Here is a 144,179-nt window from a genome sequence, read left to right as displayed (position 1 = left end):
GTCATATTGAAAATCATATTTCATTCAATGGATTGCTGACCAGAAGAAAGCTATGTATTCTCACTAAAGAAGACTGCTACTGATTATGTCTATTTCTTAGTGGTGTTACATGAAAAGACTTACCACAAATTACCATGCATAGGAATCAATCAGGTGGCACTGGGGGTAACAGTCCAAAGTTGGAACAATGAGATAGTAGGAATATTATACTATACAGTATATTGTCTATAGAAACTTGCTAGGCCTAACCATGTGAGGTTAAATGTAGATGAGATTGGTGCATATCCATAATTTTTTAAGCCTTAAAATTGTTAATCAAAGGGATCTAGGGGGCAATCTCAACTGTCCAAGAGATAGAAGAGATTGTAAGAGAGAGGCAAATTTGACCAGATTTCAAAGAGAATTCCTGGTTTTGTAACACTTTGGAGCCTTCACATTAATGATGTCAGAATCCACATGATGATACAAAAATGTGTAGTGGAAGACATCCACTACTGAGGGAGAGACATTATCCTAAAAAAAATGTATGAGCTCCAGCACTTAAATTTGATGTTCTTTTGGTATAAATGTATGTGACTCCTTAATGGGAATTGTATCCATCAGTAGGATTGTTGTTGTAGTTGTTTTTCCATGGAGTACAACTTTCTTCCACTTCAGGAGCATTATTTGGTGACTTGTAAAGAGTACATACAGGACCGACCATCTTTAAATTGACTGTTATTATTTATTCATACAGTAAGCATGCAGAAGTGGCTTTTGAGGTTTGGGTCTGGATGAAACAGAGAGGGACAATCACCTCTCTGTCCCTGCTGGCCACCCCTCTTCTGGTGGAGCCCAGGATACCATTTGCTTTTTGAGCTGCAAGAGCAAACAGCTTGCTCATGTTAAGTTCATCCATCAGGACCCCCAGGTCCTTCTCTGCAAGGCTGCTCCCAAGGACTGCTCCTTCCAGTCTGTACAAATGCCTGGGATTCCTCCAGCCCAAGTGCAAAACCTTGCACTTTGCTGTGTTGAACCTCATTAGGCTCAACTGGGCCCACCTTTCAAGTCTGTTGAGGTCCCTCTGAATGGCATCCCTTCCTTTCACTGTCAATTGTGGCCTGTCAGCCAATTTCTTATTCATCAGGTGGTACACCAATCAAATCCACATCCCTCCAATTTGGAGATAAGGATGTGGTGGAGGACCATGTCAAAGCCTTGCTCAAGTCCAGGTGAAAAATACTGATCCTTTAAAAATATATTTAGGAAGCTGCTTTCAATTTATCTAAATAAACCAATATTACATTTCTTACTTTTTTTAAATATAATAATAATAATAATAATAATAATAGTAATAATAATAATTCCTTGTTGTCCATAAAGTCAGTTTGACAGTGTAAGATATCAGATGTTATAATTTAGCATTTTCTTTTGCAAAAGCAAGAACAAATTGGAACTATTCAACTTGAATGAAATCCTTATCCACTTTCTGACAAATACTAATGTATCAAACTCACAGAATGAAAATATTTTTACCTTCTTTTTGTCTCAATAATGAATGTTGAGTATTGTTAGGATTCATTTATCTCCTGTTATTACTAAAAGACATTTTATTCTATACCATATGAGATTTTTGAAGAGATATTCATATTCTGTATGATTTTATTGCATTGCTTGACTTATAATATCAATATTCAATATTCAATAACATCAATATTCAACATGATCATCTTCCATTTTCCTCCTATTATTTCAAAATGATTTTAATAATTCCTTCTGAAGGACACCTCAAATAGCACATCCTTTTCTGTAACGGTTTCATTAGTGTGTTTATTAAAACATTTTTCTTACCTAAATTCATATAAGAGAGTTGTTCAGTAGGACAGTCATACATAAATACTTCTTTATTTCTGATTAAGAGACAGTGTAAGATGAACATGTTATATCCCTTGCTTCTATGTGCTTATTGGATTGAATCTTGAGACACATAGAATCATAAAATCATAGCATCCTTAGAGTTGGAAGTTGGAAGGGGCCTCTGAAGGTCATCTAGTCTATCTCCCCTACAATGAACAGGGACACCACAGATAGAAAAGGTTACCCGGGGCCCAATACAGCCTCATCTTGAAAGTCTTCAGGGGCAGGACTTATCATGTCATCTAAATTAGGCCGCATGAATTGTGTCTTAATTTGCTCTTCTTTCTTCTGTGTTGATTGCAAGGACAGTTCAGAATGGCTGACAGCATGGTAAGTCACGGGAATCTTAACTTCTTTGTGCTTTCATGTACTCAGAACAACTACAGATTGAATTCAAATGCTATGATTAGTAAGAGTTCATGACAGATCAAGATAAGGTCCATTTTAAACATGAATGGAAGAGGTATGTATACACATATGATAATGGTTTTCATTTTACTCTTCAAAGTCAGTATTGAAGTATGAGAGTTTTTAGACTGTTTTACACAAAACTGACAAGAAATCAGAAGAATAATTACTTATTCTGACTAAACTGAATTTATTGTTTGTGCAAATAGGATGAGTTCCACATGAGGCAGTGAATGGGATTGTTCTAAAAAAATAAAACTTCTGGAAAGCTCTAGTATGTTTTATCCTGCAGTTCTCAGGGAAAGATTAAGCTATAAATTCAATTTAATTTTAATTGCTTTAGGTCTCTAAGGAACCAGCACATAACAAATGGAGTCCCAGAGGTGAAAGTACTGAATTGGTCTTAGCATTTTTTCAAATGAAACACACAGAAAACTTGTTAATTAGCAAGAGCAGAAACTGAAATTATTTAGGATATTATTTAATCTGAGGCAAATAGCTTTGAATACAACAATTATCTAATTATACTGTTTTAATACTATGGAGATTTTAACACTTGTTTATGAAGAGGAACTGAACTCTTAGAACACGAAGTAAATTCTTTATTTCTGCTAGAGCAAATGCGTTATCATCTGCTTGACCTATGGCACAACAATTAAGGATGCATAGCTCAATAGTCTAGGGAGATTATACAGAATTCATTCATTGAGCTGAAAACATTTAATTAACGCAGGAATCATAAGAAGAACATACGTTATTGTGGTTTTGTGGAGTCTTATAGAATCTTAAGAGAATATACTCATTAAAACAACAACAACAACAAAAAACCTTTACTTGAATGGATTGATTTCATAAATCTATCTGCTGCCTGGGTAATCTTCAAAGCCCTTCTGTATATGGGTGAAGTGTATCAGTGAGCAAATACTTAGAAAGTCTCAACTGAGTTTCAGATGTTCAGAGGCTGGTGATTCTAATGGGAATGAAGTATGGCTGAGCATCTACTGCCACACTGAGTATCATGACACAAGCAAGGGAGAAGATTGAAGAAGCACATAAATAAATGGAGTAGGAAGTGGAATTATGAAAGCTCACGCTAATCAAGCACTTAAATGTCACCTTGTAGCACCCTTCTTGCCAATATGAAGTAATTTGATGACTCCTGATGAGCACACACCTTCTTCCTGTACCACACTAACTTCCTTTCTAGTCCTTTAGTTTTTCACATTGATTCATATTAGTTTCACAAGTAGAGGTTTTGTTACACATTTACAGTGCAAATGTTTTAATAGTTACAAGTCAAAATATCTTCAGTGATAAATATTGAAAGATATGTCCAATCACAGTGGAATTTCTGGCTGAAAGCAAAGACATGCCAGGTCATTTCAAGTTTTTCACAGAAATCTACAGGCACATGATGTTGTCAGATATCAAAATTTCATCTCAGATTTCATGGCTGAAAATGCCCCAGGTTTACCAGCAGGACATATGCATTTAGGAGGTGATATAAATATGGGAAGGGAAAAGGAAGAAAAAACACAAAGAAGTAATGTCAGACGAACACAGAGTGGGCATCACAGAAGGAGAGTAAAGCACTGCACATTTCACTCATAAGAGGAAGGCCAGATGATATTTATTGATACATAATGTTGTGTATAAGAAAAATTAGAACAGTGATGACAGTGACATAACAAAATTGGAAATGGCTAGGTATCTTTGACTATTTGTTACACAAAGGGGGTGTGTAATGAATCTAAGCTCAAACCTTAGCAAAGCTAATATAGCTTAAATAGTGTAGCCAGCAGGAGCAGGGGGGTGATCATCCCCCTGTACTCAGCTCTGGTACGGCCGCAACTCGAGTACTGTGTTCAGTTTTGGGCCCCTCACAACAAGAAGGACATTGAGGCCCTGGAGCGTGTTCAGAGAAGGGCAACAAAACTGGTGAGGGGTCTGGAGCACAAGTCTTATGAGGAGCGGCTGAGGGAGCTGGGATTGTTTAGTCTGGAGAAGAGGAGGCTCAGAGGAGACCTTATTGCACTCTACCACTTCCTGAAGGGGGGTTGTGGTGAGGAGGGGGTAGGCTTCTTCTCCCTGATAAGTAATGACAGGACGAGAGGGAATGGCCACAAGTTGCGCCAGGGAAGATTTAGATTAGACCTCAGGAAGCATTTCTTTTCTGAAAGAGTGGTCAGGCACTGGAATGGCCTGCCTAGGGAGGTGGTTGAGGCACCATCCCTAGCGCTGTTCAAGAAGCGTTTAGATGAGGTGCTAAAGGACTTAATTTAGTAGTTGGGTAGAGATAGTGATAGGAGGATGGTTGGACTAGATGATCTTATAGGTCCTTTCCAACCTTATGAACTTATGAACTTATGAACTTAAAAACAATAAATCACTTACTGAAGATCTATTGGCAAGATGTCACCATGTCCCACCTCTGCTCAGACATTAAGTAACATCAGGAGGTGTTTCTATTCAAGGGGAGATTCTGGTGTGCAGCCAGCTGTTTGCAAGAACTACTGCTTAAGGGTTTCTTCTGCTGCTTTCTATTTATGGGGTGAGATGAATGACTCATAGGTGCACAACTTAAAATTTAAAATATAGTGGCTGTTGACTGCTGCTGGTGAAACCCTGGTTGCTATCCATCCCATGGACAGGGTCTTCTGCACCTTACTGTATGCACTAGTTCTTGGGCTTAATTACCAGGCTGGACAAGGAAGCAAGGAGTGCACTCTCACAGTGAAGTATCGCAAATTACACTGAAAATGTAATGAGTGTTTTTTGAAAGAGAGGATGGTGGAATTACAGGAACGGTGAAATTAAAAAATATGGAACTGACTGTCAAGAAGAGAGGCAGGAGAAGTTGAACAGGTTTAGTCAAAATTGTACTTTAAACTGTAATCAGAAAAGTGTTCCTGTGGACAATATTTTAAGGCACATAAAGCAAGTGAGGAATCCTGAAGGCCAGTGATAAAAATCAGAAAGAAATATGAGTGAGAAGAAAAGCCAATGAGCCAAGAACATGTTTGTAAAAACTCATTTTTGAGCTAATCTGCACTAGGAAATTTTAATTTCACTACATTGTCTTTCCTCTCCCTTTCCTTTGGGATTAGTTATAGTCCTGAAGAAGTATATAGACTTGCAGCATTTTTTCAGAATCTTATAGACTATCCTTTTTCTTGATGTTTTAACCACCCTATTTTGAAAACTATATGCAAAATAAAGGTGACATTAGAGTCACAAGGAAGCAGAGTTTACAAAGTGCTCATTTAGGATGACTGTAGAAGATCCCAGCAGATTATGCTAGGAGAAAATATGATCTGTAACATAAGGGCAACTGGGGGAAGAGAGAAACTGTCCACCCTATATTTTGGTCCAGATGTTCTCTATGTAGAAGAACCCAAATTCATGAAGGTCATCAATTTCTTGACTGACTTTTATTTCAATTGCAGTTAGGCCTCAGGGTGTTTGAGAAAAAAATCCCATTAGACTCATTGCAATAAATGTGAATTTAGATATATCAGGTGAGTGAAAAGACACAGAAAGCTGGAGATTCTGTTGATAAAAGGCAGGATGGTGGATAACACAGAGACGATAGAAAGTGGAGTCCAGAATGCAAGGTCCAAGAAGACTTTCATTTATAAGATAAAAATATTTTGGGAGAAGGTACCATGACTAAGCCGTACTGCAGACTGAGACAGCAGGTACTGGTTGGAAGCTTTAAAACTTCACTGCTGGCTAATTTCCAGGGGATTTTCATGACTGTCATTGAGGGTAGAATTTGTCTTACAACAAGACTTTTCTTAATTATACCACACATGTTGCTTGCTATTTTTTCTTTTATCTTTTCTGTGCTTTGTAGTTATTTGCCACTGCGTAAAGGACATTTTTTTCCTTCCAGTTAAGCAATAAGAAAAGATGGTATGTCTGCTACACCTACTTAGTTGCACAAGTGAGTGTTACTTCAGTAGCATTAATTTGTTTTCATCTCTCTTAAGTAATTATTTGCCAATAAAGCTGTTCCTTCATTACTTTAGAAACCTTTATTCCATCTTCTGACCATTACCTGCAACTCATTGCATATTCTTTTCTCCATAGATACCCTTAGCTTCATCCATTACTGTTACTTCAGGAGATACAGGTTCTTAATCAAGAGAATGCTGTGTAAGGCCAAGTGAGCTTATACTTTTCCAATCAATCACAACAGTTGCATTTACAAACATACATTGAACTACTGAGAATCTAAGGAGATTATAATGAGTGCATTAACTTCCAACTTATTTAATAAAATTGGTATCTCCAACTGAGTCTTATGAAAAGTTAAAAAAACAACAACCAAAAAAAAAGCTTTGTTGCTTATATACAAAGTTCCTCTGAAGAAAAAATGATTTGATATATTCCTGAAGAAAACCTCAGAAAAGTGAAAAACATTTTATCTTGGCCTATGTTTTTTATCTTGTGTAATAAATAAATAAATAAATAAATAGTTAAGTAAATAAGTAGTGTCTTAAATAATCAGCTGGAATTGATAGGAAGATATTCTTGAAAGACATTTTTGCTTCATGGAAGTAACCTTAGTAGAGGGAAATACAGTTAGGTATTTTTTGCGTATTCTACTTCATTCTGAAGCTTTCTGAATTGTATAATTTCATCCCAGATCTTTCTCTTTACTCACAGACATTTCTGGTCTAAATTTATGAATTAAGAATTCTAAATTTATAGTTTTCTAATGCTTTCTGTCTTCTGTTAAGCATATGGGTAATTCAATATTTATAGACCATATTATGGGGTGAATATAAACCCCTGCATTTATTGGGCAGCTGACTGCTGAAATCTATTTAAGTACAGAATTATTGGATCTCACATCATCAATTCCATAACATTTATAAAGATGATAAGCATGAAGTACTTTACACATCACAGACCAGGAGTCAGGTAATTAAGGCTCTGAGAAACCAGCAGAGTTTTCAAAACTGAAAAGTGAAAAGGTTTAACTATAATAATGCTAGAACCCTAAATAAAAAGAGATGGAGTCAATGAGAACCAGACTGAACGTCCGGGATAAATATAAATAAATTCATCTCTAACAACTGCATTTGATAGAAATCCACTAAATTCAATGAATGCATACCCAAAGATAGAAGGAAATTATCAGGCCCAAAACAAAAAACTTAGAAAGAGAAGAATATTCGGGAAAATTTTACAAATGAAATTCTAGCAGAAAAAGACCTGATGTAATTTATACTTACAGCTTACAGTTATGAAGATTGCAGATGTCACTACTACTTCTCAATAAAACAGTGCTTTGACAGTATTAATTCTGTACAGTCTGAACACTACTGTTCGTTTTCTAGTTGAGATAGAAACAGAATATTAAAGATAACCTCTTATGAAGGTAACAAAAACTAAATGCTTTTGTCTTGATAGTACATACTGGAAAACATAGTGAAAACTGTGAGGGTTTGACATATATTCTTGCTGGTAGCGGGCATGATTGCTGACATCTTCTCTTGCTGCAGAACTCTTTTAGTTAAGTAGGTTACAACAGTGTATATTCACCTGTAAAAGAAAAAGAAGTACACATCTTTTTGTGCCTCAGTCCTACTAGCACTCATAAACCCACTGCTTTTCAAAGAAATCAGTCTGTGAAACAGATCTAATTGATAAATTAGCAGGTAGCAATGCAATATCATATTTTTACTTCATTGTACAAAGAGAAAAAAAATATTGTATAGAATTAGAAAAATTCTTTGAAGAGCTTGGTTGGAAAGTTTTCTCTCACTATTCCTGTATCCTACAATGAAATGTCTTTGTGGAAAATTCTCTTCATACTCTTAAGAAAGGCAATAGCCTGATATAGTAGCATAGAAGGAAAACATATTCATTTCTTAGATACCAGCAAAATTTATCCTTTCCACAATCATTGCCTTCTACAACCTAATTACATCATTGGAAAAGATGACTTGTGTGCCCCTTCCTCTTAGCTCTTGGACTTTTTTCATTTCACGTAGATTAAAATATTTCTTCATTCTTGAAATAATCTCCATTCATCCATACTTTCTTACTGGCTTTAATGTTTGTAAGTTCTGATCAAAATGATTTTCCATTTATTTTCCAGGTCACCATTAAAAACACTAGTTATTCCACTGAACATCCTTGCAATCCTCTCTGTTCTTGAATATGGACAGATCTGAATATATGCAATAATGTGTCAGCATTTTAGTCTGTGTCCTGACCTCCTTTAATATACCAGTACAGGCAGACAGTGACAGCCCAGCAAAGATGGTATCACTGGAAGATTTCTCTTTGTCTACTCATATTTTAAGCCACAGTTATCTCTGGTTCCTCAAGCTGCCTATTTCTGTTCTGATTTACTCTTTTCCTAATCCCTGACAGCACTTTCTTCTCTTCTGTGGTAACTCAGCCACAATTATTGTCTGTTTCTCTCTAGAATGTTGTTTCTATACTTTAGCCAAATTCTCTTGAATTTAATATTTTACAGTAGAACCTGCCCTCTTCACTTCCTGCCTCACTAATTTATATCAACACCATTTCACTATACAAAATCACTCAGGTAACGAGGTGGCAGGCTTTGGTTCTCTCTCGGAAGGCACAGATGTTCCTTTTGTTTGATTCTGTCCAGTTTATTTGAAACATATTGTTCAGCCCATCCTAATGTCTGCCTGAGATCTCTGGGTAGGTATGACAGCTCCAACCTGCTATTGTACTAGCCCATCGGCATCCTTCATCCCACACCACTGACTTGATTTCTTTCTTCTTATCTACAGCTATAGTCAAAAAGCAGTGATGAATAAGTCTCAATCTGCTCACATGTGGTTACAAATTATTTTATTTTAATTATTTTCTTTTATTTTAAAATTTTAATTTAATTTAATTTTTTTTCCCCAGATACCCCAAATATTTCAGTCAAATACCTCCAGGCTTGGAATGTGAAACATGAAAAACACAAATAGCTTTAAATGATGAAAAGCCTGGGAGAGGTTCACAGTGCTAATTAACTGCTGTGTCAGTTTTCTGTAATGACACAAGAGACTATGGAAGTTATCAGTCTGAACAAATAAAAACAATAGTTAATCAACTTGAGGCTTTTGAGATTTTACAGAGAAAGTAAAAATGAAATATATATGAATCTGTAATTTGAATTATCATGATGCCTTGAATATCATTTACATGTACACAGCACATGGGCTATGGAAGATTACTGCCTGCTTAGAAGGATTTGCAACCTAAAGGGATTGCCAGTGAAAATAATGAGTTCTGAGTGTCTTACCTGGGGTTACGTCATCTGCTAGTGGCAAAAATGGAACTGGGTTCTTATGATGTGCAGTCCTGCTCCTATACTCCCAAACAAAACCATATTTTGGGAAACTGGATGGAGAGTTCTTGTGTTAATGTCTCTCAAAAGGTCAGACCAGGCAGGTGAGCTTCTGTCTGCAAATGAATCTACTTTCAGTCAAACACCTTCCCTTGGAGTGGTGATGGAATTAAATAGAAATACACGATTGAATAACAGTACATCTTTACCCTAGGTAATAATGTATTCTAGTTCTGTTTTTTTTTTTTTTTTTTTAAGGATCAGCAATGTTTTCATGAGCAAACTTGGAAATGAAGAAGTATCTGAAAATCAAGGATGATCATGTGTCATGTCTTAGAAAGGTTGCTTATTTAAAGCCCTACAACTTAGTCAATCACGTTTACAGTGCTCTTTAAAAATCTTATATTAATTAATGGCTAAAAAAGAAACACTCCAAAGAACTAGGATTCTTTCATCTTCCTTCCCTTCATAGCAATAGGCATTATTGATTTGATTTTTTGTTTTCTGTTCATTAGTGAATATGCTTGTGTCTCCCTGGCACGTGTGTAACTTGTGTAGAATGCTCTATTTTAAAACCTGTAAATCACACCAGCCCAATGCATCATTTTTCTGAATAGTAGATTCTGATAAAAGTTCTTCCCAAGTGCATCACAGCAGAACAAGACAGATGGCAGCATGAAACGCAACAGTATGTAAACACAATGTACCCAGAATAAATTATTCAGTCATAAAATAATGGAGAGAAATTAAGAGGGATAGGCAAGGGGGGAAAGAGCATATGGTTTTGGATAACATTTTGAGAGAGATGAAAAAGAAAATGACATAACAAGATATTCTATTATTATTTTCTCATTTTTCTTAGAGTATGGCCTTGGGAACCAACCATGCCTGAAGCTGCCCTCTGTTAGTGTCAGAGGAGAAAAAATAATCAAATAAGACATCCGAAGTCATTTTGCCCCTTGCAACAGAGCATATCTATGGAATAAGCTTTGATACACGGTATTTAACTGCCAACAGGGCAAAGTTTCCTCTAACAGCAAAACCGCAGAAACATAAGTCCCTTGTGAACATAAATTGAAGTGTCTATAAGTATTTGTGCATACTGCTCCACAAGACATATCCAGATAAAGAGCATTGAAGATATTTATGGGGTGATCTTCTTAGTTGAACACTGAGAGCAACAGAGACCCTACACTGAGCAGAAACTGATTCAAACTACAGGGAAAAAGATTTAAAAGGTTGGAGAGGAATTACAGGAATAAAGCAAGTTGCTAAAGGCAAAAATAAGAAAAGACAGTAGGGTTAGGATTTATTTTACTAAGTGGCAACTACTTCTGAGTTGCATTCTTCATATATTTCTTGTTAATTTCCACAGTAATACATATATATATTTATCAGAGAACTGCCCGTTCTCTGTGTAGACTGCAAAGAGATGATAGCTCGAAATTATAAATCTACACCTGATTATCTAAGGTTCATTAGGTATCTCCTGATTCTTGGGGAGATGTTATGCCAGATGGTCTAACAACTTTTCAAAGTTATTTGGAACAGAACCAAAACAACTTCAGTAATAAAATCATTCTTCAAGATCACAAAGTGTACTCAAATCCTTCACAGTCAGAATGAATCATATATGTTTACTCTTCTTTTGGAAAATGTAAGTATTAGGGATGGTAAATGGCAGATACTTTTGAATAGGCAGATGAAGAGCTTTAAACTAGACAGTGGGGAAAGCTCACAAGAGATGAGCCTAGGGGAAGTGCTTGAGCTGGGGGTAAGGCAGATGACTCAGCTAAAGTGCATCTACACCAATGCACACAGCATGAGTAACAAGCAGGAGGAGCTGAAAGCAATTGTGTGGCAGGCTACCTATGACTTAGTTGTTATTAACGAAGCATGGTGGAACCATTCCCATGACTGGAGTACTACATGATCTTCAGAAGGGATAGACGAGGAAGGAAGGGTGGTGGTGTCACTTTTCATATTAAAGAATGTTTTGATGTTGAAGAGCTTGGGGTTGGGAATCATAAAGTTGAGTGTCTATGGGTGAGGATCAGAGGGAAGGCCTGTAGGGGCAACATCTTGGTGTGGGTCTGTTATAGACCACCTAATCAGGATGAAGAGAAGGAAAGACATTCTATGAGCAGCTTGTGGAAGTCATGTGATCTCCAGTGCTCGTGCTCGTGGGAGACTTATATATGTTGGAAATATAATACAGCACAGAGGAAGCAGTCCAAGAGGTTACTAGAGAGTGTGGAAGATAGCTTCCTTACACAACTGGTACAGCAGCCTACCGGGGATGGGTCTCTGCTAGATCTGCTCTTCACTAACAGTGAAGGACTAGTAGAAGATGTGAAGGTTGGGGACTGTCTTGGGCAGAGTGACCATGAAACTGTAGAATTCTCTATTCTTGGAGATGTCAGAAGGGTGACTAGCAAAACTGTTATCTTGAACTTCAAGAGGGCAGACTTTGACCTGTTCAGGACACTTATTGCAAGGGTCCCTTAGGATCTGCTTCATAATGGTAAAGGGGTCCAGGAAGCCAGGATGCTACTCAAGATAGAAAACTTAAGGCACAAGAACAGGCTATTGCTGACTGCCATAAGGCAAGCTGCAGGGGAAGAAGACTGGTGTGGATGAACTGGGAAGTGCTGAGACTGGAAGAAAAAGAGAGTCTATGTCTTCTGGAAGAAGGGACATGCTACTTTGGAAGATTACAGGGAAATTGCTAAGGTATGCAGGGAGGAAGTTAGGAAGGCAAAAACCCAACCTGAACTCAAGATTGGCCACTGCAGTAAAAAAGAGTAAGAAATCCTTTTACAAATAGTTCAGTGGTAAGAGATGACCCAAGGAGAATTTCCATTATTTACTTGATGCAGTGGGGAATGTGACCACTGGGGATAAGAAGGCTGAGGACCTCAATGCAATCATTACATCTGCCTTTAATAAGCAGATCAGTTATCCTCAGTGCACTTTACTCCCTGATCTGGAAGTCTGGGATGCTATGCAGAATACACCCCCAGTGATCAGGTGGAGACCTAGGAGCTCCATCCTAGGGTGCTGAGGGAGCTGTCAAGGGTGGTCGCTGAGCTGATCTTGGCCATCTACCAGTGCTCCTGGTTATCTGGAGAGGTCCAGGAGGATTGCAGGCTTGCTGATGTGACTCCCATCTACAAGAAGGGCCGTAAGGAGGAAGGGCAGAGAAGTTCAGAGAAGGGCAACAAAACTAGTGAGGAGTCTGGAGCATGAGTCTTATGAGGAGTGGATGAGGGAGATGGGATTGTTTAGTTCGGAGAAGAGAAGGTTCAGGGCAGACCTTATTGCACTCTACAACTTCCTGAAGGGAGGTTGTGATGAGGAGGGGTTTGGCCTCTTCTCCCATGCAACAAACAAGACCTGAGGAAACTAGTTGTACCAGAGAGGTTTAAATTGGACATAAAGAAAAACTTCTTCTCTAAGAGGGTGGTCAGGCACTGGAATGGTCTGCCCAGGGAGGTGGTGGAGTCACCATCCCTGGCAATGTTCAAGCAGTGTCTGGATGAGGAGCTGCAAGATATGGTTTAGTAGCTTGTGGTAGCAATGGTAACGAGTGGACAATAGGACTACATGATCTTGTAGGCCATTTCCAAACTTGTGATTCTATGATTCTATCTATGAATAGATAGTTACCTTTCAAATAGACACTGGTTCCTACTGTACAGCAAAAGGACTTCTTGTTGAACAGAATAATTCTAAGAGTTAGAAATAACTTGACATATTGCCAAATGACTTCAGAGAAAAAAGCATTTTCTTAAACTAAGCTCACTTTTAAAAGCATTTCCTTGACCTGTTTGTGTCATAGGTTAATTTAAGTGATGGAACAGACATCTGGGAGACTGCAAGAGCTGTGAAAGAATTTTGATAGATGTGTGGCAGGCTGTCTATCAATATACTGTGCATGAACTTATTAATTGAATAAACTATGATTGCTTTGAGATAAATGAACAAATGAAGCCAATATGTATTAGTACCATTAGTCATGTTCTTAGCAGAGTGTCCCAGAAGACATAACAAAATTCATTCACAAATGTGCTTATTGACAAGAATAGAATAGGAACATAACACAGACAAAAAAAACCCCACCATCTGTTGTACTGAACTTGAAAGATAATAAACAAGAAAAAACGTAGTGCCTAATGATTCAGTGAAAACAAGGCTAGTAATTATAGAGGCTACCTTTGCAGACATTTCTACCTGATCTAAAATCCTAAGTGCCTTTAATTCTAAGTGGAAAACAATAGAATTTGCTCATATGAACTATGTCTTATACTTCCTAATTATTTGATAGAGATAAAAATAAACTGGTAAAGTACCCATATGTAGGAAGATTAATTTAATCTCCATATACTATTGTTATAGTTTTGTGATTTTTTGTATTGATATTCCGCATCATAACATCATGTAGTGCATTAAGAGTTAAAGAGTTAATGCTGCAGCTCCACGGGTCATCAGTGGTTAAGGGTATACCTGTCTCCGCTGAGGAGAACTATGTTCCCCAGATAACTTCACGTTACTTTGTATTTTTATGTTTTTCTGCTCAGAGGGAAAGATAAAAACTGTTTCCATGTCACAAGACACTCTCTTTCCTTTCAGATTGACCCAGCAGTGGGTGCTCGCTGCCGTCTCTCCTTCAGTGTTTAGCATAAGGCCTTCAGTTTATTGGACATTCTCGCTTACTGTTTTGTTTCTAGGTCCATCTCCCTTTTTCCCTTTTCCCTTTCCCAGGGCATGGGTTTGTACCCTAATCGTCACAGAACCAGGCTGAACCAGCCTGTAAATCATTGACAACTAATGCAGAGAAACAACAGAGCTTTTCTTAAAACAGCCGACTGAACAGGACAGAGCAAGTCATCAGTTTTAGTATATGATGATGCTATTTACTATGAAGAAAAAGACCTCTCCTCTTGACATGAACCATGCCACAAAATGACCAAATTTTGATCAAAGTCCTGTGTATTACATTTATGCAAATGTGAACTGTTATTCCATTTTTTTATTTTTTCTTCAGTAAAATTAAATGAAGGATACAGATAAACACCTTTCATGGGTGTTTCTGTCAGAGAGCACATTGTGTAGTAAGCAGTCCTACCCAGACTTAGTAATCTTGATGACACTAACCCATTTTAGAAACAAAAGATATCACCTTTTGGAGATGTGTGTGCATAACTTTGAAAAGTGCATTCTGAAAACAATATTCAGTAATTACTTTTCTTCCTGGGATTACTCCCAGTATGAGAGGAGAACAGCCATCAAGTTTATAGATGTGTGGGGTTCACAATCTCTACAGCCACATAGTGATAATTACCCTCTGCCATAGGATGGTTGCTGTCCACCAAATAAGGCTGCTCAGGGCCCCCATCCAATTTGGCCTTGAATGCCTCCAAAGATGGTGCACCCACAGATTCTCTGGGTAGCCTGCGCCAGTGACTCACTATTCTCTGAGTAAAAACAATCATCCTAATATCTAATCAAATCTCCCCTCTTTTAGCTTAAAGGCATTCTGCCTTGTCCTACCACTATAATCTTGTGTAAAGATTTGGTCCCCCTCCTACTTATAAGCTCCTTTCTGGTATTGGAAGGCCACACTGAAGTCTCCCTGGAACCTTTTATCCAAGTTGAACAAGCCCAACTTATTCAGCCAAGTATGGAGACAGTATTCCACATGAGGCTTCACAAAGGCAGAGTAGAGAGGGATAGTTCCTTGCTCTACTGGCAATCCCTCAAGTCAACAATTTTGATTAATCTATTCCTGTTGAGTCATATTAAAAAAAAAAATCTATAAAAACTCTGAAATAAGATTTCCAATTCTTTACAATTCAAGAAACATCTTATGTTGATATCCCTTTTCCTGTTTTCAGTTGAACTCTTCTAGGCTCTAACATCATGTGTGCATAAAAGTAACTTTCTCCATGAAATCGGTTTCCCTGTAATAGAAATAACAGGTTTTTATCACTGATATACTAAAAAATAAAAATTTAAAAATTAAAAAATCCACACATCTTGAAGCCATTTAATCAGTTGAAAGAGTGGTGCCTGTCTTTGCAGTATTGGACTTTTAACAACAGGTGGTACCCTCTCAAGGTATAAATTGCAGCATCATGTGGATTAGGTTATTGCAAACTAAAGATGTATTTGATTTTATACAGCCTATAATGAAACAATTGCCTAGGGGTCCATTTATTTTCTTTGATGGGATTATTTACAAGGATAACTAATGGTATTTTTTAATGCCTTGACAGTTTGTATTTAACAATGTCTTATTAAAAACATTTTTGACTAATGCTTTTTAACATTTGAGCATTCAGAGGTGAAGGAAGCTATTTAAAGTATGTTTTTAATCTCTGATTTTAGTTGTCTTTGAATAAATGTGATCAGATGGATAAAAGACAAAGGTTCTTCAGCACTAGTGTCATTCATGAGACTTTCCACTAAAGAAAATAGTGATATAACAATAAAAGTGTAAGACCAAAATTATGTTTGGTCTGGTATTATATTCCTTTTGGTGACTTAACCAATAATGGTTCTGCTTAGATTACACAGTTCGCAAGACAACAGTTAATACTTTGCTTAAATTTTGAAGTTTCTTTAACATGAAAATAATTTTTCTAACATTGGTGATATAATTATATATATATATCATATATATATATCATCTTTGTGGCCCTCTATTCAGCTCTCACACATCAGGAATACTGAGAATGGGTCCAGAGAAGGGCCACTAAATGATCAGATGGCTGGAGTATTTCTCCTATGAAGAAAGGTTAAGGAAACTGGACTTGTTTAACTTGGAGAAGAGAAGGCTTCAGGAAGACCTCATAGTGGTCTTCCAATACTTGAAGGGAGTATTCCAACAGGAGGGGGAACAACTGTTTACAAGGGTTGATAGTGATTGGACAAGGGGGAATGCTTTTAAACTAAGACAGGGGAGATTTAGGTTGTATGTTAGGAGGAAGTTTTTCACTCAGAGACTGATTTTCCACTTAATATATGCTTACATAAGGTCTGCATTTACATCATACGATTAAATTCTCAGCTGTTTTCAGACAAGATAGTATTTTTCAACTTTTTACTTCTAAATATCTATATATTTTCAGCCCCAAACCTACAAATCTATATTTTAAAATGTTTAGGAGTGCATTTTTTGTGGCAAAGGAATACCAGTAACACATCAAGGCTGAGACAAAAGTCAATGGACCCTTCCTCTATGGAGCAATCAGTTATTCTGCATCTCTCTGTAGCATAAAAATGGCATGATACTGCTGGAAAAAATGTGAGCTGAAGAAATCAGGAAGCATTTTTCATCTTGCTTATCTGAATTGAAGCTGAGCATCTGGGCTTGTGTCATTTCTCTGTCATTACCTTGAATATGTTCTTTGTTTTGCATTTCTAGCATATTGATGGTAATGCTGCGATCATAGTATCTTTTTTCATTTGCCAATTGGTATATCTGCAAATGGAGAGGAAAGGAAAAAAGCACTTCAGAATTGTAAGTTACAGGAGTATGTACGCTTTAGTAGTCTAGTAATTAAGCAGGCATTATAATGTGTGTCAACAATCATAACAGGCTTCAGTGGAGGGTCTTTTTCTATTTTAAGAACATCAGGGTAGCCATCACACATTAGCAGTACTGGGATTAGGAAATGGACCCAGGTAAGGTATTAGCAAGTAGAACCAGGTAGGGAGATGTTATTTATTAATTAGAGTAATGGAAATGGTGCTAGTTCCCTGTTGTAGCTGTTTAAATATGCCAGTTAGTTGTGGTGTATTTAGATCTCTACTGGTATTTTCTATTACAGTCATGCATTTTCTAGCATATAGTTCTGCATTGTATACAAAATATTTTAAAAGAGAAAGATGATCTTTAAAACCTGATCTATATATCCCTAATGTAGAATTAAACATCAAAACTCTAAACAATGTTATTCATGAATTATCATAGTTACTCCAAAGTGAGTTGTGAATTTATAGAACTGAGTGTTTGGAAAACTTCCAGACCAGACTTATTCTCAAAGCACACTCAACTGGTGAGGGTTACTTGAGCCCATGCACAGTCAGATTTTGTCCATATCTGAGAAAGGAGACTCTACTGCCTTGTCTATTCCAGTAACCAATAACCATTACAATAAAAATATATAAACAAATTTTTGTGCTTCAATTTGTGCCCATTCATAAAGTATGGAAGTAGGGTCTGTTTTTGAAACTTGCTTTCAAACCATCAGTTTTCTGTTGCTCAGATGGTAAAACCTTAACAATTTCCTCTAGGACTTAAGAATCTTTTTCTTTATTACCTGTCTAAAGCCTAGTAGCCTCAGAAACTCACAATCTCAGCTCATGCTTTCACCCTCCTCTTCATGACATTTTCCCAGTCTCTACTAGTCAGAGATTTTCCCACAAATGAATATGATCTATTGTCTTTCCAAAGAAAAGTAAGGCTCCTCTCTCAGGGAAAATAGGCAGCATAACCATAATTTGATAGCAAGGCCTGCTTAACAGAGTATATGATACTGTTTACATCAGAGGGAAAATGAACAAAACTAATTCACGATGCTGTATGGGAAGAAATAGTTTTGACACTTCTGACTTGACATGACAAACACTTTGAGTTTATACTCAGATAGTTTTTGATGCTGAAGGATAACACTTATCTAATTATCTCCAGGTCACCTGAAATACATACTTGAAGCCTCACTTTGATTTTGCTATGAAAAACAAGTTGTCGTTATTTCTGAGTGTTTTTTTTTTTTTCATAAGTTCATAAGTTCATAAGGTTGGAAAGGACCTATAAGATCATCTAGTCCAACCATCCTCCTATCACTATCTCTACCCAACTACTAAATTAAATCCTTTAGCACCTCATCTAAACGCTTCTTGAACAGCGCTAGGGATGGTGCCTCAACCACCTCCCTAGGCAGGCCATTCCAGTGCCTGACCACTCTTTCAGAAAAAAAATGCTTCCTCAGGTCTAATCTAAATCTTCCCCGGCGCAACTTGTGGCCATTCCCTCTCGTCCTGTCGTTATTTATCAGGGAGAAGAGGCCCACCCCCTCCTCACCACAACCCCCCTTCAGGAAGTGGAGTATCAAGACATTCCTCTTTTGATAGTTGACAAGGAACAAAAGAAAGTGGCTTGAGTTATTAGATTATTGTGAGTTTTATTTTCAATAAAAATAGCATATACATTTATGAATAAATTAAAAAGTCAACTAATGCAGTTATGAGAACAAAGATTCCTTGACATATACTATAGCATTCAAAGAAGCTTTTACAGTCACTGTTGCAAATCATGTTCATGGTGAATAGTCACTACTTACTCATCAGTGTGATAGAAGATTCATAAAATTATACTTGGTCAATGATTCATGTTCCTGTGAATTTGCATTAAAAAGCATAACAATAGGAAACTCTAGAGTCTGTTAGGCCAAGCATATAACCCAACTACATAGGATTCATTTTGCTTGCCAGAATTCTTTTCTGAGTGTGTGTGAATAGGTTTATACCATCACTTGTTTTGAATTTTCTTAATATATGGAAGAAAGAAGAAGAGTGTTGAAGCACCACAGAACTTGAAATTGTCCCTCTTTCAGTATAACAACTAGATTTCTTCAGGTATGCAAGTACTAAGACTGATGCTCACATGGCAGAAGATAAAAAGAAAATACTTTTAAAGATGATTGAAGAGAATTATTTTACTTGTAGATGAAGCAGAATAAAAGATGAATTACATTAAAGCCTTCTCTGTGTCACAATAAATGCAAGTAACAGGAGAAGATGATAATTTTATCTCTTTAGGGTGGGCAGTGGAAAATGATAAAAGAAACACAAGTATAAAAGGATATCTGGTAGCTGCTGAAAATTTCATAAGAATAACCAGTCTTTATAACAATATGGCTATATCATGTGTCTGGTGAGTACATGTAAACAAGAAATCTTAAGAAGTATGAGTCTATTTACCCTCCTGTCTAGTACCAACTTTTATAAATGCATTATAAGAACAATTATGCATTTGGGAGAATCTATATCAGCTCCCAACTGTCTCTTTGACAAGATGTTGAGGAGGGGACAACTTCAAATGCAAAGGCTGGTCACGTCATGATATGGATGACATCTCTTCATGGAGGAGATACTAGAAATCTACAGTTTGTATTTTCTTAAATGAATCCAACTGAAAAGTAGTCATCAACTATGCATAAGGGCATCTCCTTCAAATAAACTAAGACAGGGAAAATTAGTAAATTGTGTCTTGACCAAAAATCTAAAAAACTGAAAAAATATATTAAGTTCCAATATGAACAGAAATCCAAACTCTGTTATGTTCTCTAGAGACTGCTAAATTCCTCCTGGTGTATCCAGCATTTTTTCCCTCAGTAGTCTTAAAAAATAAATAAATAAATAAAGGCTTGCCTGCAGTCTTCCCAGTATTTATCTTCCGTTATTAATGGGGTTTGCAGGAAAGTAGGATGGGAAGCAGTAGGGACTCTGAACCTTGCCAGCAAAACATAAGCTTTATACTTGTCAGAGGGATCCAGAAAAATAATTAAAAATAACCAATCATCTAAGCAAACATAATTTATTAAAGAAAATCTCTTACTAATAATGTACTGAAGAGGGAAATATAACCATCTTCAAAGCAGTATTTTTGTTTGAAAACCACCAGTCATCTTCAACAACTATGAAAATTAGAGAAGCTTATCTTTAAATCTGAGAATTAAGTCTCTAGTGCAGCAAGCATTTAAATGCTCTTTATTCAGTCACCTGATTAACAAGACAAAGTGGTTTAGTTCTATGTTTTTTATGCTTTCTAGTGGCATAGCTCAGAATTAGGTACCTGTGTCAGGTATCTCCCAGGTCAGACATACTATATCTTTTCAATGGAGTAATGGCCACCAAGCACTTGCAGAGAAAAAAGAGACCATGGATTATGGAATCAGGTGAAAACATATGTACAAATGGATTGAAAAATCTTTAGAAAAAAGAGAAGCAGTGGGGCACCTGGTGTGTCTTACAGGTTACTAAGAAGCAAGACTGTTGAACTGACAGAAAGAACTACATTGAGGATTGAGATAACAGAATAAAGAAGGATTGGTGGCAAGGAAAATAATAAGAAAAAAGAACCTTTTTTCATTAATTTAGTATAATAGAATGTAGGAGAGATCTGTTGATTTGAATAGTTCAAAGCAGGAAAAGAAAAGCTTAAGATCATAGACTGGGGAGTAAAAGTCACTGCTATCTGGAGAACACTGCATATGTGTTTTATTTACCCTTTTTCTTTCTGCCCCATGGTCCTTTGGTTCATTCAGAGCTTTGAAAGTTTACCTTTTTTTTTTTTTTAATTTTTTATTTTTATACAAACTGTTGACTACTCTAGAAATCCAAGAACCATCCCAAGCTGATTTAGACAGTTTCAGCCTGTGGTTAAAAAAGGCAGACATTCTAAATCTGAGACATTCTACCACAGGATACAAGAAATTGCCCTGCAGTAAGGGCACTGCTCTGGAGACATCCTCAGTACAGCTTGAATAAATACTGGCTCTATGTGCATGAGCTTTTGAAATGCATGTAGCTTAATGGATGAAGAACTGAGTGCTTCTGGGCATCAAAATTTCAGGTATAAGAATGACTTTCACATGAGCAGTTGAAGGTAGGAGCAGAAATATATTTTGTGTAGATAGCTGGATGTTGATTTTCAGATATATTACATTTAGGAGGTGGGGGCTTCAAGAAAAACCCCTTAAAAATTTCAGGTTTGCTTGTTAGGCTCATAAATAAAAAACACTACACAACCAACAAACGTAATACTTTACCTTGTTTCATATTGCACTCTTTCCTTATTGCACTCTACCACTTCCTGAAGGGGGGTTGTGGTGAGGAAGGGGTGGGCCTCTTCTCCCTGATAAATAATGACAGGACGAGAGGGAATGGCCACAAGTTGCGCCGGGGAAGATTTAGATTAGACCTGAGGAAACATTTTTTCTCTGAAAGAGTGGTCAGGCACTGGAATGGCCTGCCTAGGGAGGTGGTTGAGGCACCATCCCTAGCGCTGTTCAAGAAGCGTTTAGATGAGGTGCTAAGGGATTTGATTTAGTAGTTGGGTAGGGATGGTGATAGGAGGATGGTTGGACTAGATGATTTTGTAGGTCCTTTCCAACCTTATGAACCTATGAACCTATATCCAAAGAGGTAGCTGTTCTTTGAACTGTTAAGAGAAAAATTCAACCCCAGTCAAGAGCTGGCAAACATATCATGATTTTTTCCCTAATACCACTAACCTGATTCCCAACTATTACAACAAGAGGAACTTGCTGACGGTGAGAATGTTTTTCTGTACTTACATATGTAGTTTCCCTCCTCTTTGACTCTAAAATATGCAATGAATGGGGAACAAAGCTGATTTTTATTTGATGGACTTGCTGAGTTATTCAAGGACATTACCGTGTGACTGCACTGGCGTCAGATACCTTTGAAAATTCCCCAGAGTAAATGAGAGTGGGTCAAGAATGACTGAGTTCAATTCCCATTTTACTGTTGTTTTTTTTTAATTGTAATCTTATTATCTGGAGCTACCATGTGTCAAAGTAGCATTGTTTGACAACTGCATCAAATTCACCAGAGCACAGGAGTGAATAAGGAAGAAATCTGTGCTTCATTTAAGCTTTTCAATCTGCTTTGGTGACTGCATGCTTTTTTTATGATTATTCCTTTGTTTACCAGTACAAATAACCAATTACTTAAATAGCCCTAATTAAACAGTACACTATGGAATGTGTGACTTGTCAAGTAGCTGGATAGTTGGTGCAATTAAGGTTTGAAACCAAAATCTCACAGTCTATGATGACTGAAATTCTTATTTTCTGTTGTTGATCAGTTCATTGCTGAAGGGTACTAGGAGAGTAGGAATATGGGTTATTAACTAATTACAGACAACTTTGGGAAAAATTATATTCTAGCAGGCCCTTTGCATTTGGGCCACATTTTTAGGATTGAAGATTAATTAATAAAATATCTTCACAGGATGGAACTTCATTTAAGGTTCTTGGTAATATTTTCCTTCAGTATAGGACAGAAAACACACAACACAATTGGATTTAGGGAAGAGATGTTATTTTAAGGGAATAGTCTGAAGCTGCTATAGTCACAGCCACAGAAATCCAGTACAGAGTATACAACCACATAATCAGGATCGTATTCAAGAGGAATCAACAAAGAGCAAGGTGCTATGAGAAGTACTGTCAACATTTCCGTTAATCGACTGTCTCTCAATTTGTGCCCAGCATGTTTGATAACTATTGTATTGCTGGAGGTGATGTCTTTCAGAGGAGATGGAAAAAGAGGTTCAAACTATATGTGGTCACTAATGATCCCATGCTCGCCTCTGTAAGAACAGGAGATAACCCAGGTGATCTGAAAGAGCTTTGATTACGATAATTAAATTTTACTGGTCTAAATTTCCCTCAGGATTTCAATTAAAAATTATATTCCTAGCTTATTGAACAAACCTGTTGTGTAGATTCAATTTTTATAGATGAAATACCACAGTTTCAGGGAGATATGAGTGTTCGGTTTTGAGCTAAAAGGTCTTAGTATGAGATGAGTCCTTTTCTTAATGTTGAGTGTATGATTATTGACATTTTGTAGAATGGGATCAGAAGAACGGAGGGATAACTGAGAAGAATGAAAAGGAGAAAATAATAGTAAATTAGGGCTGACTTTTTTTCCAAAAAGCTATCTAAGTTTAGCACAAAAGTAATTAAAAAATATTGTCCAATCATGAAAAACAGAATGTATGCCAGTGAGGAAAAAATGACTTAAACAGGCTCCTAAACAACTGGATTGTATTTCTATCTTAAATCATCCAAATGCTGTTCAGACAATGTAATAACTGTATGGAAAAAAAAATAAATGAATAGGAAACGATAATCTCATCCTGGCAAACACATGACAGAATATTAGAAGCAATTTAGCTCAGCCTTAAATATGGGAAAAATAAAAAATAAAAATAAGACTGAATCATAAGTTACTTTATTGGATTTCAGTCAGAAAATGTGTGGAGTTGGGTAGCATTTGCTAGAAATTCATGGTAAGAGGTGAAACTTGTACTCATGCACGCAATTCCTTGGCTGTGTCTTTAACTATTTTTAGTTTGCAAAACCACAATGTCTGCTCCAAAAGTAATGTCTCTTATTATATTGTGTTGACCCACAACAATAGAGGCAGATTTTCTGGTATGGCAGTAGAGATTGAATCTTCTGGTATTCCATTGAATTTTATTGTTGTGTGACTGATGGCAGAAGAGGGGCAGCCAGACAAAATGAAAGCTGACTACGATGTGTATGAAGTTCTGTCACTGATTTGTTGAATTCCTCTATACAGGAAAAAAGAAAAAAATGAATATTACCCATTGATATTCATTAATAGAAATAAAAGAAATAGAAGAATATTATTAATAGAAATAGAAATATTATTAATAGAAATAAATAGAAATAAAAGAAAAGTACCCACTGATATTCATTAACACTGTCTAAATATTTTTGGAGACCAAACAGTGGATATGAGCACAGTGAGGCAGTACATTTTGGCAGTGACAGCAATGATGTGAAAGATAAGCACAGCTACAAAATGTGCAGTGTCATTATTGTCTCATCCATGTGAACTGACTAATGGTGGTGGCTATATTGAAAAAGAGTGTTTTGTAGTGAGAATTTGTTTGTTATTGAGCACTTTGTATCTATTGTAGTTCCAATTGAAAGAAATTGGAAATTACTATTTAGAGTGACCTATATTTAGAGTGATCACTAATGATTGTAAACAATCAAGCAAACAAAAAATCATTGGTTACATAAGATTCAAAAAGGAATCTAGATGCCAAAAAACTGCCAAGGGATGTAAAAGGGCATCCACACTAAAACAGATTGAACAACGTCTTGTAGTGTGACACTGCAGAAAACACGATAAAGAATTGTATATGCAGAGGTGTCATGTCCTTGATCAGGCTAGGGGATAATTTCTCCACATAGTACATTGCAGCCAAAATATGGGTATGGTCTGCTCCTGTCAATAGCAACAAGAAAAAAATAAAAAGGAACAAAAACAAAATCAAGTTAGCAGCTGTTCATGGAAGGGGTTGGATTGGAAGCAGCTCAAGATTAAAGAGATGAAATCACCGAATAATGAGGAATAGTTAAAAGGCTAATTTGTGACAGAACATTTAATTTTGATGATAGATGTCATTGGGGTTTTGTCATTAACTGTGAAAGAAGGCATATCAGCCTGTAGAAGGATATTTACTACTATTCCTATCATCATCTTACCACTTATTGCTTTTACATTCTTAATCTACAAGAAAAAGAAAAAAATATATATTTATTTTTGTATGAGTGGTGAAGAAAGAAAAGAAAGCAGTTTCTTTAAAACAGAATCTTCCTAGTTATATTTCCTAAGTAGCGTAATGGAGTTCCAGGTGGTTGTTGTGGGGATACTACAGCAAGTAGGGCACCAAGAAGTGGATAATGAAGGTAAAACCTGAAGCAACTAGGTTCTCAATTATGACTGGGTTTTTTTTTTCTTAATGACTATTTTATAGGAGTTTCTGGGCTTAATTCAGTATAAAAATTGATTGTTGCCCTGGAGACAACACAATACCATTGTTAACTTTATGTTCATTAGAAAAACTTCTGTAACCCTAGGAATAACAGTGCCTCTTTTATTAGTGAATTGGTGAAAATCTTTCCTCTAGATTTAATCATTTATGGTAATTTGAGCAAGGTGAACTTTGTTAAAACTGTATTTTTTCAGTAGCTTCATAAGTATATAGAAAGATCTCATCTCGTGATATCTCATGAACAACTTGTTCAGAATAGACTTACTTCAGGTATGAGTTTGGGGTAGTTGACTTTTGGGAATCCTTTCCACCTTACATGGTTCTGTGAAATAAATGCTATTAAGTGGAAACAAGCATCCTGAAAATAGTTAAAACAAGATAACGCAGAAAAGAGTTCATAATTCAGGAGAACCAGTGAAAAGGACATATTTGATTGTTTCTCTTTTTCATTACTGCCTTGGTATTTATTAAGAGAAAACATGAGACTAACCCAGTTTTTACACCCAGTTTAGCACACACTGTTAATTTCCTGCCAGAAAGAAGTGATCTCATCTGTTTTCATGTAAGAAAATATGTAAGGTCCATCTGACCCTTTTTGTTTAATTAATTAAAACAATTTAATTAAGATTATTTAATCTCTGGTGGTTCATACAACTTTTCTATTTAAATGTACAGCAAATTATGTACTGTTGAAGGAAGAAAAAAAAAGATATTCAATTCTGGAAAATATACTAAGTGAATCACACAAAGGATTTTAAATTTTATCAAGAAGAGGAACCAAACAGTCTACATTTTTGTAACAAAACGGAAAACATTTTGTTTTTATTGTCTTCATAATCATTCATTTTGTACTCTTTTCTAATACATATTCTACTACTTAAATTTGTTTTAACATACACACACAAACAAAATTCTTAATCTCGGTTCTAACAGTACTTCCAACTTGCAACTGGAGATCAGTGCTCCATTACAATAAGTAAGGTCCACTCATGTAACAATAATGCTAGTGCTGTCTCCAAAATCTTTCACTCAGACAGACCTGTAGACTTCATAACTGTGAACTTCAGTATCTTATGTGCATAAGGATTTTCTAAGTGAAAAATTTTGTACAATAGAAGACTACAGGTTTATTAGAGAAAAAGGAGCTAATGTTATGCGACTTTTATAATCTATGAGTTTCAGAGATAAACTTGACTGCTACAGGTGTAAATTATATCTTTCTTTATTATGCAGAGATGTTGGGCTTTTCTTTTGACCAGTAATTTATACCTCTTTATTATTCAAATAGTGTGATAATTAATGGCATGCTAATCAGAGTAATGATTTCAAAAAGAGAATTTACTAATCTTTTAAATGCTTATTCATATTAATTTAGCTAAGAGGGAGCATATAATTATTTGTCATTAGAGTTAGAAGCATACGTACTGCTGTCCCTCTAATTCAAATTATTAATGAATCTATGATATAATATGTCCAGCACCAAACTAATGATAATTAAGGATAGTGGATTACATTTTTTATAAAGCGAAACTAAACTTCTTTTTCAAGTGAACAGAAAATGTTTATGAAAGAGAAAATTAGATTTCTCTAATTTCTTGATTCAATCGGATGATAATATTCACAAGACAGTGTAGATCCAAGAAACTTTATTTTGTAGTTCATGTAGTCTTTTGTTTTTCCCTCAAGAAAAATTGATTATTGTGATTAAATGTCTTGAAGTTTGCTGTGAGTTTATTAGAGATAGAACCTCTGAAAGAAGCTTGAAAATCCATCTGCATAGTGTAATACAATAGGGAATTTTCTATTAAATTTGATGACTTTTATCTCTATTTCAGAATGACCAAGTATCTAGCCTAGTGTAATTTTAATTCAAGTTATCAAGGAGATGATAGGAAATGGGTCTGAAAATCTTTGTTTGGGGTTTTCATTCTTACCTTTGTGAACAGATACACAAAATTTCCTAGAAACTCCCCACACAGCCATGGTCTCCTAGATTTTTATATAGTTTTATACAAGAATGTATATACTTGTAATTTAGTGTACAGTTAATGCAGGTAAGGTTAGTTCTACTTCATTGTTACCTACATACCATAGAACTTATTTCAGCTGTCTCATGCCAGTCCTGGTATCTAGTACAAGCTAACACAGATCCTGTCACCTGTTGGTGTTCAGACTCAGCTATTACCAATGTAACTGAAGCCTGTTTTTTCCATTAAAAAAAACTACCCATCCATTTCATCGCTCAAATTTGAAATGGCTGAACTTTCTAAGTTGGTCAGAGCCTGAAGTATCCACCATCCACTCCTCAAAAGGTTCTTGTCTTAAACCACAGATCCTGAAGGTATGTGATAACATGTGTCAACAGAAGAAGCAATGGAAGGAGAGCAACTACAACAAATTGCTGTTGGAGTTGAGTCTTACGACATACACTGTTAACTGATATACCTTGGCTTCATACTTGGCTCTAGTAGCTCCTCTGGGATTGGATTCACCTACTGTATGACAATAGGAGCTTTTCAGTGTTTTCAAATGCTGCTACAGCATCAGTCATTCTCCTTCACAGAGTGATAATCTGTATTAACAAATGTAGTCACAGCTAATAAAGCAGACAAAAGGATAATGTAGGTGGATAGTTTACAATTCATTTGCTCTCATAGATTCATGAAAGTATGTTCAACTAAACAATTCATATTAACATATCAACAGGGAAAGAAATAGAGGGGACAAAACTAATAACATTAAAGTCTCACAAAGAAACAAATATAACAGTCACAATGGTAATTATCCATACTATCACTGCTGCTCTCAGTGGGTTGATTTGGTCTGAGTGGAGTAAAAATAGATGAGTTCTCAAATTGCATTCAATTTGCTTTGCCTCTGGTAAGTGTTGCCATTTGTTTAGAAGTAATGAAATGAATAAGTGTGTGTATTTGTTTTTGTCTATTCAGAAAATTATCAGTCTCTTAGATGTGAAGATGTATGATATTCAGTATTTCTTGTACAATCCACTTAGATGCTTGCTCAAATCAGCCATAGTCTGTGTTTATGGCATTAGCCCTGGACAAACATGAAGTAATTCTGTCATTCTGTAATTCAATTTGGCCTAGCTTGCAATGCAAAATTTTAAGAGAAGACATGATACACAAAATCACAGAATCATAGGTGTTGGAAGTGACCTCTGGAGATCATCAAATCCAACCCCCTTGCTAAAGCAGATTCCCAGAAGTAGACTGCACTGGAAAGTGTCCAGGTGAGTTCTGCATGTCTCCAGAGAAGGATATTCTTCAGCCTTCCCGTTCCAGAGCTCTGTCACACTTAAAGATGTTTTTCCTGCAAATGTTATATGGTTATTGAACAATTTTTTTAATAAATCAATTGTTTGAATAAATCAGGTTAGCTATTACAATGAGAATTTTCCTCTTCCACAAACTCAGTCTGGTATTCTGAGAGGTATATTGGTTATGTACTCCCAACTACATCTAAGAAACCACACTGCAAGGATTCTACATTTGCTGAAAAATAAATACTTAAATGTAGTTTGGAAGCTAAAGAATATGATATTGAATATGATATAAGATAAAGAATTTGATATATTTGATCATTTCTTCATTAAGATCTCTAATGTTCACCTGTAAAATGAGAAGGACGAGAACAACTCACTGACATGCTAAATGGGTATTTAGATCTTGCAGCACAGAAACTGTTAAGGCAGTGGATAAGGAGAGAATTAAACCAGATAAAAATAGCCAAATGATATATATTTTCTGAGTGGAGCATATTGGAGGAAGAGTGAAAGTTGTCACATACAGAATTACAAAATGGTTGAGGTTGGAAGGGACTTCTGAAGGCCATCTGGACCAAGAAGGATGCCCTGACCAAGAAGGATGCCCAAATCCTTGTATACTTACCCACATATCAGAAAAAACAATCCTTGTGTTTTTAATGTTAGACATAAAAACTAGGCACTGATTCTTAAAAGCTAAGGAAGCTAGAGTTGATAGTGTGTGAGCTGTCCTTTTGTTTTAGAGAAAGGGATCTCAGTGTGACAAAGATAAAACAAATTATCTGCATATTGTCTGATGACTGTTTTTTCAAGATATCCTGTGGTGTTTGTGATAGGAGTTGGTTCCAGGATAATGACTAGCAGAAGATGATCTTCTGATTTTACTGTTAAATGTCTTCATTTAAGTTGGGAAAAAAAAAAAAGAGAAGAAAAAGAGAAAAAAAAATGATTGGCATTATTCATTCAGGTAAAAATTTCAAAGCTTTTCATGCAGAGATGACTCACTATTAACCACCTTTCATGCTCCTCACTTCATTGTATTGGGTGTAGCCAAATATCAGTGCCAGACTTCTCATTGGAGAACCATAACTCTAATACGAATATAAAAAAGAAGCAAACCAACACTCCATCGCCCGCATGTGAATATAAAAAACATTTCCAAATCTTTCTGCCTCTGATTAGATTGAAAAGTCATTTTACTTGCATTATGCAAAGCAATCAATTTGGTTCAGACCTATGATACTGAATTGCAAATGAACTGGCTTTGCCACTGTTTTAATTATTAGTCAAGTAAACTCTATTCAGGAAAGTATATATACGAATAGAATTCATTTGGAAAGTTACATTTGGATGGAAAAAGATAAATTAGCCTTTTAGATATGTCATAAACCTTATTCTTCCTGGCTCTGGCTATTGTGTTTGTACATATACAGTTCCTTTTCAGTTTACTGAATATACTTTCTATTTTCCTTGTAGAAATAATTACAGCAAATGATTCTAAGCAATAAAAAAGCATAATACAGAATAAGAACAAATTACTTTTCTGAAGAACAAATTGCAAGTCATAGCTAATATTAAAAAAGACTGATGATTTATATTAAACACACTATTAGTTTGCAATATTTAAATTTGTTTACTTGATGCTGTTGGCTGTCTAAAAAAAAGTTCTGTCAGTCTATAGCAGTTGTATAGAGAGAGGTTATGTGCTTGAAAGGAAAGTTGTATATCTAACTGGTCACTTCTCTATATCAATATACATTATGAGAATAATGTTGCAATTATATTCCAAAAAGCAATGGTAAAAATTGTAAATTATTAATTTTAAATTGTAAATTGTAAGCGTAAAAATTGTGTTTTTAGTGAAAATATGACTCCTGCGACAATTGAACTCTTATCACTATTTTTAAACATCATCATAGATGTAATTAACTAATTATTGAATACAGAGCTTGGTAAGAAAAACTTTGTTCATACTTCAAATTGTTTTCAGACTTTCCATTTCAGAATCTAAGTATATTTTCTGGTGAAAGCTGCTTCAGAACTACACTGAAACCCTCTCTGTGCCCAAGAATCCCAAATGTTTGTAGCTTTAGAGTGGTGAGGCACTGGCACAGGCTTCCCAGAGAAGCTATGGATGCACCAGCTCAAAGCCAACTTTCCCTGTTAGTTATCAAGACCAGGTCAGCTGGGGCCTTTGGCAGCCTGATCTGGTGAGTGACAGCCCTGCTCAGAGCATAGAGTTTGGAAATAGATATCTTAAAGATTTCTTCTAACATAAGACAATCTGTGATAAGATTCTATGATTTTCAACTGTAGGAAAGGTGGAGAGATACCACTCTGCTACATCAGGAGCCTCAATGACAGAAGTGTATGGTTTTAAAATATTCAAAATAAATGTTTTAGTTTAGGCATTCAGTAATGCATGTAACAAGACCTGAAACATATTACTATAGATTACTACATCTGTTACATCAGCCTTTGGCATCAATGTTTGGCTCTTATTTACCTGTGTAGAATCATTCAAGAGCATGCAGCAGAAGAAAAGAGTATTCATGAAAGAACAAACTCTACCTGAAACCCTTGAGAATCCATCTGTGCCTGAAGTTTCATTTAGGAAATGCATAAAACATAAACATTTTGTTCATGCGTCTTCAATTATCCACACTGTCAGTCCATATTTGGTAGCTCCCTCTAACTAGTCAAAATGGAAAAGTACAGAGGTGAACAAATTCTCAATATCAATAAACACCAATAAATATTTCCACTTATTTACTGTAAATTAAGTGCTATGCAGTATTTTTGTACCAAATTACCTTGTTTAGTGAATTATAAAGAGTGGATAAGAAAATCTCTTTGAACCCTTCTCTGAGTCATCATAAACGTTTTGATTAGATCTTCTAGACCTTCTAAGCTAAGAGAGGCAACAGGCTCCATGGCCTTCAAACTGCTATGGGGCCTGGTGTTCTCATGTTGCAAGAAGAAGGTTGTCTTCTCTGTCCTGATTCTGTACAGCTTTCACTGTAGTTGAAAGTGTGATGTAGATCTACTTTCAATTTTAAAATATTGGTTTATTAAACATTTTATCTTAGAAGCAAACATATTTATTTGTTTATAATGCAGTTATTTGCTTAAAGATATATTTATTTATTTATATTTATTCTAAGTGAGGTGTGATATTCTACATAGAAGTCAGAGATTCATTTGCAATTCCATGGTCTAGCTGCTAGGCAGGAAGACGCATAAACCGAGAATGGGCATCTTTGAGCAGGAGGTATATATACACATACAGAGAGAAAGAAAGAGTAACATAAAGCAAATCCAAACTTTAATCTATGCTTATTTGGACATGCTTAAAATATTCATTTCTATTTCTTTGAGGTTTTCTGTCAGCTAAGTCATTAAATCATGTGCCTATATATTAAGATTGTTTTTCTCACACATTGTCTTGCCCTGAGTGAAAACGTTATTGAGAGTCAATATCAGTGCCTGCCCAGCTACTCCTCAATTCAGTAAGTCCTGTTTTGTCAATATCTTCCTATACTGCTTTTCACTCTTGATAATCACATACTTTCCCTGAGGAATCTCCCAGCCAACATGTCTATAATTTTGAATTTTAGTGCTCAGAATATCTAAAATGTGGTTTTATTCATTTTACATCTGGCTTTGAAAGAGTATCCTAAGTTATGAAGTAATACTGAATTGTCTATATAGTCTATCCCCTAGTTTATTTCTATAAATGTAGGTGTATAAGTAGCCAACTCTATAACACTGCCATTCTCACCATAGAGTACCATCAGCCGTGCCATACTGAGCTCATAATGGGCAACCTTCATTTTGGGGTTTGCTTCTAACTAGATATTTTGGTATTCTTTTTATAAATAAAATATAAGATGTCACTCTGAATAAATGATCCAGGTTTTCAGAATATTTGAATTTGCTATGATACATAATGAACTTCTTTTATATGCAGCAAGAATACATGATACACAGAAGGTGTGTTCTAGAGCCTATAAAAGAGAAGCCATTTTTAGGAAAGAAGACTTACCAGTTAACCAATACAGTTCTCTATTCATAAATAAAACCTCATTTCATGTTACAAGGAGAAGATTCATTACTATAAAAATCAAACTTCATTGCTTTTAATAATTAAGCCTTCTATTTATTTGAATCATATATTGAAACTGTTGCTTGCTCTAGGAGAAGCAAAAATTTCATAAGTCTTAAAATATATGGTGTATATATAATCCACCCCCTGATTAATTTGCATTTCTATAGTGTCTGACAATCAGACGTTTTCTTCCTCCTACTCTGAATATGAGAGACTGTCATGAAAAAAGCCCCCCCAAAAAAAATAGCATTTCAAAGACATTCAGTCCTGATCTGAACATGTGAAAACATCTGCAAATTCAACATTTTGTGTGTACAGAATGGAATAGCTATATTTAGGTGGATTTTAACTTCCTTTTTTTTTTTTTTTTTTTTTTGGTAAATGTGTAAAATTACTTTCTCCTCATCAGTCCTTACCAGGAGGAGAAATGAAGATGGAGAGCACCAGAGGATCAGGATCAACTTCAGCATGTTCTGTTTCAAAGTAAGGTAGCATTTATACAGGGAAAATTGGAAGATGTTTGGGAAAATGGATAAAACATGGCTAGGTTGGTTGTATTGATCATCTAATATTTGTCTTCAGATAGAAGAGAAATATACTATACAGAATTAGAACTTGTGCTGTGTTGTGTGACCACCTGGGATGTTTTAGATATGTCTGGAATAGGCTGAGATCAATTCTGACAAACCTAAAGGTCAGCTTAACTAGGAGCACATACTCAGGTTGTGAAGCACTGGGTACGAGAAAGTTAAATTCTTCATTACATAATGCATTTCATCTATCTATAATTGTTATCTGTGGCATGTTGATTTTAATAACAAAAAGATGTTGAGATTGGTTCTGAAGGAGAAATTTTAAAATGCACTTATTCTTGCTCTAAGGTGAATTTGCTTTTACGTTAGACTGCAGCCATAAGAGTGGCTTCTGAGTGTCTTAATGAATAAAAAAATAAATTTTACTTGTGGATTTGTTTGCTGCCTGAAGTGTGGAACTAAGCAGAAATTTGACAACTTCCCCAAACTATAGATTAACTTTTCTTATAGTAGTTTGCATGAGCACCATTAAAATCTTAATTTTTTTTCAATAAAGCTAGGTAACTTTTAAAGAAAACAGTTCTTGGCTAAAAAAATCATTATCAGGTTATATCACTCTAAGCATACATGCTTTTCAGCATTGTTCTTTACTAAAAATTAGGTGAATAATAATGACAAGAGAAAAAGAATTGCTTGTATCATTCTTTTGACCTTGGAGTTAAGTTAATGTGAGAACTTTATAGTCTAAATCATTAATCTCATTTTAGTTGACTGATGCCTCTAACCACTCCTATCCACAGTCAGTGTCATGCTGATAGTCAAGTGTTTCTCTAACAATTCAGATACATAATTATGCACTGCAGTTGTGGCATAAAGGTTAATTTGAGAGAGGTTATATGAAACATCTGTTTTTCAATACATTATCACTGTCTAAAAAGTTTATGGTGGTCTCTATACTATTTCATCAGGTTTTCATTGAGAAGCAGTCAGTGTAAGTATGTGTAGTAAATATGAAAGATTACTTTTTGAGTTTTACAGTTTATTCTTTCTTGATAAACAGTTTTTTAAGGAAATTTGAATGCCATTTCAACATACAAATTTCAATTATTTAAAACGAACGGGCAAGACTGTGAGCTAAACAATTAACTGCATCCTTTACCAGCTTTATTTCTATGAACATGTGTGTTGTTATGGAAATCTTTGCTTCGGGCCTGAATATCCCAAGAGCAATCCTATCTAGAAAATGTTTAGACAACGAAAGATTTGGGGTGAAGTGAAGGCATTTGATAAATGAGTTTGAGCCTCCAGGATAAACCACAGGGGTCATATTCTACAGGAGAGAGAGTTACAGGGAGACAGTTATAGGGACAGTTTTCAATGCTACATTGCATTAGGGGAAAGTGTGCCCTTAAATTTTCCTGGAAAATTGAAAGAACTGACAAAATCTCTTCCTCTCCTTTCCTATACATACGTGTTTTCCTTCTCCTGTTGGTGGTCAACTGGGATTTGGGCCAAAGTATTTCTTGTCTGTAAGATGCTGTTATTTATTATGTTTTTAACATTGTCATGAGTCACTGAATGAAGAAGGTAGTGTTTTCAGCATTTATGATTGAACTTCTCTTTTTTTGGAGTGCATCCAGATGGATTGTGGAAAGGAGAAAGAGAGCTGAATAATTTATCAAGGCAGTACTGCTTGGTTAGATTTTAATCATTATTATTATTGGAGGAGAGATCAATAAATCTGTGCTTTCATCCAGAATTTTGTTCTTTCCTTTAGGGAACCTGTCCTTCTTTTAAAAACTATTGTGTCATGTGCTTTATGATTTTAAATGGAGACATAATAAGAAATGACTTTTATTGCAATCTACCTATGAAATAACGCTGAAAGAGATCAATAGAACAATGAATAAAAAGCAAAGATCCATAAGGGTGATTGATGTCAGCTCACTTCAGTCTTTTCTTCTACTGTATGACAGACTAGGAGAAATGATTCAGTGTAAAGGTGAATATATCCAGTCTCTCTCCTCTTTTAACACCCCCTCCCTACCCACCCTCAGAGCTGTATGATTAAAATGAAAATCAAAATGCAAAACATTTTCAAGTTTTACTGGTTGCAGAAAGGAGGTTTATAATGTGAAAAGCTCAGTTAATTAGATTTAGACATTCTGCTTCTGGTATCTAGTTTCACCTGTGTTTTACAGTACAATTGCAGATACTCAAACTTGAAGAACAAACAGAAATTTGAGTGCGGTTTATTATATTATTGTAATTATAACATGTAATCGACTGTTCTTCCTCCCAGAGTAGTTTTCCTTTTCTAAATAGGTAGTGAAAGTTTCTATGCATTTTTACTGGGTTGTATTTGTTTGTTTTATTCACGCTTGCAACAATTGGCTTACATTACTGATTATTTATCTTCCTAGGCAACACTCTCATCTATGAGTTTTCTTGTTCCCTCATGGGAAGAGCTGAAGATCCTACACAATAGAAAGTATTAACAGTGATTTCTATTTTTGGAATCTGAATGTTTTTAATGCAATGTGATAGTGTTTTAAGGCTCTTGATGAGAGTCATCTAAGTTTGACCTATTTTTTATAACTTTGCTTTCTTCCCTTTCAGTCCATCCTAATTAAAAAATTAATGGGAAATATCTATTGTTGCAGAAATATGAAAATTCCTGTCAACAGACGATATAATTTGAGAAATTCTAGGTTAGAAATGAAAGATGTTTTAGGATGCTTATCTAGAATCTGAACACTCCTTTTAAATGACAAATATTTCCATTTTACTTCTTATAATAGCTGGATTTTTTCAATTATCTTGAGTGTGAGATTTTCACAAAATTACTGAATGGCATGTTAAGATTCATGGAGAGGCAGCCACAGTGTAGAACCTCAGACAAATAGACTTGTTGATGCATTATTGTCATATCTCTTCAATAATTACCCATATGTTTAGAAGGATTTAGAATGTGTCTGTCATTGCCATGCTAATTATGGACTGTAGCAAAGCTCATTTTTCATTACTGGGATCATGCCATGCTTATGGGGTTTGATGAGTTGTTTGTTCTGGGTTGATGCACTGAAGTTTTTTTTTTAGAAGTTTCACATTTGAATTGCAAATGGATTAGGGGGTGGAAGTTTGTTTTTTTTAAACTAGCATACATTTCAGGTAGCATAGAAGAAAAATTCTTACTAAAATAACCTTAGCTCAGTAATTAGGAGCATAACTCTTTATTTGAAATATTATTTTTTAAATGAAAGAAGAAGAATGCTCAGACTTCTGCACATTACTACAGTATTTAAATTGAAAACATACCTTTAATTCCCCTATCCTCCAAGTGCATCTCTCATATTTGGGAGATCTCAGTTGCTATCAAAATGAAATTTCCTATTGAGTTTCCTAAATTATTAAGGGATTTGGAAACTGATCCCACTACAGTTAATTTGAATGAATGTTCATAGTCTAGAAATAATTCATAAAGTTATTGGATAATTCTCCTCCAAACTAAGAAGCTGATACTGGGGTCTTAAATATATCTATTATGTTTTGAATGCAATGCTGTTTCTATCCTGCATACTCTAATAGAGTTTGCATGGGGAAGTCATGATAACAACATTAACTTTGCATCAAAGTCAAATTCTTGGAGTGAGACTGCAACGCAGAAGGGGCTACTGAAAGGTAATTTCTCCTGAATTCATACCCCTAACACTTGCATATGATGACAGCTCCTACATCTCCACTTTATTTCCCTGCTTATTTGACCTGTCATGTAGTAACTTATGTACAGAGTTGGAGAAATATGAATTCTAGATTCCTGTGTTTCCCTGGATTTTCTGCCTCTGGAACATTTTCTCCTTCCCATGGTGCTAAAAATTGATTCTATGGGCTTCCTTAAGCTGTGATTTTTTACCCTGAAAACATATGTTGAACATCAAGCACATTGAGTATCTGTGCCTAATGTCACAGATTATAAAATGAACATTGTAATCTTGTCCTGTCCAATCTGACACGGATCTTTCAGAGGGTGAGAACTGGTTTTTTTTTATAGATTTTTTTTCCCTATGGAGTCTAAAAGAGTTAGGTACACACTAAATAAATAAATATCACTAAATGCCAATAACAGTCGTACATTCAACTCCCACTTCTTGGCTTTGAACATTTCTCAGATAAATAGCAGTAGTAAATTCAGACAGAAACAGGCTTGTCAAGACCTCTCTTGCTCCAAATGATACCAATTAAACCAAATCTATTGTGTATTAAAGACATTCTGATTTCAAAAACTGAAACCCAAGAAAACAAATGAATGTCAACATTTTGTACAGCTTAAGAATTATCTCTATAACAAAGCTTTTAAGCTTATACTGAAAAGAAAAATCTTTTATTTTTGTTATTTATTTTTGTTTCTATGCCTGAGTAGAACAGCAAATGAAAATAACTTGGTAGGAGAAGCTGTTCTTGTTCAACTTCCTGCTGTGACTAAATCAGAAATGCAATACATTTTTTCAGTGATTCATTTCTTCCAGGATTGTTAGGTTGAGGATTACAAATTCAAGAGATTGGATATGTTTGTATAAGCATGTTCGAAATGTTAATTCAAAACTTGAAGGTGTAAGCCTTCAGTTCTTCCTTGTTTTAAGTAAGTTGTAGCCTAAATTTAAGGACTACAAACTCACGTACTACAGAGGTGTGAGTAGGTATGTATGTTTAATCCTTTATCTGGTAGATGTTATGCTCATTTGGTATTTATGTGTCTTATACATGAGTAAGCAACATGAAGTGGTATAAAGATAATGAGAAATCAGGTATCCTGATAAAAGAGAGTGAGAAAATGTCAATAAGGAATCCTTACCCTTTTGCCCTTCATTGAGATCAGTAAAGAAAGTGAGAGGAGCATTACAAGAAACGTAGAGCACAGTGCATTTCAGTAACTAAAGGGCTGATATGTGTTAACTCTTTTCTAAGGACCTGAAGTTGTTAGAGTGCTGAATATAGGAATTTCCACTATTTATTTAATTATTTAATATTTTCCTCTGATTCTTACAAAAAAAGAAAAAAGATACGGTTTGCTAGTAGGTTTGTTTAAGCCCAGCTAAATACATTTCACACTTTGCTATTTCTCTTGTCAATGAACTTGTTTAGTAACATGACAGATTTTTAGATTGCCTGACATTTTTCTCTCCAAGTTCTCTGAATATTAACCTTCATTTACTTCCTAGAGATCTTGTTTGAATGAGAGAATTGGACCCAGATGGAGAGGTTGTCCTAACTGGCTATGTCTAGCTGTCAAATTAAAGCAGAAATTCTTAGAATTGGAAATGCATTACTAGATATTTAAGGATAGATTAAAAATTAAAGGGAGGTGGAAATAAAGTAGAAACTAATACTGGGAACTAGAAAAAGAGCCAAAAGAGAAGACATGTGGAAGGCTGGCAGAGCAAAGACACGGGAAAATGCACGAAACCTTGTGCAGAACAATACCCAATGTCATTAAGAATATAGTAGGAAGAGTGGAAAACTTGAGACAGGTACTTCCTACTCACAACCCAGTGGGGATAAAGAGAAAAAACTATGACTTTCTTCAGCTTATTAATGGTGGAAATGATTTAATTTTCTCCTTGCAGAGTTTGATAGTTTGTTCTAAAGATCTGTTATTACCAGGAAAGTTTTGAAAACTCAAGCAATACAAATCAGAAATTACTATCTTCCCTTTCCTCCAGTGTGTGATGGCCTTGAACAGTTTAGTGTGCTGTAGGAAAAAATGATCTGTTTCAGTTTTCATGTTTCAATGGATATAAAGCTCCTTTTCATTTCCAGCTTAAATTTATTTAAACGAGTTTTCATGCAATACTAATCTTTAAACATCAATACATTCTCTTGAATTTGCTAGCTTTGTAACTTATAGAGGGATACTGATAAGAAGTTTGAAATCATCTTAAAATTAATTGTAACTCTAGTATTTTGTATCTACATCACTGGAAGTTCACAAACTTGAAGAGCTTTTCATGTAACCTCCCTTTTGTTGAAATTACCATTTCAACACCATTTCTCTAATCTTAGAACTATAGAGTCTTTAGAGTTCAAAAGGACCTCTGAAAACCATCTAGGCCAACTCCTCTGCAATGAACAGGTACACCACAGGTACATCAGGTTGCGCAGGGCCTGATCCAGCCTTACCTTGAAAGTATCCAGGGATGGGAGAATTCTTTGTATTCATTATTGTCTTGACTAAAATTTCCTTTTTGTCCTGTTTTTATTTTCTTTGAGTGTGCATTATCTGCTTTCAGAGAATCTGGATTCACTACGTTTACTTTGCCAATATATTATACAAAATATATTTTCAAAAATATGGTATTTATCCATGAGATTGATTAATTCTGTGCAATTCACTTTTGCAAGCCTAGTTCTCAGTCATTACTCTGTAATTATCTCTTCACAGAGTGTTCTTCTGTCTTACATGCTGTTGGGGTCAGTTTCATAAGTTTGTTGTAGTTGAGATCACACTGCCTTTTCTTAAGGCACACAGAAAGGAGCTGTACACCCTGTTGCTAAGCAACTTTCTAATCTGCTTATACAAAAAGAGAACAAAAGTTACTTGTGACACATTAAAGTAAGTGTGAGTTTAAAGTAGAGAAACTACTGTGCAAATATTCCAGACTAAAGGTTCATATTTTTTTGTAAACCACTTTACTCTTTTTATCCTTTCTTCTCACCACCCTCTCTTCAGATGATACTTGCACCATTTGCTAACTCTAGGAACACTTAGAAGATGCATGGTACATCTCCTGCTGATTCCAGTTCATGCTCTCCTTTCATTGAATTTCTTGGAAGAGTTGCTGTCCAGAAAATGACAGCTTCTACACTGCATTTTGCAGAAGGTACATCAGAAATGTAGCTTGAGGAGGATGAGGAAGATGATTCAATCCAAATTTGAATTTTAGAATTCTGGTCTATTCTGTGACTATTTTATAGTGGTTCTGACTAATCAGCTGCTATGGCTGGGGTACTGGGACTCATATGCTTGGAGCATACATAGGGAAGGACAGCGGTTCTCTCCAGCCTTAATGATCTCCAGATCTGTTACTCAATGATTGTTCTCTATACTCTAGATTTAGTTCATTGTGCCCCTCGCCCCACCATGAATTGATATTGTGGCAAAAAAAAAAACCAAACAACAGCAACAACAACAAACATGTATATGTAGAGTTCAGCATTTATCATTGATTTAATTTGTCAGTCTAATCCCCACAGTCACAGAATCATCTGAGTCCAGTGCCCCTGTGATAAACAGGAACACACACCTACAGCTCAGTCAGGTGTTCAGAGTCCTGTCCAGACTGATCTTGAATAGCTTCAGGGATGAAGTATCCAATACCTCTCTGGAAAGCCTGATCCAGCTTGTCAGCATTCTCATTGTAAAAAACTTATTTAAAATATTTAAAGGAAATTTTCCCTTAAATTGCAGTAAAAAGTTCTTCTTAGTCCAGATGTAGTTATGTAGTAATGCTGTCAACAGTCTAAATTAATACAGAAAAGCTTCAATAATACAACAGAGTGTTATGAAGGAAGATTTGCCTAGTAACACTTCTTCTCTAGAGATACTCACACATTTACAATGTCCAGGAGACCCAAGGGTAATGGAGAGAGTGTGAGGAACAAGGCCATTCCTCTTTACTTGTACTTCTTTGGGGAGGAGGTAGGAGTGAGTGGGAGGAGGTGTTTGTAATTTACTTTCAGTTCTCACTGCAGTGTTCTGTTAGTATCTAGCAATAAATTACGTTAATATCCTTTTGCTGAGTATATGATGTCTTTATCTCAACCCATGACTCCTTTTCCATCATATTTTCTCTCAATGTTTTTCAGAGCTTAGGAAGTGAGACAGCAGTGTTTTGGAACTTAGTTGTCTATCACTGTGAAAGTACCATGATAAGAAGTATTAGCACAACATGCTACTTACGAGATATATTAAAAATATTTAAAAGCTATGGATAATAGAAATCTTTCAACATGCATTCTGTGGTGCCTTATATTTTAATTTTATAAAGGAGAAGGTCATAATCTTATTCTGTGCATGTCCAGATGCACTACAATTTCAGTTTAAGGTTGTTTAGATTGCAAAGTTTTTGTTGCCTCAAGCTCAAGTTTATTAAGTTCAAAAAAAAAATAAAAATGGAGGAGATGTTTTCAGAGGATAGCAAGAATAAACTTCAGTCTGAGGGAGTCATATGTAAAAATATGTATATATTCAGTTCCTATTTTGATTCTAGTCCTGGCAGCTTATACATTTGATAATTAACTTATACATTTGATAATAGATCAATGAATGAACTGATCCAAAAAAGAACACTAATATTAATATTGTGATCAGAGTGTTTTTTTCATTAATTTTTCCTCTGTATTTTTTTTTTAAGAGAACTGCTGAGCTCAGTACAGCTATTGCAGGGAATGAAAGCTGCTGACAGAATTTTGTCATTTCTTTGTGCACAGATGAAATATTTCCTTATAATTAGAAAGCACAAATATGATGTGATGCCAGAAAAACAATTAGGCCTGAGTGAACAGAATTAAATAGACACATGTACTCTAGTGACTACCGTTGATTACTTTTTGCACATAGAAAATTTTAGCCAATACTCTTAATTAACTTGTTCAGATCAAATTAATATCCTCTCCTCTCCTAACACAGAATCCCCACAGACCCTTGAAACACATACAGTTGCTCAACTTATCTCCAGATGAGTGAGTTTACTCTGGACTGGTATCATCATTGCTGGAATGGGAATCTCCTTTAGGCTGTGAAAGAGAAGAGATGGAAACTGTGAAGAATGATTTCCAGATGAAAGATACATTTTAATCTTTCTGTTGAAGTACCTTTTACTCCAAGGTTATAGCAAACCATACACCAACTGTACTGTGGTCTGCATTTCCCAGTGTCATATCCTGTAGTTCACTATTGGAAGGGCAGAATATACCAATCAGATCAGTTTTAAAATGATACAACTTTCAAGTACCTATGTCTTTCAATATGCTTTGCTGAAATATATATGCCTTCCAAATGATTTAAGATGGGCAAGTAAGCCAATAGACATTTTTTGGTAAGGTGAGTAAATTTAACTTTCTGGAAGGGGTGAAACTCATGTTGTTTTAGGACAGTTACTGCCCTGGACTGCACTATAGACTTTAGAGACCAGATATACTGCCAAAACTGCTCAACTTGTAGTTTAAACTACATCAGGACAGTTTAAACTACATCAGGACCATGCCATACCATTATATTAGCAACTCATAAAACTAATCAGTAAGCAATACATTCGGGATCAATACCAGCAATAAATTAGACAAATCTGGATCAGTAAGGTTCATGGTTGATTTATACAGGCTTAATCATTTTAATTTCCTTGCAGTGTTATCAGTTTTGTAGCAAACACCCTATCAGAAAGTTTCAGATATTACAACATGTGCTGTGTACACTCTCAGTCTTATCATTTGTATCTATCCAAAGGCATTTTTCCAAGAAAGTATAGATAGTATTGTGCAGACTGTTCCATAGATAGGAAATAAAATTGAGTTTTGTTGACTGGGCAACTTTCAATGAATCAGAAGTCCACCACTTCTCTTTGTGTCCTGTTTTCAGTCAGTAAATCAACATTTCTGAGTTTACACTTAGCTAGTAATACAATGTTGAAGACATTCAGATTTTTCAATGTCATTTGACAAACATGGAGGAACATTCCCTTTACAGATATATCAATCTCCAGACAAAAGCCTTTCAAATTCATTACAGTAATTTTGTAGCAAATTTCTTCAGTTTTCTTGCTCGAAGTTGGATGTCTGTGTTCTTAAATAGTCTGTATACTAAGTAAGAAAATCATTTGTTTTTCTCTTTTTTTTTTTCTTTCATGAAAAGAATCATAAAAAGAAAGAGTAACTATTCTCTATTCCTTATTCACTTGGAGCCTTACACTTTTTATACATCACCAGTCTCAAATATAAACCTTTATTAAGTTTTAAACCTGATTATTTCATCAGTGAAAATTTATCAATCTTTCATTTTTCTTATGAAAACTCCAAAGTCTCCAAGGTATTAGAAGGACTTCTGTATTTTATCAGCTGATGTGTGCTAAACATTTTTGTTCTGATATAGCGGATTTATAGACTATAAAAGCCAGAAATGCCCATTAAGGTGATCTAGTTTTGAATTTCTCAATAAAACAGACTGTAGTACCTCATCCAGCACCCCTCACATGATATTTAACAGCTTCAGCAGATTATAGCTTCAGAAAAATAAGATTTAGGACTTGTTCATGTTTACAACTTTTCCCCACTGAATAGTTGTATATTTTAGGTAGGCACTAAGTAATTTGATGTTAGGCCAGTATTTTGAGTATCTTGAATATTTTAGGAGTATGGGCTCTACTATGTAAGATTTAGCTACTCTAGTGCATAATTAAGGGAATTTGAGTGACTGACAATCCAAAGATTTTCCTCTGAGATCAAGTCACAGGAACAGAAGTTTTGCATTTACTGACTGCTTTGCTAAATTTAGAATTTTTCTTTTAGTAACCCCATTAAAAACTGTTAATCAGGGCAATAGATGACTTAATGATACCCAGCACTGAAAACTGTCATGGTATTCAGAAAATTGGTATTCCACTTAAAGAAGTGTTAGCAAGCATTTTAAAACTGTAACTGGTGTTGAAAGAATGGGTCTAAGTCTTTCCAAGATGTGAGGTTTGTCTTGGAACTTGGAGTCATAAAATTATAGCAAGGCTTGCACTGGAAGGGCCCTTCTTAAAGATCATTCATTTCAAACATCCTGCCACTGACAGTGACACCTTTCACCATATTGGACTGCTTGAAGTCCTGTCCAGTCTGCCCTTGAACACCTCCAAGTATGGGACATCCATATTTTTTTTGGTCAACTTTTCCAGTTCCATATTCTTATATGCGATCTGAACAAATCCACTGCCATCTTAAAACCACAACTCCTTGTTCTATCACTAGATGGCTTTGTAAAAAGTCCCCCTCCAGATTTCCTGTAGATCCCCTCACATTTATGAAACATGCTCAAAATTTAATGTGGTCTGTGTTTCTCTGTTTGTTTCGTTTTGTTTCTTCCTTGGAATTCATGATCTTGTGAGTATTGGTGATCCTTACATTAAGTATTTTTCTCTGATAGAGGAAGCCAGGGTCTCTCTATCACAGATACTACTATCTATAGTTTTCATTTCATTAAGATAATTTGTGGGTATAGATTGACCATGTATTTTCCTACAATTGTTTTCACTGTCCTGCAAATGGGATTATTACACGTATTTGAACTAAATAATCGCTCTGTATTTATGCTGTTGCAAAATATTTGGTGGAATCGATGAATTTGAAAATGAAGTCAATATTCCCTGGGTGCTAGATTCACAGCAGAAATGAAACAAAAATTTTTACATCAAAATTAAGACTAAAATTTCTTAAAACACTTTGAGATTAGCTGACTCACGTAAAACAGTAATATGTAGAGGTCTTCTGCTAAGGAGAACTGAAAATTGCTAGCTAAGCAGCTAGGTCCAAAGTTCCAAGCAGAAAAACCATTAAGAAAAAATGAAAGGAAAAAAAAAAAACCACAAAGAAAAAAGGTGTTACCTATCCAAATTAATGAATAGAATTGGAATATTACCCCAATTTACATTCAAAAAATAGTTTTGCCATATTTATTGAAGTATATATAGCCAAACACATTTCTCTTCAGATAAATGCCAGGGAATGCAACTGAATGTTAATCTGATATTTTTACAACTAGCTGAATTTTTTAAAGTCATTCAAGGGTTAATCACTGCTTTCAATTCAAGAAAAAGTAGAAATACTCTTTGTTTCTGCAAATATTTTATGTGACTTGAAGGTATGTTGTGAGATTTGTATTTTTTATTTTGTTCTGTCTTTTCTTCTTTTCTTTCCCTTTAGAAGTTAAGGATGATGCTTAACACTTTTCCAGGACTCCAGTATTTATCCCAACTTTGCTAAACTCTCTAAAGTTCTGAGATATCACCAGAGAAGGTCATCAAATATACAATGAACAACTACTCTGAGGTCATACATCTTACTTAACCACACCAAAACCTTATCCTTTTATATTCAGGATTCTGGTGCTTTGTCATTACTATAGGTTGCTATTTATGTCGAAATGTAGAATATCTGAGAAAAGATGTGGGAATAGAAATGAAAGAGTATAGTCATTGGTTGAGATAACTCCATCCACTGATATTACAGAAGAGATTACCTTTCCCTAGAAATCTTTACTTGGTCAAGTACATTAATCTTACAAGTATCTCTTGTCTATAGCTCGCTTAGATAGACCAGGTTGCACAGGTAGGCATCCAGGCAGGTCTTGAACATCTCCAGAGAAGGAGACTGCACAACCTCTCTGTGCAGCCTGTGCCAGTGCTCCATCACTGCACTGTGAAGAAGTTCCCACGCAAGTTTATGCAGAACTTGCTATGCTCCTGTTTGTGGCCATTTCCACTTGTCCTATTGCCACACACCACTGAGAAGAGTTCCACCCTGCCTATTTTCCTCCTGCATCTTAGATATTTATAGACGTGGATCATATCCCATCTGAGTCTTCTTTTTTCAAGGCTGAGCAGACCCAGGTCTCTCAGCCTTTCCTCATAAAGGAGGTGTTCCACACCTGTTATCATCTTTGTAGTCCTCCACTGGACTCTTTCAAGGAGATTCTGGTCTTTTATGTACCGGGGAGCCCAGACACAGGACACAATACTCCTCAGGGCAGGGTAGAGGGGAGAGAATCAACTCCCTTGACTTGCTTGCCACACTCTAATTAATGCATTCCAGGATCCCATTGACCTTCTTGACCACCAGGGCACACTGCTGGCTCATGGCCAACCTGTCATCCACCAGTATACCCAGGTCCCACTCCTCAGATCTCCTCTCCATCAGGTCATCTGCCATCCTGTACCAGTTCATGCGTTTATTTCTCCCTAAGTGCAAGACTCAACACTTGCTCTTGTTAAGCTTCATCTGATTCCTTTCTGCCCAACTCTCTAGCCTGTCTATCTCTCACTGAATGGCAGAACGGCCCTCCAGTTTGTCAGCCATTCCTCTCAGTTTTGTATCATCAGCAAACTTGCTGAGTTTGGACTCTATCAACCATCATCTATTTCTCCTCCTTTCTTTCCATAGTCATTCATTTGTTGTATAGACTTGAAAGTTGGGAAAAATGCAATACATTAAACCACAAATTGTACTGTCTCTTCCTTCTGAGACTGGACATGCAACCAACATCTGAGTACTGATGTTCTCTGAAGAAAACAGTGTGGGTAAATGTGTGTCCATTTCTTTCACTGTTTTAAGGAAATATTATTTTCAAGTGTGTCCCCAAAGATTTAGACAGTTTCCATTAAATGTGTAAATGAGGAGAACATATAGCAGATGGCAAAAAAAAAGAGAATCATGTGTTTGTCTGATGAATGAGATACACTGATATGCAATTTCTTTGCAAGTCATAGCTCAATTTTGCATTTAAGTTTTCTTTTATCACACCATAAGAATAACATAAAAATAAATATAACTTTTTAGGAACTCAAAAGGGGATGAATTACTTTAAGCTCCTTAAAAATTTCTCATTTGGAAGACTATGTGACTTGGCAGGTGTACTTAGAATGTTCTGCTCTCATCACATTAACAAAACTGAGAACTGTATAACATATTCTAATACTGCGTCTTTTCTACCCTTCTCCTATGTTGAAAATTCAGCTCCCTTCTCTTGCATCACTCTTACTGTTATTGCCAGCAGCTCACTGGACAAATGGTCAGGAGACCAAGAATAAAGAAATATGAGTCAGAAAATGCATAATGGGATAAAAAAGCTTCTTGAATGTTTGCAAAATATTAGAATAGTTTCATTTGGAAAGAACACTAAGATCATGTAGCCCACCCACTGACCCAACCACACCATGCCCACTAAATCATGTCCCTCAGTGGCCCACATCCTCATTTCCTGAACACCTCCAGGGGCAGTAATTCTACCACATCCTTGGGTAGCCCTTTCCAAGGCCTCACCAGTTTTTCAAAGAATTTTTTCCTGAAAAAATTTGAACAGGGAAAATATTTTTTTTACACTCCAGTGCAAATGTCATTTCAGCAAATTGTAGTGGGAAGAGGAAACAGAGACAGGATTAATAATGCACTGGGAAAAAAAAACAGAAGATGTGAGGATAGACACTTGTGATTCCATAAGGTAACTCCAGGTGTAGCCCTCTTTATGCTTGTTTTGGCACCTGCAGACTGTCAGGAATGTGGCTCACCATATACAACATCAGAGAAGGATTATCTATTTGCAGCAAGTAGATGATAGCTTCTCACAGTAGCTGCAAATTCCCAAAGTGTTTACTGACTTACTATTGACTGCACATCTCTTTCCTGTAACCACAGCTTGTAGCTTTGGATGAGCCTTTTCCTCGTGCTTTATTCAGAGACCCTCATGTATGTGTAAACTACTACAGCAGCTAGAATTTATCTGGGCTGATAGTCAGAGTCCAGGCCATCAGCATAGGACCAGACTGAACATAAAACATGACTGTCCTGTAGTCAGACATATACAGCACAAGCATGCTATTTTCCTATAAGTTGAAACAGCAAAGGACACTATGTGGCTGAATGTCAGGGTTGGAATAGGTAGGTGATGGTCAGTTAGGATGACCCTTTGTTGTAGAGGGCACACAAATAAGAACAAGTCAGAGTGCAGGGATTGGCCAAAATTGGGGTAACTGTGAAAGAAGAGTTTGATGGATTTGGACTTCAGGTGTGGTGTTGATGAATCCAGTCAATGCTCCAGTAAATGGTCCCAAGCCAAGCTTTTTACTGTACATCAAAGTAATAGTGATTCTCAGCAGGAAAAATCTATGAGTGTAGACATTTAAATATGAAAGCTTGTATCCCATGATTTCTAGATGAGACACACAGCAAAGGCTTTAGTGGTAGTGTAGACCAAGGTTCTCTCTTAAAGCCAACATTAACCACTCTCAACTGCGAACAAATTCCACTGACTTTAAATAAACTTGTATTAATTTTTAACTTTTCTGCTAGAGAGCTTCCAAAGCAAATCCTACTTCCTTCTGTTTGCTCCAAGTGACTACACTTAAAAGAAGTCACTCTTTACCTTTAGATGACAGCATGCTATCGCTAGGGAAATAGAAATTAGTAAAGATAGCAAGGCCAAACTATCATTACATAGTCAGTTTTTTCTCTTTTCCAAGCATTTTAGTCAAATTAGTTTTTAATTCATAAAATAACTCACTGGCTTTTCTGTTACTACTGTATATCAAGATATCTTTTTTCTGTCAATAACAACAACAACAACAACAAAAAAAACCTTATGGTACTTTGCTATAAATGGAAAAATACACTGTAATACACACATTTTTTTTACTATTGAACAATATTTTGTATCGATGTAGAAAATCCTTGAAAAATATCTTAAGATAAATGAGAGGAAAAAAAAAAGATTGTGTGTATATACATGTATGTTAAGTTACAAATTAGAACAGAAATGTCTATTCTTGAAAAGTTACACATCATTTTATTTGTTTTCCAAACTAGATGTTTTGCTTTGGGTATTTATAAGAGAGCATGAAAGGCTAATTAACAAAACTAATTTAGCAGGATTAACACTAGGTAAGACACATAAAAAACAGTAGTCAAAATGCTAAGCTTTCTGAACGATAACAGACATTTTATGAAAATAGCAAATGTCATTCCCTGGAGCAAATTCCCTCTTTAACTTTTTTCCTTCACACTATCTGGAGTAATAATTCTCCTGAATAGCTATTTAGCATCTGCTATGGTATGTGATTTTGTATGACGAGTGAATCTTTTCAGGCGTGGTGAAGGCAATATCTTGGGACTAGAAAATTCTGACTTTAATATGTACCAAGCAACCTTAAGCTGTAGCATGATTAATTAAATTGTATTTAAAGACATTTCATATTTTGAATTATTTATGCAGTGACACCGCAGTATAAGACTTATACAATTCCTCTAACTAAGGATCAAATTATATGGCTGTATTTAGGTCTACTTCTTTTTCTTTTTTTTTTTTTTAATGGGCTATGTTGCAGTCTGAATGAGGAAGAAGGTGTGTGTTTTTTTTTTTGCCTTCTGCTCCCATATTTCCATTAACCCTTTAACTGGAGCATCTCCTGTTTGGTTCTAAGCATCCCTGGTGATTACTGTAATGAATTGTGCAGTAGAATAGAGACCATCATTCTGACCTTTGGAGTGACTAAGGAGCAGAGGCTGATTTATTGACAAACTTTATCCCTTGATATTGTTGTTGCATTTCTTAACCTGACATCTCCAGTGTGTGTTCAGTCACTCTGAAGACTGTCTGTAAACTAAATGATAATGGAAAGGAATGACTGATGCAAATCAAAACTATATGAAACTCTTCCATTATGCAGTGGGTACATCTATAAGAAAATACCTCCATGCAAAGCTTTATATCTGCGTGTATGTGTGAAAACTGCTCTGTTGTAATGAAAATGAAGACCTTGAAGGTCGCCTCATTACCTCTTGTCAGGTTTCTCTGTGCTCTGTAACTGAAATGTGGACAATGGAAAAGGGATATCATGATTTTATTGCACATCAATAATAGTTTTCCCTAGAATATGCACTTCAGTGATCTTTGCACTTTTCCTCTTCCAATTGAAGCGAAATCTTAAGATAATACACAACCGCACGATGAGAATCAAAGGAGAGAAAAAATGTATTCAAACAAGAGATGTCTTAGAAACAGCAACAGAGATTGTATGAAACTGATGTGGAACAGCTGCCAGACAATCGACAGAGGCTAAATGTAGGGGGAGCTTGACAAACCTGAAGACTCATCCAACAGAAACTTTTTGATATTTAGCACTGAAAACTTGCTGTAATTAAGGCAGAATAACACAATTTCTTAGGGTAGACTGGGAAATGACTGGATGTGTAGTAGCCCTGTCAAAAAATGAACAATGATTATGGTAGATTGCAAGCTAAATATGAGCAAGTAATGTGCTCGCATCACAAATGCATCAAAACTTATGCACTGCTCTGTGCTAGGAGTATAGTCAGTATATCAGTGATGTTCATCTTTCTGTGAAATCCTTTGTGCAAAATACTATGATCATTTTGTGTTTATTCAGTTCAGTGTAAATAGAATCATAGAATCACAGAATCATGGAATGGTTTGGGTTGGTAGGGACCTTTGTTGCTAGAAGCTGTACCCAGCCTGTCATTGAGTGCTTCCAGGGAGGAAGTATTCATAACCTTGATGGGCAACCTGTTCCAGTGTTTCATCACCCTAAAAGTAAAGAATTTCTTCCTGATATCTAGTCTAAATCCACCCTCTTCCAGTTTAAAACCATTTTCCCTTATCCTGTAACTACCTGCCCTTATAAAAAGTTCCTCTCCAGCTTTCCTGTATGCTCCCCTTCAGATACTGGAAACAGTGAACAGGGTCCAAAACAGGGACTCTAGAATGGTCAAGGGGCTCAGAGCATATGTACTAGGAAAGAATGCTGAAGGATCTGAAATCATCTTTTTCTGGTCAAGAGGAGGCTACATCAGGAATTTAAACAGAAAGTTCATGAAGCTATTTTTTTGATTCTGGATAGTGTTAGAAGAACTTAGATCAGTCAAGAAATATAAATTAGTATAACTACTTGGTGGCTGAACAGCCTGAACATTTGAAAAAAAACATTAATATCTGGGCCATGCACTACTTGAACAGGTTACATTTAGATATTGTGGAATCCCTGCCCTTGGAGAATTTTAACTCAGTTAGACAAAGCCATTGTGACTTGAACTAGTACTGGCAGAACAAAACTGCTTTTAGTAATGGTGTTGAACTAAATGGCCTCTAGATAATCCTTCCAATGAATAGTTCAATGAGTTCATGACTTTCTGAAGTTCATTCCTCTCTTCCTTCTGTTTCTCAGAGTAGAAAAATTTTCTACAGTTAATAGACTCATTTTTTTTCCAAATGATGACAGAATTCTGTATTCTCTGGGCCATATTCCATATGGATACCAAGCTAATTTAAGATTGTTTGCTTTGTAACTTTCTACCTTATGTGCATACGTGTCTGTCAGCTAGGACAGTTAGGCCTTCTTCCAGAATGTTTGATTTACAGCCTTAAGGTACTGTATTAATATTAAAATACAAATTACAAATTACACACTCCTGTATCATCTCCTGTGACTGTATCCAATATGTTTTAATAAGTAGCTTCAACCTTTTAAACTTTGATAGCAGACTGCTCAAAATTGAATTTCTATGAGTAAAAGTAGATCAGTATTTTGGTAGGAAAGAGAATGACATCACTAATTTGATATGTGAGCTTGTCTGGCAGCATTTGTATATTAACACAGTGTATCTGTCTATTGATTATATTGCCTTCTAATTTGTGGGGGTCCCATGTATTTTCAGTGCTGGTTGGGAAACATAGCTTAAAAAACACTGTATCCCCTCCCCTCCCCTCAGACAAATTCCTTGCAGCCCGTGTCCCAAAGGTCAGTGAATGAGGGACACCTCAATAGATGACCATGGAAAACTGGATTTATTGCTGGATTATGTAGAAAAAAGAATGCCATGCCTTTCTATACAAAGAGGAGATGAGAACTTCCATTATATCATCCTACAGTTAAGTCATTATGAAGAAACATACATGCATACAATAAAATTACATAGGACATATAGAAGACTAAAGTTTTTGGATACTGGAATATGATTTAAAACCTCATTTGTTTCCATAATAAAGTTTTGTGGATATTAGTCTATAAATAAAATTACATCAAAGAACTACTCGACTCTATTAGTGTTGTTCTATTTTTACAATGAAGAAAAATAACTCGTGATCTTCCTGTGTCAGCCTTTCTGTCTCATTCTGACTGCAGTTATTTTAGAGCTCTTTGGTTAATTAATTTGGTCAAATTAATTAGACCAAATTAGAAAGCTAAAGTTCATTAAGATGCTGATTTCTACCAGATTCATGAAAAGTGGCACAGAATAAGAGACTCATAGCCCCACTGAGTAAAAGGGAGTGAGAAATCAGCCTTGTGGACATATATACATATTTGGCATTATCCAGATAAATCATAAATACTGTATAAATACAGTCCTGCACTGGCATGGGTTCCAGATGGGAACAGATCCTATGAAATGTGCTGAATTTCAAGAGAAACTAAGGAGGTTTTGAATCATGGGAAGTCTTGAAAATGTGTGAAATTTAAAATGTGTTGGAAGAAATGCATGAATATAGGAGACAAGGCTTGAAATAAGCAAGATTTTTTAGTTCCAGTTCTCACTGGATATGTTTTCTTGCTAAAAGAGTCAAGCCATAAAATCTTGTATATTAACTATTGTTGAAAGTGATATAATTCAGATGTCTTGTTAACAGCAAAGTCGAGGTTATCACAGTAGATCACACTGTGAAAACATCAGATCTCATCAGAGATAAAGATAAGGCAAAAATGATACACCCAACATGGACAGTATGCTTTCAAAAGGGTGTGTAATTTTCTCTTGGATGTTTTTATTAGTCCAAAGAATCCAAAGTTTCTTTATGTTTCTTGGTACTGTTAATAATGTGTGCAAATGTAAACAAATCTGAGACCTAACCATACAGTTGGGTCTCTGCTGCTGTCCCAACTTTCACATGTATGCATAATAAAGGCTGAGCTTGTACTCAAGAGTGCTGTCAAGGTGTGCAATGCACTCATGTCCATCACACAAATATGCATAGAAGAATTGGACTGTCTTTTTCAACTCCCACATAAACACCTACAACAGTCATGAAAACATGAATAACACAGACAACTGATTCTCTCTGGTTGATCAATTTCCAGAATGCTCACAGCATCATCTCATGAATCTCAGGCATGTGCATGACCTCACATCCATGAAACGTAAAACTATTTGGAGGCACTTCCTCAATCCAAACCCTGGTTCTGAATCCCTTACCCAGCCCTTAGCTCTGATCTTGGGTGTTTCCAGATTCTGGTCTCCAAATACTTGATTGCAAATCCTGCTTGACTTCACTGGAATGTGGTAAAGCTCAGAAGTGGATATTGTTTCATTCATGATATCCATATATCCTCCTATTCCATACACACTGACACCTATGGTTGCCATCATCACCCTAATTCTCTGTGCTCTTTTCCATTGTATTTCTTTTCTTTTTTTCTTTTTTTTTTTTAAGATCTGTGTATTGCTTCTCTCTTTTTAAAATTCTTTTTAATGATTCTCTTCTGCATTTAGAGGAATCCATGGGCTTGATTACAGTGTTAGGAGGTATTGAACCTGACTGACAGAGGGACAATCAGAGGATAAGAATAACCACGGAGTAATTTATGCTGGAAGGAACCTCTGGAGAATATTCTGTCCAAGCTTCTTTTTAAAGCAGTGCTACTTTCAAAGTAAAATTAGGTTTCTCAGGGACTCATCTAGCCAAAATCTTAAATTCTCCAGAGATGTAGCTTCTAAAACCTCTCTGAGCACTGTTTCAGTGCTTATACACTCATAAACACTGTTAAAATAAAGTTGGTTTCAACTTTTCCCTGTTTATTTTTAATAGCAAAATTTGCAAAAGTGAGAGAAAACATTATCTTTCCACTGAAAAAGAACCCCAATCTTCAGTATTTATATTAGTATATTCTTACATGTCCTGTAGTGAGAAAGAGAACAGTGGTGAACAATTCAATTGAGGGATTTTTGTCTTTTTATTCTTGTGATGCAAAAATTCAAATTTCCAATCTACATATGAATGCATGCTGTTAATACTTTATTTTTCATGTCTAACCTTTCATCTTCTGAATCCTGTCAGAGGGGTGGATGATCTCTGATGGTTTGTTTTCTTTTTGCTTGTTTTTTAAAAGTGCTTTAATTAGACAGAAAGTAGCTTTCAGTGATTTTATTATGATCACAAATGTATTTTCAGTTTGAATTGATTTTGCTAGACCGTGACTGAAAAATCATTCTCATATTTCATTTATTTGTGTTTGGGAATTTTTAAAAGCAGAAGGCTTATTTGAACTAATAATAGCACCATATTTAATTTTTTTTTTGAAGGAAATTATGAAAGTGACCAATAAATTTAAGTAAACATTTTACCTTCGATATCATTTACTGTGGAAGATGCAAACTCATTTTCATGTATTTGTTTTAGATATATTTATTGCCTCTTAAGTACATCTGACCCTCTAAGTTTATTTTCAAAATACCTTCAGGATGTTTAGATTCTACATTTCTGCAAGCAGTCTGAATGAATGAAGTATAGAAAGTCAAGTAGTATTCCTAGGATTCATGTGTATAGATTCTGTTGGATAAGTACCAGTAAGAATACACTGGTTCTAGGTGGTTAGTTCATCTGGCATACAGTATCTGCTAATATATTCACAGTGATCTGAAAAGTCTGTTCTCTGCTTAGGGCACATAGTGTCCAGCTAAATCTTGATCAAGGAAACCAGGTGTTAGAACATGATACTGTGGTCAGAAATAATATCATCTGGATTTTTCTTTAGTAATACAAAGATGTTTTCTTGTACTATGTCACACAGCACATATATATTCATAACACCTTCCTAAAGCATCAGGTGGATGCCTGCGGTGGACTTAGGTGTCAGACAAACTCACTGTGATTCAAGGTTAAACACTGTTTAACTGGTCTATCAAATACAGGTCATTATTGTTTCATAGGCCAGTGTTCAAAATCAGGTATAACTGGAAGTATTTATTATATAGACTTCAGAAGATACACTGGTACTTTTTCCTTTGACTTGACAAACTACTCCAGTAAGTTAATGCTGTACAGACACCTCTTATCACCCCACGCACAGAGAATAGAATTCAGTGCTGAAGTTTGCAATTACTGACCTATCAACATCACTATCAGACAGGCATAAGTCTTCCTATTCCTCTATTCATGATTGTGGTCAGCTACTCTGACCATCAATTTTGGAGTGCTGGAAGTGGAATCAAGTACACCCTCAGCAAGTTAGTGAATGTCACCAAACTGTGTGGTACAGTCAAAACACCTGAGGGATAGAATACCATCCAGAGAAACCCAGACAGTCTGAGCAGTGGGCCCAGGAGCAACTCAAGAGATTAAATAAAGTTAAGTACAATGTTGTACCTGGGTCATAGCAGCCTACACTATCAGTACAAGCTGGGGATAAAACATAGTCCTGCCATAGAGGTCCTCGGGTTACTGGTGTATGGGAAGGTGGACATGAGCCAGCAATGTGTTCTCATAGACCAGAAAGCCAACAGTATCCTGGGCTGCATCAAAAGAAGTCTGTCCAGTAGGGCAAGGGAGGGTGATCTTGCCATTCTGTTCTGTGCTGGTGAGGCTTCATCTGGAGTATTGCCTCCAAAAGTGGAGTCCTCAGCACAGGAGAGACATGGACCTATTGGAGTGTTTCCAAAGGAGAGTCATAAAAATGATTGAAGGGATGGAACACATTACATTTGGATTTCTACATTTTCAGCTGACAGACATATTTTATATTTTATTTTATTTTATTTTATTTTATTTTATTTTATTTTATTTTATTTTATTTTATTTTATTATTTATTTTATTTTATTATTTATTTTATTTTATTTTAATTTTATTTTCACATGTAAGAAATAAGTCCTTTTATTGGTCAATACTTCTAATTATCTTAGGATACAGCACACTGTGAAAGAGAGTGCTGTTTTTCCATGACAAAACCCAGATAAATTTTAACATGAACCAAGCCAGTACACAGATATTTATTCAGCTGAATTTCTGTGATGCCAGTTTTTTAGTTTATTTTCTTAAGTAACTTAGTTGTCTTTTGTAAATATTAAATAAACATGTACTGCTAATGGAATAACACTATTTCTTTACCTCATAGGGATTTTGAGAGTCTAGACAGCTATAAAGGTTAGGATAATAGAGCAGGAAATCTGTTTTAACTAGATCTTCAGTCTGTTTGGGTTTCCTGTGTCCCCACTGAGCAATTGGTCAAATCTGACATAGCTTAGAGGTTATATTTAATCTAAGAAATGAGAAACTGCAGAATGCATTACCATGCATAGTAATCTGGTTTGTATTTTTTGCTGCTATTCCACCAAATAGCAGTAATCAAACATAAAAATATATATATTTATGTTTTTAGGGTTTAGGTTTTTGATAAAATGGATAGACGTAGTGTTAAATTTCTTGTAATTTTTTTAAATATTATGAGCTACTGGAGGAAAAAGTGGCCTGCACCTGACTCAGAATCAGAGAATCACAGAATTGCAGAGGTTGGAAGGGACTTCCGAAGATCAGGCCCAACCCCACTGCTAAAGGAGGTCCTCTAGAGTAGCTTGCACAGGCAGCTGTCCAGATGGGTCTTGAATATCTCCATAGGAGATTCCACAACCTCTCTGAGCAACCCGTTCCAGTGCTCTGTCACCACTGCCATAAAGTTCTTCTGCATATTTCTATTGAACTCATTATGTTCAGGTTTTGAGCCATTGCTCCTCGTCCTATCACTGCGCACCACTGAGAAGAGTGTGGCCTGACCAGTTGACTCACACATCACTTCAGATATTTACAAGCATTAATCAAATCCCATATTAGTCTTCTTTTCCCCACCTGAACAAGCCCAGGTTACCCAGCCTTTCCTCGTGTGGCAGATGCTCCATTTGTCTGACATTCTTCCATAATTCTGCTAGTGATCTAGAAATAATGTTTTCTTTTTGTGAAAATTTTTCATCTATAACAGTCATAATTGCATTGTTCTCTTTTGCAAAGTGGTTAGAGAATCTCTTCCATGTCTACCCTCCCTCCCACCACCCCTCAAAAAAAAAAAAAAAAAAAAAAGAAAAATCTATGCAAGCTATGCATTCTACTATCACCCATTTCAGGAGTGGTTTTAGTTAATATTCAAAATTGATTAGCTCATCTTGTGCTATGTAGCCAGTAGTGTTACTGTTCCTTAAAGTTATATATGTGCTTGAATACTTTACTAATCAGACTAAAATTCTACTTTATGGGAAGAAAGTTGGCACATAATAACACATAAGGGTGTGCTTTAATATTGATTCATCAGAGATTCATTATAAATTTGCTGTAATTAGAGAGAAGAAAGTAGACTCTTGTGCATCAGCAAATGACTTTAGTTCTTCCACACCACCAAATAGAGTTTAAATGTTCATCAAGCTGTTAATTACATAATAGCTACAAACAATTAAAAAGTAGAACTATCACATGTTCTTAGCTTTCAGTTTTGTATCTCAGGGTGTATTTTTCACAGGATTTAGATGTGTTTCAAAAACAATGAAAATTGTCACTGTTTTGTGAAAATTACATTTTTTAAAATAAAATTATTATTATAATGATAACCAAGTATCCTAAAAAAAGCATTAATATATTTAGTTTTTTATTTGTTTTATACTTGATTGTCTTAAATCTTCTTTACAAACTCAGATTAATTTTTCATCATGTCTTTGACAAAGTATAATATTTTATCTATTTTAGCCTCATACAGTAAGAATTTGAAGGTATGCGACCATCCATGAAATCTCATTTTGAACTCTCGGTAGATGAAGATTATATCATTTCATAGAATTATAGAATTGCTTGAGTTGGAAGGGATCTTAAAGATCAACTGGTTACAACTCCCTTCCATGGGCAGGGTTGCCCATGTTGATCAGATTGCCTTGGTCCCCATCCAACCTGACCTACATCTACAGCTTCCTTGAACAGCCTGTCCCAGGGCCTCATCAACCTCTTAGTATAAAATCTCTTTCCTAACATCTAGTCTAAATTTCCCCCTTTTAGTTTAAAACCATCAGCCTTACCCTATCACTATCAGACCTCGTAAAAATTTTGTCTTCCTCCTGCTTGTAAGCTTCATTCTACTACTGGAAGATTTTATTGAGGTATCCTCAGAACCTTCTCCAAGCTGAACAAACCCAACTACCTAAGCCTTTTATTCACAAGAAAGGTGCTCCAACCTTCTGAGGATTTTTGTGTCCCTGCAACAGCTCCAGGACCCACTCTAGCAGCTCCGTATCTCATTAGCAACCTAACTTATATTCGATATGTAATAAAGTTTCAGATTAAATATTATATAACTTGAGCATTTGCTGTATGCCTTTTCCTTAAAAGCATGCTGAATTGATGTGATGGATAAGAAAAACCTTCCCAGTATTCGACTTTATTTTACAACTCTTCTTATTGGAAAAATATTCTTCATTCAGGTTATGATCCTCTTAGCATATGCAAATGTATTCTCACATTCCCAAGTCAAATATCAAAGAGAAACGTGTGCAAAGCATTTCCATCATCATTAGACTGTTAGCCTGAACAGATGTGAATTAGTGATGCCTTATTGCCAAGATCACAAAGTGTAGCAGAGTAAGCTGATGTTACCCTGAAAATTTTGGTGTCCCTTAATTTGTATTTTTCCTTTTTTTTTTTTTTTCTGGTAACTGAGGAAGAATAAAAACAAAATAATAGCCTACAGCTGACAAGAGTTACTTTAGGATTCTTTTCCAAAGTTTTATGTTTTTCTAGAGTCTGATTTTTCTCATTATTTATATATTATCTTGCAATATAAAATTTATAACATAAAATTTTTAATGGAACTTAAGATTACGTAACTCTTTTCAGTAGTAACTTTCAAATTGTTTATTAAAGTAGCCAATAACATCCATCATCACTAGAATATCAAAGCAGGTTTCAGAAGCTTTTAACTCTGGAAGAACAGTTTAGGTAAACATCTCTTGGAGACTGCTTCAGTAAGATAAAAATATTCTTAGAATGAAAAAATGAACAAAGTGATCTCCACAGGTCCTTTCAACATTACTAGGTTACATTCTCTATACTATTTTATATATATACTAGCTTACATATATACTAGGTTGTATCTCTATCTATCTATCTATCTATCTATCTATCTATCTATCTATCTATCTATCTATCAATCTATCTATCTATCATCTATCTATCTATCTATCTATCTACCTATCTATCTATCTATCTATCTATCTATCTATCTATCTATCTATCTATAATAGTAATAACAGTAATAATAATTGTATGATGATACAATTAGCTTCAGGTCATCAGCAGCCTATTAACAGAGCTCAGAACATCACTCATAACTCTTCGTACTACTTCATTTTTTATTCCTTTGCTGCCTATTTAAACTATGCATCTGAATTTAATTTCAAAATGGTAGAAGTCTGAAATCTGTATAATGTACATCAGTAAAATGAAAGGAGCATTAGAGCATTAAATTCATCAATCAATTTCCTTTATTCTGTTATTACTATACAATAAAATACTGCTTAAATTTGCATATTCAATTTAAGAAGAACAAGGACAATAGAAATAATTGAGTCAAGTATATCGTGAAAATTTAGAAATAATTTATTTCTGAGATTCACCATATTCTTTTCACCATACTTTCGTAACTATTCCACCTAAGAAATACTAGGAAATTAGTAAACAAAATCTTTATTGTAGCTGGAGGAAGTTCCCAGAAGAAAGTCTTTGCTAGAAGTAGATTGTTTTCTATCAATATCTAGGGTATCTTTCTACCCTCATTAGCTCTTCCAGTCGATTTCATGTTTGCATAATGAAACATTGTGCTAGCTTTGAGTCTGACATTAGATTTTAATGAGTGGTTCTTACACCTATAGTCAAATTAGGACAGTCACCAGGGTTGTTTTTTTTTTGCATAACAAAATGTGCCTCGAGTTTTAGTTTGTGAAGTATTCTGCATAACTACAAATACTATGAATAATACAATTTTTAAGCTCCATTTCAAAGTGTTTCTGAATATTGGAAACTTACTGAACCTTTTTTACTGAAATAAAAAAGAAAGCTCTTGGCATGTCTGAATACATAAACATGAACAGTGAATCTGGATGGAAAATGTGGAAATTTCTGAGGATGTGTCCTTAAAATCTACAGAAATTTAAGATAAAACATATGGACAGTAATGAGTTTTTTCTCCAGAGACATTGACATGAATATATCAACTTTAATGACTTGAAACTATACAGTAAAGATGAATTCATGAATGTTTCTTATATAATGATACAGAATCTGCATTGTTGCAAATTAAGATAGATATCTAGATAATGCAGAAAATCTACAGATGTTTAATTTAAAATTACAGAACATTTGTTTCACATTTTGTGTCATGGAAAAGGTCCCAAGATATGTGACTTTTCAGGAACATCTGTGAGTAATACAAACGAGGGTGCCAACTGACAGAACTGAAAATTACCCACAGAACAATGGGGAGTTTCTGCAAAGCAGCTCAGGTTATCACACAGATCTGTCAAATATCTCATCTCCAGATCTGGCTAATGCTCACCATTGCAATGAGGGCTGAAATTTTGCTAAGTCATAGGGACACTGCAGAATCTCATACTTTCCTGTATGCCTTTCAAACAGAAAGATGTTTCAGATGTGCAAGTTGCTATTTAAATAATTTTTTCACTCCTGGATAATGAGACCTGTCTATAGCTGACATATTGTAGTAATATACTTTGAAGAGACACCTACAAAAGTGTAGCTATTAAAAATTTTAGTTGGAATATTTCCTCCTTTGTTAGTACTCAAGAAGTCAAAACAATAAACAGTTGTACAGATTGCTACAAAACTTATATTGCTAAATTGTAAAAGGGTAGCCAACCTTAGCAGGTAGACTGAACTATCACATAAATTAAATAATAGACCTTATTTATCCTTCTCTTGTGTTTTATGCCCCATTGTGCATCAAAAGTCTTTGTTGCCTGTCACAAATTTGAAAAAGTAAGCAAATGTACTTATAACTTCAATATTGAGGTCTTTTGGAGCCATAGCATTTAAAACCTCAGTCTCACTTCATTTAGTTTGACCCGATATCTCTTGATCTTCATCAGAAGCTTGACTTCTACTATCAGTGTAGCACTTCTGTACTAGAAATAGCTCAATTAAGGAGCAGCCTCTCTCTTTTTGCATTGTTGGGTAAATGTTGTGCATATGAAGAAAAAATTTTTGAACCACTCGTTTATCATTTTAGTGTCCAAAAAGTCTGTCAAGACAAATTTCCTGTTTTTTAAAGATTTAGGAAAATAATTAGGATAGCATGTTAAAGATAAGAAAATAATTTCTACCAAAATATTTAATCACTTGTTCTAGAGGTCCAGACCAGTGTCAGACAAATGCTTACATGCTGAAGTACAAGGTTGTCTAACAGTAGAAGAGATAAGATATTTCAGTCCATTACAGAGCTCTCATACCAGTGTTCACCAACAAGGAGTGTCAGAGAGTGAAGTGATCAGAGTGAAATAATTACAAAAGTTATTTGGAGATCAGAAGAAAGACACTCAAACACATGGCAGCATGGAGGAGATGTGTCTGGTGTTGGCCTCAGACTCTCAACTAAGGAATGTTCTTGGTGCACTTTCCACTCCTGCATGTCTCTTGTACACAAACTATATTCTCAAGGTAAGTTGATGGGAAGGAGGAAAACAGAGAGTAGAAACCTTCATTCACCCAACTCTCACACAAGCTGGAGGTGACCAGCTATATACCCAGCTTAGAATATGAGGAACAATTGCAAGCATCACACCTCAGAACAAGAACTTTGCATCTTCATTTTCCTTCTGTGCTTTCCAATGAAGTTTTCTGTCTTAACAGAATAAAGAGAATTAAGATTCCTTTCATGATAGGTTAGTCCTTTTATACAAAAACAGTCTGGTATTTTATCCACATTGAAATAAACCAGTGCTGCTTGGCAAGAATACAACACACCTAGATATAATCAGATCATTTGCTGAATGATAATTTGGTTGAGATTACAAATATCCACCAACCAACTGCTTTTGGTCACTTCTTATATTTCTTTCTATAATTTCAGCATTTAATTCCATAACTACATTTTAAAAGGAAGGAAGGGAGGGGAGAGGATAGAGATTAATCTTCCAGAATTGGATCTGTGTAGAATTACAATTATTGTTTCCAGACATGGAGATGGAACAGATGATACAGTGCAATGCATCATATGCATGTTTTGCTTTTGTTTTGTTTCATTTGTTAATTATGTTTTAAAGTTTCAGTTTCTTGCAAAAACAATGCAGCAATTCTTGGATTTTGATTTAAAATGGTTATTGTCTAAAAAGATAGAAATCAGCTCTCATTCTTTCACAGTCTGTTCTCATATAAATAATCAAAAATCAATGAGAATTACCTAAAATCTCTTTTTCTCCGTTCACACACATGCACACACACACAAAAAAAACATTACCAAACAGAACAGGGAAAAATGATGGATGAAAACCAGTCAGGCCCGTAGGAGGACTGGAGAAAACACAACTTTTTCAGAAATTATTGAACCAAATAAGTTTAGGAATATTTTATGCAGATCAAATAAATTCATACAGTTTTTTTTTTTTTTTTCTAAGCTAAGTAAAAAAAATAACTGCTTCTGATGTCATTAGTGGAGGTACGACCAGCTTAGGCAACTGTGCTGAAATCCTCTTATATATCGGAGTCAGCAGTACTTCACATTTATAATTTTCATAGAACATTAGTACACCTTGGATTGGAGGAGACCTTAAAGACCATTTCAGTCCTCTCAGTCATGGTCTGTTTGCCACCCACCTTATAAGGCTGTCCAGGACACATTCAGCTCGGTGTTGAGCACCTCCAGAGAGGGGCATCCATAGCTTTGCTGGACAGCCTATGCCAGTGCCCCACCGCCCTCTGAGTAACATCTAATCTAAATCTCCCCACTTTTAGTTTAAAGCCACTTCTCCTTGTCCAATCCATCCCAGACCATGTAAAAACTCCATCCGCACTCCTGTTTATAAGCTCCATTTAAGTAATAGAAGGCTACAGTGAGGTCTTCCTGGAAATATTTTCCCACTTCTTTGGTCTATAAACTGCCACTGTTTTAACTCCCTGACAGTTCTGTAGAAAATGTTTTCCTTCTCTATGATAAGCGTGATTATGATGGGTGAACATAAGTTGACAGTGATAGTTATATATAGATGACCTTGTAGGCATTTAATATCCTATATTACATATAGAATGGATTATTCTTGGAGCTGTCATTGAAATCGCTTCTCTTAGAGTAATGTAGAACTGATCTATGTATTTAGCATGACACAATATTATATGAAAGCATACTACGGACTGACAATGTGTTCTGTAATACAGGTGTTCCAAGATACCACCTTCATTTTTCTTAGTCGTTCTAAACAAGAATCATTATAACAATGTTGATTATTCCCTTTAGTAAAGCTTCTATTGCAGAAAGTCCTAGAGACATCTCTTCCTTTTTGTGGCTACTACACTTAACAGAGAATATATTCTCTAACCTCTTCTCTCTGTGTGACAGGAGCACTTCAAAGAAGGAAGATTGATTCACCATTTAGGATGAAAGATGGTCTGGCTTTATCTATGGCAGTAAATTAGATAGCTCTAGAAAACATGGCCAGACACTGAAATGTGACTGTGGGCTGAGAAACTGCTTGAGCAGTTCCTCACAGGCTTATTGGCCCTGTCAGCTCACACTCTCACTTTAAAAATAAGATTCTTCCAGAGACCTTCCCCAGGGATTACTTTGTGTGCAGTCTCTTAGGGAAGAGATTTTACAAGTTTAGGAAAATCTGGCTCCCTGTGTTACTTATCTTCAGTACTAGGCAAGTTTCCAGATACTTGACATACAAGTAGATATGAAATGTGTCTGTGAGCTTCTTCTCAGGTGAAATCAAATCACCTTCACTACTGTTGATTCACATGAGACCATCCATGTATTGTGACCTGGCACCGACTAAAATAGGAAGTTTTATGACATGCATGTCCAATATTCCTTCCCTTCCCTTCCCTTCCCTTCCCTTCCCTTCCCTTCCCTTCCCTTCCCTTCCCTTCCCTTCCCTTCCCTTCCCTTCCCTTCCCTTCCCTTCCCTTCCCTTCCCTTCCCTTCCCTTCCCTTCCCTTCCCTTCCCTTCCCTTCCCTTCCCTTCCCTTCCCTTCCCTTCCCTTCCCTTCCCTTCCCTTCCCTTCCCTTCCCTTCCCTTCCCTTCCCTTCCCTTCCCTTCCCTTCCCTTCCCTTCCCTTCCCTTCCCTTCCCTTTTCCCCTTTTTCTTTTCTTTGAATACTTCAGTTTCCTCATCTAGGTAGAACTGCCCCTCCATTAATAAGAACTATTTATGCAAAACATATTATTGAGGAAGGAAAATGTAGGAGGAGATATTGCCTTCATACATTACTTTTGTCCAGGGATGTTTTCAAGAGATGTCAGCATGGTTAATGTATGATGAATACACAATGATCTGGTGCCTGTGAATTCGAAAAGAGCCTCTTTCGTTTTCTCTCTTCTTCACCTCTTTCTTCTATTTTATCCCATAACTTCATTGTTTTAGAAAGACAAAGGAGTGTCATATTCAATAAATATCCTTAGTGTGGTCTTTGGTGATGTGACTTACAAATAATATGAAATATCTCCAGAGGAGAACCTTCACGGAGCTACACATTTATTTTCTCAGGGTAGTCTCATTTCTGGCACTATCAAGCAGTGCTTCTTCCAGAGAACCACAACACCACAACTGAGCTCCCTTGTAAACTGGTGCAAATAAGCAGCACCATAAATCAAAAAATATCCATTTGACTCTAAATTTGCATTGGACTACTGCATGACTGATCTGAATGGCACACTAGACCGTGGTTCATACCTGTTGTCAGTACTACAGCCAAAGGCTTTGCAGAAAGGTTTAATGATTAGTGCAGCTTACTCTGGATCCAAACATCCAGTACTGCCTTTTAAATATTGATGGTAAAAAAGAATGGCAGATGATTCATTCATTCAGAAGTCCTTGCACTAGTCATACCTGAAAATAAAAAGTTACACTGGAAATTTATCCATGTTCCCATAGCTAGGAAACAGAAATTATAATTTTTAATGTTTTTTTTTGTGTGTATGTGTGTGTGTTTACCTTGTGAGAATAGATATTTTTGTTTCGTTCAGTTTACGAACAAGAAATCTTAAAAATCCAAAAATATTCTTGGGATGCTTGGTGGAATTCATCTTATCGAGCCATAATATAGATGTCTACATCACATCTAGTCTCCTAAAAGTCTCATCTTCATCTGTGGAGAGAAACTGTCTCTGCAAGACATGATTCACCTCATCCAAGTGGATCCATTTGGACGAGTCTGGTGAAACATACCTTTTAAGTGCCCATTTCACTGCCCTGTTTGTGGAGGAGGGCTACAAGAAATATCACAGAAATCCAAAACTGAGATTATAATTCCCAACTACTGTGCTGATAGATATGGGCTGATTCATCATCATTTCCAAATCAACAGGATTTTGATAACAAGGCTGCATATGCATCTTATATTCCCCTCTTAATTTACACTTACAGTGGATTTTTGTGTGTGTTTAGGTTTCGTTTAACATATCTAAGTTGTGAAGCTCTGTATCAATGGATCTGATACAGAGATGATGTATATGAGTTAACATACTATAGAAAGACACTGGAGGAAAAGTCCTGCAGAATTAATACTTTGAAGGACTCGCCAAATTACAAATATTTATATATCAAACCTATTAACTAAGATCTCTAAACATTCACAAACCATTTTGGAATATAGAGTTAGGGAGAGAAATTATTTCATTCATCATATAATTCCTGAAATGTTGAAACCGCTCTAGAAAGTGTTTTACTTGAGATAATTTATATAGGTATAAACTCACATTTAATTTAAATGTGCCCATCCGTGATTGCCAGAACTTTTTTTGAATGGTGTTAGTGTGCCTAAAATATCTGAGAACAGTAGTACTTAAGTGAAAGTATGATTTTTCTGTTAGGACCTCTAGCTTTGGGTAATTCAGACATTACAGAAAATGTTGAAATCAATGTCATCTGATCTGACCTGAACAGAAAACAAACACCTCAAAGCAAGTAACTTCAGTGTACCCAAAAGTCATGAGCCAAATATATAAAAGCCACAAGTTCTGAAATCATACTCTAGAAGAAATACATTAAATACACTTTGCATGCTTGCGTGAATAACCATTTGTATGCAGGAGTAGGTAAATCCAAATTGCTCAAAGGGAAACCATCTTCACTAAAGTGGGTATGAAATTTCAAAGTCTCCAACCATCTTTGAACACAGAGTCAATAACATATCTCTCCACCTGAATTTTTTTTAGATGTTCTCCTTGTTACTCTCTGCTTCAGCCAGAATCTGCTCCCCATGCAGCCCTCATGCTCTCATCAGTGTACTTCTGTATCTCCACTGCTTTGCTGGTGTTACTCTGCCTATATCTCTGCTTTCTCCTGCAGTCTTTCATCCATCCCTGAAGCCATTAAGAAACTAATGATGCTGAACTGTTGCAAGGTTTAAATTGTTCCTGTTAAATAATGTCTGGCACATATACAAAATAAGATACACTGACAAACTGGAGAAAACTAGCTGTTAATTAAATGAGGCAGAGTCCTAGGGGAAAAAAGATCTCTAAGCATGCAACTTGAGACCATGAAAATGCACATACTTTCCTAAGCTGAGCTGAAATTTACTGCATTAAATGTCTGTGATTAACTTTTGCAATTTAAATATTTTAATATATTTTTTTAATATGAGAAAGTGGAAAAAATGGAGTGTGGATAAAATGCAAACTGCATCTTTTTTGCATGATAGAGTAAAATATTCCTGTTAAAGATCTAGTGCACAAGAATGGCTCAAATATACTTTGCCCTGCATGATTTTGGATACATGTATGCATACACAAACACATTTAAACAATAATAGAATTATAGAATTATAAAATCATGGAATCATTAAGGTTAGAAAAGACCAACTAAAAGATCATCTTGGCCTGCCATCCATTCATCACCACCATGCCCATTGAGTATTTGAAGCACTGTGGTTTAAACACTCTGTTTTGTCTTATTCTCTAAAAGAGATTGTTAAATAAAAAGTCACATTACCTCCATAGAATATAAACCAACGTGAAGAGCATGCAGCAGTGTAGACATGTGAATGTATGAGTAAGAACATATAGTTAATGTAATTATTCCTTATCAGTCATGCTGACTGCATGTCAGCTTAACTGTAGGCCCTGGAAGCATATTTAAAAGATACTAAATTAGTGAAATATTGCACTCTTCTTCTTCTCTTTTTCACAGTTAGAGTTTGATTACTCTACAGCTTTCAGTAGAAATTCAGCATGTCAAAAAAGTTTTAAATTCCAGTGAAGGCAAGAATGTTGCTTCAGAATGGGAGGAAATCAAGATCATTTTACCTTTCAATGTTTTTAATGTGGAGTGCTGTACAGTGTGTAATTAATCTAACCTAGAGTTCAATGAAACTAGGTGCAAACACTCTATTTAAATATTTTCACATAGCCACAGAATATCCGAGACTGGAGGAACCTCTGAGTCCCTCTGGTCCAATCCTACCCCTTCAGGGCACCCAGAGTAGGGTGCTCAGCACAATGTCCAGGGGTTTTTGAACACCTCAGAGGAGGAGATCCCAAATCCTCACTGGGCCCCTGTGCCAGTGCTCCAGCACCCACACAGGGCAGAAGTGCTGCCCAATGATATCTTGCCCGAAGTGTGATTACAAAACTCTTACAAGATTACAAGCTTTTGACATCGCATTGTTTTTACTGGGAATAAATCATGATTATTCCATCAATTTGCTAAACATCAGTGGCCACGAGAACCATGACTATATATATTTTTGCTGCTTTCCTTTCAGTAAGTGGTGTATCCTTTGACACAGTATCATAAAAAGAAGTGAACAAGGTTTACTACTTGTGAGAAAAACTGTTTTTTCCATGCTTTCTCCTTTAAAAAAGAGACGTATTTATGTGAATATGGTCCAATAATTTGTAGTGAGTGGGGTTCTAACTCACAGTGGATTCTTTAAAATCAGAAAGCTTTCATATTTTTTTCTTCTTTATTTTCCAGCGTCCCTCTACTGATTTTCCCCATCTTCCTCTGCTGCAGCTGTTGCATTAGTTCATAGCAGCGTGTATTAATTTAGAACTACAAGTCCTTGCACAGATAACAAATGTTTTAAATGTCTCTTTTTTAATTATTTTTTTTATTCTTTATCTTATATTTTCCCTATTCATTTTTTACATTTATTTTTTCCCCTTTTTTTACTAGGGTACTGTGAAACAAAGCAACCTATAAGATGCTCAAGCCAAAATTTTTTCCAAATACGTTAGGAATTGTTTGTGCCTTTTGTTTGCATGTTGGTTTCATGTTTTGTTTTATCATTTTATTTTATCTTATTTATTTGTTTATTTGTTTGTGTTATTTTTTAATTTAATTTAATTTGTTTACAAAAAAGGACAGATATATGCAAACTTTGCACAGACCTGACTGAGCAGTAGGTGTCCCTGTTCATTGCAGGACAATTGGACTAGATGACCTTTAAATGTCATTTCCAATGAAGGTGATTCCATGATTCCATGATTCTATAATCACAGCAATATTATCTACTTAAATGAAGAAGGAATCTAATTTACTTTTTTTCTGAAAGTGTCTTTTTGTATTAATATTTCACTTTGGAACTGTTTCATGGTCTATAACTTTTCTTCTTTCCTTGTAAGGATCAGGTATTCCTCATTACACTCACATAGTAGCGACTGAATTACAACAGTAACTGCTTAAATTTGACAGATATATCTTGCTTTAATGGGCATGGGATTGATAGTTTGACAGTTGGACTAGATGATTTAAGTGGTCTTTTATAACCTTAACGAGTCTATATTTCTGTGAACATTATGATACACATAGCATTATGTAACACAGTGTTGAGAATTGCTAGAATCTTTGAAGATGCTCTTTCCTACTCTAGAAGTAAGAAATGATCAGCTCTAAAAGTTCAGCACTGGATAAATATGTGTGCACAAATTAGGCTTGCATGACAGTACTCAGAGCAATTTTGCTTTTCTAGCTTTCATTATAAGGCACAATGCATAGCAAGTGCATATACAACTACTTGCAAGAATAATGCATCTCCAGTCTCATAACAAAGTTCAGCTGCCCAGGGCTCCATCCAACCTGGCCTTGAGCACTTCCAGGGATGGAGCAATCACAGCTTCTCTTAAGTATGAGCTTTGTTATTACACAGCCTTTACTAAACACTGTTTTGTTAAAACATTTTTACATTGTATTTTAAGGCCCTATGAATAAGATATTTTAGAGTCTGTGATTGTTAGGGTTGTATGGAGAATCTGAATTTTCTTTACTGTAATTCTTCCTTATTTTAAAGTAAGTTCATAAGTTCATAAGTTCATAAGGTTGGAAAGGACCTATAAGATCATCTAGTCCAACCATCCTCCTATCACTATCTCTACCCAACTACTAAATTAAATCCTTTAGCACCTCATCTAAACGCTTCTTGAACAGCGCTAGGGATGGTGCCTAAAAAAAATCAGAAGAAAAATCAAACACTTATATTAACAAAAGGATGATCATCTTATCTATTAAAGGATATAAAAAAATACAGCCTGACCATTAAAGTTAATGCTTCCAAAATGATTTATATTTCTTTCATTAAAAGCCCATTCAAGGCAACACAGAGTTAAAATAAATTCCTTCATGACCAGTCAGTGAATTCTCTGATATTCACATCATTAAAGTAAAGTATGGGAGGAAATGTGTGACTCCATCAGAAATTGAGATCAATTAGTGACTCATTATGAAGAAGCAGCAAAATTGATTTCTAACTGTATCTCTTCAGGCTGCTGCCATCCTGTAGAGTTAATAATAAAATCTGAATTCTGACAAGGTGTCATTAAAGCACTTCATAGGCAAGAGTTATTCATTACTTTAAAACTTCTTATATTGAATTTATTCCTTTCTACGAAAAAGATTTATCAAGACTGAGATTAACGATTCTGAATATGAAAGAAGTGGCAATCATCAGTTGTAGTGTTCTGTGTTTTTAGGTGACTTCCATGCCAGCTTGGTCTTCTGGACAGTTTTTTTTTTTTTTTTTTTTTTTTTTTTTGAGATGACATTCCTTCTGAACTCATACCTTCAGTATTTATTTTTCCTTCAAAGATATGTCACCACAGATTGGGAATATCTAACTTATCTTTTAAAAATATGATCGATGAGGTTGGAATCAATCATATTTCAGTTTAATTTATTAATAATTTCAATGTCTTAAAAATGCTGTCTTTTTATCTGTCTATCTGTTTTCCTGACTAGGAAAATATCCTCTAGGTAGGAGTCAAGATGGCATGTTTTCTATATTTAGTCATTTAAATCAATTTTGTGAGAGTAAGAATTTTCACTTGTTCGCAGTATTTAGGACCAGGAAGTAAAAGGTTGATACATTTTATGTCACAGAATCACAGACCTGTAGGGGTTGGAAGGGAGCTCCAGAGACCATCAAGTCCAACCCCCTGCCAAATGAGGCTCCCTAGACCAGATTGCACAGGTAGGCATCCAGGTGGGTCTTGAACGACTTCAGAGAAGGAGACTCCACCACCTCTCTGTGCAGCCTCTGCCAGTGCTCCATCACCCTTACTGCATAGAAGTTTCCGTGCACATTTGTTCAGAACTTCCTATGCCTCAGTTTGTGGCCATTTCCCCTTGTCTTATCACCATACACTGATGAGAAGAGTTCAGCCTCATCCCTTTGCCTCCTCTCCTTAGATATTTATAGATGTGGATCAGATCCTCTCTGTGTCTTCTCTTCTCAAGGCTGAGCAGACCCAAGTCTCTTAGCCTCTCCTCATAAGAAAGGTGTTCCACATCGTTTGTCATCTTTGTGGCCCTCCACTGGACTCTTTCCAGGAGATCCCTGTCTTTTTTGTACCAAGGAACCCAGAACTGGACACAATGCTCCAGGTGAGGCCTCACCAGGGCAGAGTAGAGCGGGAGGATTACTTCTCTCGACCTGCTGGCCACACTCTTTTTAATGCAACTCAGGATGACATTGGCTGTCTTGGACAACAAGGTACACTGCTGGTTCATGCCAACCTGCTATCCACCAGGATGTGGTCATGTCCCTTTTACAGGTCATATCCCCGACCTGTAAAAGTTCTTTCTATTTAAGTTCTGCAAATTCTGTGAAAATCATAGATAAAATCCCTCCCTTCAAATGAGAAAACTTCTGAGCAAAAACGTTGAAAGTGTTTTCTCCTTAGCACTGTCACAGTGCATCACAATGTAATGCTTGTTTATTTTTTTTCTAGTAAGTTAATATCTCATTCTGGAAGTTCAGCTTTTTATTTTTGTTAAGCCGATCATCCGTGTTGGATGTTTACAAGTCTCTCAGTGCTGCCAGCTAATGATTTGTAGATCACTGATGAAAGGAGATTGGTTTTCACACTCAGAGCCTGCATTCAGATTTTGCTGTGAACTGAAACAGATTGGGTGCTATGGCAGAGCACTTATTAGCATGACCATGTACATACTAGAGCAGGGGGTAATGGCAAGGGCTTGTTTCTCTCATTGAATTCCCTTAAATCTACTAGATGTACATAATAAGGTTGAATTTGTTGTTCCAGCAAGGTACACTGTGCAGAGTCAGTCTTTGGAGAAATGCTTTGAGGTTGCTCTCAAAAAACTCTTGGCTCTACTAATGAACCTAGAAAGAACATGATCTGCAATTTACAGTCAGTCAGCACTACTTCTGTAAGGCTGAGAAGGAAAGAAGAATTGGAGGAATAACTATTCTTTAGAAATGAACTTCAGCCATTCAAAAACATCATGTAGGAGAGAACCTATAAACTGTATCTAGTCAACACCAAAAAACAGAATAAAAGGCCAGAAGAAGCAGACAGCTGAGGAAAGAGTGCATAACTGATATGAGGAACATTCTTCTCATAGGGAAGAAAATAAGTATTTCTAGAAGCCAAGTATAGCAGTGTGGCAATATGGCAACATGGAAATTTTCATAGAATAGTAGAAATTGGAAAAGAAACCCACTAAGATCATTCAGTCCAACCATGAATCCCTCACCACCATGCCCCTTACTGCTGCATCGCCATATTTTGTGGACACCTCCAGGGACAGTGACCCAATAATCTCCCTGGGCAGCTTGTTTCAATGCATTACCACTCCTTCTGAGAAGAAATTTTGTCTAATATCCAACTTGAACCTTCCTGAGCACAACTTAATGCCATTGTCCTATTGTGTTATCTGGAGCAGAATCCAACCCTCACCCCCACCATAACATCCTTTCAGGGAGCTGTAGAGAACTATAAGGTCTCCCTTGAGCTTCCTCTTCTCCAGATTGAACAATCCCCATTCCTTCCTTGCATCTTGACTTGACGATCTCGAAGGTCTTTTCCAACCTGAGCAATTCCATAATTCAGCCACTCATAAGGCTTGTGCTCCAGACCCCTCATGGCTTTGTTGTCCTTCTCTGGAGATGCTCCAGGGCCTCAGTGTCTTTCTAGTAGTGCGGAGCCTAAAACTGAACACAGTACTTGAGGTGTGCCCTCACCAGCCCCAAGTACTGAGGGACATTTCATCCCTTGTTTAGTCTCAGATCTTTCATAGATTATAACTCTTGCAAACGCATTCTCCTACAGTAATTAACTGTACTTTGTCCTTCTCTAAGCACAGTATGCACATGCAAGCATATATGTTTCCATTTGCTCTTGTACACTGGATGACTGAAACATTCAAACGTGATTCTTCGAGTCCTCCTTCTTCTGATCTTCAAGTCTTTATGCCAGGCATGTGGCCAGAGTTCTTTATGGGATGCTTCCTTGGAAACATGATATCATATGTATTTGACCATTTCCATTAGCTGGGATTGAATATTCAGTGTCCCTTTGTGAAAACTTTCATGGAAGATAAACAAGATTTTAAGAGCAATTATTACCCTTGTGCTACTATGATGGGTATAGCTTCTCTGTTTTATCTTCCAAGAAGAGTGATTGCATTTAGAGCATTAATTTTTATTCTTTACTGTTTCAACTAAGCATGATAGTTACTTTCTTTATACTATTTTACTTATCTTTTACACATTATTCTATGCATGTAATTAGACATTCATCATCTATGACACATGAAATGAGAAATCTGACTACCTATACAAAAAAGGGAAAAATTATGAAAACCTATTACAGCTAAAACTTAATTTTAGGACAGCAAACCCTGGTGACACCCTGCTTTTTTAAGCAAGAATTGTTTTTCTCTTAGATTTTATAACTACTATCTCTGTTGGAGTGAAAACTTGCACTAATTAATCTGAGTGCAGTTAAACATTTTTCTCCTCTCTTTTACAGTGCACTGGATATAGAATGTATGCACGTGAGTTTTTGCTTCTGTGAATGTGAGTTCTGTACAATTTCTGAATCTTAGTCTTAATGTGAAGCTATGTCTGCCAAAGCATAATAAATCAATTCACATCACAGTAGACTGGTGTGTCATTATTCTTCTATAGCAATTCTTCCCCTTATCATGATCAGCCAGACAAAATGACGTTTTGTGACTAAAAAATATATACTGTGCAGTATTGTGCACATGAGAGGAAGGATGAATGCCAAAACAGACTGCTAGATTTTTTCATTTCAGTGAGAGATAATAGATTTAGAACACTATTATGTGGGTAGTGCTAATAATTTAAATGTAAAATTTACAGGTAAGTTGGTATTAATCTGAAATTGTTGGCTAGAACTGGTCTAGAAGTCTGTTATAACCTTCACCTGTAATGACTGTATACAAAGAATAGATGCTTAAAGAGAAACTACCTCTTACTTTTCCAAATGTTTATGTGGGATTTATATACCTGGGGACTGAAAATGGGACATTTGCAGATTAGAACTTTGAAGAACTGTATCAGTTATTACATTATATAATTTATTTGTAACTCTCATATGTATGGAATTTAACCGAAAATTAATCTAGGTAATAAGAATTCATTATTTGCTTCTTGTTTTGTTTTGTTTTAATTAGTAAATATGGCCACTAACAAATAGAAGTGTCTTTGATAATTTATACAATTTTATTAATGGCTGATAAAGCTGACTCTTTATCTTGTGGCATTGTGATGACTGAATAATTTTCTTTCAATTAGCTGGTCCTTTTATGACCATCTTAAGTTTCTATTTAATCAATTTCTCAATGTCTAGGATAGTAGCATGAAGGGATAAGAAAAATAAATAAATAAATAATAACTGTTTTGCTTCAGTATCCTCTAGAAGTATCAAACAGAGAAAGTGTCCTTCAGTAGCCCATTCACCTTCAGAAAAAGGGCTATCATATCTATATTCTGATATGGTACTGATTCTAATCAGTGGATTCTATTATAGGCCTTTAAGCAAAAAAGAAAGTGCTGATGAAGGCCATAAAAATAAATGAGGCTTATTGCTTCTTGACATCTTTAGCACTTTCTGAGGTTTCCTGAGTGAGCAAGGGTAGCAGACAATAGCTGGGAGATTGTATGTAAGATAATGAGAAAAATAAATGCATCCTCGGAAGCAGCCAGCAGGAACTATGGCTAACATTCATTACTCATGGACTAGGCTGCACCCAGTATGATGTTATTAATTTGTGGAATGAGCTAAGAGGTGTGAAAGGAAGCTGATGTTTGCTCCTGACCTTCCTAACCATCATTTTGAATATTAACAGAGAGGTCTCATTGAAATTACCTCTTTCTCTCTCCCTCTATCTTTCCATGAGAAGTGAAGCAAAACATACTTTAACAGAAAAAATGCTTTAACAGAAGGGGATGTGAGAGGCAACTACTGCCCTCTTTGTGGTTAATGAAAGAGAATAATTAGGGCTGCTTGAAAAGTAGATGATGTAGAGGAAGGTTTGTTTGGGGGATAATATAGATAGGAAAAGATCTTTATGTTCAGTTATGCTCAGTTCACTTTCCAGGATTTTTCTTTATGTGAGCTCAATACTGGGAAAGTGAATATGATATTTGTGTATTCAGCTACTCAAGTGTAACCTACAATCTAACACTTCAGTGTCGATTGATACTCTTACTCTTGGGCTATAGATCTACTTTTTGTTCTAATGTCATTTGCACTTTGAATTCTTTCATTGTACCCAACCTCAATGAGATTCAAACAGTGACTACTTAGCAAAACGCAGTATTAATCTGAAATTGGAGTACTTTGGAAGAAAATATGTGAATTCCATTTCAAGGCACATTGGTTATGTATGTATGTCATTTGGGCTAGCATATAGCTATAGCAAAAAGCGTGAGATATGCTGCTGAAATTTGAACAGAAATTCTATGTACAAGCAATGTTGCAGCTTTCTGTATTGAAACTCACTAAAAAAAATTTGTCTAATGCAAAATATTGTGAGTAGTCTTGTGGGGTCAGATGGATCTTTTGGGTGGCTTAAAGTTGAGCGCCCATGCTTCCAAGACTAAAGATTATTTCAATGAATTAAAAATCTGATGATGGAAATTTCACTGTAAGAATAATAAGTTAATTAGTTAAATGATTAGCTTTCTGTTGCTTATTCTCTTAGCTACACTCTAATACATATAAAGGGGAAATAGGAGCTTTGATGCAGCAAGTTAAAGTGCTTGTTTTCCTTTTACATTTCTAGCTCTTCATCCTGAAGATTTGCCAGGGAATGTTAACAGCATGTAAAATACACTGAAACAGTGTTAAAATGTCAAGCTTACAAATGAATGGACTTGAGAATCTGAAAGAAACCTGGTCATTTTGCTCATTTTTCCAACTCAAAGAGTCTGTTCATCTGACGTTAATCTGTTTTCTGAAGTAGAATGCAGAACGAAGACATCTTATCTTTGTGACTATATTTTGGCATCTTTATTTTGTTGAGTTCTGAAGGTAGTGTAGATATGCTCTGAATCTGAAATGTAAAATGATTGGGAAGCAGTGAAAGCTACTTCTTTTTTAAGTTCTCCTTATCCATTTTTTTTCTTCTTCAAAATACACCCTAATACCAACACATTCAATATTGCAAATAAAGTTTTCAAGATGACTCAAAACCCCTTTTCTTGTTCTGTTTTGCATAAGAAAGTTAACCATGCTCTCAGCATCTTTTAAATTCCTTACTGCCTTTTCTCTAATCTAGGCTAGGAATTTCTGTTGAATCAATAGTTTCACTTCTGAGATATTAAAGATCTACATATTGACTCCAAAAATCTTGTTTCTTTACAGCTCTTCCATCTGTGAAATTATAAAGCCTTTTTGAAGGAAAAATGACTGATACTGCATAAAAAAATGTGAGATGTAATGAAATATGATTTTATTTGGTGTAGATTATGACAGGCTTTGCTGAACAATGATTAATAAGCAAAAGAAATATACTGCTAAATAAAGGAAAGAATTTGACATGGAAAAACAATCAGAAATATTTAAGATCAAGATGATTGTGTTTAGTAGAGAAAGTATAAAAATGGGGAGCTGACACCAAGATCTACTGAAAATAATGTATTAGTCTAGAAGGGATTGTTACTGAAATTTCTCAAAAATCGATTTTAGGAACATTCATGTTTAATGTTTTTATTTATAGTCTTGGTATAGAAGCAACAATTGGGAAGCATCATTTGGAGAACAAAAAAGTATAGCTATATCATAGGAAACGAATTAAGTGACCTCGGGAGCAGAAACAATAGGAACAATATTGAATTCATAAAGTGCAAAGGGAAGGGATAAAGTAAGCTTGGAAGACAAGTTTCATATCTGCCCATAACCATCTAAACATTCTCTAATTAGGAAGAGCTAGAAGAGAGGGCCTTGGCCATAGTGGTTTGTCACTGAAGGCCATAAAATCATAGAATCATAGAGTGGCCTGGGTTGAAAAGTGCATCAAAGGTCATATAGTTTCAAACCCCCTGCCATGGGCAGGATCACCAGGCATTAGATGAGGCTGCCAAGAGCCACATCCAGCCTAGCCTTCAAAGTCTTTAGGAATCGGTCATCCACAGCTGCTCTGGGGAACCTGTTCCAGTGTGTCACAACCCACTGAGTGAAAAACTTCCTCCTAACATCTAACCTAAATCTTTCAGTTTAAAATAATTCTCCTTTGTCCTACCACTATCAACCTATGTAAATAGTCATTTCCCCTCCTGTTTACATGTTCCTTTCAAGTACTGGAAGACCACAGTGAGGTCTCCCCAGAGCCTTTTCCTCTCCAAGCTACGCAAGCTCAGTTCCCTCAAGCCTTACTCATAGGAGAGGTACTCCAGCCCTCTGATCATTTTAATGGCACTCTTCTGAACCCATTCCAAGGGCTCTGCATCCCCGTTGTGCTGGGTGCCCCAGGCCTGGGCACACTACTCCAGACAGGGTCTCACAAGAGCTGAGTAGAAGGGGACAATCACCTCCCTCTCTCCACTGGACACCCCTTTTTTAATTCACACCAGGATATACTTGGTCTTCTGAGCTGCAAGTGTGCACTGCAGGCTCATGTCCAGCTTCTCGTCCACCAAGAATCCCAAGTCCTTCTCTGCAGGGTTGCTCTTCAAGAGTTCTTCCCTCAGTCTGTATAAATACCTGGGGTTGACCTGGTCCCAGTGTAACACCTTGCACTTGGCACTTGGCTTTGTTGAACCTCATTAGATTAACACAAGCCTACTTCTCCAGACAGTCCAGGTCAATCTGGATGGCTTCCGTTCCCTCCAAATATGGACTGCACCACTCAATTTGGCGTCATCTGCAAACGTGCTGAGGGTGCACTCAATCCCATCATCTATGTCACTGATGAAGATGTTGATAAGTACCAATCCCAAAATCAACCCTTGGAGGACAGCACTTGTTGCCATCCTCCCCTTTGGCTGTGACCAGCCAGCAAGTTTTTAATCCACCAAACGGTCCATCCTTCTAATCCATACCTCTCCAATTTAGAGAGAAGAATGTGGTGAGGGACCATGTTGAAGGCTTTGCAGAAGACCAGGTAGATTACATCTGTTGCCCCTCCACTGTCCACTGATGCCATCACTCCATCATAGACGGCCACCAGCTTGGTCAGGCAAGATCTTCCCTTGGTGAAGGAGTGCTGATTGTCTTGGATCATAAATCTCTTTGTCTCATAAATGCCTTAACAAGGCATCCAGAAGGATCTGCTCCATGATCTTCCCAGGCACAGAGATGAGGCTCACTGGACTGTAGTTAATTTTTGGTATGATTGCACAGTGAAAAAGTTATATGTACTGATACATATGTACTGATAGGACAGGCAAGTCATTTTTTAGATAGACTGAGGAAGTATAATTGTACTATCTTTCATCTCAAGTGTGAAGTGCAATTCTGATGATAAAGGTGTTGAAGAATATGCATAAATATACTATATATATATATATTTATAATGACAATGATCAAAGATTAGAACAGGAATTATGTTAAATGATGTCCAGATCTCCTCTCCAAACTTAATTATTCTATTATTCCACAATTTTAAATACATGTTCTGAAAAGTGCTTCTTAGTCAGAGGACACCAAAATAACACAAAACACAACAGTATTTTAGATAAAGACTGATAAGAGTAATTGTATTCTTTCTGACTGCAGAAACATGCTCCTCCTCTAAAGTACCCAGTATAATTGGGGAATTCATAATGTCAAAGAGATCAGCAGCTCCAAAATTCCATGCAACAAAAATGTTTGAGATTTTTCCTTTTTGATGGATAAGATCTTTCCTGACCCCAAACCAGGCAGTTCTTTTACATAAGACATCTATAAAAGATGTAATTATTAAATAAAGTGTTTTGTTTGTTTGTGTGCTTTACTAAACAGAACAAAACAAATTCCCTACTTCATTCTATTAGTTATGACCAATACTGAACACTTCAGTTCCACTTGATCACTCTTCAACTCTAAGCCCTCATTAACTTTAACTTCTGTATGATCTGTGGATGTGCCAAGATTTGGTATTTTGGTGAAGACAGTGTGAGAGTTAAGACATAAAAAATACAAACAAAACCAGATCAATTCCATATAGAACTTAAGAATTTACCAAGAGAACAAGCATAAACCAGGTGAGTTAAATATTTTTCAAAGATATGACATTTCAATATAAGGTTGCCAACTGAAAACAAGACCAGTATCTACCCATAGTACCTGTTTTCTTCACATTTATAATAAATTCCGGATAATTTGAAGAGTGAAGTAACAGAAACACAGAAACACATATTTGCAGGGGTTGGAAGGGACTTCATGAGATTGAGATCTTCCCCCTTGCTAAAGCAGATACCCTACAACAGTTCACACAGGTATGAGTTCAAGTGGGTTTAAATATGTTCACAGGACTCTCCACAGCCTCTGTGGGCATCGTGTTCCAGTGCTCCTACAAGCTTGTAAATGCTATTTTCAGACTTCTATGAATTAATTTCTCCCAATACACTGTAACTGTCAACCCTCTAAAAGAGTCTTCTACCCTTATCTCAATTGGTTTACAAAGGTTTACAAATCCTGCATATGTCGTCATGAAAGATTATTTTTTCTCTTCATGGGCTGTTGACTCAAGATTTCTAAAATCAAACTCTTTAGAAGGACAGTCTTGGTACACCTTACAGAAAATCTGTTCTATCAAAGATGCTCTGGAGAACTGGATTTGCAAACTTATATTGGGACTGGATAAACATTATTGATCTGTGTAATGATGTAGTAATTTTGTAAAATATAATGAAGTTTATGTTCTCTTTATTTTTATTTTTTAAGCACAAATGTAGTGTTATAGTACCTGAAAGCTGCAGAGAAACTGAAGTATAAAATATTAAAGTGTTCTGTTATCTCAAAAAACGCTGAGGCAACGAAACCATTCCATCAGGAACAAGGGCATTCAAAATGGTCAGTCATGAATAGGCAATATGATTTTTTAAACCTCTATTTTTTTGTCAATAGAATCATGAGTTAAGGACAGCAATGATTATTCCCAGAGTCAAGAAATTGTCTTTCTTATGCTTCAAATAAATAGTTTTTCCTTCCTACTTTGTTACAGAAAAGAGACAAAAATATCTGTTGTATGTTTCTGTCTTCCTCACACTGTTTAGAACAGATCTTTCAACAGCAACTTTCCTTATGCCTCACCTCTTCTTCTTTTTAGATAAAGGTGCCATCTTTTGCCAAACTGGTAGAAAAAATATTACAGTAATTTAAACAAAATAATAATAAGAATTTAAGAGTGGATAAATGTAAATAGGAAGAGGCAGAAAAAATGGTACTAACAGTGACTTTGAAGTAACTAAATGTGGTCATCAAAGAACTGGCAGTACAGTGTATTCGAAGTTGTACAAGAACAAAGTAATATATTAACATAATTTTAGCTGCTTTGCACATTCTGTATATTACATTTTCCTTTAGTAGCTTCATGGTGTCAGACTGCAGAAAAGTATTAAATTATCTTTTGGTGTCATGAAGGGTACATTTCACTGAGGTTATTACACTGGGAACAATTATTTACATTTCTATTTTCTGTTTATTTAGCTAAGTGTGGAAGTTATTCTATTCATGCCAAGTACAGAGTCAAGATGCTAACTCAAGCCTTGTACTCCTCATCAGCCCCACTTCTTATTTGTTTGCTTTCACTCTGGCACAGGAATCCACATTAGATTATCTGAAATCAATGCTAAAATATTATTAAAGAATTAGGATGTAACAAGAACCATTTTCAAAAGCAATCTGGGAAAAAAAAAAGTCTACATTAATATCAGTTCCTTAATTGTGTGGAGCTTTTCTTTACACTATCAAGAGCCTCAGGGTGATCTTGCTACACCTCTTAGCAACATGAGCTCATAGGTTGATTCAGATTGGTCTTGTCCAGCTTTCTCCTCAGAGCACACAATGCATGGCTATGGGCTCATTATAAGCGTATGTGCTTCAGCAGCATTCCCATGATATTTCAGTGCTACAAGAAAGTGTCAGAGGAAATTCAGGCATAAATTTTATGTACCAGGGATGAGGCTGGTCTATTTCACAAATCTTGTAGATATGAGTTCTTGTTCTAATCAATTAAACACTGCAAACATACCCTATAATTTATATATGAATTCTTAGGAAAAGACTGATGTTTTAAAATTTTTCAACATATTTGAGAATAAAATTATATTTCTAAGGGCAAACACCAAATTTCCTATACTAAATAAGAACTGTGCAGATATCTCTTGAATGCAATGCTTTCTTTCTACCCTTATATGTAATTCTGCCTGCACCATAATAAAATTTCCTGTCTCCTACTAGATATAATATACCTCTCACTTATAGTATCTATCCCAGCATTTTACACACATAGAGCCAATTAATCCAAAAGAAATAACCAGAGAGGCCACATCCATATATAAGCAATCCACGTAGGAGCCAACAATATTTCTATTTTTCTAACATGAAGCTGTAATTTATTTTGAAAACCAATTCTTTTTTTATAAGTTGCACACTGCTTAAAAAGTTCAGCTGAGTCTAAATCTTGTCCTCAGAGAACAATCTGAGCAAACAGTCTGTGCACTGGAGAACACTTCATGAATTCATACTCAGGGGCTGTAGTGGTGTCAACAATTTATGGGTTGCTTTGGCCCAGTTTCATAACTAAAGGGGTGCGGGGACCCATGGACACATGCCCTGGAAAAGGGGAAGGGAAAAAAAGGGAAAGAGGAGGAAACTAATTTATTAAATAGGATATCAGAATGCAAAATAATAGAATGCAATATAATTGGAATTGAAGCTAATAAATCAAATTAAGCGAGAGAGAGTGTCCAAAACCAAAGGCCTTACTCTAAAGCTGAAGGCAAGGCAGCTTGGGAACCTCCACTGCTGAGATGACCAGCAAAAGAGGGAAGTCTCACAACTTGCATGCAGATTTATCTTTTCTTCTGAGTGCAAAACGGGAATGCAAAGTCCTCTGTGGTATGTAGTTCTTCTCTTCTGAGAACCAGGTATCTGGAAATTCGGCAGTTCATGGAACTGGAGCATTAACTCTTTAACTCCCAATGCCCTACATGATGTTATGGTGTGGAATGCCAATAACAAAAAAAAAATATATCATAAAACTGTGACAAGAGGGAAAACAGATACAGTTATGCTCATAACTTCATTTTCATGAGGAAATAGCTAGTGGAGTAAACAGATGTGGATGCAGAAAGTATCTACCCACACTACCATCATGCAACTGTCACTTTCCAGCACCTGGAATCATCTGGGCTGTGAAATGCAGGAAACACTTCCCTCATTTCTATGTGCAAACTGCAGTGCAAATTGCTGCTTGTGTGTCTGCACGTCTACAGACAGGTTCTTTTCCGTCACTTTGAGATCACCTGTCGTATATAATGTTGTGCTTCTGCATATATTAGTTCATGCACTTAGTAGCTGTTTTAAAGGTATGTTTCAGGTAACTGGAAATCAGAAGTGATATAACACTGGTTCCATAATATTCATGTGTATTTCCTGAGAAGTTTCCCATGTTAACTTTTTTACATTGTACTTGAAATATTTCTAGACATAAATTGAAAGGTACATGTCTGAAGCATGAATGGCATGTTTTCTCAGGGATCAGCATAAAAATGTTAGTCTGTGTGTTACTAGACAGTTATCCTTTGGACCAGGCATGAAACAATCATGTTAGCATGTTGCTGTATACACCAGATATATATGTTGCTGTATACACTGGTATATGCTATATCTTTGGTTACAGAGAAAAATGTGATTTTAAGCTGCCTTATTCCAGAAGTAACATCAAAATGATGCTGCAACTTAGGGAGACAAATCCTCTCAGTATCAGCATTTTGGCTGACAGAAATTGGAGAAGAGTTATCATTTCATACACATAGTGCACATCTCCCAACCAATCATCAGTACTGCTCTGCCCAGAACATATGATGCTATATTTTTCTTTCATACTTCCCAGCAAACAAAGGTTCACTGTTTGCTTTTTGCCACAGTGCAGAAGGGTTGGAGAAATCTTCAATAAGTCTCTGTGACTGACACATTTTATATTTCTAACATGAATGAAATGGAAATAATTCTGTGTGATTTTCTTCTAAGAGACTAGGAAGGCTAACTTTCTTGAATAGGAACCTGGTGTTTATAGAACGCTACAAAGCCATTTTCAGGAGTCCTTTGAAGTCCCAGTATTAGCTAATTTTCTCTATTTATAGAAAAAAAAATGGTCATTTGTTCATTTTGTAGTTGTTGTCTTTTGTATCTCTGCATTGATTTTTCTCGGTGGTAATCTTAAGATGGTATGTACCAAGACATTCCCTAAATGGGCCTTTGTTCTCTCAGTGCATTGCCTACATCTTATCAGCATCTGATAGAAGGATTAAACAAAAAGAGGCCACTGTTTTCCTTCACTGTTCATTATTTTATGTTTATGGCATTCAATTTGTACATCCCTTGGGAACAAAGTTCTGTGGATCTTTTCTTGTTGACATCCATTTCCCTCATACATAAATCTCAAAAGGATATATATGAGTCTATAAAATACACAATACTGAACAGTAATTGAACTACACACGAAAAGATCTGTTAATGAGCTCCCATCCAAAAATAAGGTTAAAAAGTATGTATATTTAATATATAGAAAAATATTTTGAATCAGACTTTCAAGGATTAGAGGCTTTTATTTGCTACAGGCCTTGCCATTTATACTTTGTATACTTTGCATTAAATTCATAATATGTAGTCATCACATCTCTAAAATAACTTCTGTTAGAACACACTGAAGTGTTGCTCATGAGCCAAAATGCCAAAGAAATCTGTCAATACAAAAATCTTCAGATTCATATTAATGAATTAAATCTAATGAGAAATTAAACAAGCAAAATTGATTTTAAAGAAACTTCTTTCCTGTTATTTCAAAAGGGAAAAATTCTCCTTTTAAACTTTTTTTTTTCGAAACTGTGACAAGAACATTACCCTTGGGTTAGCAGAACACAATGAATGAAAACATTTTCAATAAATAACAAACACTTCCCTAGTGTCCAGGGAGGTCAGTGGGATCCAGGAGTGCACTAAAAGGAGCCTGAACAGCAGGTAATGGGAGGTGATCCTCCCCCTCTACTCTGTCTTGATCTGGCCTCACTTGGAGTACTGTACGTAGTTCTGGGCTCCCCGGTACCAAAAAAGACATGAATTTCCAGGAAAGAATCCAGCAGAGGACCACATAGATGATAAGGGGCCTGGAACACCTCCCCTATGAGGAAAGACTGAGAGAACTGGTTCTGTTCAGTCTTGAGAAAAGACTCAGAGGTGATCTTTTAATGTTTATAAATAAGTATGGGAGTTATGGAGACATGGGCAACCTGGTTTCAGTGTTCTGTAGGGACAGGACAAGGGGAAATGGTCAGAAACTTTAACATAGGAAGTTTCACACCAATATGTGAAGGAACTTCTTTACAGTGAGGATGACAGAGGACTGGAACAGGCTGCCCAGAGATATTGTGGAGTCTCCTCTGGACATATTCAAGACCCACCTGGATGTCTATCTGTGCAGCTTGCTGTAGGGGGCCTGCTTTGCATAGAGGTTCATAGAATCATAGAATGGCCTGGGTTGAAAGGGACCATAATGATCATCTAATTTCCTGGAGTTGCCCCGACTCAAGTGCAGAGTACTTGGGTTCTATTGAACCTCATTAGATTTTCATCGGCCCACTTCTCCCGCCTGTCCAGGTCCCTCTGGATGGCTTCCCTTCCTTCCAATATATTGACTGCACTGCTCAGCTTGGTGTCATCCACAAACTTCCTGAAGGTGCATTTGATGCCATCATCTATGTCATTGATGAAGATGTTGAAGAACACTGGCCTCAAGACTGACCCCTGAGGGAAACATATCATGACCAGCCCCTACCCTGACGTGGAACCATTAATCATAACTCTTTGGCTGCGTCCAGCCAGCCAATTCCTAATCCATCAAACAGTCCATCCTTCAAATCCACACCTCTCCAATTTAGAGAGAAGGATGTGGTGAGGGAAACAGGGGAGTTGGAGTCAATGATCTCTAGACATCCCTTACAACCTCTACAATTCTGTGATTCTAAGATAATGACAAATAACCAAATATAACAAATAGCTGCGAGATAAGGTTTAGTAACCTGTGGTAGCAGTGGTAATGAGAAAACGGTTGAACTAGATGATCTTATAGGTCATTTCCAACCGTGTGATTCTATGATGATTCTACGATGATTTTTGCAAGTCCTACGAATGTAATTTTTTATTCTTTTTTTTTTTTAGGAGGTTTTTTTTTTCCTTACTAAATTTTTCTTATACAATAGTTTCAGGTGTGACTCAACTACCAAAATCCAGTTTAAGAGTGAGTCACTGACTTCAATAGAAGATGGAATGGATCCTTAATAAAGTATTGCTAAGGGCTTGGGTTCACACTTTGTTTTGGCCACAATTATTAGGTCAAGAACTCTGAAGCTAATCCAGGCTAAGTCGGTAGTCAGTAATAGGCCATTAACATTCATCTTACTTGTGCATTATATAAAGTGATTGGGCCTTCAGACTCTAACATAGGACTTTGGTTTCTGAGAAATTCCAGTTGTGTGTACATTAACAGATACAAAGATATTAAAGAACTGGTTTCTATTCCTAACTAAGTACACAGTTTTTTGTTCTATGCTGTAGTATGTTACTCAGAACTTGTTTTTACATACTTTAAGTAAAAGGAATTTTATTTCCTTGATCTCATACACTAGGATTTAGAGTTTACAGATACAAATGCATATGATGGAGCCATTTAAATTAATGGACTCTTCCAGTGACATTACCACTTTTTACTAAGAGGTGCTTTGTTCATGTTACTTTATGAATACCTCAAATTACTAGCGAAATGACAAAAAGAAGTCCTAAATTCTAGTGAGACTGTCAAAACTATGGTTATAAAATTAGTCTATAGCTACATAAATTACTATGTATAATATTCACTTTTGCCTGCCTTCCTCGTCTTTTCTTTTTATTTTTTTTAAATAATTATTTAATTATTTTTATTTTCAATTGTTTATTTACTGAGATTTTGAAAATGACTCATCTTTTTTGGGTTTTTAGAAGCAACATATGGAAAAGTAACATATGGAAATAACATGAAAATTTGTTAAGCTTGTTCCAAGAATAGATATTAAGATGAGGATTTTTTTCTGTCTGTTTCATTTCACTCTTTCATACATGATCTGAAGACAGTTTAATATCCAAGTAAACGCTGCTGAAAAAAGGAAAAAGAGGGCACATGTACAGTCGAGAGGTTCAGTGATTTTCATTCTTAATTTCCAAAACAATTTTCTGTTCTTTCTGCTTGATACTTGCTTCTCTATTCTATTTATGAAGTTTTTGTTATTAACTTTTTAGGGGTTTTTTTTGTCTGTATTAAAAGCAAACACTTTTTATGCTGTGCTTTTCCAAACAATTTCTCTGACAGGCATTTATACTGCTAGAATGATAGTAAGGCAGCTGAAATGCATTATAATAGCTCTTGATAATTCATGCATAGACTGAGACAGACCCTGGTCACAACACTGTAAGCATCCTGTGCAGTATATATAACTGTCTTACTATGGAGCAGAGATGGTTTTTGTAAAGATCATAAACATGGTTTTCTGTCATGGATCATGGCTGCATTTTGTTTTAAGATTAAAGTCAAATGAGACAAGCAGAGTGCATGTGAGCATTAGGCATCACATTTAGACTTTATTTAATTTACTAGTCATTGTAACTATCATAGAATCATAGAGTGGCGTGGGTCGAAAGGGGCCTTAAAGACCATCAAGTTCCACTCCCCTCCATGATCTGGTTGCTCCCCATCAGATCAGGGTGCCCAGAGCCCCATCCAACTTGGTCTTCAACTCCTCTGGGGATCGGGAATCCATAATATCTCTGGACAGTTTATGCCAGTGCCTCACTGCTCTTCAAGTGAAGAATCTCCTCCTAATATCTAACCTATTTTTTCACTCTATTAGTTTAAATCAATTTTCCCTCATCTTATCACTATTATACTGTGTGAAGTCTGTTCCTCTTCTGTTTACAAGCTCCTTTTAAGTATAGGAAGATCACAGAGATGTCTCCCTCCAAGTTGAACAAGCCCAGCTCCCTAAACCTCTCTTAGTAAGAGCAGCCCTCTGAGCATTATAATTGATATTAAAAGCTTGGAAGTGTCTTCATAAATATTAAGTTCCTCTGCATGGGTAAATTATCCTATGCCAAACAATGCTCTAAAACAATAATAGTTATTCCTAGAGCAACCCAATGCAGTGCAGTATCAACTCCAGGAGAGTACGGTCTCTCATTCTATGATACTTATCACACTTGGTTATATTAAAAGCCAAGATCATGCACTCTGTGAGGAGTCTAGTTTAACTAAATGTGGCAGCTATCTTTATGCTGGTCACTATAACCTTCTCCTGCAGCAAACAGGCAGAGGCATTTGTAGTATCCAGTTCCTGCAACAGATCTTAAAGATGTAACACAGAAAACAACAATTAACTTGACTTTGATAATCATCAGAAGCAAGACACACTTTTTAATAGGAATTTTGAGGTGATTAAATAGACTTTACCTGAGCTATAAGTGACAGCACGCAAAAATTCAAAATCTGTTTTGATTATATTCTCTGAGGTTAGTGAGAAAATAAATCCTAATAAATGCAAAGCTTAATGATTTACTTGTAGGAATACATCTCATTCCTATCTAAGTATCCAAAACAGATAGATCCCTCCTACTTCAAATAATAATAATTTATTTAAATTTTCAGGTATTTTTTTTCACTGTTTTAAAACATCCAGAGTGAATATAACAATTCAGACAGTGCAGTGTGCATGATAAACAGCTTTGCCCTACATATAGCAAGTCAATTCCATTTGTGAAGGAACAAAACTTTGTATTCACTACATTAAAGTGCAAGTTGATTTACAGCACACTTTGATCAGATGATCAAAACCTCCTTTAACGTTGCTCACAGTAAACCTTACTCTTTGTACATGTAACATTCATAGCTGGCACAGATACTGAGCATCATGGTGATCACTAGACCAGTGTCAGCCTTTGGCATTGAGGATCATAGCTGTGGTTCAAATGCTTGCTGTCTGAAGTAAACAATGAGAAAGATAAAATTACTTTCCTTGGGACTGATTGTGCTCACTTGGTTTGGGTTTATCCTCTCGATGTTGAGTGAATAATCAGTAAGCATCATGAAACAATGGCAGATGCAGAATTTACTATAAGAGGATAAGCAGATGTAACAATCCAAATTTTTGTAGTTGCTATTAAATACCCATTTGGAATTGCTGCCACATTCATCCTCTAACATCCTGGTCACTGCATTGTGTTTTGTTTTAACATCATGTTTAAATTCTGCCCCACTAGAAAATTCAGAGATTATAAGCATGTCAGTACTATAAGCCATGCAAATTTTAATAAATTTTTACGTTCTAAAGGTGTGATGAAAGAAATCCAGGCTTATCTGGACACATCTTTTCATTTAAGTTATTACCACAAGTGCAGAGCAATTGGGAATGACTTCAAGGGTCTATATGTATGTATCTTCTTGCTCTGTCCCTGTTCTTGCTCTTCTGGGAACACCAAGAGTGGCTTCCCTTGTGGTAGATCATATGCACATAGCAATTCCAATGGTCACTGCCAAGAGTTCAGTGGTCCTTGAGATGTTAGCAAATTCTCCAGATAATTGTCTCGGAGGCATGAAAATGGCACCCATAATTATGTTTCCTCTGTTTCCAATTGTGACTGTTCTTTTTGTGTCATCCTGTTATTGAAAAGGAAATCTTAATGGAAATGCCAGGATCACAAATTTTCTGCAGGAATGCATACATAGAGCAGACAAGATAGAAATGGATTCCAAAGTACAGATGGGAAATAAGCATTTTAATTAATGTTAACTTTTATAGTACTTGGAGAATCCACATGCTCGTAGTATGATTCTATCTCATCTGGTCATGCAGAATCTAGCTCTGATGAATTTGTTAATTTTGCCAAAAAGAATTCATAGCTGCCTCTTTTAACCCCAGAACTTTCTTGCAATTACTGTTGTTTGACAGCTGTTGTTTTCATGCAAATTTCACAATGTGGAACACAAGTCTCTGTGAGGTGATAATAGCTACACAGATCACGCTTAGACAATAGAAGTAAATGTAGATGGTACCATAATATTTCTGAGATGCAATGTGATACAACATATATCCCTTCTGTGGCCCCATAAACCTCACAGACAATACTGCCAATTTCCCATTGAGATTAATGATATTGAGATTAATGATATTCTTTGAAGGTAGATGAAGGCAAAATTGCCTTTGTATGCATTAACTACAATTAGTTGGGACACCTATTAGACAGGGTTTTTTTTTTATGTTGTTGGTTGTTTTTTTTATTTTCATATTTGCAGCTTATTTAGTTGTTAAACCTAGATAAAATGATTTTGCAGTGCTTCATGCCCATTTTATAGATATGTAAATCCCATCATGCAGATACAAAGGTCAGAATAAGCTGGATGTGTGCCATGCTTTCAGATGTTATATGACTGGAATGGCTCCCCAAATGCACTTTCACTGCAGGACTGCTCCCAGAAGACTCTTGAGTGTTATTATGGAGATATTCAACTAAACAGATTTATATATTAATTTACTGGACATAATGAATGCAGAACCAAAACTGTACAAATGCTGTTAATGACAGATACCTTTTATTACTGTACTATCCTTTCATCATTTTAGATAGACTGTCAATCTACAATCTGCAATTATTAACCATATTTAAGTGCTGGAAAGATGCAAGTAATAAGAAATACAGAATAACTCACTCTAAGCTTATCACATTTTGCATAAGGAATAAGTGCTTATGAAGCTCAGTCTTAATAAAATAATAATGTATTGACAGCACTGATAAAAGACAAGATTAGAATAGCTTCATGCAGCTCACACAGAGGTATGGGTAGAATGAATTAACTAATGCTATTTTTTTTCTCAGTGACAGCTGAGTTTCATTGGAGAATATGCAATTTCCATAACAGACAGTACAGCATTTTGAGATCTTCAGAGATGAGAGATAAAGTACCTTAGCACTGTACATAGTGTTAGGCAAAGATCATAGTGTTAGACATCAGTAGTGTGTGAAGTCATCTATGGATTATGTTTATTTTAATATTCTGGAGGAATGACAGAGGAATATCTGTGATGTCACTGTGAGTAGGATTTACCTTTATCACTTACAATGGAAGTCTTGCAACTGGGTTTATGGCAAAGTTACATCTATTAATCCAATCTATTGTTACATCTAGTAATGGTAAGGTGCCACAAAGGGAGGCAATATTTCAGTTTCATGATTACAGACCATTTGGTTGTACTGTAATTTGATTTTAGCCTTGTGAACTACTTTCTTACCCTAATATATCACAGCACTAGAACATAAAAATCAAGGCCGCTGACAGCAAATCAGTTTATTATGTCAGGAACCTGAAATGTAATAGCATTGCCACAAAAAAAAAAATTGAAGTACTAAAATGCATTTGTTGTTCAGCTCCTTAGCACTGTGTCACATGACTCTGGTACCCATAGTTATCTAGCTATCATGGCCTTAGTGTCTACACACATACATATGCATAACTTGCTCTCTTTTATATAGCACTTAAACTCAAATGTGCAGCTTGAGACAATGCCTTGGATTTGTACTCCATAAGCAGCCAGTCATCCCTTCCCATCCAGCTGCGAAGCAACCTGTCCTTCTTGCTGAAGTTCTTTTGTGACTTTTGTTGAGCTGAACCTGCACTTTCTGCCTGGTGAATCAGCATAGCTGGCATGGATTTAGCAATCTGTAGTATTTTTGTGTCTTCAACTGCACTTTGGTGAGGTAATTACTTTTGGAAATGCCGGTTCAGCACAGCCGGGGACAAGCAGAAAAAGAGATGCAGACTTTCCCAGCAGGGACAGCTGGCGTTGCTGATTAAAGATAGATGAATCTGTTTGGGAAAACAAATCAGCTTAAGTTCCAGTTCTACAAAACTTCCATATTAATTCCTATGTTTCTGAAAATGTTTTACTGCTTTCCAGGAAGGGGGCTGGCATGATACTTTTTTTTGTTTCTCTGCTGTAGCCACCATCCAGTTTTCTTCCAAGAATTATGGTCTGGTGATTGCAAAGTACAAAATTAGCTGTCTGGTCAGATCCATGTGGAGTGGTGCCATTCTCTGATAGTATCTTAGGCAATTCTATGTGGCATCTCTTTCAGGAGCAGCAGTAAATGTCGCAGTAGAGAGAATAATGGCATGCAACTAACCAGCAGACTCAGAAATTAGAGGCCACTTAAGTTGTTTTCAGTTGCATATCTTTATCAGCACTGCTATTAGTACTTTATATCTTAGAAACAATAGAGTAATATATTAGATTTCTGAAACCAGAAGGCTGGTTGTATTACTGAAAGAAGGTGATGTTAGCATTGAAATGATGAACAGTAGCAAAGAGCAGAAAGGCTGTGTATAAAATCATTCTACGTTTTAAGCAAACTTTGCTTAACAAACACGCAGCAAGCAGATTTCAAAAACTGTGTAAGGGAGTTTTTACTTACCCTCTGGTGACAGAAATAGGTACTATCCATTTGCATCAAATGGTGTCTTCAGTTCATTACATTTAAGCAAGTCATCCAGAGTCCTAAGTCTGGATAGCTATCATTTTCCCTCAGAATATCAAAACAATCAGACACTAAGAAATCTAATTTATTTGTATTATTTATTTATTTGTCTTTCTAGGTCATATGAAAGCTCCTTTTCCTGAGAATCTGGGGGCACCTCATTCACCACTTCGCTCAGTATTTGGAAATTTCTGTGCTGTCCATCGTTTTGTTTCCTTACTAGTATGGGACTGGCATGTTAATCTGTATACTAATTTCTAGTGACGTTCACCACTGGCCTCATAATTTATGAAGCGCTTTAATATTGCAGTGAGTCTGAAAGGAGACTGTAGAACAGAGGGAAAACAATGAGTTCAAGACAAGGTAGAATAGATATTATTCTGTTAAATGAATGGTGCAGTTTGCAATAAATATATAATGCTGCTATATTTGTAGCAGTAGTATTACTCAAAGAGAATGCAAGAACTTCTACAGCATTTTTACAGCATTGACTCTGTTTTGGAGGTGTTTAATAGTCACTTATGATAATTACATTTTTAGTTGATGAGCTCTTCCATTATCTGGGTTTTCCCATGTTTGTCAGATCTGGAGCCTGCTCAGAGCCAATGATACTAGTTTTCAAAGGGATTGTGTAGTCCAGGGAGATGAAATGCACTGATGGCATGGCTTCTGGAAATCTGACTGTATGATAGTGTCTTGGGAAAATAAATAAAACAAAACCAAAGACATTTACCTTAATGTTACAAATTATGCTGTATTAGATCACTGAGTGAATGAAACAACTCAAATGCTCATCTTAGAGGAAAAAATAATTTTTTCTTCATGTGGAAAGAATGGTGATTAGATGCTAGCACAGCATGTGCTATGCATGTAGGATGTATATTTGGACTTTTAACAAAGATAATTATATGGATATTCAGATGAATAAATGCTCTGGATGAATTCAAATGATCTGGGCATACTGAATTGATGGGCTGAGGCCAATTGTAAGAGGTCTATCAAGACTAAGTACAGAGTCCTGCACTTTGGTCATAACCCCATGCATTGCTAAAGGCTTGGGGCGGGGTGGCTGGAAAGCTGCACAGAGGAAAGGTACCTGGGGATGTCAGCTGACAGGAAGCCAAAATGACCAATGGCATCCTGCCTTGTATCAGAAATACTGTTGCCAGCAGAAGCATAGAGGTGATTTTTCCCCTGTACTCTGCTCTGGTAAGGCTGCATCTTGAGTAAAGTGCTCAGATTTGTGGCTCTCACTACAAGAGAGACATCAAGGCTCTGGAGTATGTCCAAAGGAGGACAATAAATTTGTGAAGGTTCTGGAGCACAACTCTTATGAGGAGTGGCCGAGAAAACTGTTACTGTTCATTCTGGAGAAGAGAAAGTTTAGGGTCATTCTCTACAACTACCTGAAAGGAAGTTGTGGAGGTGAGGTATGTGTTGGCCTCTTATCCCAGGTTTCTAGAGATAGGCTGAGGCCTCAAGTTGCTCTGCTCCAGGGGAGGTTCAGGTTGGATATTAGGAAAATTTTATTCTCAGAATGAGTGGTGAGGCATTCAACAGGCTGCTCAGGGAAGTGGTGAAATTGCTGTCCCTGAAGATTTTCAAGAACTGTGGAGATGTGGCATTGAGGGATGTGATTTAGTAGGCATGGTGGCAAGGGGTTGATGGTTAGCCTGGATGGTCTTAGTGATCTTTTTTCAACCTCTGTGATTCTGTTATTCTATTGTTCAAGTAAAGCCATGTCTGATGTGTTTGAGTGACTCATTCTGGTGTTGTAAGTGACACATTTCTCTACTCTCTTCTGCTCTCTGCCTCTAGTGCCTGGTAGTTTATACATATCTTTAAAATATATATGTATGTATACCATATCAGTCTTCTGGAGCCTTACTATTGAATAATCAATAATAAAACAGCACAAAGCAACTGAAAATGCCTCAGGAGAAGAAATTAGCACACGGAAGAGCTGGATGGAGTGAAGCGAGAGTAGCCGACTAGTTGCCACTAGAGGGCAACGTGATATCGGATAACTGGATGGATGCTCCCCTGGAAGACAGTGAAATATGGGAACTACAGCGTGGCACCATATGGAGGAGAGACTTTAAAATAACAAGGCAGCCTGGTGAAGCACAGCAAAATGAGAAAACAAGTTTTGCTGCCATTAGTCATCAGATTGAAAGCACTCAGACAGAAAAAGAGGAGTGGAAAAAGGGAATAATGGGGAACGTAGCTGCTGTGATTTGATCAGAGATGCTAACTATGATATAGTCAGAGTTCTTCCTGAATGATGGAGATACAATGGAATCACTTCTGTTATTGAGGTGGAGAAAGGGGAAAAAATGTATGTAATGGACTGGTTATAGAGTTTCAAATAGACCTCTGGTTTTGTGACATCTGTAGCTGTTATCTGAAATGCGGTTAGTCTTTCACAAAATAAGTTTAGAAGCACTCAGTCCATTAATTCTGAGTAGATTCAAACCTCAGCACAGTACAGATAATGTAGTTACCCCTTAAATCTCTTCACATCTGTTTAAGAATGACAAGAAGAAGGGGAGAAACAGAATTTCCATTAATTCCATAGTGTCTGATGCATACTGTATTCAACAATAACCAGTATCCAGTTACTGAATTGGTGAAATAACTGGTTTTGTATCTGTAGAAATAAGCTTGCACTCTTTATTTGACAAAATTTGATTGTAGAGTAGCTAAAAGAAGAACCTAGCATATGAGATTGCTGACTTTACAGAGTTTAAAAACTTATTTACATTAATAAGTTATTTTTAATTCATCCAAAATGTGAATATGTGAATATATTAGACTAAGCTGCTTAATGCACCTGGTTGGATCCCTTGCCATAAGGAAAATAACCAAAGTGACCTGTTGGATTCATCTATACTGCAGAATAGTTCTCTGAGCCCCATGGATCCTAAGATAAACTAGTCAATTAGTGTATAACACTTTTTTTAAATAAATACCATGACAATTGTGTAATCTGCTGGAATAATGCTCTTGATTTTATCCGTGTTGCACAGCCAAGGCTGTCTACTATTTTGTCAGAAAGTCTCATTTTTATCCAGTACAATTTCACTGGGTGTTCAAGAAATGCACTGAAGTCTTACTGAACGATGTGGTTTATTTTCCAACCTTAATGAACTTATGATTCTGTGATTCTGTGATTTTGCCATTTCTCCTTCTAGACCCCCATAACACTTCTCCTACCTGCTCTATATGGGAGCTACCTTCAGAGATCATCTTCCTTCTTTCACTGAGCTGATCTGATCTGCTAAGCTTGCAAAATACCAGTTACTTGTGCTGGTGTGCTAGTTTTCTGCCAGTTCAGAGAAGCAAAAAATCTTGTGATGGAGACCACTGGGCACAAGATCTGGCAGAAGCAAACCAGCAGCAGCTGGTGGGAGAAAGAGAGCACATTCTCAGCCATGGAGAGATATTACACTTTCATCTCTATCACTGAAATATGCTCTTATTCCACTTTAAATTAACGAATCATTCATATATCATCTCTGTTCCCTGAATAGATCTTGACAATCAAACGTGTCCATGTTGTTTTTTTGTCATTAAAACTAATAATATATATATATTTATATATTCTAAATTATCCATATTTTTAGGCTGTTCCTCCTTTCTCCTTATCTGAAAGCAAACTAATGTTGTAAATTGGATGCTGAGTACAAGTAAGTTTGCAGTACAGATCTTGGAAAGGTTTTTTAAGTGTTCTGCTTTTTATTCAGATGGCCAAATGTCATGTTTTTGGATTGAGTCAGAGATGCATAGTAAAGTTAAATACTAAATTTTTGAACATCACTGGAAATAGAATAGAAACAGAATCCAACACAGGAGAAAAAAAGTATTCTGCAATAAAAACAGTTATAGCACGTATTTGTAAATGAGAGTGAATTAAGTAACCTATTGTTATTTCTGAAATAATGATCCTTATTCTCATGTTTACTACACAGTAAAACAAGAAAAATGCCATTGTACTTTACTGTATTAGTAATTTGAAAATTATACAAATGAATGAGAATTTGAGTTTCTCCTGTATTACTGGAAGTGAAGAGTTGTGAGTAGAAATATCAACATGTACACTACGAAACCAGCAAAATCATAGAATCATATAATCATTACAATGGAAAAAGCCTCCAAGGTCATCTAATCCAACTTTCAATCCATGCTCACCATGTCCACTAAGCCTTGTCCTTCAGTGTCACATCTACATGGTTCTTGAAAACATCCAAGGACTGAGACTCAATCACCTTCCCAAGAAAGGAAAGACCCATTTCACCACAACCTCCATTCAGGTAGTTGTAGTAGGCAATATGGAACATAGGTTTTGAGGTGCAGCCTCAACCAGAGCAGAGTTCAGGGAGATCATCACTTTCCTGTTCCTGCTGGCAACACTATTTCTGATACAAGCCAGGATGCCATTGGCCTTCTTGATCAGCTGGACACACTGCTGGATCATGTTCAGCTGAGCATCAACCAACACCCCTAGGTTGTTTTCCTCTGCACAGTCCTCCTTGTTTCTTTCTGGGAGATCTTGCTGTATCCAAAAATAATTAGATTGGAAATTACATTACTTAGAAAAAACCTGCTCTTTTCATTGTGCATGTATTTACAACCTTTGTCACAATGGCTATTTTCTGTTATCTGGTTATTTCTGTTATCTTCAGTTATTTTCTGGAATCCAGGTACATTATTACTTCAAATAATTACAGCTGTAGCATTGGACAGTATTTTGTTGGTTGGACATAGTCAAAACCATAACAGAATTACTGTTGTTCATCAAATATACTCAACAGTGAGAACACCTCATAATGTAGCATAGCTAACATTAATTCATTCACACTGGGTAGAAAAAAAGGTCCACCAGTGCAGTGACTTCTAGTGACTTCCTTGTGACAGATACAGAGAATAGGTGCTTTGGGAATGTTGCATAGTTTACATAGACTGGATAAATATACATGGTATTTTCTCCCGCTGCTCTCCCAGGCAATAAACTTTAATAGTCCAAGGACTTGGTGAATCAGAAATGGGTTTTATGTATTTAAGTAACAACCAATTGATTTCTTTCCAATGGGCTTCTAAATGAATCCTTTGAAACTATTCAGACTTTTAACACTGACAGTATCTCCTGACAAGGAGTTCTGTAACTTTCTTCTGTGTTATGTGAAGCATCACCTTTAGTTTCCTTTTAACTCCTTTCATTTGGTACCACCTATTTATTGCACTAGAAAATACAGTAAATTTTCAGCTTTACTTACCTATTCCATGAAACAGATATTGCATACTTGTTGATCTCATTATCCATAATATTCTGTTTTTATCACACTGAAGAGCTTAGCAGGTACTTCACTTTATGGAAACCTGACACCAACTTTATTAGAAAAAAATACCTTTCTAGAAATTAAAACTAGGATGAATTGACTTTATGTTCCTTTTATTTTAATTCAAAACACAGGAGAAACTGCAAAACTTTTTCTCAATTGTTCTGAATGTGCTTGATGTCAGTCCTGCATAGTGATCATCATTCAGGTATGAAAAATTTATTCTCAGAAAGAGTGGTGGGGTATTGAAACAGCCTGCTCATGGAGCTGGTGGAGTCAGTATCCCTGCAGGTGTTCAAGAAACATGGATATACAGCACTGAGGGGCATGATTAAGTGAACATGGGGAGATGGGTTGATGGCTGGACTAGATGATCTGAGCGGTCTTTCCAACCTTAATGATTCTGTGATTCCATGATTTGTTTCAGTGCTTCCCACTTGAGAAGAATATAATTCCATCGCATAGAATAAGCAGGCATGTGTCATTGTCTTGAGTATTTGCTCAGGGATTTGACAGTTTTTTATTTCATGCATCATTCTCTCTTTCTTGTAGTAATCACAGCAAGTAACATTTCATTAATGCAAAGTTAAAGAGTTGATGGGATATTGAGAAGTAATATTTGGAGCTGGGCATGTTGGTAATAGATTTCATTGCACTGTACTACCCCAAGCTATGCTTGCATCCATTTAACACCTAGTTACTGCAAGATAAATAAGCAATTGAACTGTAGATTTTTCATTAATTTTCTTCATGTTTGGGAACCTGGACTTTAAAAGTCAAGTAATCAGACTTTGGAAATGTACAGACACTATTGCTTAAATACTGCACATTGGGAAAATGTTATAAAACTACAGGCTTTTCCTTTGTTTATATAGATTCTGAATAGGTATTTGGAGAGATCATTCTGAATATATAACATTTTCTATTTCCTAGAGTCAGTGCCAAATGTGTTGCTGACTTTCAAGGTGAGTAGGATTTGCTGTGACATGTGTCACTTACGTTACTGAAAAAGTGTAAGTAAGCAGTGAAAATCAGGATTAATCTAAATTTGCATCACAGGTGGTTGGAGTATTGACAAAGGGATTTGCATTGCAATCATCTGTCAAAATGGCACAGTAGTTATACAAACATAAGCAGATCCAGTGTTATGTACCTGCAAGGCTGATGCTAACTGTACTGAAATGATGGGGACCTGCAAATGATATTATGGCTACAATACTTATATGCTCTTTATGCACTAAAAAGCACATGTATTTGAAAGGTATACAGTTGAGTAAAGTAAGCACATAAAATTTGATAATTAAAAAGCTATGTATTTGAAATTACCGGTGCAGTGAATTTGGTGATGCAATCTTTAATGGCATCACTGTATAAAGTCATTTTTACTGTTCTATTTGATAGATTCATTGCAACAGAAAAGACAAAGATCCTCATTTGTTGAATTTCAAGTATTGCTTACAGAGTATAGAAGAATTCTTAAAAAGACTGCAAAGGTCATTTTTTAAATGAAAACAATATATTATTAAATCATCAAATCTCTGAGTGATAGAATCAAAGGATGGCTTAGGCTGAAAAGGATCTAAAATATCATCAAGCTCTGTCATTGTTTTATGATTTTTATTATCAGTATTCCAAGTCAAAACATCATGTAGAACACCAGGAGTTAAAGAGTTAATGTTCCAGTTCCATGGGCTGCCAATTTTCCAGATACCTGGTTTTCAGGAGAGAAGAACTATGTACCCCGGGGGATTTTGTGTTTTCTGTTCAGAGGGAAAGATAAAACTACTACAATTCATGGATCTGCCTCTCTTTTTGCTGCTCATCTCATCAGTGAATGCTCCCTAGCCATCTTGCGTTCAGCATTAAAATAAGATCTTTGCTTTTGGGCACTCTGTCTCATTTTATTTGATTCATTCACCTCAATTCCAATTATATTGTATTATATTGTATTTTATCGTGTTATCTTGAATTTTGATATCATATTTAGTTAAATAACTTTCCTCTTCAGATTGTTGCCACTGTTTTGTTTTTAGGCCCATCTCTCATCTCCCTACCCTCTCCCTTTTCCCTTTTCCCCTTTCCCCTTTCCCCTTTCCCCTTTTCTGGGGCATGGATTCAGGGGTCCCCATGTCCTGTTAGTCACAGAACTGGGCTGAACTGGTCCATAAACTGTTGACACGTTCCCACACACTTTTTCAGGCTGGTGGGCCTGTGCGCCTGCTGTCCCCATCACAGACACAGATAGATCTAGAGATGATTCCATGACAAGCTTCAAACCCAAAGCCATAGTTTGATTGCCACCCACCAGATCATGCTGCCCAGGGTCCCATCCAGCCTGGCCTTGAATACTTCTAAGGACATTCAGAGCTTCTCTGGCAGCGTGTTTCAGGGCCTCATCAGCCTCTGAGGAAAGACTTTTCTCCTAATATCTAATGTAAATCTCCCCTCTTTTACTTTAAACTCATTCCTCTTTGTCCAATCTGGAACCACATTAAAAGTCACTACCCTTCCTGCTCATTGTCTTCCTTCAAGCACTGGGAGGCTGCAATTAAGTCTCCAGGGAACCTGTTATCCATGATAAACAAGCCCAGTTCCCTCAACAAAGGAGAGTTGCCCCAGCCCTCTGAGCATCTTCATGGCCCACTTCTGGACACACTCCAATGGTTCCACATCTTTCATATGCTTGGAGCACCAGTACTCCAGCTGGGACCCCACAAGGGCAGAAGAGAGGAGGAAAATTACCTTCCTCACCCTGCTGGCTACACCTCTCTTGATGCAGCCAGGGATGCAGTTGGTCTTCTGGTCTGAGATTTAAATGAATTGCATCACCTAAGTATTGGAAAACATTATCATGAGGTAAATTTATACTCCACATACATTTGGAAGTAGGTCAGATTTCTAAAGTATTAAGATATGTATTAAAGATCTTAAAAGCAGTACTGTGAAAAAGAAGGCAAAAAAAGAAACAAAGTTGTGATTCAGCTTTGCTCTTCAGATACATTAATTAATATGAATTACATTAGAGGATTTCTTATGTTTGTTTTGTTGCTGTTGTTTTGGATCTTATAATTCCTGATCTCAGTCCATATGAGTTCAAACATAATCAGTGACAAAATGAAACTAATTTATTTCTGGGCACTGGAACTTCTGAGGGTGACAGGACGCTGGAACAAGCTGCCCAGAGAGGTTGTGGAGAGACACTCAAGACCCGCCTGGATACCTGTGCAACCTGGTCTAGGGAGCTGCTTTGGCAGGAGGGTTGTACTACCTCTCTAGAGGTCCCTTCCAACCCCTACAATTCTGTGATACTGTGATTTTTTCATTGTCCAGTAATAATAATCCAGTGTCATTTGCTATGGGGCTTTCTTAGCATTAGAAGAGGGCTGCGAGATATGTCACCTAACTTGATAAAGACCTGGCAGCTGGTGGAGGTCTACAAAACAATATCAACAGTAGAATCCTAGAAAGTAGATAGTAACACTGATTGACACTAGAGGATGGAGAAAATATCTCCCAAAGTGTCTGTGAAAAGCAGTGATTGAATGTTTATGTGTGCAAGATCATCAGCACCCTCTTCTCTCCAAATCCATCAATAGACTGCAAACCTATTTCTTGGATTGGGTTAGAACATTTGTACAACAAATGTACTGTACGGATGTTTAGTGGATGTGGTGAGGATGGATTGGTGGCTGGACTAGATATTCTTAATGTCCTTTTCCAACCTTAATGATTCCATGATTCTGTGAAAATCAGATTTATTACAACTCTAAAAAATGGTTTGGGGCTTATATATACAATTTGCTTATTGTATCCTGTGATTGAGATATTTAACATTTATCTTTATTGCTGGTAGCCTAAAAAGGGGAATGTTGAGCACAAGTCAACATGTTTACAATTTACTTTTTCTTTCAACATTCTGATATAGATTTTTCTTCATCCTTTCTTCCCCCCTTGATATACAAGAAATACATTTTAGGTTGTAACTCTCCTGGTGATCCAGAATTGGCTTTTTTCAAAGCTCAAAATGTCATTGCATCCTCTGGGCAAGGTCTAATGCTTTGGTTAATGTAATTAAATATTTTCTTCTAGATGTTTGGTATGACCACTGGAATTTTTTCAAGTTTTCATCTGACTGCAAGGGAAAAGTATACAATGAAGGCGAACTAAGTAATTTAAATCGTTCTTAGAAGTCTATATTTATTTTAATAAGAGAAAAAAAAATACTTGCCATTGAAAGCGAAAACTGAGGGTCTGTTGTGGGTTAGCTCCATAGACAGATAAGCCCTATACAGCTTGCTTACTCCCCTATAGTGGAATGTGGGGAAAACTGAAACAATAAGAGTAAGAAAACTCATTTGTGGGATAAAGACAGTTCAACAGGCAAATAGAAAGCTACAGTGCAGCAAAAAGGAAAGCATAGACTTAGTTAACTCCTCATGAGCAGGGAGTTGTTCAGCCATTTCAAGGAAAACCATGGCTTAACCTTATGTAATGGCTACTGGTGAAGATAAACACCATAACTCCAAACATTTTCCCATCTTTTCCCAGCTTTTACTACTAACATGATATTATATAGCATATAATCACATAATAGCATATAATAATATAGCATATAATCTGGAAATGTAGATTTTGGAGGGAGTTAAACCAGTTGTTAGCATGCTGAAGGTAAAGACATACTAGAAGGCAATGAAAGGAAGGAATGAGAGCGAGTGGTGCAGGTATTACTCAGGAAGTGAACACATACATTTTCATACTTTATATGTTACCAAGCACAGACTCACCATTACAAAAGCTGTCTTGACTAATCTTTACAAAAACTAGCTGAGTAAATTTAATGCTTATATTAAACTCCTTTCCTTCATGGCAAAGAGTGACTGATTACAGCCAGTATTTTCTTTCTGTTCTCTTGTCCTTTCTTCTGGTGTGTACATGCATTCCTACTTTTAAATTTTACTTACTCCTTTGTTTTGTCTGTGTCTGATCAGTCTTCCATTTTGACAACAGAAAAAAAAATAGTATCTTATTGAATTTAACAATATGTTACCTCCAGGTCAATAATGACAGCAGCATGACAACTTGCAAATTAGTGGTAATTGTCATTATCACCCTTTCCCACGTGTTTCTGTGATATTTCACAGCACTGTTTCTCTGTGCAATATAAAGTTATCAATGTGTTAAATGGTAGTGTGATTTATTGTTGTTTGTCAGACACAGGATGTTTTATTAAGGATCACAACCCTTCCACAGCTTGGTAAATACACAAAGAGCCCTTGATACACTTTTAGAAGGTGTCATGGGCACAACCAATCATGCTTACAGTAAGAGAGCCAGTAATATAGAGTTTCTGGGCAAGTGCCTAAGCCCAGATGTTGATGACTTCTCTGTATACTTTTTGTAAGTTTTGCAAAACTATTCCTTCGTATTCTTCAGGAAGTATTCATTCATGCTTTTTCCTTTTTCTTTTTTCTTTTTTTCTTTTAATTACTATTCCGTTGTTTTGCTATCAGTCATAAGTAATCAGTGTCTTAAGCCTGTGCTATAAATATTATGTGTAGTTCATTATGGACTGTAAAAAGCTTACTTGCTTAAGAGCTCATTATGAGCATATGTAATGAAGATCTAGTAGCTGAGCTCTGCTCTCTGGTGACAATGACAGGACCTGAGGGAAGGGCATAGAGCTGCATCAGGGGATGTCCAGGGTGAGGTTAGGAGAAGGTTCTTCACCAGAGGGTGGTGGGCATGCAATAGGCTGCCCAAGGCAAGGGGCACAACATCAATTTTGCTACAGCTCAAGAAGCATTTGGACAATGCTCTTAGAAATATAGTTTTAAATGTGCTGGACCTATCACTGTGAAATCTTTAGATTTTGAAATTTAATCAAGGTTTAGATTGATGTAGAGCACCAAAAGGCATTTCTGTTAGGATGCCAAGAGGTTAGTGACGATCTGGAAGGTTGGTGAGAGTTTGAGCACCTGTCATGTCACACTGAAATCAAAGCTCTCACTTCAAAGAATGCCAGAAACATTATGCTATAAAGCCAGTCCCATTAAACATGTTCCAATTTTCCTATTTCTGATTCAGCAATACACAATTACTTCTCACTAAAAGCTGTGAAACACTGATTGTAGTTGGATGGTTCATCAGAGAGATTTCCAAGATGTGTACTGTCTTAAACAATACCAGGAATAAATCTTCTAGTGTCATGTTCATATGCTTCTTGCACACAGTTAAGGTCTGAAAGAATAACCAGATAACAGTGAATTGGTGTTTTGTGGATTTCTGAATGAGCACAATAGGCAATGTTTTACAAGAGCCAAAAACTTTGCTGTGTTTTAATAATTTCTCTAACTACTTCAACAATTAAAATCAATTTAGGGATTGTGGAAACAGTATTTTTTACTGTTCTTAATTGGAATGCATGAGTCAAAAGAGGAAAGCTGTTACTCAATGAACTGAAACTGTCTGCCTTTTATGAATATGGGGCGATTCATCTTGCAAGGGAAAATGTGTAAATTCCGACTCTCCAGAATTTACTGTTTGTGTCAAGCTAATATTTTTCTATAATTTTTTAAGTGCCTGCTTCACCCTGTGGCTCAGATATCTTTATATATTCACAAAAATGAGTCAATGAACTCTTGCATGTTGTATGGTCTCCCATGTCTCCTTTGCCAATTAAACCTTCCAATCATGACTGTGAACTCTGTAGCTCCAAAGTGCGGCTACAAAAGGCCCTTAACGCCCTATCTGGATTATGCAAGTCTTAACTTTATGTCCTTCATAGAGCATCTCCTTTTCTTCATTACAATATTTGTTCCACTCAAATTACAGCTTGTCTCCTTGTATAGACTCATCACTTTAAGTGAATCTGTATGCCTGATTCCATATATCCAAGAACACGTTCTTATGTAAGTAACTTTAAAATGTTGAAGTCTATATGTATATATATATGTCAAGAAGTATTAATGTATTTTTACTATAAAATTAAAAAATCAAGGACAGTTACAATCCTAGTATTAGTTAATTCTAAATGTTTACAGTAAAAAACATTATTTTCGTAGAATCATAGATTGATTAAGGTTGGAAAAGTTCTCTAAGATTTTTCTAGTCCAACTGTCATCCCATCAGCACCATGTTCACTAAACCATATACCTCAGCACCACATCTGTTCTTGAATATCTCCACAGGTGCTGACTCTATCACTTCCCTGGCAACCTGGATGCCTACCTGTACAATCTGGTCTACGGAGCTTGCTTTGGCGGGAGGTTTGGACTAGATGATCTCTAGAGGTCCCTACCAACCCCTACAGTTCTGTGATTCTATGATTCTGTAATGCATTTCTAGAAATAGATTAAAGGGAATGTTTCATATCTTCATAATATGAAATACTCTCTGAGGACAGTCCTGGTTGGTTTCATTTTTTTCTTTATTTCTGTTGCTCTGAGGATAAATCATGAGATTACATCTACATTTCCTGGAGGTAGCTCTCAAAGTCTTCCTTAGACAAGGTCCCCACAAAGGACCCTATTCATATTTACATAGAGATCTGTTATGTGTAGTGCCATTCCTCTCTCATTTTACACTGATAGCCCAGGTGCCTATATCAGACATGTCACCTAAAGCACACATTTTTGTTGCACCTCATAAAACCTTCCAGACTATCTTATCTGAAGTATACATGTCCAGTAGCCATGTTTCAGTTATGTCACTATCCTTCAGTACTCTGACTGAGCTTTTCTGCAAAAGCATGTTGCAACTAATCTGCAAGGTTAGGAAAAGCTAAATCAGCCAATTAAATAATTCATAAAGCTACATACCAGGAGGTAAGACTTACTCTGTCTAGGGCATACATTGGGAACTGTCAAGTAATGGTTATCCATAAACCATCCTTTTGTATCACAGTGCTTTTATGTATGTAATCAGCATCCATGATCCTCTGGAGAACCCCAGAAAATTGTAGTACCATTATAAATGCAAGAAAAAAAGTATATAAAAGCCATATATGGGAACAAGATGGGAGCAAGACAAGTGGTCTTCTGTTCAAGAAGCGTTTAGATGAGGTGCTAAGGGATTTGATTTAGTAGTTCAGTGGGTAGGGTTGGTGATAGGAGGATGGTTGGACTAGATGATCTTGTAGGTCCTTTCCAACTATGAACCTATGAACAAAGACCGTTAGGTGTACCTTTATAACAGAGAACTGCGAGACAGGCTACCTGACTAACCTGAGCCATAACATCTTAAATACTACCAGGATGAACAGGTTATGTGATGGCTTCTTTGTCAATGAATTGTTGGGAAATCCTCAAGTCAGGAATGTTCCTTTCTCTCTCAAGTACCTGTTCCAAATTTGAGGCCCATTCAGAGAAAAAATAGATAATAGGCATTAGATTTGATTTTGATCATTTTGATGGTGGATATGAAGACAGAATAGAATGTTGTAAATGTTTTCTGGAACAATTAAGAATTCATTTTGGTCCTGATATTTTCTAGACTATTATCTTCCAGTGCAGTTTGTTCTACTTGATAATTACAGTGCTGTTTTTTATATAAGTATGTAACAATAAAAGATACCCTTCTCTCCTCTTCCCCTCTCGTCCCCTCTCCCTCAGTTATTGTGATAAGTAGGACCTAAGCTTTAATGTAAATTCAATGTGACAAAAGTATTAACAGAAAAAAAAGATACGGAGATCTTTATTTTAGTAAATTGATGAACTTATACTAGTTTAAATTAGCTATTTCACTACTTTAAAATTCATCAAAAACTTGAAGCTTGGGCATAACAGTAAACACTTAATCCAACTGGAAGGTTTTATTGCATTCTGATTAGAAGCTTGGTCTGTCTATCACTCTGAGTCAATTTACTTTGCTGAGAAATGGACTCCAGAACAATTTATTGTCTTAAATCTTAAAGTACTTTTCCAGTTACCAGATAATCTAAGATTCTTTCTACTCTGTTGTCAAAGTATTTCGTTCTTTCTTCATACTTCTACAGTTAGAAAACATTTATTGACAATATTTCTGGGCCAGTATTACATGATTTAGCTATAAATGTTCCTATTAATTGCAGGGGAGTTGGACAAGATAAAATTTAAGGGGTCTCCCAACTCAAACAATTCTATGATTTTATGATTACTTTTGTAGATTGAATTAATGAGTTTGTGGATGAGTAATCTCTCATTATCTCCTAACAAGCTTCTGCTTGTGGTGCTTTGTGTGATACATCCCTTCCACATTGTTAGGTATAGTCAAACTGTAGAATCATATAGCCTCCTGTCACGCTAGGTTGGAATATAATAGGGTAAAAGATGGATAGGTTAATGCAGCTGACTATCTCATATCCCTAATGAAGAATATAGGCAAATCTTTTGTATGTGAAGGGTTAGAATTAATTGCTAAGTCCTCTAATTTGCAAACTCAGGAACAATCCCAGCAATCATTTTCTGCTATCAATTCCAGATGTGTTTTTCTTCTTAGATATAAAGTGAGCAGTCTCGGACTAGGGCTAGTCATATACCGTGTTGTCTACTCATCTTCCTGCACAGCTCCACAAGTTAAACAGGCAGAAGTGACCAGAGCAGCAAGATGCTACCACCAGTTCTCATCGTTTCAATGTGCATTGTTGCTATTGAAGTTGTTGTTGGATTTATGGGAAATGGATTTATTACTGCTGTTAATAGCATTAACTGGATCAAAAACAAAAGAATATCTGCAGCTGATATGATCCTGATCTTCCTGAGCACATCAAGATTTATTTTGCAGGTGACTGTAATGATGTACATTCACAGTCTTTACTTTACAGATGTGTTTAAGTTGGCTTCTGTGTACAAAACTTTTGGTGCTATATGGATGTTTGTAAACCATGCCAGTCTGTGGTTCAGTACTTGGCTCTATGTCCTTTACTGTGTTAAAATAATCAATGTCACCCAGTGGTTGTTGCTACAGATCAAGCTCAGAATAACTGTGATAATCCCATGGCTGCTCCTAGGATCACTGGTGATCTCTTCTGTAACTTCATTTCCTTTGTTATGGATTACACCCAACACCTACCTCTGCAGGTCAACAGGGAACTGTGGAGAGAATAGCACAGCACGTATCGGTGACTGGAATAGTTCACATTTGTACCTGCTTCTTCTTTACTTTACAGGTTGTTTTTTTCCTCTGGTACTATCTATGATAACTTCAGGCCTTTTAATTATTTCTCTGTGGAAACACACCAAGAAGATGCAATGCTATGTAGATAGCCTCAGGGATCCTTTGATAGATGTTCATTTAATTGCCATCAAATCCATTATTTCTTTCCTGATCCTATATATTTCCAGTTTTGTAGCTCAAATACTTTTGACTTTGTCAACTTCTCAAAGCAAAGATTTTGTGAAGGTTGCAGTATCTTTAGTAGTAACTGGAGCATATCCTTCAATACACTCTATTATCCTGATCATAGTTAATTCAAAGCTGAAACTGGCATTCAGGATGCTTTGCCAACATTTTGTATGTTGTTTGGAAAATATGAATCTCTAAGCCTTGTACTAGAGCTTAGGAGAGGAAAAGCACTCTAAAGCTATAGATATGGAAACAAGATCTAATGCACTTATTGTTTCACCTACTTTGTTCTTAGTCAAATATGTTGCTCTCTCACAATCCAGTTTAATAAAGAAGAAGAGTAAGAATATACTGAAAGAAAACAATGGGCAAGTACAAGACATGATTTCAAATTCGCAGTTCAAGACTGCCACATGAATGAAAGAAAATGGGACTAAAACAGAGGTAAAATTTTACAGAACTCACAAATACTGGTTCTCAGCTGAAGGACCTTTCACACGAGAAGCTTAAAATTGGATGACACAAATGCTACGCAAGGTGTAGCTAGGGTGAGATACTAACAGAATACACTTCCAAAGATGCAAAACTAGTTAAAAGATTACTTGGAGGGAAATTAAGACATGGAAATGTTCAATCAGTGTAATTGTAATTATATTCTGAATCATATTTATTTGTGTTAGGATTCCAGTATAACTTATAGCAGCTTAATAGTTAAGTCTCTCCTTAAAGCTGATTCTTTTGTTCAATCTATTCTATATTGTTTTGTTTTCATTAAAAAAAAAAATTAGTGAGTTGTTGATAACAATATGGCTGTAAATATGTGAATCCTCTTGCTCAATGAAGAAAACCTCCTTGCTGTTGACTGTTTTGATCACAAATGCGCCACACAATTTGTAGATGGTTTGGGTAGATGCGATCTTTTTCTAGGGCTCCTTTCTTTTAATACCTTGTGTTTATATGAAGTTTCACATCTGGATGATGAAATATATTCAGTAATGTGTTAGGTGCTCCTTCTCTGAGATTCTCAGCTCAGCTGTAGTATTTTTGAGCTGCATATCCTCTGCAGGAATTGAGATAATGTTTGATTACAGAACACAATGGAGTAAGTTTTAGTTCATTCTACAAAACTAATGAAGAGTGGTTCACTTAGTCTTGGGGAGAAATCACCATCTAAGATTGCTAGATAAATGATGAATATAACATTTTAAACTGATATTTTAAATATTGTTTACAAAGTAATGTATGTTAATACCAATAAGGCATGTGTAAACATAAGAGTAAAAAATACTTAGCAGGGAAGGTGGTTTATTAAATTAATAAAATCACTGAATTGTAGCCTATATTGGAAGGGATCCAAAAGGATCATGGACTTCAAATACAATCTTTTTCCAGGACCATCAAAAATTCAATCCCTTTATCTGACAGCATTGTCCAAATACTCCTTGAACTCTTGAAGTTTGGTGCCAGGACTACTGCTCTGGAGAACCTGTTGCAGTGCCTGATCATCCTCTCAATCAGAGATAAATGAGACATTATTTATCATTTATTTATTAATGTGATCAGGATGTCCTGGTCATATTCTTTTCCCCATACAGTTTTCTTCCATGTAGGGTGCTTCAAACTCATTTCTGGTTACATTCTGAAGACAAAGAGATTAGAGCCAAAAATGACAATAATAACCTTTGCTTAGCTTTGTTACTGCCTCCTCACCTTCAGGATGGAGAAACATGAAACAAGAAATATGAGTAATAATAAATCCTTCAGTGCTTCCAGGAGAGAGAACAGAACTGAATTGCTCGATGTCCTTATGTTGTATAAAGGAAAGTTTGGTTTCACAGAAAATAGAGTGGGATAGATGAATGCTGAAATTAGTATTTTAGATGAATTATACAGTAAATGTAATATCAGTTTTGTCCTTACTTTTTCCATCTTTTTTTTATTTTAACTTTTTCCTTCCTGAAATAATTATTTATATTCTCTGTAGATCTGACCATATTCTTTTGCTGCATTTAAAAAAAAAAGCTTTATGGTTATTGTTTTTTGAGAAAATATTACACATCCATTTGTTGCAGACTTGTATGTATATCTAGTTCACTCCTGAAAGAAATCTGATCAATTTAATGACTTTTCAATGACTCTTTTAGAGCTATTAGATATATAACCAATTCAAATTAAAACAAACAAACGATCAAATAAAAGGCCTCATAAGAATAAAACAAACTAACAAAAAATATTACTTTTGATGATATTCTTTATGTAGAAAATGCATTTATAAAATCGAAAATAAGACTTAGTTCACTAGTACCACTTTAACATTGCGAGTTACATCAAATGTAAAGAACACCAAGATCATTGTAAGGAAGATGAAAAAAGTGGTTAGATCCTAGTGACTGCATGAAAACCAAGTGCTCTCTAATCACATATATATATATATATATTTAGTGGCTGTAGCCAGCTCCAGAGATCCCAGAACAAATGTGTAAAAATCCCACTAAAACTCTATTTTTTTTCCGTTGCCAGATTACTAACAGTGGTCATCAAGATTTTCACCTTATTTCCATCTGACAGTACCAGGACAACAATTTTTTTCTGATTAATTTTGTTTAATCTCTATAGTTAAATAGAAGTCAATGACCATATTTTTTATTTTTTCTTGAAATATGACTTTCCACTCTCACAAAAGGACTAGGGAAAGTTCTACCTTCTGAAAAATTTTATAAAGGGATTATAAACTGGGTTTACTTCTATCTCTGTTTGTTTTCTTCTTTATCACAGATTTCCTCTAGCTTTCATTTAATTAATATCACAAGGGCAGTTTCTTCAGTGTTATGAAGTGCTTCTTAAAGATAATTCCTCTTTTTTTTCAATACTTCTTATCCTGTTTATTTCTTGTTTGAGGATATCTGTATGGGAAGTCATTGGTGCTTAGCTGTATGTATGATGTTTCTTTTGAACTGACAGAAAAAACTTTCATGGAAACCTATCTTACAGATTATAGAAAAAGAAAGTAATGAAGTGAAATAAAATAATACAAAGGTACATTAAAAAAATACAAAAGCCATACAAAAAAAAAATCCCTAACTTGTTTATAGAATGTGCAGCTGTTTTTGACTTGAATAAATACTCTCCTTCAGTATAAAGATTATTAGATAATAAATATAAGGTTTTATCATCTTTCAGATGAATTTTTCATAACTTTCAAACTTTCATTTCATTATTATTATACCTGTGCCCTTGCAACGACTGTAAAGAACTTTATATTGACAAAAGTGGCCATAAGGGATACCAAATATTGGGCAAGACAGGATAGTAAAAATCCTAGGCAATTAGGAAGCCAGAGATTTATAGTAATTTCAGAAGTCAGAGGAGGTTATCCCATTCCTATAATTTCACTCGTCTCCATCCTGAGAGTCCATGTTTCTTCTCTCCTACTTAGTCTGTGTGTGAAAAGACAGGGACAATATTTTCTCGTTAGAAGTCAGAATACTTGTACTGCCACAGTGTGATTTCTGTGGGGTTTTAAGAGCAGACAGAAGAGACGTTACCCAGATCCGTGCTATCTTCATCTGATATCCTTGTGTACTACAGGTAAACATCCAAGGCCCTACCTGCATATTTCCTAAGACAGTAATATCAAATGCATATATTATTGACTTGGGAACTACAAGCTGAATGTTCCACTGCAGATCAGGTGGTTAGTTCTGTTATCACATTAAAAGCAGAGAGAACTACTGAACAGGAATAATGAATTGATATCATCATCCCTCAATTACCTGCTGGGGAGGAGAGGTGAAATTAAACCTTCTCTGGCCTTTAGGCATTCAGATGTGATATTGTGATGAGATTAAGATGAATGAGTGAATTCCTACATTAAAAAATGTTCTGGTAGGTGATTAAACTAGATCTTCTATCCTTTTCCACCCTTTCTTTTCCTCCTCAGTGCTGTATTTACATTCCAGCTTTTCCTAACTTTTAACTTCTTTTATTTTTCTCTTCCCTTTGTAGTCTCTCATATTTAATCCAAGAAATCAAACAATCAAGCAAAAATCTTTCAATCTTTGTTTAATATTATAGTTATTATAGTCATAATTCTTTATTAGTGCTTCCTCCTAAAATCACACTTGGCTCACTGCTGTTGTTTTTATTATTGCAGATGCCTACTGGTGAAATATAGCTGAATTCATACCCAAATTTATTATAACTATTGCACAATCCAAGACAGATTGTTATTTTTGTCATATTTATATATTTTTTCTTTTGTTACAACACTGCAAGTAAATTTCTTCCTTTCTTAGTGAAAGTGTGGAAAAACAAAGCCACAACTGAGTCTTGGAACATTTGAAGTTCCCCTTTCAAAATCTGCTACAGTCAGTTCTGTTTTGTTGTCCTTTTCTACATTCTTCCTTGACATTTTTTCTCCTACTCCATATGCTGGTCCATTTTTCTTTTACAGACTTCTTTTCTAGTTTCTTTCTCATTTCTCCTTATCTTTGAGATTATTCTTTTTTTTTTCTTTTCTTTATTTTTTAAATTCTTTAGTTCTTACCCGTACTTAGTCCCTCTTTTTTTTTTCTATGTTCACATTGTTTGTTTGTCTTCTACACTACAGATGATTATCCAGATATTTTCACTACCTAGGATTAAGACAAGAAAAGAAGAGAGAAAATAAAATGTAACCATTTACATATGTAAAAAACAGTATGGATGTTATTAAAACACTGCATGTGCAATATATATGTTTAAGACTAAAATAATTTAAAATACACACACTGAGAAGCAACATCAGAAAAGTAGGAGGGATTTCTAGATTTATTTATATTGTAAGATAAATAACGTTATAGCTCTAACCTTAACACATCAGAAGTGCAAAAACATCATCTTTTTTTTCTTTTTTCAGAGAACTTCTTCATTTCCCCAAGAAAAAAAATATATCTGTTGTGAGCAGTTATTTGTTAATACCATTGGACAGATCATAAGAAATACATTATGAATTTTCATGTAGGTATTCAACCAACAGAAATTCAATCCCCTAATATGTCATATACCTTTAATTTGACTGTCATTGACAAGGAATGCCAGGGGTTTACTCCATAAATCTGAACTACTAGAGATGTACAGCAATGTCACTGTCTCTGTTAAATAATTAGGCACTTATCTCTCAGCTAAATTCTGTAGAAACAAAGAGAAGAGGTAATCTAAGGACTGGCTTTGATTTCTAAGTCATGTTTTCATTCATTCATTTTTTTTTCTTTTAAACATCCATTTGAACTTCTTCATTTTTCTTGCACTATAGCTCTTACTCAAAAAGGAATTGAGGTAGATTTTTTTCTCCAGAATTATCCCCTGCAAGAGATTATGCTGATATATCTCTCAACTTAAATTCCCTGGAGATTTGAAAAGCTAGGATCTTAGGATCTTTGCCTCCTGGCACAATCAGCATAGCAGAGTTCCTGAAGTCATATCCAAAGCACATTCTCTCAAAAGAAAGTTCCGCATTTTGGAAGTGTGAAGAACACAATTTCTTCTTCCTTCTTCCCTCTGCCAGCTGCATCTCATTGGCACAGGGGTGACTTGTTTTGCATTCCAGAGTAAGTACAAAAAGATCAAAATCTCCTGCTGACCTTCTAGAAGTTTTCCAAGTTACACTGCCTTTCTTGTTTACTGTAGAGGAAAACCTGTTTGCATTAACAAGTTAAGGGACAAGATTCTTAGCAGTCCTTCGTACACCTTCTACTTGAACATCTTGACCTGTTTGAACTTCTCTATCTCTAAGCTGCTGTTCTGAGCATACCAAGAACACCAGGAAGATTCTTGGGTTACCCTTGGGAGTACTGATGTTCATCTCTGTCATTTCTTTACCTTAATATTTGGCTTATTTTAACTTCTACTTTTGTAGTCTAAAAATCAATCATTTCACAGACTTCAGGGTGACAGATGCTGAGACTTTTCAGCACTCTGTACCATCCTGCTGAAGACCATTAGGACTTAATTGCCTTTCATCATTGCATTTTGGAGTCATCTACTCTGGTAAATGACTTTATTCTCAAACTTAATAGAGGAGAGGGAAAGCCTTTGACTTCATCAATTCCAAAATGCATGGATCAATAAAATTATTGTCTTTTTCCTTCCTTTGTTTGATTCTTGTTTCTAACTGAGAAGTTATTTCTATTATTCAACTGCAGCAGCTAAATCACCAAGATTGCTTGCACTGCTTTGCATCTTGTTTGAATGCTCTACACTCAGCTTGTAATTGATCTAAAGTGAGTCAGTAATTCAGTAGTGCATGTCTTCCTGCAAGTCATCTTATTCTGGGAAATTTTTGTTCATTGCCTTCCTTATTTTGAGAGGTAAATTGTGAGAGGAATATATTAAAAATTAATGTTAACATTAATAGTAGGAAAGCCTTCAGTTCTGATCATCTTCTGATATCTACATACTCTGCAGAATAAGCAACTGAAAGAAAGTATGAACAATTCAAATCTACTGAATATGCAGTGTATTTTCCTCAGTTGTATCTGCAGCATTAGCTGAATATAGTCCTGAATTTTAATTTGCTGGTGAATTTAGGAGTTAAAAATTGGGCTTAAGACACTCTTCCCACACTTATCCGTTGCACAGTAACTCATTATTTAACTTGACAGCCAAATTGGCATAGTCATGTATACACATACTTTCACAATTTTTTAAAGAATCAAATTTTGCACTGAAATTATGTTGTTGAGATAACACATCTTGTTGTCTTGTGGCTTGATAAATGATAGCTTTCTTTGATTTGTCCATGAACTGCACCTTAGTATTTCAGCTTCTTACAGTTTATATTCGCACGCAGTTTCAAACACGGTGCATTCACAGAACTGCTTGAGCAGCATTCATACTAATACATTATTCAATAAATGTTGCTATGGAATAACTTCTCTCAAGACTGAATTTAAAAAGAATTACACTAGCTCTGATCTACAAGAATTAGTAGTTTCAGTGATAAAGCAATGTAAATTGGGGCTATTCAGCCTCGAGAAGTCTCTGGAGAGACTTGAGATCATTCTTTCAGTGTCTAAAGGGGGGCTATAAGAAGGAAGCAAAGTCTGTGGTGATAGGACAAGGAGAAATAGTTTCAAACTAAAATAGGAAAGGTTTAGGTTGGATATAAGGAAGAAGTTTTTTACAATAAAGATGGTGAGGCACTGTCACAGGTTTCCCAAAGAGGTGGGGGATGCCCCATCCCTGGAGACATTCAGGGTCAGTCTGGACCTAATCTAGCTGTAGGTGTCCCTATTCATTGGAGAAGAGTTAGACTAGATGACATTTACAGGTTCCTTCCAACTCAAAAGATTCTTTTATTCTAAGATTCTACGAAATAGGGCAAGAGGGAGTCGCATCTTAAGTTATTCTAAGTTTAGATGACCTTTTCCATAAGACTTCTGAGAATTCACCAACAATCTCAGTATTTTATTGTCCTGTGGTAATAAAGGAATTTTTGTGCATCACACTGAACTTGTTTGAGAAGAGTACATGGAATTATCTGTATAAATGGAGAATATTTTATTGTTTATTTTCTTTGCCTTCCTTTCATAGAAGCAGATCTATTGTTGAGTAAGTGCGTGCTTCAGTCCATGCCTGAAATGAAGTTGCTGTATAAACAATTGATTTTCTTGTCTTTCAGCAAAATCCTCAAAGAACCTTGAGAGGAAAACTTTTGAGAATTTTTTTTTATATAAGGCAGGCATGTTAGACATATAAAGAAATAAATACTTTATATCTATACTATAGCTTTATAATCAACGTAGATATGTTATTATGTTTTCATATCCCATTTTTTCATGAAAGCACACAAAATAAAATTAAATTTTTAAAATAAAAATGTAAAATGCTTGGGAAGTAGTAGAGACCTTTAAACTAGTAGAGAGAAGCTCAAGATGCAGTACATAGGGTGAAGATAGACAAAATTAGACTACAAACAATGCATTCATTTTATCTGCAGGCACAACTAAGAATGTTGTGATAGATAAAATACCTTCTGAAATTTTTTAAACTATTCTAGGACTCAATATGAGGTTGCATTTTTGATAGAGGTGTTCCTTAATTAAGTTCTTCTCTATGCAGAACAGACTGATTTGTTGTTATGGTCACATACACTGATGAAAACTTCACTCACTATTACACCTTTCAATCTCTGATATATAAATTCTTGCTTTCCACACTCAAACTCAACATGGATATTATTATCTATGAAGTTACATGATCTGTTGTGCATATTACTAATTTCTGTCCAGATAGCAGCATAAATACATCCTCTTCATACATTAATACAACATAATTTATCTATCTATCTATCTATCTATCTATCTATCTATCTATCTATCTATCTATCTATCTATCTATTATCTATTATCTATTATCTATTATCTATTTTAGTGGAGTTATGACTAGTTTCGCAGGTAAGTCTGGCACAAACGAAGCATGCAAAAATATAGAAGGGCCTCCTACATTTCTGATACTATTCAACCATTTTTAACTAAAACTGCAGAAGTAATCTAAAAGCAAAATTTACTTTTATTTGTAAATGTAAAACTCAAGTGACATATCTTGGGAAATAAAACGCCCCTGGAAAATCTGGAGCAGGGTAAAATTTGGGATTCAAAGTTGGGAGTCTAAGTGAAATGTTGACTTCGAATCATAGAATTGTTCAATTTGGAGAGGACTTTTAAAGGTTATCTTGTTCAACTCCCCTGCAATGAACAGCAGCTGCAACTACATCAAGTGCTCAGAGTTTTGTCCAGCCTGCCGTTGAATGTCTCCAGACATGGGTATCCCCTATCTCTGCATGGCAAATTGTTCCAGTGTTTCACTACCCTTATTGTAAGAAAATTTTTTCTTATATCTAATCTAAATCTCCTCTCTTTTAGTTTGAAATCCTCTCCCCTTATCCTAAGGCTTATTTCACAGGCTTCTGTTGAAAACAGATATCAAAAACAAAGAGAAGAAAGTATCTAACTAGTATTTTCTGAGAAAAGTCCTGAATTCCAGTTTGATTTTCAAGCTAAAATTGATAATTGTTTTTGTGTTTGTTTTTTTTTAATCTGCAAGATAAAAGTATATGTTCTAGAGTGAGGATTATTTTTCTATTATAGCTATTTTCTCTTCATGCAATGCATCCCTCATATATCCAAACACAGGATAAGAGAGGAAGTTGAGATAAGGAATATCTTTGACTAAAGCAAGATTTGTTAGTTATTTAGATTTTCTATTCCCTCATTCACACTTAAGCTTCTAGATAATAGCTTTACTTTCCATACTGTACCAATAAACTATGTAGGTTCAGAAGGGTCCCAATCTTCACTGCAAAATTGCATAATTGCCAAAGTGCAGATTCACACACTAAACTGGAGCATCCTATCTCTTGGACTCAATTTTAAAACCATTAAATTACAGTTACTATTTCTGAGGTTTTATTCATATATTCACTATTTTACTATTCATATATTTCACTATTCATATATTCACTATTTTACTCATAAGGAAAAACCTTTCTGTTTAGCTTCATATGGCCAGAGACTTGGAGAACAAGGAAACAAACGAAACATCATAAACTTTCACTTATTCCCTTCCATTCCTTTAGTTACATATTCCCCTCACTCCCCATCTTTGAAAGCAAAATACAAATTATATCTGCATAGAGAAACCTTGTGCATCAAGGATTAGACATATACTTCAGTGTTCTGCTAATTTAAGGTGTGTTACTTGTGCCATGGAATTAGTAGCTGTGCTTATGAGTTGAAAAGGACACTGCTTCTCAGAGAAGTAAGATGACCGTGTGGTTAAGGCCTTATTTTAGTCAGCCTTTGTCATAGGGTTTTTATGTTTCAGTGGGTCAATTGCAATGCTTATTTTAATGGTTATCTGTATGCAAATTCACATCTCATGGTATCTTGGCAGTTGAAAATAAAAATATTTCAGGGCAAAAATTTTTCTCTGTAAAATGGAGATAAAATTCTTCTCTCTTTGAATGTAGTCCTTAGGATAGCATTGAAAGAGGAAAAAAAATATATATATATATATATTATTGGGTTCCTTAATCTGAGGTTAATATTTATTAATTTGCATAGGTACAGGAAACCAGTGTAGTGTTTCTGCCTCTGCTTGATTTGTCTGGAAAATTGGTGTGATTGCATAGTACGTTCTGGTTATGTTGTCAGGACCTACAGATGTATGGCAGCACTGGGCAAAAACTTTCAAAGATGAAAGAAGATGGTGGCAGTTGAATTACAAAACAAGTTGTGTTATTTATGAATGAGAAGCTACTTATGAAATTATCTTGTTCTTATTTTCCCTTTTTTGATGCATACCATGTAGTTATTTCTTGTGTGTGTGTGTGCATCTTTTCCTTTCTTGCTATGTTCGTCATGCAGCCAACATCTATATTTGTCCCTACATACAAATTTCCCTTTCTATTTTTGAACAGTATGATCTGTATCTCAGGAAGAGACACAATATTAAATGTAGCTAGTAGATTCAACAGCCCCATATCTGTTTTGCCAGTGTCATTCTCTAGCCACTCTGCCACAATCCTGTAGTGTTGTCCAGGGTTTTTGTGACCAAATTGCAGTACCCAGCACTTGGTTTTGTTGAACTTCACCCCAGAGACCTCAGCCTGAAAACCTTTTACAAACTATACACTAGAGATGACAGTTGCTCATTGAACAATGCAGGAGATCAGGCATTAGCACACATTTAAAAGCAGCCCTGCAGCTAATATACAGTGCAGCTCTGAATCAAAGTCAGTCACTTTCTTTTAAACAATACCTGGAGGATAATTTGCTCATGTAGCTTCTTACCAGATTAGATATTTCCCGTTGTCTTTCAGTCAACACAGGGCTGACATAAAGTCTGTAACTGGGTGTTAATTTGACAAAGACATTCAAGCGTGTGGTTCTGATGTGATGCAAGCAGCGCTGCCATCTGCTCTCTAAGTTCATAGGTCTGCTATTAATTGTTATGGATCCATAGTGCCAAGCTAATGCAGAGAATGTGAACAGAGAAATACACTATATTTGCCTATATAATTCTGTAAGTATTTCCAAGGAATCAGAATTACATGACATGGTTCTGCTGTTACCTTCATTTTTTTTTTTGCTGCAAGGCCAACATACATGTCTTGCTGAACAGCATTTAATAGGTGTGGTGATCTATTTTTAACACTAGAGCAGAGTTTTTCATACTATGTGATTGTACTGAAAGAGGAAGAGAAAGGTCACAAATGTCATTTTGTAGTGAAAAGATGCAGAAGCTTATTGTAAGAGGTGTCTAGCTTACATTTGCTAATTCAATATGAAAGCTACCCACAGGATAATGCATTGAAATTGCATTATCAAATGAAGCTACTATCATGGCAACAAGAACAAAATAGATATGGCGTTATAGTTTATTAATAAGTCTGTCTTGACCTGATTAAAAGCCAGACATCTCAACCCTGAGGATAGTTCAAAAAATGACACACACCTCATTGTTCATCATGGGTCATGTCAAGGTCTTAGATTTTGCTGCACAGCATTACTAAACAACAATGAAAAATGCTGTGGAGGCTCAGTACTTGCTGTTATAACTAAAATAGATATTTCCCCTATGATTCTGTGATTCTGTGATTGTTCTTTTAACCTCCTCTTTGAAGTATTGCCAGTATAAGTAAAGCAGGGAGCAGGATATGTTGACAGCCCTCAATGATACACTCATATAAAACAGGTAGATAGTTATCCCCACACTGCAAAGTTCTTTGCTCAGTCCTCCTCTTTTGCTCATGTTTATGTCTGTAAGTTCCTCAAGTAAAGTGAAGGTTGTATTGCAGGCTGGCATGATACCAAGGATATATTTTGTTTTACATAAGGGATACTTAACCTTATAAAACTTGATGACATTTCGGGGGGGATGGATAAATCTAGATAGGATGAGGTCTCATTCATACAAGTCCATGGGGCCAGATGGGATCCACCCAAGGGTGCTGAGGGAGCTAGCAGAGGTGATTGCCGAGCCACTTTCTGCCATCTATCAGCATTCCTGGTTATCTGGAGAGGTCCCACAAGATTGGAGGCTTGCTGATGTGACTCCCATCTTCAAGAAAGGCCGTAAGGAAGACCCGGGGAACTACAGGCCTGTCAGCCTGACCTCGGTATCAGGGAAAGTTATGGAACAGATGATATTGAGGGAGATCACACGACACGTGCATGGCAATAAAGGGATCAGACCCAGCCAGCACGGGTTCACCAGGGGCAGGTCGTGCTTGTCCAACCTCATCTCCTTCTATGACTGGGTGACCAGACAGGTAGATGAGGGAAAGGCTGTTGATGTAGTCTACCTGGACTTCAGCAAGGCCTTTGACACGGTCTCCCACAGTATTCTCCTAAGGAGACTGGCAGCCCGTGGTGTGGACAGGTTCACTCTTCTCTGGGTGGAGAACTGGCTGGAGGGCCGTGCCCAGAGGGTAGTGGTTAATGGAGTTAAGTCCAGCTGGCGTCCTGTTAGGAGTGGTGTCCCCCAAGGGTCAGTTTTGGGGCCCATCTTGTTTAATATCTTTATTGATGACCTAGATGAGGGAATTGAGTGTACCCTCAGTAAGTTTGCAGATGACACAAAGCTGGGAGGATGTGTCAAACTGCCTGAGGGTAGGGAGGCCCTTCAGAGGGATTTGGATAGGCTGAACAGCTGGGCTGAGCAAAATGGGATGAGGTTCAATAAGACCAAGTGCCGGGTCCTGCACTTTGGCCACAATAACCCCATGCAATGCTATAGGCTTGGGGCAGAATGGCTTGAAGAATGTAGAGAGGAAAAGGACCTGGGGGTGTTGGTTGATGCTCGGCTCAACATGAGCCGGCAGTGTGCACAGGTGGCTAAGAAGGCCAACAGCATCCTGGCCTGTATTAGAAATAGTGTAGCCAGCAGGAGCAGGGAGGTGATCATCCCCCTGTACTCAGCTCTGGTACGGCCGCACCTCGAGTACTGTGTTCAGTTTTGGGCCCCTCACTACAAGAAGGACATTGAGGCCCTGGAGCGTGTTCAGAGAAGGGCAACAAAACTGGTGAGGGGCCTGGAGCACAAGTCTTATGAGGAGCGGCTGAGGGAGCTGGGATTGTTTAGTCTGGAGAAGAGGAGGCTCAGAGGAGACCTTATAGCACTCTACCACTTCCTGAAGGGGGGTTGTGGTGAGGAGGGGGTAGGCCTCTTCTCCCTGATAAGTAATGACAGGACGAGAGGGAATGGCCACAAGTTGCGCCAGGGAAGATTTAGATTAGACCTGAGGAAGCATTTCTTTTCTGAAAGAGTGGTCAGGCACTGGAATGGCCTGCCTAGGGAGGTGGTTGAGGCACCATCCCTAGCGCTGTTCAAGAAGCGTTTAGATGAGGTGCTAAAGGACTTAATTTAGTAGTTGGGTAGAGATAGTGATAGGAGGATGGTTGGACTAGATGATCTTATAGGTCCTTTCCAACCTTATGAACTTATGAACTTATGAACTTATACTGTCTGTTAAGTGTGATCTTTGGGATAACTGTTTCTAAAATCTCATCTAGGATTCAGCTCCAAAAGAACAAATTGGTTCACAGTAAAAGGGAGCTTGGAACTGAAATACTGCCATGTATTTAATGACTCAAGAGCAAATCAGAAAGTTGGATTACTTGATAATATGGAAGTATGTAGCATGCAGTACATAGTTTGAAACTGTAAGGAATTCTCTCACGTAATCAAGAGGAAACATAAATCGTGAACCCAACAATGTCATCCCCCAGGAGAGTTCTTCCTGATGTTCTTTCCCTTTACTGAAATAATATTGATATCTGATACATAAAATCTGTCTAAGTTAATTATGTTGGGAAAGTACTTCTATATGAGCTCCACAGTTTCAAACTGTCCTGCTGCTGAAATCTTTTAGTTTTTGTTTCTGGGTTTGATTGCTTTTCCTGTTTTTTTTTTTTTTTGTTTCTTTCTTTTTTTTTTTTTTTTTACTTTACCTTGATTTTGTGGCTGCTGAATCACCCTTCCTTTTTCATCTATCTAGAGATACACCTAACGTTACTCAAATGTTATATCAAAACATTACATCTTAGTCTTGAAGGTGAAGCAACATACAATCTCCTGGTTTCCTAGAGTCTCGCTGCAATGTCCATGAATTCACTATGGGTAAAAGGTTTTCCAAATGAACCTTTGGGTGGAATTCAGGCTCTGATGAAGGCACAGACATTTAGGTGACAAGATATGAGCTACAGGGATCTAGTCTCTGTTTAACAGAGTATGTAGTATATTCTTGATCTCTACTGATTGTAAAAGTAAAATTTAAACCTACCCTACATATAAATATATAAACTGGTCCTAAGCTTGCTTGCCAATAAAACCACTAGATATTATTTGACAATGACATATTCTAGCATAACATCCTGACAGACATATCATAAGTTTCATAAATGTACAGATAACTTTTAAAAGCTGAGTGTTTTAGAATGAAAACTACTCTTGAAAAGAAGGCAAAGAAATACAATGAAATAACAACTAAATATTTTTTCTTCTTTAGTCAATATAAACTGAAAATATTTTAGGAGCATTATATAATTATCTGGCAGTCTATAAATATTATTTGTGGTATTTTCTTTATAAGCTTCTGTATTTTAAAACTGAGCTATTTCACTAGTTAATGTACAAGATAACCAACAAGTCCTGATATGCTTCAACATAACTAGGGAAGAAGTTCAGACAGGAGTGAAGGCAGTATGTGTTATTTTGATCTGATCTAAATATAGAAATTGTGTAGCAGAAAATGGAATATGTTTGTGTGTATAGATTAGCTATAGTCTATCCTATGGTAGAATAACACTGTAGATTCACAGACTGAAATTTGTTACCATTCAAGTAGTCTGTAATACAAGAAGCAGTGTGGGTCCTTTAATAACGTTCATTTTCCTGCTTCCTACTCCCCACCTCCCCCCGCCCCCCTTTCATCTGTGTACACCCACTTCAAACTGGAAAAGCAAACAATTAAAACCAAAAATCCACAAACAAACAAACAAAACAAAACAAAACAAAGCAAAACAAACATCTTTGCTATTTTAACCAGATTTGGGGATTTGAGTTTTAATCCTGCTGTTTTTATCTTAAACCACAGGGATTGATATAATTATCACTTGTGGAGTTAAAACATGTAGGAAGCAGTTTTGTTTCCTATTTCAGAGCAGGAGACATCTCCAAGTGAATCGTGTAATATGTTAAGAAAGTTTTTCTCTGTCAATTTGGATCTTCATATGTTATATTATAGAAATACAGGCCTGACAAGAAATTAATCTCAGGGTCCTATTTCTTACCAATTCATTACACTCCTTATAAACTAGCTGATCTCCATTTGGAAACTTAGTAATTTTTACCTCTAATACTGTGATTGGGAGCTTGTTCAAAAAACCAGTCTCCCAGTGCTTACTCTGCCTAATTCATAGACTACTTTTTATAAGTCAAACCTAAAATTCATTGCTCTTCCCTGTTGATCAGTTTTTCACCTTGGATAGTTGTGGTTTACCCCACTGACATATCTGTGAAGAGGAATTTAATCTCTGTTTTTCTGTACATTTTCTAAATTAAACAATAAATCTTTTCACTATAGTCAAGAAGATTCCCAACTAGGTCTATGCTTGTAACATCTTTTCACACTTTTTCTGGAATACCTTTTCAAGATCTCACCAATGATCTCAATAGCTATGACAAAAATCTTTTTTCATTTGTCCTCATTTACACTGCATTTTCCTAACCTTGTGCTAGCAATCTATGAACTTTCACTTACTGGTCAGTATGACCATTTTTTTTTCTTCTTTGCAGTTGTAAATGAATAGAAGAACAAACAAAGGAAACCATTATTTCTCATTAATTACCTATGATAAAGCACATGGAAGTGAGGGAGGAGATAAGGGATCACCAGCGTGGTTTCACCAAGGGAAGGTCCTGTGTTATTAACCATGTGGTTTTCAGTGATGCCCTGACTAGATGATGCCCTGAGAAATCTGTAGTTGACTCTTGTTTAAGCAATTTTTTGGACCAAATAGTCTCCAGAGGTGCCTTCAACTTCAATCACTCCATCACTCTATGATCATCATATTTCTCCTAGCTGACATCTGCTCAATTGACAATGGTTTTCAGTATGTTTCATTATTAAAGACTCATAAGAAAACTGATTGTGTCATGGACTCTGAAGAAAAATTTTAATAATGTCAATTACAGGTTGATCACCTTTACTCAACAAAGAGCCATCTCTTCAGCTCAATTATTTTGGGGGCAGCAGCCAACTTAATTAATTGCATATTCCCTGTAAACACACGATTAATGATAACAATGACAAACATATTGTACTTTCAGTACGCTAGAAATCTTAAAATAATCACAATCAATAATTCAAGGATGAACACATTATCTGTAAGGTTACATCTTTGTACGTGCTAGGTGACAAAAATCTTTGTGAGGTAAAGTCACTAGACAGTTCTTTACACTTGTCAAAACTATTTTTGAATAAAACAAATATTGATAAGAAGGGCTGTAAATTTGGTGTTTTCATAAGAAAAATAATGAGGAAAAAAAATAAAGAAAATCGCTGATCTTTGTGTTACCCTTTTGTTTTTCAAGTGGTAGTCACAATTTTTAGTTGAGTGAAAATATGATCATCATCTGCTCCCCTTCTGCTTTCTTTCTGACCATGAATATACCTATACTTATCTGTACCTATCTAGACTGAATTTCATCCAGCTAACCCTAATGCAAACCCAAGTTTGCACCCAAATCTTAATCTAGATGGAGTCATTTAATTGACTGTACTAGCAAAGTCTGTTATAATAGAGCTTCTTATGCACCTATCTGAGGCATGGGTGCGTACATCAGAACTGTCATGATGAATCCAATCCTTATGAGAATAATTAACTCCTTATAAATCTATTTACAAATGCTCTTTCTTTATTAGAATTATAAATCTGATAGATTCTGACAGTTTAGCAGCCTTTTGTGTAAACCCCAGATGGAACCTGCTTTACTTCCTTATTTTGTCATCAATTCATTCATTCTTTTTGGAATGTTAAAACTGACTTCTAGCTGACTGACTTGAGAAGGTGATAATCAAGCTTAATTAATTAAAGGTAATTATATATCCCACATATTATTATATTTTTTTTTTCTATAGTGAAGACTGAAAGGTTTTTATTAGGTAGCTTCTCCCTGAGGTAGTCTAGGTTGTCAGAAGCATCTCTTTATAAACAGCAGTACAAAATACTGAATATTGTTGTCAAACTAAAGCACTAGGAGAATATTAGAATGTGTGTTTTAACACATAGCCATTGTTATCATCCAAAAGTACCTGTTATATTTATAAAATATTTGAGCAAAATCAGAATACAGGCATTATTGAATGAAAAGAAACAAATGTGTCCAGAAAATAATTTATAATAAACTTAGTTCAAGCAGTAAAATTCACACTTGTATACTTTTTCTGATTTTACTGAGCTTTGATAATACAATGTACAATGTCTTTTGTGGTCCTTTTTTTCTTTTGTTTTTAAATAACCTGATACTTATAACTAATAATAAAGGTTATGTAAAAGGAGTGTCAAAATCAGACCCATAAAAAACTGTATTTTTGCATAGGCTTAAAAGCAGGTGCCCACAGATTTGTGAAAGATGGGATTCTCCAGGGCTGAGCAATTTCTATTCAAGTGGCTTGAATAAAGATCAAGACTGTATTTGTGTCTGCACTCATCTCTTTACTCATGAAGATCTTGTGTAGGACTATTTAATGCTACAGCTCATTTCCACAAAGACTTATAGTATGTCTTAAGAGTAAAACGCATATTTAGTCCTGACAGTGCTACAAAGCTGTAACATAGTAGAATATAGCTGTCTAGTCATGTCCACTTAGTCTTGTTGGAACATAATTACGTTCTGTGTGCTCTTTCACTTCTGCAGAAATGCCTTACATTTTCCCCTTTATCCTTTGTCACTTGCTGCATTGATTTGGCAATGCAAAGGGGATTCAACCACCTGGGCATTTATTAATGTTGGGTAAACAGAAGTTCGAACTGCTTTTTGAATGTACTGTTGAACCTTGTTTATTATTTAAACCTACCCTACATATAAATATATAAACTGGTCCTAAGCTTGCTTGCCAATAAAACCACTAGATATTATTTGACAATATAAAATTATTTTTTGACAGAAACCTTCGCTTTCTGTCAAAAAATAATTTTAATAGTTTTAATAAAAAATAAAATAGTTTTAATGGAAAGAAGATCTACAGAAATCTTAAACTCTGTAAATTACAATGGTAACAAATTTTCCTGAGGGAATTAATTTGGAGAATTCTGCTTTGATCACACTGAAAACCTAAGATACATATTTGCATAGTACGTTTTACTGAACCAATGCAAATTTTTGCAACAGAAACTTGATATTATGGTGGTTACTGTACGTTGATGTATCACACATAGTGCCTCTTCTGGTTAAATTTATTAGACTACTGAAAGATACTAGTTCTCAGTATAAATCTTACCCTGTACTCAGAATATGGCTTGATAGTTTGTAGTCAGTTTGTATATATTGGAAAGCAGATAAAAGAGGTGAAATTTATCTGGCATTATGTTTTTATCTACAAGTGTGCATTTAACTGAGGAAAAAGAACATGAACTGAAGATCTGTAGATGAAAAATATAAAGATGCTTACTATATCTAAGCATACCTCTGCACACTTCTGAATAGTTGACAATCACCCTATTTGTTGAAGAATGGCATATGATGAAGAGAAGTCAAATCACCCAATGTTTTGTTTAGACATGGTAAAAGAAGAGCATTTCTCCTTACTCTTCTCCTGTCCTTTCTCATTCCTTCTGAAAGTTATTCAGATCAATAGGAAAATCTTGTTCTGAGAGTTTATCTATCCTCAATGAATGCAACATAATTTATTAATTCACTTTTAGAGTTCTAGTATAATGTACCAACAGCTGCAAATTCATAGGTAAAAAAAAAATCAGGACAAAAGACAGACAAGAATTTGAAGGGAAAAAAACCAAAAGATATTACTGTAATAAAATGTAGATACTTGTCTGAACATGTCTGAGACTGCCCAAAGTGAAGAGGAATTTAAGATATGGGTTTTTTAACTCTGGTTTCATGTTTTGCAGGGGACATAGTAATATGTGGTAGTAGAAATGTCATCTATCAAGAGTAAATATAAGAAAAATATATATAGAATCTCAGTTAGCTAGAACTACAGTTCCTGAGAGTTAACCTTTTTTGAAAGCACATCATTAACTGCTTTGGTTAAAGACCATTAATCACGTTGAGTTATTTTGGGGAAAACTTGGCATCCGCATACATGTAGTCCTCAAACTGGCCATTAAGAACAGTCATATATTACAAAGGCAATATAACATAAAGTAATTATTTGTTTTTGACATTGATTTCATGATCAGGTGATGTCATTAAATGCAAAATTGACAATCATCACTTGAAATGGTAGTTTAGCAAGTGCTACCAATTTCTCATAGAGCAGCTGTTTACCAACTCATTGTTTATAAGGGAATAATTTAGAAGTCTTGCACTATGATAGTCTATAAATAATAATAATATGTTATTCAGTAAAAAAAACTATTTTGTTCTGTAGCACCATTCATTAATGGTTCATTTCCAAAGATCATGAAAGCTGAGGGCTCTTGTTCGAGAATGGAAACAACTACGCATTCAAGGACCCAATCTTATGCTATTAGATGCCTACTTAAGCAGACTGATGGTTCAAAGATCTCCATAATTCCTTTGTCAGTATTATTGCTCATGCAACAGTGCAATCATGATTTCATTTAAAATATTACCACAGACCTCTGCTGTGTATTTGTTCTTGTCAACAGATGTACGTAGCACTTTCTTTAACAGAAAAACAGAAAATTAGTGTCGTGACAGATTAAATAATAGACCTTAGTGGCAAAGTCATTGAGTCAATTAAGATAAATAACTTTACTCATGAATCCTACAATGGGGTGTATCAGAGATTGGGTTGGTTGGGGCTGTTTTAAAACCATCAGTGTTCCTAGGAAGGGCATTGCATTCTCATTATCAATTTCTCAAGACAATCAACGTTTAATTATTACTCTGATATATTACTGAAATGAATTATTAGAATCTAAATTACAGAGGGATAAAGTGCCTTGACAAGCATCTGCTTCTGTGAAGTTCATAGACCTAAGTCCCCCAGCAAAGGAAAGAGAACATGGTCTCCTTTTTAACACAGTCAACCTTCACTATCATAAGCCCCTAAATTAATAATTATTTAACCACTGAGCAATTATGACAGATGATTAATTGATCATGAGGATCTTGTTCTCATGGTGCTATTAATCAGTATGTCACCACTCAGAAAGAGAAGGTAAGCAATCTATATCTGTTCCAAATCATGTATGGGACACATTACTCAGTCAGCGTGAAAAGGTCATTGTGGAGCTAAGAGCAGGAAGAGTAGTCTTAGCTAGATTGATGAGAGGGTGTTATTTTGTGCATTTATTACCAGGGAAAAGATACCAGTCTGTCTGTACAAACTCTGTAAGTAGCTGGCTTACCAAAACAAAATGCTAAGAAAAGAGCAGGTTGCTGAATTGTCAATAGTACTTTAGTCTCTTATCTTTCAAGGATTACCAAATGTGCTAGGAGTTAGATGAAGATGTTTTCTCCTCTCACAGTTCTAGGTTTTTTTTTTTTGCTACAGAAGTATTTTGCAGCTGTATCCTCTGGATGCAATAGAACTTTCACCTCCTCTCCCATATTACTGTGCAACTCATTACATACCGATCAAACAGGGAGAAATCTGGGACAGGACTACAGGTAAAGGAATGTGTTGTGAGGGAAAGAATAAAGCAAGTTCCACTTGTTCCACAAGTTGCTGCAGTTATGTCTCAAGGGGAGAAGGCATGAAGGGTATGGGACTACAGGACAGCTTCATCTCCTCGCTATTTCGGGTTTCTTAGGTTTATCTTCACACAGTAATTTTGATGTTTGTATACAGTTACCTACAGGAAGATATGATCACTTGTTGCATATGTTTCAAGGCATCTAGAAAGCATTGGGTTTTTATAAGGCAATTATCAATAACCTTGAACCAGGAGATTATGAACATAAAAAAATCCCTAATATATATTAGAGTAGGGATGAAGGAGGCTTTATATCTCTCTCAGACACTGACAGCTATAATGCTTTTACCTGGTGATGATTTCAGAGAACCGATACAGTATAAATCCCACTCTTGTGTGTGTTTCCTAGCTCAGTGTGCTGTGTTGTCAGGGTTGATGTGGTGATTGTACAGGCACCATCGATGCATCGTGTCTGAGAGACATAAGGCTCAGAAAGATTTTCACAGTGAAAATTTCTTGTGACTATGTATATCACTTTAATCAATTTAAAAACTATTTTGTTTTCAGGCTTCTCTCACCAAGGGCAAGTGGTTTAAAACACTTATGTTTTAACCCATGCTTATTTGAGGGTAACTTTTTCCCTGCAGATAGGTTCATTTTAGCTGTATAGATTTTTTAAAGATATCTTAGTAGTCTACTCTGCTTGGGCTAAAATAACTAGCTTGAAAAAGAGTTCACTAGCTCAAGTACAGCATCACAAAATTGCAGGTGTAGTTTCCAGATCTGATTGATACTCAGCTGGGTTGGGATGATGGCATAAAGAGTCTGTCTGCAGTGGATCCCAAAGCTTTATTAAATTCTCTATACAGATTCTTTTAATGTTTCTATATATTTTACTGTGGCACCATGTAAAATTGTATGCAATACACAGCTATTATGGATTACAGGATTTAGGTCTCCAAATGTGACAATCTCTACAGTTGACAAATCAAATTAGGTTTCTATGCGTGATATAAAAATTAGAAAAAAGCAATAGAAAAACACAGACCTAAGGTTGTTAAGCTTTGACCCCAACATTCACTTAAGAGATATTATACATTCTTTTTTTTCCACTCATTACCTATCTTGGGCATTAGATTTAATTAAAAAAAAAAAGGGGGGGGGGGGAATCCTAAATGTCATAATTACTCTGATGATTATTTCATCTTCATACTCAGTGCAGTAGACCACACTACTGGTAGATATCAATGTCAATTTACTGCTTATTTACTTATTCAAAAAGATTTTAGTCAATTTAATAAACAGAAATTTAGGGACATTCCAAATTTCCATTGTTAATTTCACAGTCATATTTTTCCACAGAAAATGCTTATTGCACAGAAGCTACAATTTTCACTAATGGAAATTTTCCAAGCAGCTCTGTTAGCTGTTTATTCATTTGTGTCAGCCAGTTTGTTTACTAGGCATTTTACAAGTATTTAGATAGAAATTTATAAACACTATAACAATTTTCATGTTGATTTCAGTATGAGAACTTATATTTATCAGCCACTCTTCAGTAGAATATCCCTTAAACAGAGATTCATATTCTTGTTCTTAGTCATTTATTCTGACTTTCGCTCATGCTTGGAGTCACATAAAGGTGTCATGCAGAAATATTTTTCAGAAATTTCAGGTTGAGAAAGTGCAGTCACTTGTCTCCTGGAATTCATGCATCTGCTTCAGGCCAGGAGTATGCAATTATGTTAGCAAGTCCTTAGCATAAAAATACTAATCATATTTGTGAAAACACAATGCAGTCAAAACTGCAAAATGTAGGAGAGGATAAGAGAAAGGGCCTTTGTACTCTAAAGGAAAGACTGATGATGAATAATTCAAAGGGATGACCAGAACGTTGTCTGCTCTGACATGTTTACTAAATGGTAAGAGATGTTCTGTAATCCTGTGGAGGTTTCACCCTGGTAGGTGGCTTAATTCCACCATACTGATCTTTCAATACTCCTCAAAAGGACAAAGGGGTAAAAAATATGATGAAAAATTATTATTGAAAAATTATTAAATGAAAAATTATCACCAATTATTGTCACAAGTGAAACAGACCCAATTCTGTCCGGGGCTGCTCCTGAAGGAGATCACTATGGGCTGTGGCCTTCTTCAGGGACAGCCTGCTCCACTGTGGGCCGCTCCCAGGCTGCAGGGAACTTTGATGAACAGAGAAATTTACCAACATTTGTCATGGAAGTTCATGTGTGGCTCCTGCTAATAGAGGAGAGAAATTTAACTACACATGTGGACAACTTTGAAAGTGCAAATAAATTTGCATGAATGAAGAAATAAATAACTTGACCTGTCAACTGACCATGTTAATCTGATTACATTATGCCTTCATAGCATTTCCTAAGCTAATGCAGTGCAGTGTCATTTGATAATACCAGTAGGAAATATGACAGAAAGGTGAGATAACTGTGATTATTTTTCAAATACAAATTGTATACAGATATCACCAATAGGAAGTAAATATGGCTCTACTTTTGCTCTAGTTCAAAATTACTAGGATGCGTTCTCTTTCAGTGGTCACATTATTAGAGGACCATATGAGCATCACATCTTCTTTATGTTGCTGTAATGAAATGCACAGGACCTAATCCACCAGTTGATTACTCCAATCTAATACCATTGTAACTGTTGATATCATTGTAATGAAATCAGAAAAGCGGAGGAGAGCTTGTTGCATTTGCCTAGGAGGAAATAAAAAATCACAAAGTGTTTCTGAGTTCTGTAAATCAAACTTAAGAAACCTTCCCCAATCATTTTCATTCCCATTAAGACAGACATAAATTTTCCAGGTTAAAAATAATTGATTCAGAATGAAGAACAATCATTGCTTATAATAAATATAGAGCAGCTCTAAGGTATTTCAATAATAAATGATTGTTAGCACATTGCTAACATTGCTAATAATATGTTAGCAACCTTTAAAGGAACTGAGCTACTTTCGCTTGATATGCTGTTAGGATTTGGGAGCTAAGATGTATCTTCCAAGTCCATAAGCTTTTCTGAAATAGATATAGAGAAAACCATGCTAATAAATTACAAAACATTATACTGTGTAGAGCAATGGACTAAGCATTGACAATGGACAGCCCACTATCAGTAATCTTTGGATAGCTTAAATTTGGATGCTGTTGAATAACAGTCATTTTTAGGGGAACCACAATTCAATAGTCAGAATAAAATATATTTGTAGCTGTGGAAAAAAATGGCTTTGATTGGAAGCATTTCCAAAATAAGCTTTCAGTTGGAAAACAACTTGATAGCTATGTAAATGTTTAGAAAACGGGAGTCCTGTTTGTTGCTTATTTTCTAAAGTGTAACAGTGCTCGTGTCCTTCCTTTTTTAGCTAGGGGCGAGCTTATGTGAAAGAACAAAATTTACAGCTTATATTCCATCCGATTTTTTAAAAATCACCAACTGAGATGTCAGAAACCCAGGACGATGTGGCTTCAGGTAGAGCATAAACAGCAGGAACAAATGAACTTTTAAAAAGCGAAGGTGCTGATTTCCTACAGCTCAATTTGCCCCTTTCTGAGCTGAAGATTGCTTCTCCAAAATTTTTGCAGGCTTTTGTTTTGTTTCGGTTTGGTTTTGTGTGGATATTTTTTATTTCCAAGAGGCACCTGAGGGGACTATTTAAATTTAATCACATTTCGACTCAGCGCTTATATTGGTGATAGTAAAACAGGTGTGGATTGGAGTGACAACAGGACTTGCTGATTTGTGAGATCCTGTCTCTCAGCATCTGCTAGCCAAATTACCAGCTAATCACCTGTGGAAAAAAATGTCTTGTTTTGACAAGGAGAACGTTTTGTCACCTGTGGAAATTGCCTTCTGAAATCCATTGCCTGGAGCCCAAACCTTTGCAGAAACTGAAAGGAGAAATCTCTGTCTCTATTACCAGTCCCTTCTGTTCCAAACTCAGATGACTGAAGGATAAAGAGTTGAAAAACTCCCTGCGTTTTATTTGCTGTGAAGGTAGCATTTTTAACATTGATGAAGGAAAATATTTTCCCTATGGGGAGAAATACAGGAAACTTTGTTTTGGCCAAATTGAGACATTCTGTTCTCTCCATTGCCCAGCTTGGATGGGCAGGAGGCTGTTCTGGTCCACAAGCCAGGCTGCACTGATGTTAATGAGCCCTGCAGAGAGAGCAAAGTTATGAAACATGTTTGAAAGGTCTCTGGGTTGGATCTCGTTCTTCCATTCCTGGCACAGAACATAAAAAAGTTGTGCAGCTGTCTCTACCTGGCTGTGTGTATGTGTCTAGAGACTTGAAGTGTTTAACAGGATTCTGTAAAGGTTTAGACATTTGTGTGGCGAACTGTAACTAGAAGAATTTAAAAACAGGAGAACAACAACAGAACCAAGAAAGTCTAAAACATAACACTCACTATTTCTAATGGGGGAGACTTCATAATTTTGTATGACATCCATTCAAACACCTGCTATTATCCACTGCCAAAGAAAATATACTTTACTAGATGATTTGGAAATTGCTGTATATTCTTCTCTGTTCATTGTAAGCTCTTTCATCTTTACAGGTGTCAGTGTGTGTGATGAGCAAAATAAATAGAAAGGGAAAATCACATCTTATTAAGAAACAGCAATAGCAAGTCCTCCCTAGGCAGTTTGTTTTGTCCTGTACTTTTTGTCCAATCTGCCTCTTGTGCTGAGCAAGTGGTCCAGGTCACGGTAGTGCTTGTGCTGAATGAGATGTAGCAGCAGCACTACAATTCCACACTACTGCAGAAGAAAGCAAAGAGCAAATCCAAGAATATTGCTGTGAGCTACACAATCCCTGCATTTCAGTTGAATAAAAATCTGAAAATGCAAAGATACAGAGAAGAGAGACCATCTGTGGAAAGTATTCTCTTGCCAAAGTTGGGTAGATACCGATTAAACTGCCTATGTGAATAACAGCAATTTCTAAATTGCCTAGATAGTTTTCTGAGAGTGACATTCTCCCACCATAGTTTGTGGATTCATACAGAAGAGAAGTAAATTTGGCATAAATACATTCCTTATTTAGGCCATATCTAGAGTATCACCTGGAGCTTCTAGTAGAAGAACTCAGAATTTGCTGGAGTGAATCCAGAGGAGGGCCATGAAGATGATCAGAGGGCTAGAGCACCTCTCTTATGAATGAGGGTTAAGGGAGTTAGGCTTGTTTAGCTTGGAGAGGAGAAGGCTTCAGGAAGACCTCATTGTGGTCTTCCAGTACTTGGGGGGAGCTTATAAACAGGAAGGAGATTGACTTTTTACATGGTCTCATACTGACAGAGGGGATGGTTTTAAACTAATAGAGGGGAAATTTAGGCTAGATGTTAGGAAGAAATTCTTTACTTAGAGGGTAGCAAGGCACTAGCACAGGGTGCATGGGGAGGTTGTGGATGCTTTATCTCTGGACACACCCAGGTTGGATGGGACATTGGACATCCTGATCTGGTGGGTGTCAACCAGACCACAGCAGTGGGCTGAAACTAGATAGACTTTAAGGTGCATTCCAAGCTAAGCCATTCTATGATTCTACAATTCTTGTGAGAATTGGTGTTTCTTTCCAGACTTAGAGGTCTGGGGATATTTCCTCAATGAGCTGCTTGCTAAAAGCTTACTTACTGTTGAAAGCTCTAATAGGAGAAGTCCTTGCTAGAAGTGACAGGATGTCTATAACTCTCGCAGAACCATTTGCAACCAGAGACCTCTGAGGGGGCTAGCATTGTCAGACTCAGAAGGTTTTATAGGAGCAGCAACCTGCTCTTATCTGTCACGTTTCCAGCTCTTAACTGAAGAAGGAAGGTCTGCTTATGACATCAGTATGGAACCAATGTTTGTGAAGAAAACTGTTTGAAAATACTAGAGAATTCATTTAAGTAGAGCAGCAGCCTTGCAGCAGAAGGTAATTTAAGCAATGAGAATGACTTAATTTATTGGCCATAAAGAGAAGATTACTATAGGTTTAGCAAAGAATATTCCTGGCAAGCAGGAATGGAGTGTACACAAATGACTTTTATTGTTACAAATATTTCTCAATTTCAGTTTAATTGCATAATTTATAATTTAAGTAAACATCTGCACAAGAGCCTCTATTATGGATAAAATTAGACTTACCTTTACTTAGTTGGTAAAATTTAAACAATTAAAGTCTGTGATTAACCTGAGATTGCTTTAAAACTCATTCTCCACTTCTCTTCTTACTGATCGCTGGATTAAAGAAAGGCATGAGTTTATATTTCTCATTTATTAATGGTTATTACTTTTTTAATTAAACATAAATAATAGTTATTAATAACAGAATAATCAGAACTTGCTTACTTTGTATTTCAGAGGCCTAGATTTTTATAACATATAATCAGTGCAAGCCCTACATTTCTGTTGTCCTCAGATCCAAATCATTATTGTGGCTGCATTTCACTCCAGAGGTTGTTATACTTCAGTGAAGTGCAAACTATAGTAAGAACAGATCACCGCATGGCTGAAATACCCACCTATGGCCCCAAAATATAATTACTTCTCTCTATTAAAAATATCACTGTTAGTATAGAAATAATAATAAAAAAAAGCTTGCCAAAGTCACCAGGATATTTTTTTCAGGGATTCACTGGATGAAAAGATACATAGATATTGGAGTTGTAGACATTCGTAGAGTTAAAATACTTTATTTCTAACCATGTAATCAGAAGTAAAATTGATTTGCAACATGTATGCTTTAGCACCATCTAGCTGTCCAGTTAGGTAAATCACTAGCTCTGTATCACAGATGAAAACTGATTCTATTCTAGGGAGAGAAAAAGGAAGCAAAACCAAATGAAACTACGCTTTTGAATTCTTTCTCTCCTCAAATTGGTTGCAGAAGCCAAATAGAAAAGCCAATTTTGCTTTTGAAATGTCTTCAAAAATTTATACATTTACATATGACCAATGTTAAATATATTAACCCTCAGATTAGTGCTTGTGTCTTGGTGCAGAATGAAGGATGGCAGATGTCAGCAGCTTGACTCTCAGGTTGCTAGGATTCAGTAGATATGAATGTAATGAAATAGTTTTAATCATAAAGCATTCTGGCAACTCAAACCATGACCGTGTTTCATTCAGTACACTCAGTGTGTGCCTTTGGAATCTGGTCTCTGATTCATACAAATAATTTGAAGTAGCTCATTATTACATTGCCATATAACTTTATTTTGACAGAAGCCCCCCTGTAAGGACTGCAGAGGAATGGTGGAAAGGAAGAGGGAAGTGTTAACCATTGTTGCAACTACTGTGTTTGAGGATTGGATTTCCTACTACGTACCTGTCTGTTAATTCTGTCAGCATAACCCTATAACCCCTATAAACTATGAAGTATGGGAAAATGTTTGCTACTGATGCATCTAAAATCAGTGCCTTAAAGTTTAGTCTATCTTGTCAATGTCAAAGATAAATTTAGAAAAAAAAATCCATATGATGAGCACTAAATACCCATATTGAAGACAGTGGCACCAGACAGCTGGGTCAGAGATGAGTCTCCTTCCACAGTATAAAAATTGTCTATCATTGCTGGCACTGGGATATATTATAGGCTACCTGTGATGCTCTTGTTTGTGGTGAAGACCTTTTCAGTAAAGAGGGAATTGAAGATGAATACACATCAAGCTGATTAATTTCAAATGACAATCACATATTAAAAAAGATCAGAACTAAACAGAGCCAGCAGGTGAATGAAGCTGGCTTGCACAGATACTGCCTGCTGTGAATATACTGTGGAGTTTCTCTGCTGATTTGAGAACCATAATGTTAACAGATTTGGGTCCCACGGTGTGTAATGGGAGTTCCTAGATACTCAGATGGTCTGGGCTAACTCCTATCATTCAGTTGTCTCCCAAGTAGGTATTCTAATTTAATATTTGAAATTGCATGTTCAGTACAGGGAACTAGCTGCAAAATATCTCTGAGGAATCTCTTCACTCAGCTGAAGCAAAACAGTGAATTTGCAAACAGTTGCAAAATGGGTCACTCAATTCAAATATATGTCATTTTTCCTCTGGTTAAATACACTTTTTTTTTTTCTTCACAAAAAATGGTTCTATGAAATAGCAAACAGCAGTTATAAATTAGCTGTTGCTTGTTACACTCCTCCATAAAACAACAGTATGAGAAGCAGAGAAGCAATGGAGCTTTCAGTGCAGAATGAGGACTTTGGCTGTCGCTGGCTTCTTGGTACATTGCTCAGCACAGGAGCTGTTTATACAGCTCTGGGCTTCAACTGTTCAGGGGAATTATTGAAAAAAAAAGAAAAAGAAAAAGAAACAACACAAGAATATGTAAATGAAAATATAGCTACGTTCTTCCTTAATGAGTAAAGAGAGGAAATGCTCTGCCTAAACAATAGCATGAACTTGAAATCAAGCTCTGTAGTCTTTCTTTCTACTGATATTTCTTTATGATCCTTTATTTTCTTTCAATATATGCTTGTTTGTTTGTTTGTTTGCTTGTTTTTGAATGTCTTGGACAGAATAATTTTATTTATGTTTATTTGGAAGCTGTTTTCATTGCCTTTTTTTCTCATTCCTCACTTAAATCATCAAATCTGTTAGATTATGCTGTGTCATCACTGACAGAACAGGGGCAGTTCCTACTGTTGTTTGGCTCTAGTTTGTTTCAACTGTAGAGTCACCATACCAACACATGACAGTTTCTTGAATTTAGCTGTGATTTGGGTGTTAGATTACAAATACAAACACCATCTATGAAGTTGAAAGTACTTCTGTTACCTCACACTTGCTCTAAACAAAAATTGTATTAATTCTCACAGTGCCTTCAACAGTTATAGTGCAGGCATAATTCTGTTTTGTCCTAAAAACAAACTTCATACCAATGGAACTATATTGCCCAGGGTAACTGAGTTAGAATTCTTTCACAAGAAGGGGTGGGATTTGAGCCTTATACAGGTAACTGAAATTTTACTGATTCCCTTTAGACAAAATAATTTTCATTCTTCAAAGAATCAGAGAATGGCTGATGTTAGGAAGCAGGTCCTCTAGTCCAATACACATGCTTAAATAGGGACACTTACAGCAAGGTGCCCAGGACCATGCTGAGGGAGCTTTTGAAGATTTCCAAGGAGGATACTCCACAATCTCTCTGGGCAACGTGTGCCAGTGCTCTATTGCCTCCACAGCACAATGCTTCCTAGAGTGTATACACCAATGTTCCCATTTGTGCCCATTGCCTCTTGTCCCAGCACTGGATAACACTGTCAAGAGCCTCATTCTGCCCTCATTGACCTTTCCTTCAGGGATTTATGGATGTGGATGGGATCCCCTAATTCTCTTTTTCTCCAGGCTGAACACCCCCAGCTCTCTCAGCCTCTCCCCATAGCAGAGGTATTCCAGGCCCCCAATCATCATAGTGACCCTACTTGGGACCAAATTCCTTCATGGTAAATTATCAGACAAAAACAAACACCAAGACTAGGTAAGTGAAACTTACAGGAAACTCTCAACCACAGTAATATGTGCTTTCATTTATGCCAGCTCCATCTCTAGGATGTTTGATGCACTTGTTCAACCCTTAAATTCTTTACTGAAAGAAAACCCATCTCTGTGGAGTCCTTAACATTTCTTGAAGAGATAAGATCTTCAGATTTGAAAGCTGTTGAGAGTCAGCAAGAAAATAATACAGAAAAATAAATGGGTCAGTTCCATCAATTCAATGCTATACACATGTAAAAACTAGATCTAATTTTGAAACTTTTTACTTGCTGTATATGTGCAGTGTATTTTAATAATTTCCTCTCTTTAGAAACTGTTATTGAGCAGAAGTTCTCTGCTGTCAGGATAACTACAGGATTATAGATACTCAGAATGCATATAATGTCAAATTCTTCAGCCACTAAAATGTCATGCCTGAGGCATTACAAGGCTCATTCATTTCAAATTTGGTGATTCACACTGTTGCACTGCCTTTAACAGAATTTTGCCACATCATCTTGGAATTCTGTTACAGCAGCAGGTTTCAGAGAGCAGAACTTACATTGTAAATTATCCTGATTTACTGAAGGTTACTGCTTGATGAAAAGAGGGCAGTGTACTTAACAGAGCACCTGTTATGCAGAACAGAGAGCTACTGCTTGATGAAAAGAGGGCAGTGTACTTAACAGAGCACCTGTTATGCAGAACAGAGAGCTACGGGGCATATCTTTCCTGGGCACTGAACCAAGAAATGACCAATATTTGTACAGAAAAATGCTATTTATATAATGGAAAAGTTCTCCCAGCACCTGAAGAAAGACAGATAAATCCCATTTCTAAAAATGAGGCAGTGCTCTTCTTTTGGTAATGGGGGAAAGGGCAAGCCTGTTAGAGACAGATTGTCAAATTGGGAAAACCATTGAAGTTCATCACTTCAGTAGGTTGAAGAGATTAATATTTTAAACAACATTCATATTTATCATCCTCATGGTGTTAATCTGGTGCATGGGAAATCATCAAAGTAAACATTCATCTAGGAAGTAACAGTAAAGAAAATATTTCATGAGAGATCTGAATTGGTCCAAACCCCACTATTTTTGCACGTATTCATGAGGCTGCAGTTGTTAAATTTACTAATAGATGTTTTATTAATTTTCATTTGTTCTGCACTGATCTGTTCTGCATTCTGACCAGCCACAGAAGCCCTGACAGATTCTGAGGAATAGCAAGACTTTTATATAGGTCAAGGACACTGCTTGCTAAGATGACACCTTAGGAAAGTTGATGCTTTTGCAGGTCAATTTATTAGCGAAGAACAAATAAATGTACTTGTCTGCAATTTTGGGTGACTTTTGAAAATATATTTTGGAATATATTCTTACAAAAATATACAAATCCCTGCCCAGTTAGTCATGTACTGGGCTGATCAAAGTTCCCCATGACATTTCATCCCTGATGTTTATCATTGGCAGTGAAGAGTAAGACTTTGAAAACTGTATCCAGGCCATCTAGAGTTGCCTCCAAATTTAATAAGGTTAATTGAATAGTTAAGGGACTACCACTATGTACATTTAAGACTCATGTTCTTTCTTGTTTTTCTTTTTCTTTTTCTTTTTCTTTTTCTTTTTCTTTTCCTTTTTCTTTCACCTGAAAAAGAGAGTGTAAAGAATGTATCAACATGCAAGGACTGAAAAAGGAGTCTTGAGTATACTGTGAACCTCCTTTATTTTGTGGGTTGATCTGACAAGTTTTTGCCTGAAAAACACTAGATCTTTGCAGTGACAAACTCTAGGGGATGCCGTGGACAAAGTTCTGAGCCTGACAGGTGAGTTGCCAAACCAGAGAAGAAATCCTACTTGGCTCTCAAACCAAAAAAACACACCAACTGGTGTTCTCTTAAAGATCCACATGCCATTATTAGAAAGGGAAGATCTCAGTTGAGATGAGATGGTCTTTGGACATGTACAAAGAGCTTAAATTGAGAGGGAAAATACATATGTGTACATAAACATACATATATTCTTGGATACACTGTTTCCAGAACTAGAAGGATAAGAAGCTGTTGGAGGGGGTCCAGAGCAGGGACACAAAGATGCTCAGAGGGCTGGAGCACCTATCCACTGAAGAAAGGTTGAGGGAGGTGAGCTTTTTCAGTCTGGAGAAGAGAAGACTTTGGGGAGACTTCACTGTGGCCTTCCTACTGAAAGCAGTAGGATAAATGACCTTTTACACCACCTAATGATGATAGGACATAGGTTCATAGGTTCATAAGGTTGGAAAGGACCTACAAGATCATCTAGTCCAACCATCCTCCTATCACTATCCCTACCCAACTACTAAATCAAATCCCTTAGCACCTCATCTAAACGCTTCTTGAACAGCGCTAGGGATGGTGCCTCAACCACCTCCCTAGGCAGGCCATTCCAGTGCCTGACCACTCTTTCAGAAAAAAAATGTTTCCTCAGGTCTAATCTAAATCTTCCCCGGCGCAACTTGTGGCCATTCCCTCTCGTCCTGTCGTTATTTATCAGGGAGAAGAGGCCTACCCCCTCCTCACCACAACCCCCCTTCAGGAAGTGGTAGAGTGCAATAAGGTCTCCTCTGAGCCTCCTCTTCTCCAGACTAAACAATCCCAGCTCCCTCAGCCGCTCCTCATAAGACTTGTGCTCCAGACCCCTCACCAGTTTTGTTGCCCTTCTCTGGACACGCTCCAGGGCCTCAATGTCCTTCTTGTAGAGAGGGGCCCAAAACTGAACACAGTACTCGAGGTGCGGCTGTACCAGAGCTGAGTACAGGGGGATGATCACCTCCCTGCTCCTGCTGGCTACACTATTTCTAATACAGGCCAGGATGCCGTTGGCCTTCTTGGCCACCTGGGCACACTGCCGGCTCATGTTAAGCCGAACATCAACCAACACCCCCAGGTCCTTTTCCTCTCTACACTCTTCAAGCCATTCTGCCCCAAGCCTATAGCATTGCATGGGGTTATTGTGGCCAGAGTGCAGGACCCGGCACTTGGTCTTATTGAACCTCATCCCATTGAGCTCAGCCCAGCTGTTCAGCCTATCCAAATCCCTCTGAAGGGCCTCCCTACCCTCAGGCAGTTTGACACATCCTCCCAACTTGGTGTCATCTGCAAACTTACTGAGGGTACACTCAATTCCCTCATCTAGGTCATCAATAAAGATATTAAACAAGATGGGCCCCAAAACTGACCCTTGGGGTACACCACTCGTAACAGGACACCAGCTGGACTTAACTCCATTAACTACTAAAGGACAAAGGAGAATGGCTTTAAACTAAGAGGGGAAATTAAGGTTAGATGTTAGGAAGAAATTCTTTACCCAGAGAGTGATGAGGCAATGGCACAGTTTACTCAGATACATTGTGGATGCCCCATCCCTGTAGGTGCTTAAGGGTTGGTTGGATGGAGCCCTGGTCAGTATGATATGATAGGGGGCGACCAGCTTGGAATTCAGTGATCTTAAATGATCCTTCCAGCTTCGGTCATTCTATGATTCTACTATTCTATTGATTCTATGATTATTAATATTTTTCATATTTTTGTTTAAATATATATGCAGTACATATATTATTTTCTAAGCATAGTTAGCTTAGAAACAATAGTTCCAAGTCATGTGTCTCATGGTTATGAAACTGCTTCTACTGTGAAGTTCATTTTATGCAAATAGTCTTTTTACTTGTTGCTACCATTAATCAAATTTAGTTGTCAATGTAAAGGAGTCACATTTCATGTAAATATATGACTGCTACTCTGACAGCTGCCAATTGCTGATGTCTGTTGATGTACAGCATGAGTTGTGCATACTTACAGCTATCTGCATTTTCATTCATCAACCTCATGCTCAGACATCCCTGGCCTTCTGCTTTCTTTCAGGGTCGTAAAGTCAGCTTTACCTCCAAGCTGTTCTGTGCATGAGAGAGGTGCTGGGTCTTCCAGGAAAAAGGCAGTGTCAGTAATGGTATTAAAGGAAACAAAAATTGTTTTCTTTGAGCAGCAAATTATACCAACATTAAGCCACAATTACTGTAATGAAAATTATTGAAGCAGCAAGGTATCAGACAAGCTGTGTACATCTGGTCTGTTCATCTGCTTCATTGGAGAGTGCTTCAGAGACAGACTAGCATGGTATTTTTTTTCATTTTTTTGCTAGAAAGAAAAGAGACAACATTGTTCTCCCTCATAAAAATCAGTTTTACCCTCTTGATGGAAAAAAAAAAAAAGAAAAAAACCTAAAACAAAAAACTAGTGAAGTGTAAACACAGCCTTGCTTTTCTGTAAGTACAGTCTAAGAATGCTTGTGTTGTAATTGCAACAGATGTAAGTAAGGTTAGACTGTGAAAAGCTACGTACTGCAAGAATAAGTCTTTAATCATTCAATAGTAGAGAGTGTGTTAGGAAGTCCCATGCTGTTAAAAGATGTCATCTTGTAAATGAGATGTAAATTGGAGGTCCTGACTGTTTGTGATCGTTAAAGATTATACAAAGAATAGTGGTGATTAACTCCAATGTCCTGCCAAATTCTGGTGTGAATAAGTTTTTATTTCCCCGAATGAAGAAACTTCACTTAGAACTGCAGTCAGATTATTCATCATCCCTGTCCTCATGTATGATAATGTAAATTGCTTGCTTTCAATCTCTAAATTGATGTAAGTTAGTGGCTATTGAGTCATATGGAAGCCTTGTTTTTGCAATCAGCTGGTTAAACAGGAATTTTAAGGCTTCTCTGCACATCTGGCTGGGGTGTTTAATACATTACTATCTGTCCAAACAAATCACAAAGCTGGACAATGCAGATATCCTTAGTATGCTTTTATGCCATATTTTACATCATGGCTGTAGATAACTGGCACCAAAATTGTTATCATCCCATATATCCTATATATAACCATCAGGGTTATATCAGACTGAAAAACATGGGAATAACAGAAGCTTCAAGTTTATTTGTCTGCTTAGTTATCAAACAACAGATAAATTATTTTTTTTTTTCTTTTCCACATCTTAGATTATGGAAAAAGTATTGTCAGTTTAGAAGCTGGATTTATCATTATTAGTATTTACTTAGCATTATTAGTATTATTTTTAAGTTTTATAGAGATACACCTCTAAGCCTACAGGGATGGTTTTCTCCCTATTCCTGGAGGTATGTAAGAAATATATGGAAATTTTATAGTGGTGAGACTTGGTAAGCCAGGTTGCTATTTGAACATAATGACTATAGAATCACATAATTAAAGAATCATTAAGATATTAAAAGACCACTAAGTTCAACCGTCAAGCCATCACCACCATGCCCACTGGACCATGTTACTAAGTTCCACATCTACACATTTTCTAAACACGTGTATGGATGTTGACTCCAAAACATCACTTGGCAGCCTGTTCCAATACCTCACTACTGTTTTGGCCAATAATTTTTTTCCTTAATATCCAACTTCAACCTCCCCTTACATAATTTAAGATCATTGCCTCTCATCCTATCACTGTTACCTGGGAGAAGAAATTTACCCCACCTCACTACAACCTCCTTTCACAGAATTGTAGAGAGCAATAATGTCTTTACCTACCTAAAGGACTCTATCATTCTCCACTGAGGTTTATTCTCTTTAATAACATCTCCTAATGATATTCTTTTCTTCAATATACAGTGAAGTCTTAAAACTGAAATGTCAGTCTGTCAATGTCACTAGTTGAATTTTAGTGTGTAAATAAGCTCCCATCAGTGGGGCCCAGGGACAAGTCCAGGGGCTCTAGGTATAACCTGAAGCCCAGGAGGGCCCTCAGGACACTGCTGTGCACAGTGACCCAGAGAAGGCCTCCTCCATAGAGATCTCCAAAATCCCCTGGATGTGGTGCTGAACATCCTGCTCTGGGTGTCCCTGCTGGGGCAGAGTTGGGGGTTTCAACCCTCAGACATTATATAAAGATTGTTTGTCTCTTGATTTACAAACACAGCACACAAGGAAAGGTGGATTGATGTATTTGATCCTAATGGAAGGAGAACTGGGGTGCAATACAGAACTACACAAGGCAGATTTATGCAAGTTTTATTTTCTGAATTTTTTCAGCCAATCACTTTTTAAAACCTATAATGGACAATAAAAAGTTGCATGTGCCTGCATAAAAGAGCATTCAGAGACATTTTTTACAACATATAATATTATTTCTTCTTTCTTCTTAGTTCTTTTCAGTGTACATACTTTGACAGGTATCATTAATGTTCTTTAAGCTGCGACTCGCAAAATGGACTTTGAATCCCTGGATGGAGGATGAAAGGAAAAGGATAACCTTTTTCTGTTTGGATGAAAATGTTATTTACTACCAAGCATGAGAGCTGTACCTTGAATTATAGTGTTAATACCTGGCTGT

The 144,179-nt window shown here is 36.2% G+C and overlaps 1 protein-coding gene across 1 annotated transcript; it reads left to right on the top strand.

Annotated features, from left to right (window-relative positions):
• Nucleotides 1-106,652: 106,652 nt before the first annotated feature.
• On the top strand, nt 106,653-107,588 carry LOC136044800 (taste receptor type 2 member 40-like). The gene has a single exon (XM_065730327.1). It carries the CDS (start codon nt 106,653-106,655, stop codon nt 107,586-107,588), a length of 936 nt encoding a protein of 311 aa, XP_065586399.1.
• The last annotated feature ends 36,591 nt before the right edge of the window (nt 107,589-144,179 follow it).

The sequence above is a fragment of the Cyrtonyx montezumae genome, unplaced genomic scaffold (genome assembly GCF_038088225.1).
Source record: "Cyrtonyx montezumae isolate F1298 unplaced genomic scaffold, pur_monq_1.0 scaffold_12, whole genome shotgun sequence".
In the NCBI taxonomy this organism is placed as follows: Eukaryota; Metazoa; Chordata; class Aves; order Galliformes; family Odontophoridae; genus Cyrtonyx; species Cyrtonyx montezumae.
This window is presented reverse-complemented; position numbering and strand designations above follow the sequence as displayed.

Excerpts from the sequence above, each read along its gene's own strand:
- LOC136044800 (XM_065730327.1), top strand. The coding sequence starts at position 106,653 with ATGCTACCACCAGTTCTCATCGTTTCAATGTGCATTGTTGCTATTGAA.